General features: G+C 38.6%; 3 protein-coding genes across 5 annotated transcripts; all 3 read left to right on the top strand.

Moving 5' to 3' along the window:
• Positions 1-1,612: 1,612 nt before the first annotated feature.
• LOC121313788 (scavenger receptor cysteine-rich type 1 protein M130-like) lies at positions 1,613-7,128 on the top strand. The gene is made up of 6 exons (XM_041246582.1): positions 1,613-1,643; positions 1,687-1,998; positions 3,020-3,055; positions 4,626-4,934; positions 6,828-6,902; positions 7,121-7,128. The coding sequence occupies exons 1-6, from the start codon at positions 1,613-1,615 to the stop codon at positions 7,126-7,128; spliced, it is 771 nt and encodes a 256-aa protein (XP_041102516.1).
• Positions 7,129-8,404: 1,276 nt separating this feature from the next.
• LOC121314263 (antigen WC1.1-like) lies at positions 8,405-24,813 on the top strand. The gene is made up of 14 exons (XM_041247322.1): positions 8,405-8,706; positions 9,364-9,675; positions 13,399-13,713; positions 14,092-14,406; positions 14,619-14,933; positions 16,180-16,233; positions 16,647-16,958; positions 19,358-19,495; positions 19,717-19,797; positions 20,346-20,474; positions 22,511-22,642; positions 22,913-23,044; positions 23,427-23,483; positions 23,806-24,813. The coding sequence occupies exons 1-14, from the start codon at positions 8,472-8,474 to the stop codon at positions 23,811-23,813; spliced, it is 2,535 nt and encodes an 844-aa protein (XP_041103256.1). The 5' UTR covers positions 8,405-8,471; the 3' UTR covers positions 23,814-24,813.
• A 3,362-nt stretch (positions 24,814-28,175) lies between these two features.
• On the top strand, positions 28,176-99,832 carry LOC121314270 (zinc finger CCCH domain-containing protein 3-like). Of its 3 annotated transcripts, XM_041247334.1 has the most exons (10): positions 28,176-28,405; positions 29,743-30,062; positions 30,523-30,661; positions 33,166-33,341; positions 71,466-71,601; positions 88,390-88,547; positions 91,981-92,065; positions 94,786-94,949; positions 95,975-96,044; positions 99,746-99,832. In XM_041247334.1, exons 3-8 carry the CDS (start codon positions 30,579-30,581, stop codon positions 94,835-94,837), a joined length of 690 nt encoding a protein of 229 aa, XP_041103268.1. In that variant the 5' UTR covers positions 28,176-28,405; positions 29,743-30,062; positions 30,523-30,578; the 3' UTR covers positions 94,838-94,949; positions 95,975-96,044; positions 99,746-99,832. The 3 variants fall into 3 exon arrangements, with proteins under 3 accessions (XP_041103268.1, XP_041103266.1, XP_041103267.1); XM_041247332.1 differs by lacking the exon at positions 29,743-30,062; XM_041247333.1 differs by lacking the exons at positions 29,743-30,062; positions 99,746-99,832 and adding an exon at positions 97,334-97,430.
• Positions 99,833-121,896: the final 22,064 nt, after the last annotated feature.

The following is a 121,896-nucleotide window of genomic DNA, read 5'->3' as shown; positions in this document are numbered from 1 at the left end:
AAGACGTCTTACAATTTGTGACGCGCGCGGGTCCCCGTAGGTGTGGGGCCCTAAGCCACCGCCCTGCTCTCCTTGCCCTAAGGCCGGCCCTGTCAGTGTCAGATAAATGCATCCCTGTACAAAAAGAAAGACACATTGTTATTATGTCAAAATATTTCAGTAAAAATAAATGTCATATCTTTTTTGTGCACATTTCAAACTGACAGATCATACTGCCCTTGCATTTAAACTGCCCACACAGCTGCATAGGCACAGAAAAGTTTATTTGCATGATAATAGGCCCAGTAGTTGTTTATTAGAATTTTATGATTGAGACTTAGTAAAAATAAAAATAAAATATATGAGCATTATTTAGATATTTTACATAACATCATATAATCAAAGAAACTACAAAATGATATTGCAAAAGGCTACTGGAAGCCATAATAGTAATAGGCTACAGTTAGATTTCGAAATGTCACATTTTTCTATTTGTCAGGTTTTTTTTTTTGTTAAATATATGGAAAACTGCAAACCAGTATGTAATTCAATATATTAACGTAATATTATTCAGCAGGTTTCAATCGACTTTTATGAAGCAAAATGTGTTCATTCTACAGGGTGATGCAAAACCTTTGGCCGTAGCTGTAGGTTTGTCCCCATTATCGGTCTAACTTGTTTCACTTGCTCCGATCAGTTAAACTAATTACCAGGATCATGTGTCTGGTACGCTGCAATCAAGGTTAAGTTAGCACAGATATGCAGGATTTTCTAGCCTGCATTTTAGACCACTTGATATGGACTAAATCACTGGTACTCTGCAATTGATCCAACCTGCTGTATCCACTAGTTAGTCACATCAAGTGGACTAAATTTGGTATTTGGTCAAATTTTGCAATTGACTCACATTGCCTTCCTTGTCTTTCAGGTGCTGCAGCTCTAGCAAATTCAACAGAACCCTCCAGTGGAAGCACAGAGACAGGTGAATGAAATGGAAATCTGTAGCATTCGAAAATACAATTAAACCTGCATTAATACTACTAATTATAACTAACTATTATTAATAATAATAATAATAATAATAATAATAATAATAATAATAATAATAATAATAATAATAAATAATAATAATAATAATAATAATGACAAGCATGTGAGTGACATTTAACTCCTGCCAAGGCTGTAAATGAAACATTTACTGCGTCAAAAAATATTGATCAGCATAACCTAGTAAAACTGTATGCTCATGTTGAAATGTTTCTTTGACAAAGACAGACCCCTCGATTATAATTCTTAGTAGTTTGTGCTATTGTGCTCTTTTTTTCCTAACTGGATGAGCAGTTATTAAGATATTTGTAAAACTGACATACTAATATTTATTATAGTCATGTTCTGATAACATGACTAATCTGCTTCATCAGAAATCAATAAGTGGCTCTCAAGATGAAATGCGATATAGACTGTTAAAGAAGGTTATTAAGATGCTTCATTATTATTGGACTAATGGTAGATATGTGCAAGACGCTAAAGTAAATATGAGGTATGCCCACCTCCACTACAGCATATACCAATGGCCAGAGATGCACATCCCCAGTGGAGAATAGCTATTTGATGTGCAACATGCAGTAGCCACATGTGCAGCTCCCCAGTGCAGAGTTTCAGCAGTGAGCTGGCTGAAACACAGTGAGAGTGATTGTGTTTTCCCAGGGAGTACCCAGCTGAGACTGAATGGGAGCAGCCCCTGCGCTGGGAGAGTGGAGGTTCTCTACAACAGGCACTGGGGGAGAGTGTGCAGCCACTCCTGGGATCTGCCTGATGCTGAGGTAGTCTGTAAACAGCTGGGGTGTGGGGCTGCTGTTTCTGCACCCCATTCTAAACGCCCAGGCGGCCTCCCTGAAGACAGAGTGCTGAATAGGGTGGGCTGCCTGGGGAACGAGACCCAGCTGAGGGAGTGCAAGTCCGGTCCGTGGGGAAGAAAGGACTGTCAGCATGAGTGGGATGCTGCTGTGATTTGTGCAGGTAGATACATCTCTTGTTGTAAATGGATGATTGCTGTGCCAATATATTTGTTTAGGTTGGAGTTTCCTCTTTCTGTAAACTTCCAGTACAGCCAAACTTCCCAGGTGACGTGGTTAGGGAGCCATCTCCTCCACTCAGAGTTGCCATTGAGATATATTAGTGAGTGGGCAGAGCAGCTGCCCCTCACATCTGGCTCTGTGACCTAATTGAAGAAAGGCAGAGTCATGTTGACAAATCTGCTCACTATAGTGCACCATTAAATTAAAGATATCTATTCATTTCTACAATGAGCAAAACTTGATTGTAATTAGTGGGGTGCAGAAACTCTGATAATCCAAGTATATCCCATAATATGCTTTTATGTTAGCAGGTATTACATTTAACTAAACTTCAGGACAAACTTTGTACTGTTTTTTTTATTGTATTTATTAGTTTCTGTTAAGTATAATCTATATGTGTGTATGTTCAAACAGCATCTGTAAACCTCACAGCTCTCGTCTATACTGGATTATATGCACACAATTGTACCATAATTTGCATCAGCTTGTACTTCCTGTATCTTGTATTTGACTTTACTCTTCTAGGTATCTGTATTCACGGTTTTTGCAATTGCTCTTCTTTGAAATCATTTTCATGTATTCATCGTACTTACTATGTGCTAATACTGGACTTTACTTTTATAAGTAAATAGTTTTATTATAAAAATTAACTGCTCTTAGTCGAACCTGTACGACCTTTGCTCTTATTTGAATGTGATCTTTTGCTACTGATTTTATTGTACTACTCTTATCTGTAATGTGATATTCTGAAATATGATACTTTACAATGTGATATTTTGTAATGTGATACTTTGTATTGTGATATTTTGTAACAATTGTAAGTCGCCCAGGATAAGGGTGCCTGCTAAGAAATAAATGAATAAATAATAATAATAATAATAATAATAATAATAATAATAATAATAATAATAATAATAATAATAATAATAATAATAATAATAATAATAATGTGTTTTTTTTAGAATCTCAGGAAGGAAAAGAAGCACTGGAAAGAGGAGGTAAATGTATTTAAAGTTAAATCTTTATTTTAGTTTAATCCAGCATGTTTACATTGTGGATCTAAATACACTGGACCCTTTATTCAGAGAACGCCCCCCACTGCTCCATGCCTGCCAGCAGCAGCAGTGAGGGAAAGCGAGCAGCGGCTCCAGCAGAATAAATTTCGCTCTGTGTGTATATATATATATATATATATAGCTCTGGAAAAAATTAAGAGACCACTGCAAAATTATCAGTTTTTCTGGTTTTACTATTTATAGGTATGTGTTTGGGTAAAATGAACATTTTTGTTTTATTCTATAAACTACTGACAACATTTCTGCCAAATTCCAAATAAAAATATTGTCATTTAGAGCATTTATTTGCAGAAAATGACAACTGGTCAAAATAACAAAAAAGATGCAGTGTTGTCAGACCTCGAATAATGCAAAGAAAATAAGTTCATATTCCTTTTTAAACACAGGAAGAGTTCAGAAATCAATATTTGGTGGAATAACCCTGATTTTCAAGCACAGCTTTCATGCGTCTTAGCATTCTCTCCACCAGTCTTTCACACTGATGTTGGGTGACTTTATGCCACTCCTGGCGCAAAAATTCAAGCAGCTCGGCTTTGTTTGATGGCTTGTGACCATCCATCTTCCTCCTGATCACATTCCAGAGGTTTTCAATGGGGTTCAGGTCTGGAGATTGGGCTGGCCATGACAGGGTCTTTGATCTGGTGGTCCTCTATCCACACCTTGATTGACCTAGCTGTGTGGCACGGAGCATTGTCCTGCTGGAAAAACCAATCCTCAGAGTTGGGGAACTTTGTCAGAGCAGAACGAAGCAAGTTTTATTCCAGGACAACCTTGTACTTTTGTGTTGTTGTTTAAAAATGAATATGAACTTATTTTCTTTGCATTATTCGAGGTCTGACAACACTGCATCTTTTTTGTTATTTTGACCAGTTGTCATTTTCTGCAAATAAATGTTCTAAATGACAATATTTTTATTTGAAATTTGGGAGAAATGTTGCCAGTAGTTTATAGAATAAAACAAAAATGTTAATTTTACCCAAACACATACCTATAAATAGTAAAACCAGAAAAACTGATAATTTTGCAGTGGTCTCTTAATTTTTTCCAGAGCTGTGTATATATATATATATATATATATATATATATATATATATATATATATATATATATATATATATATAAAATTTCACACAGATAAAATAATTTCTGTCAGACACAGGCATTTGTTTTTTGCCTTTGAATACATGTGAAAAAACATTAGTTCTAGACTATTTTATTTTTTATTTTTTACCTGTATTCTAGTGGAAAAAAAAAAAGATATTCCGCATGGCATATGTTTGACACCCCTGCTCTACATGAACATGGCTGAACAGTTCATATATCACATGTAGACTCACTGAGCTGGAAGGTGTTTAAGTCTTTATGAATACTGGTTGCAAGTGCGAACCTCTACCCCTGGTAAGCACCCATTATGAATAGGGTCGTATGGTTTTTTTTTTTTAACTCTACCTTTGTTTAGATGAATTGAATAACCTCCCTTGTGTTTATACAGGAACAAAGGAAATACAGTTGGGGATTCCATACAGCTGTGCTAGCCGAGTGCAACTCTATTACAGAGGCCAATGGGGGGCAATTTGCTGGAATGACTTTGGAATTAAGGAAGCTCAAGTGGTCTGCAGACAAGCTGGGTGTGGAGAAGCAGAAACATATTCTAGGTTTTATGTTGAAATTAATGATGCTCCCATTTGGCTGGACAGAGTTCACTGCGCTGGGAACGAGACAAATCTCTGGGACTGTCCTTCAGACACTTGGGGTCACCATGAGTGTGATCTCAGAATGCAAGCAGCTGTTATATGCAAAGGTATGTGCTTTCACAGTGCAATATAGTTATTAATAGCTGTCGCATTTAGGCCCAAAAATCTGGGAGCCTAAAGAAAAAAAGTATTGATTGTGAATAAAAGGAGGCAGTTGCTGTTTAGTCAACTTCAAATAGAGTAATATATGCATTTACATATATAGAGAGTAACAAAAACATGCTTTGTTGAGTATTTTTTAAATAAAATGATGTATATGTTGCCACTCTGTTGGTTCTGCAGGACTGTGTCTCGTTGATTCTGAATATATGCAAAGTAAACAAAAGCATTGCTTAGAAAAAAAAATTCTAATCACAGATGCTGAGGCTGGCAACACCTATCTCTCTCTGGTAGATATATTGAAGTGTATCCTCGTTTAGACGAAGCTATCCTTTGATACCTCGGCATGTTACAAGTGTACCTTGGTTTCAAGTCCTGTTTTGTGTTGAGAGTTGTTTACGACATCCCTTTGGTACGACCTTTGTCATAGCTACATATGGTAGTGGAAGTTCTACAGCGAGAGAGAACATGCATGTGAGATCAGATTGTTTTACAGTGATGTATTCTGCCTTAACCCCCCTCGCCCTTCTTACTGTAGCACCCTGGAGAGGCACTCGTTCTTTTCGATCAGGTTGGGATCAGTCGGGCAGAATACCAGAAGATAAAACTAATACTTTAAAACTCCCTGTCTCCAGCACTCCTGCATCCCCAATGCCTTTTTAAAATAGTGAAATCTAAAGCAGTTAAAAACACACACACAGAGGGAGACAGAAAGCACAGCAGGAGCCTCGCTCTGAATGTCAACGGCTGTTTAATTAATTTTTCTCCCAAAACCCACCGCCGAACACAAGACTAATTCCATCTCTGCTTCTGCTGCCTGTGTGCCCAACCTCCACCCCAGACAAACCCGGATTCACATCAACGATCCAATCCAATCTCTCGAATGCATCACCATATCACCCGCCGATATGTCTGAATGCTCATGAGTAGAGGCAGTCCAAAGCTGTGGGAAAATATGCAAACATTATATCTGCAGAGCATCTTATGTGATTAGTCTTTGTATTAATAATGGCTTTTAAAAATGTAAATCAAGTAATCATAATCATATCAAACAATGTCTGGGTTAAGTACTTCCAATTTAATATAACAAGCATATTTGTCAGTAAGAACTTTGGAAACTGTCAAACAAAAACATCTCATGAGACTTCTTATTGGGCCACATTTTTAAAGCCTCTAGTCTTTAATTGTTCTACTTTTTGAAGGAGGCAAAATGTCTGTTAATTTAATAAAACTAGAACCGAATAACCAAGATATATACTTTAGGTCACTTTAGCAGTTTGTTTATGATAGTTATAATGTCGCTGTAGCTGCAGAATACGGCAAATCTAAAGACTGCGAATTCTTCCTGCAAATTCTTCCATTTCCAAGGAATTTCATTAGCTGCAGATTTGGCTCTACTCATGAGGTGATCAAGCAATTCGCACAGAGGCACACGATTTTGATTGCCGGCTGCCATGTTGGGGGCTTTAATGCGCATGTCATGTCAGAGCAAAAAGGAGCGGTTTACAGCAATTCCTCAATTACCTAGGATTTGCACTTTGATGTGACCTGTTCTGAGGATGTTCTTTTCAAATGCAGATGCAAGCCGAAGTGCTGCCTTCAAAGCTGCTCAAGTGAACTTGTTAATGAGGCCACACTCTGAATATCTAACCGACACACGAGGGCAAACGAAAAAAAAAAAGAAAGAAAGCAAGATGCCAAAACCACGTCACAAAGCAAAGTCTGGCTGCACTTGTTTGGGCAACTTAATCATAGACGAACAACGTGTGCTAGTGTTATTGCTTTGCAATATCATCATTCTTTCCTTAAATCATTCATAATTGAAAGCATTTGTGTTACAGGTGCTATTAATTTGTCATTGGCTGATGGAGGAAGCCCATGTGCTGGACGACTGGAAAGTTATACTATAGGAAAGGGTACATTTCATGATGATGTTCTTGATGCCAATCTGGCTCAAGTTCTGTGTTGGCAACTAGACTGTGGGTCAGCTGTATCAGTGAAAACAGGAGCCTACTTTGGAGAATCACCTGGTCGTTTTTGGACTTATCCTGTGCGTTGCAATGGGAATGAGTCTTCCTTCTGGCAGTGCAATTCAGAGATTTATTTTTCTATAGATGTTGTGGACTATCCCCAGAAAAGTAAATTTGTTGGAGTTGTGTGTTCTGGTAAGCTTCACAGTTTTATTCATTATTATTTATATGTACAATTTGTCTCGTCTTTAACACTGAAGAGGCAGAACAAGGTTTTCAGAATTAGGCTAGGCTAGTAATTCCAAAGTGGGATGCTGGCACCTAAATTAATTCCTAAGTATGGTACCTGGTTTTGATGCTTATTTTGCCTCACATTGGTGGTTGTTTTATCTACTACACAATGCTACACACAATAAACATTTTCATATCAGTTTTGATAACCAGTGTGAAAACAGATAACTTCTAAACTATCTTCCAAATGATTATTATTGTAAAGATATGATGGATAGAATGTTGTTGTTGCAGTTTCTCTTAGTGACTTTTAAAAATTTGATCAGTCTAGATCTCCATTTTTAATGAATCTTGAAATAAGTCGCGTCTCTCTCTCTCTCTGAGTGGTCAGAAGGCGGGTCGATCGATCAATGAAAGTCACTCTTTGTGGTTTCTTCATGCTTGCCCTTGTAAGAGAAACGACAGCAGGCGCTGGGTTCATAAATCTGTAGTAAACAAAACAGAAAGAACGCCAGTGTCTGGAGCGAGAAAAAGAGACAGACAAGCACTGCTGAAGAAGACAGCTGCAACATTTAAAAATCATGTCCTTATACTGGGACGTTATCATAGTTCAGCTGGGGAATTCTGGGCAACCCCGTGAGTGTTAGTGAAGGAATAGCAAAGCATAACTGCAACCCGAGCTGAAGCAGATGGCAGAGGCTGCGGGACGCTGCAAGAAGCAGCACCTTTTGTTTTAGTTTTATTAACAATGTTTATTTTCTCTTTTGCTTTCGCCATTTGTTTTTGAATATTATTTTGAAGCACCTGTGCGTGCCATCATCATTGAGCACCCTGATACCATTGTTGGTAAACCCCTGGGACTGTGTAAAGCAAAGTCTTACCATTGCCGGTATTGAAGCCACGGCACGAGATTGCCATCTTGTGGATTAAATAAAGCAGTGTGTTTATGTGTCGTTCAACTAAACTTTCGGTCTCCCCTGTATTCAGTGAAACCCTGCACCCTCCCTCGAGGCGCACTATGTAAGCTGTTTAAACATGATAAATAAATGAAGGGATGCCGATTCAGTGTTTAAAGTAATAGGAGGAGGCTATGCAAATTAATAACAAATGTCACTTCACTTTTCTGAGTTTGAATTAATGGTAATTAGCCAGCATTGGTCAACAATATATGTAAATGCTGTAAATAGACCTGCACTTGTATTAAAAGATCACAGAGCTCCAAGACTGGTGGATGGGGAGGATTCCTGCTCTGGCCGGGTAGAGGTGCAGTTTGGAGAAACCTGGATGACCCTCTGTGATACACACTGGGATATGCATGACGCCAGTGTGGTCTGTAAACAGCTGCAGTGTGGAGTTGCAGTAGCTACCCCTGGAGGGGCTCACTTTGGTGAAGGAAGGGGTCCAATGTGGGAGGAACAGTTTGACTGTTGGGGCAATGAGTCCATTCTGTTTGACTGCCCTGTGTCAAGGAAGAATCACAGCTGCACTCATGGGAGTCACGCTGCTGTCATCTGCTCTGGTAGGGGATCTAAAAGAAAGAATATGAATACTTATTAGTTTATTAGTGTGTCTTAATATACTGCTGAAAATGACAGCACCTCCTGGTGACCAGCTAAGAGTATGGAACTAGAGCAAATATTTGCTTATACAAGTTTACCACAGTATTTTTGTATGGTATTTTTTGCAGTTTTACTAAGTTTGCCTTCTGTATTAATATGTTTTACCATACCTTGCTGTTCTTTACCATGCTTTCACTATGCTTTGTTACACTGCTATGTAGTTACTATGGTAATCTTTATAAGGATTGACTGGGTTTCTACTGAAAATACAGCAGTTTTGCTGCAATGATATTGATTTATTGTAGACAACAGCATTTTCATTTTCTTAGTCAATCCATAAGTGATTCTAGACAGCTTAGATAACAGTATATATATGAGATATCAATTGTACATGATATTTGAATTATGTTTCAGTAAACAACTATTAGAATACTATTTTTTAAAATAATAATAATAATAATAATAATAATAATAATAATAATAATAATAATAATAATAGCTTGAAAGTCTTCTATCAATTGCACAAGTTGGGATGGGTGCTGTGCTTTTGGTCAATAGACTAATTGCCTCCTGTTTCAAAATGCTATAATGATACACGTGTTTTCGAACGATTGCAGGAAAGGATGGGCCCCAGTTAGTGGGTGGAGGCAGCAGGTGTTCAGGCCGAGTAGAGATATTACATGGAGGCCTCTTGGGCACTGTATGTGATAAGTACCTGGATCTGCAAGATGCTGATGTGATCTGCAGACATCTTCACTGTGGTGCAGCTACTTCCACACCTAAAGGAGTACACTTTGGAGAAGGGACTGGCCGAGCCTGGAAAGACAGCTTTCACTGTAGAGGGAACGAATCACGCTTGGGGGAGTGCATGGTGTCCTGGGATCAACGGGTATGTGGCAATGGGAGTGACGCCAGCATCATCTGCGCAGGTAAGACAAGCTGGGTACAGGACAACCTAAAAAAGCATTATATTCTTGATCATAAGACCATGTGGTATGGCAGTTTGTTTTCCTTTCACTTGTTTTTGTAAATTCTTTTAGAAAACTTAAAAAGGAGCCAGGCGCTCTGTAGGGACTTGCTTGCCAGCTGTGTGTGTTGACAGGGAATGGTAGCCTGGAGTCGAAGAGGCGAAGCCAACGATACAGAGAAAAGGTGTTCAGGACCAGGGTTAATTTCTTAGATTTCCCAGATGATGATCTAAAAACTTGATTGCGTCTGTATAGGGCATTTTGTTGACCTCTGTCAGACCTACTGGAGGACCTTGAATTGCCTACGAAAAGGGCCCGTGCCATACCCAACAACAACAAAATATTAATTATTAAAAGGGAGTTTTATGACATTCCTGGATTTCCTAGAGTAATGGGAGCCATCGACTGCCCACACGTTGCACTGAAGTCAATGCAGCACCATGCATATGTAAACAGGAAGGGGTTCCACTCACTAAACGTGCGTGTGATTTGTGATTAGGGGTGTTGGGATATGACAATAAAAAGATAATTGCGATATAAATTCTAACGATTATTCTGTCGTGAATAGTTTTAATTCTCACGGTAATTTCTTTTTTTTATGTTTATGATTTTGCACACGGAGAAAGACACATCAAATGGATAGAATGCAGAAAAAACTATAATGGGAACATCGAGTAGATGGCGGGTTTTATATAGCCACAAAAATTAACAAGAGCAGCGCGCAACAAATATGGAGGATAGCGAGAATAACAGAAACAAACTCTTTCCTCCTAAAAAACAGATGTAATCAGTTAACTGGGATCGTTTTGGTTTTAAAAAAGACGATGGTCAGGTTATTGAAGAGGGAGGGGCAATTTGTAAATTATGTCAAGCTGTTCTTTCAAAGAGCAGCGACACGATGAATGTGTTCACACGTTCAGATCGCCGCCAAGCACTTTATAAAGAAGCAACATCGGTAAGGAATGTAGTGTTTATTAAAAACCAATTGCGTGTATAATAATAATCCTAATTGCATTTTTAAGTATTCCCGTTTTATTATTAAAAACCAAAATTATATATTTTTTTCACTACATAGCTCAAGGAGGACAAACATTTAAACGCTATTTAAATCAGACACAAGGATACAGCGAGTGTGGTGTGTACTCAAACAGGAACGTCAATATATTTGGCTACTCCCTAACCACACTATCCTTTCAGCTGTTTTCTAATTATTTATTTTCAACTAAATATTAGCGTTTTCAAACATTCATTTAATTCACGTTTAACATTTTGTTGATGTACAGGTCAGAATTAAAGTCATAAATAGTATGCATTTAAAACCCCTGGGTTCTGACTCCTTCCGTCTTTGTTATTGTGGTCCTAAAGTCTGTTGTCTTCATGCAGTTATTTTGCCTATTTTTATTTTTATATAGAAAGTTCTAAACGAGAAACATTTTAAAAAGCTGTAAGGAGAGGCTCACCACAGCTAGTCTGCATTCACAATTTTGTATTTATTCCTTTTCATATGCTCAATGACTGGGACTGGAGTAAAGCTTAGGGCAGGGTGACGTGACCAGCTGCATTTAGAAATGCGTTTAACCCAGTAATAGTGTAGCTATTGGATATGGAAATAAGACATTTTTAACATCCTTAAAATCAGACTAACAACTATGAGAAACACACAAATTAATCAGATAAAAAACTAAACAAAACTCTCAAAAAAGAAAAAAAAAACTATCTTGATTAAATTGGCACTTTAGTGTATCTACAGTAATTAATACCTATGTTTCATAGATGTTTAATAAAAAACAAAAAACAGTAATGAGAGTTCTGTATTTAAAATATTGAGTATTTTGTAAATATCTGTTGTATTGTAATTAAGCACCATATTTTTTCAATTTGGTTTATAATGTTGTAAAACATGTTTTAGCTGAATAAATAGTTAATATTTTAAATCTGTAAGATTTGTTCTTTGTAAAATGTCATGCTGTATCGCAGTTATCGTGATAATACCACACAGAATAATCGTCTGAGAGAATTTGTATATTGTGACATCCCTATTTGTGATGCATCTTATAACATCTGGAATGTGTGTGCAAATTTCTCTGGCTTCTGTCACGACTCCTACATTTTGACACAATCCGCTGTGTTTAATAATTTCAGAGACCCAATACGCAAGATGTCATGTTAGTAGGTCAGTATTTTAAGACTACGTAGATAATGAAATATTTGTAGTTATGAAAGTATTGTAGTCTTTTCTATACTTGTGGTTATGACTGAGATTTATAAAACTGAAACTTTCCATCATTTTTCATCTGAGTCTTGAAACCTGGTGTAGGCGGAGCTCTGGCTATCTTTTTTAGGCACATGTTCACCTAAGTTAAATTTAGGCACACACTGAAAAATGTAGGGGCAGAAATTTGGGGGCACACCAAAAAAACAATACAATTTTGCTCAAATTTATTGTTGAATAACTACAAATCTTTTTTTCCTTCCTTTCTTACATAACACTTGTTAAGATAAATGTGCAAAACATGGATTTTTTTTTAACATTGTCAGACTTAAGCCAGGGAAAATCTTTTAGCCACTGTTAGTTGAACTTGTATGTTCTTTTGCCTCTGAACACGCTGTAACTAACATAGCCCTTCTCCAAGTTCCCTGTTCACTTTCATCTTCTGACATACCTTCATTGCTAATTTCTTGTAAAGACGCTGACATGTCTGAATTTTGTTCATCGCGATTTTCATTTGAAACCTCTCCAATCACATGAAAATAGTTTATTTTTCTCATCTTGGTTTCACAAGATTTCAAACTGTCTGGAAACGAGTAGCCATCACACTGATATATTAGTGAAATTGGCGGGGTATGGGATTTGTAGTTTTTAATGTGTGATTAACAGTGGGCAGTGGACACCAGTAAACTACATTCCCACGGTACATTATGATTGAGCTTTGAGAGTTTAGCTCAGACTGTGTTTTTTGTTTTACACTTTCAGATGAAAAAAATGATCAAGTTTATTTTTTATAGTCAACCTTTAGGAATTTCTAGTCGCACATGTGCGCCTAAATTAAAATGTACGTCCTCACACGCATTTTTTTAGTCTCATATGCAGAAACTGTCGGGATATTTTCATCTGTGCTACTGGACAACACAGAAGGCTCTTCCCTTCAGCCATAATAAAAACCGTTGTATGCTTATGTTATTGCTTGTTCTGATTTGTCCCAAGATCCACCAAAAATTGATCCACGTATTGGACTCCACTGTTATACGGCATGTATAAGTTGCTTCACGCTGACGTTCGCGCTGAATCCTACAGATAGTGTTGATGCGTTGCTCTAGTGCCACCTACAAGCAGTAGCAAGTACTACTTAAGAAAAAATTTACACATTTTCTGTTTTTTTTTTTGCCATACATTGAAAAATCACCAAGTAGCTAATTCCATGTTTTTTTCAGTGATTTTGAAATTGCATTTTTCTGGAGGGACTAACTAAATATCAGACACCATATCCCACAGATCAAGCTGATAAGATTTGTCTTTGAAGCATAGTTTGACCACACACTTCTTATAGCGTGAGAAATTTGCATAGTATAAACGTGAGAGTCCTGCTTCACATTCTCATGACAAAGTTTTTTTTTCTACTCATGCCTTGCTATACAGACTCCCCCCAAAATAATCAAGATGCGTATATTCATTTGTTTTTCCAGAGGAGGACTGGCTGTTAAGGCTACGTGGTGGAGAAAGCCGCTGTGATGGGAGAGTGGAGGTGTTGTTGAACAGCACGTGGGGAATGGTTTCAGACACTCAATGGAATTTACAGGATGCCAGTGTTGTCTGCAGACATTTAAACTGTGGCCTTGCAATAGAAGCATTCAGCCCCTCGAAATATGCTCCTGGGAACGGCCCTGTCCTTATATCACAGATTGAATGTAAAGGAAATGAATCTTCACTGCAAGGCTGCCACTTTTCTCAATCTAACGAATCAGCAAAATCCAATGTCAGCGTAGGGGTTCTTTGTACAGGTGAATGTTTATTTTGTATTAAATAATACAAACAAAAAACCCCAATATGAAAAGTATTAAACTACAAAGAATGACACCACTTAAAAAAAACTATGGGCCAAATTTTAATACACACAAAAATAATAACATCACCACTAACATCCCTCAGGTGAACATGATATTGTCAATCGAGTGATTGACCAACAGTGCAGGCACAAAAACTCTCACTTCACAGGGTAAAGTATTTTCCACCTTATCCCCCATAATTAGGCACTAACAAACTGTTAATAGCCTGTTGTTGTTAATGTCTTTCCCTGTGATCAAAATTGGGCCCTATATTTTTGATGTGTTACAGATGTGTTTTCTTAAATCCTGATTTCTATTGCGCGTGTTTGACAGAGCACCTCCAGATGAGATTGGCAGGCAGTGGCAGCCAGTGCGCAGGAAGAGTGGAAGTGTACTACAAGGGCTCCTGGGGGACAGTCTGTGATGGTTCCTGGGACTTACCTGATGCTGACGTTGCGTGCAGACAGCTTGGGTGTGGACCTGCAGTACAAGCCCCTGTCTCTGCTGCTTTTGGGGAAGGCTCTGGGCCAGTCTTGGTGAACGATGTCAAGTGCCTGGGAAACGAATCAGCTCTGTGGCAGTGTCCTTCAGCAAAATGGGGAGAGCAGAATTGCAGACATAAGAAAGATGCTGGGGTTGTGTGTTCAGGTAAATTAAATACACATATAAAAGTGTGGATATATTTAAGATTGATACAATCTAACCATTCAGAAACTGAGCAACAGCAAAAGTGTGTCAATCCTTCTAGTATGTTACACATGCTGTTTTCACTGGTTTGAATTCCATTATCGTTATGTTTCTGTTGCAGGTAAAAATCGTGTGCTAGTACACAGCCAATGAACTATTTTTTAATGTTTCAGAGTTTAAGGATCTTCGCCTGGTCAGTGCTGAGTTTGACTGTGCTGGGAGACTGGAGATATTCTACAATGGAACCTGGGGAAGTGTCTGCTCCAATAAAATGAGTTCCACCACTGTAAACATGATCTGTCGGCAACTGGGATGTGGAGGCAAAGGCACACTGCAGTACACTAACCAGTTTGGAGTAGGCTCTGGTCCTAAATGGCTTGATGAAGTGGACTGCCATGGATTTGAGTCTGTCCTGTGGCAGTGCCCTTCATTGCCATGGGGACAGAATACATGCCTGGACTCTGAAGTTGCTGGAATTGAGTGTTTAGGTGAGAAGTCTTGTGTGAGTGTACAGTGGGAGTCACGGTATTTACTCCGGCCAAGTTAGAATGGAGGGTGGAGGATAACTGGTGTTACTACCTATGCAGTACCGAACTTTATTGGACAATATAGGGTGCTACTTCAGATATCCCAGCTTAAGTGTGCAGAGAACCCATTACTTGGATAATGTCACCAGAAGTGGACGAGGCTAAAACCGTAAAAATGCATTATTTAAATTCTTTATTGTGCAAGATGCATTGGTGGTGTGTTGATGCACATATCTTCTGAATAACTGCCTTTAAGAAATGTTTTCCTTGTTTATAAAATGATTGAGTTTCAATCAATAACAATCTGACAGTGTTATTTAATATAGAACCTGTCATGATCAAACTGAATAAAATTTATTCTATAAGCGATTATTTGTCTTACCCTTTGTATCCTTTTGATATGTTTGATATATTAGTTTCCTTAGAAATGCGTGATCTCTATAGTGAATTGTGGGATTAAAGTCCAAGCATTAAACTCGACAAATAAATATATATCATGTTTTCTACACCAGTAGCTTGTGTTAGGTTTAAAGAAAGGTCACATTTACATGATAAATCAATTGGATTTGCAAGTTTTGCAGCATACTTTCATTGTAAGTTTACAGCCTTGGTATGGCAGTACACCAGTAAAACTGTCAGTGCTCCAGATGAGAGGAAAATTTGCTTCCAGTCAGCTGTCAAAACACTCAGTACTAAAGTGAATTGCTGTTGATTGGTAGTCAATTGTAAATTTGAGGGAAAGGAAGCATTTTTGGTTTTGAAATCAGCACATTAATAAATAGCTGTGTTTTGACTTATTTAATAGCGGTCGACAAATACTTACTTAAAAGCAGCTACTCTGAAAATATGAGGATCAGCACACCCCTTAAGTTTATTATGATGCATTTACTGGGGAATTCAGTTGTACATTGTGAATGTTCTCTGACCTCCCTTACATAGAATCAAACTTCACTGACTGCCAACCTGCAGCTGATGCTCCCTCCTTCCCCCTGGATTGGCTCTCTATCTCTACAAGAGATAATCAGGAGCTGATTTGCAGAATTATTTATTTAATTGAAAAAAAAACCTGTTCTGAATATAATAGGATGTTTAATTGCTAATCTTACTCAGAAAAAAATGCCATACTCATTACGAGTACTTTTTTGTACTCGTTTCTCGGCATGGCCCAGGTAACACGCAGTGTGTTTATTGTTTTTGTGTTTTGTAGGATACACTAGGAAGCCTGCTGTTACAACTATTTCCAAAGAAAGAGTCTGTGCAGGTGACTATTGTGTCTCTGAATTCAACTTGTTCTAAGAATTAGTATTTATTCTCTGCATGATGATGTATAGGTTTTGCTTTATATTACTATTTTATGAAGTGAAAGAAAACTTTGATTAACAAAGTCAATTCATATTATACCTTATAGTTACTGTTTTTGAAACCAAATACTGATTACTAACTCTACGTTTTTAAAATACATTATATGATGTGTATTTGCAGCCTCGTGGTACCCAAGCGAGAACTTGAACCACTACAAGAGGACTAGAATTGGTAGTTAATAGAGATCATATTCCACAACCTCAGCTCCCCTGCTGGGGTTAGCATTATCTTTTGCATGACAATTTCAGATTGGTGACCCTGTCTAACCCTCCATGGACCCAAACTGACCCATTGTTTGTCTTGTAATTGCAGAAGGGCAGGTGAGGCTGGTAGGAGCAGACAGCCCGTGCTCTGGCAGAGTTGAGCTGTGTTACAGTGGGTCCTGGGGTACAGTGTGTGACGATTCCTGGGATCTCAATGATGCCCACGTGGTCTGCACACAGCTGCTTTGTGGCTCTGCAGTAACTGCTACCCCGGAAGCTCGTTTTGGAGAAGGGAATGGGATGATCTGGCTGGACGATGTGAACTGCAGGGGCACAGAAATATTTCTGTTGGGCTGTCGCTCCTCTATGCCGGGGCTTCATGACTGTGAACACAGTGAAGATGCTGGTGTAATCTGCTCTGGTACAGAGAGACACTTTTCACACTTTGACAGATCCCCAAAAATGTGGCAAAGCATGTTTTCTGAGACACAAATAATTACTTTACAATTAACATGGTCATTTTATATATATTTTTAAACACTGTATGCAGGGGTGGGGAATGTGGGGGTGGGGGTAGTGGAAACTATTTCTACAAAGGAGCTTTTCTACCAACCATAAAACTAACTGCTTCAGAAATGTTCAATAAAGTGTCTTCCCAGTGGGACTGTTTTAACTCCTTTAAAAACTGCGTTGAGCGCACTACTCCCGAAAGCACAGTTTCTAAACCAGGTCTTGCAAACTGCAGCACAGGTTATGTTTACCTTTGTGTGTGAAGAATTTTCCAGATTGCTTTTACATCATTGTTACATTACACTGTGTAACAACATTATTTTTTTTTTGTTCCTGGGTAGTAAGTGTTATTTCCTAATTGCTTATGCCTCAAAAGTATAGAACATGGCTATTATTCCCCACAGACTTTGCTTTTGTGACCAGGACAGTGATATTTCAAAATATCACTATTTCCAATGGGAAAATGGGCAATGTATGTCTTTTCGTTCACATAAAGTCAGAAAAAAACAACATATGAATCCAAATTAACATGTATTTATATTAAAGTAATACAAAAATGACTACAAAAGATTTAGAAGTGAGTAGTTTTTCAAGATTTACAATTATACTGTAAATACAGTATAATTGTAAATCTCGAAAAACAGCTCACTTCTAAATCTTTTGTAGTCATTTTTGTATTACTTTAGTATAAATACATGTTAATTTGGATTCATATGTTGTTTTTTGTGGGGAATAATAGCCATTTTCTATACTTTTGAGGCATAAGCAATTAAGAAATAACACTTACTACCCAGGAACAAAAATTGTGTTACATATTGTTATCATCTAGCAATGTATTTTTTCAGAATTCTGCATTGCCTCAACCTGCAATCACACTGAAAGTAAAATATACAAAGTAAATACATTCACAGTGATCACATACTACTGTCTGTATTTGCAATTCATTTATTTCAGTATAAGCTGTGTTTGGGGCCTGCTCTGTTGAGTTCCTGGTTAGTCTTAATTGTGCTTAATAAAGCAGTGAACTCAAGAGCCCTGTCGAAGCTACGGCAAGCCATTTTTAACATTTAATCCTCAATTGCTGATATCAAGAATGGCATTTCTGATATCAGGAGTGGCATTTTTGATACCAAGAATGGTGTTTTTGATATCAGTATTATAATCACATTTTTTATATAAAAAATACAATTCTTGATATCAAAAATGCCATTCTTGATATAAAAAATGCCATTCTTGATATAAAAAATGCATACTAATGAGCATCCGTTTTGAGTTCTTGATATCAAAAATGCATACTAATTAGGTGATGAATTACACCTGGTCTGTATGTCTGTTTTGTGTTTGGCAAAATGTCTGAGAATTCTCGTGACATGGACAATGCTTTACGAGAAATTCGTAGAAAATTCACTTCCATCGGAAGAACTTTAGAACTACAAACTGCAGGCCAGCAGGAATGGTAACATATTGATTCGGCAATATTAAATTTAAGAAGACTTGAACATTTCCTCAGTAGTGAAATGAGATGAGCTTCAGCAAAGTCTTCATGATCTCAGACTTTTGATAAATAGGAATGAACAGGCAGGATTGAAACTTGCAAGGCTTATATAGTTTCAAATAATTAAGACAGATGTAGTAATGCTCAGCTAAAGCATTCTGAATGCAGAAAGTGTTTTTAAATATATAGGTTATACAGTGACCATACAATAAATTGTTAAATCTCTTTTTCTTCCTTTGAAAAGACCTGCGTGTTAAAGTCACTAACTCTGATGCTTCGTTATTGTTAGACATGTCCGTTCTGGCCCATTCTATAGATGAAAAAATGCGCCTTAATACAGCAGAAACATTATCAACACTATCGGACATGGCATTCTTGGCATACCCAGGATAATGTGCTTACAAATGTGTCAACCGGAAGTCTCCATCTAATTCGTATACAGTTTTGAAGTTCAAAATTGAATCCAGATGTTCATTAGCATGCATTTTTTGTATAAAAAATTCAGACCGGATGTTCATTAGCATGAATTTTTGATATCGGAAATAGAATTATTGATATAAGAAATACAATTATTGATATCAAAAATAGAATTGTTGATATAAGAAATACAATTATTGATATCAAAAATTGAATTATTGATATAAAAATAGAATTGTTGATATTGGAAATACAATTGTTGATATCAAAATAAAAGGTACTGTTTTCGATATCAACAATTCTATTTTTGATATCAAAAAATAACATTGAGAATTGTTGATGTCAAAAATAGAATACGGCTTGCCATACTATGCCCTAGTGTGACCCTGTCCTTTCAGAAGCTGTGCAGTCTTCCAAAGCCCAACCGGCTGGGTGGCTCCAGGCTTTCATTGTCACCTGCCTGATTCTGGGGATTCCTCTGTGTGTAGTGTCAGCTGCTCTCCTCATCACAACATACAGATACAGGAAACACAAAGGTAGGGCTGAGTATTGCAGACAGCATTGGTTTGTGTCAGGCCCTTGCCTTTCATTACAGGAAGCACCATGATTGCTGCCCTAAGTGATCCCTCCTCTCAGTCCTATTTAAACCTCAGGTTAAACTGTTTGTTGCTGACACAATCACATGTGCTGCCTAACATGACAAGTAGATCCTCATGTACCAGCTAAGATTTATAATAAGAAAGTATTAATTCTCCAGGCCCTGAATCCAGTGAAGGCTATGACCCTGTTTATGAAGAAATTGACCAGAGATTACACGTGAAAAGATTAGATCACTCAGGTAGGTAAAGAGGAAGGTTCCTGTGAACTGTATTAAGATTTGTTAGCCACTTACTTGTAGTTTTATTTTAAGGATCAATATTATTTACCTTGTTGGACATTTTTTGAGGAATGAAATAGTAAATAGTAAAGCGAAGTGGTCAGGCCAGATAGTTCCTCAACTATCCAAGACTGACCAGAACAAAGTATGCAATTTGACTGATATGCAGAACTAAGAATACAGTCATGTGCTGTACAGAGTTGAGTGTCGGTTCTATACAGCAGTTCCTATCAGTAAAGTCCCCAAGCACTCAATAAGTAAACCAAGTAATATTATACTGTACGCAAGAGTTATAATACATTGTGCAGGACTCACATCAGTCTGTTCTCTATCCCATTAGAAAAAATGTAAATATGTATTTTGTTTTTGCATGAAATCAGGTAATGATGGCTAGAATGGCTTCCTCTCATTTGTAAATTTGCTTATGTTCTTGTGTTCTGAAGTTCATGAAAATATATATATATTTGCAGTCTGCTTTCCTTTCTGAGATTGTGGTTACTGTTTTATAGCTGAACTTCCCAAATCCAGGTGTGAGGGTTTTGACAGTGACACAGAGGAAGTTGATGTTCCGCAAGAGAAAGATGCTGAATATGATGATAATGAAGAGAATGACTACGTCAATGAAATGGAGGACAGTGGTAAAGTGCTCTGTGACACGTCACACAGGATATAATCTACACTATTTAACACTAGAACTACCGAGCCGATTTGACTGTTTTGAGGGTTTTAAATTGAATTTATTCTGCCTGTCTGGTAGATACGAGGCTGGGCGTTCATGACTTTTCCTAAATATATCTATTAATTATCCTGACAAAGTATGAGGCGCGGGGTTCATAAAATAAGGGAACTATAATATCCTCATACTTAGAACTACCAGACCAGTTAAATTGACTGCTACATAGAAATACAATTGTATTTGTATCAGTCGGGATTGTGCTGGCGATGTACTGAACTGTGATTAGATCAGTGTGCAGCCCTTACATGAATGGCTGCTTGTAATCTAAGGTGTCTATTGTAATTCAATCAGCCTTTTGTAGCTTCTACTGTCTGTCATGTGAGCAGGTATCTCCTGTGATCTATTTTTAGATTCACTCAGGTTACTATACATGTCAGAAGTTACCCAAAGGAATTCACTCTTCCACAATTACCCTGGTGACCAAAGACATAATACTGCTGAGCAAAGCTTAGAGTTACTACAGAATTTATCTGAAAGTGAATCTGGAGATGAAAAAGTTGTTAGCACTGGCGTAGGAGAAAATTCCAACAACAATGAAAGTGAGGACAGTGCCAGCGAAGTGTCAGGACCAAGTGTGCAAAGAAATCACCCAGCACTCCATTAGGAACACCTGGACACAGAACCGGCCTCGCAAAGGGACGCAGAAGAGAACATGGAAGAAGACGCGCTCCTGTGTCAGCCCCTGCACCTGTACCACCTGCTTTGCCTGTGTCAGCCCCTGCACCTGTACCAGCCGCTTTGCCTGTGTTAGACCCTGCACCTGTACCAGCCGCTTTGCCTGTGTTAGACCCTGCACCTGTACCAGCCGCTTTGCCTGTGTTAGACCCCGCACCTGTACCAGCCGCTTCTCCAGATTAGAGCCAACACCTGAGGCAGCCTCTCCTGCACAATAGCGCCAGCACTACCAGGTATTCAAGAGATTGGTCGGTCGTGATGGCACTGTTTGGGACATAATAAATCCTGGTCTCCACACTGCAGGAAGAAGGGGTCAACAAAATGTTTTGAAGGTTTCAGGACCCACTCCATATGCAAAACACAACATCTCTCATAAGAGTGTATTGAGTGCTTTTCGATTATTGATAGATGAGCATATGCTTCACTGCATACAACGCTGCCCTGAAACTGAAGCTCACCGACAACTAAATGTTGAATCCTGGTCAATGCCCTTGGAGGATTTGGAAGCATTTATTGCACTGTTGTTGGAGCATATGGTGCCAACAGCCTGTCGATGGACAGCTTGTGGTCCAGTGAGTGGGGACCTTCTTTTTTTTTTTCCCCAGACTATCTCCGGAATCACTTTTAAGAAATGATAAAATGTTTGGATTTCAATTTGAAGACGACCAGAAGCGTGAGCCTTCAAAATGATAAAGTTGCCATGGCATCCGAAGTTTGAAATCACTTAATTGATAACAGCATTCTCTGCTACAAACTGGGGGAGAACATTACAATGGATGAGCAACCTTTTCCAACAAAAGCAAGGTGTCAGTGGACTTAATATGTCTAACAAACTTGACAAATTTGAGATTAAGTTTTGGCTGGCAGCGGACGTTCAATCCAGATATTTGATCACTGGCTACCCCTACTTGGGCAAGGATGAAACTCGCCCAGCTAACCAAAGGCTGGGTGCCAGTGTGGTACTTTGGCTAATGGGACCCTATTTAAGGAAAGGGAGAAATGTTACCACTGACAAATAGTTTTACCTCACTGCAGTTGGCAAAATAGTTGAAGAAAAAAAGCAAGCTTGGTTGGAACAGTAAATAAACAAAGAAGAGAACCTTTGAGATCAATCATTTACTAGGAACTGGATGATCGCAATGATGGCTAGGGCTTCCTCTTGTGTGTAAATTTGCTTATGTTCCTGTGTTTTGAGGTTTATGAAAATATTTTTTTTTTTCAGAGTCTTCTTTCCTTTCTGAGTTTGTGTTTACTGTTTTATAGCTAAACTTCCCGAATCCAGGTGCGAGGATGTTGGCAGTGACACAAAGAAAGCTGAGGATGTTCCGCAAGAGAAAGATGCTGAATATGATGATATTGAAGAGAGTGACAATATTGATGAAACGGAGAACAGTGGTAAGGTGCTCTGTGACACTTGGCAGTTGGACACACAGGATATAATCTACACTGTTTAACCCAATACATTGTAGTAGAATATTGATGCTGTGTGTTCTCGAGTTGGAGCTTTGCTTTCTGATGGCACTTCAATGGGTTCATATTCTTAGTGTAGACAAGGCTTGCATGTTTGGCAAAACCAGAGACAATAGGCTTACCTACATAAAGCAGTGCTGCTGTGTTTGTGTAAATGCTGTTAAAGGAATGTTTGTGTTGCTTACTGGTTTGTAGCTGAGCTTGCTGATGGTGGCTATGACGATGTCGGCCATGAAACACACACAGGTCAAGATGGCCAGTTAGACCCTGATGCTGAGTATGACGATACTGAAGAGAACGACTACATAAATCTAGCAGAGAACAGCGGTAAGTCTTATTTCCTTCACATAGGGTAATAAACAATGATGAAAACAGTGTTCGACTTGGACACAGCTGGATATATATATATATATATTTATATATATATATATATATTAATTCTCATATATATATATATATATATATATATATATATTAGCTCAAAGAGCCAGCTGCCCAACGTTTCGATATGTTGTACATATCTTTCTCAAGGGAAGTATATATATGTGTGTGTGTGTGTGTGTGTGTGTGTGTGTGTGTATATGTATGTCTGTAAAGGTTTCTTTATTTGTTATATTGTTCTTGGTTTAACTTGGTGGTATTGTTCAGTATTGCCTGAAGATGGGTGCTTCTCTCACTGTTAAAGTCTGACTCATTGAATATCTTCCAGCTGGCTCTTTATATGACGATATTGGAAACTATCTTGAGCAGGAGACTCTAGTCAGAGGTGAGTTTTTGCATTGCATGTATGAAAAGAGTAAGCATACAGTATAAAGAAGGCTAACCGGACAGCATAGCTCTGGCCAAACAGTAATACACTTAGTAGAAGGAGAATATGCTTCCAAACATCTTTTAAATCACTCAGTGTGGAAGTGAATTATAACGGAAGGACACAAGTGTATCTTGTTGCTGCAGCCTGGCTACAACACTAACTTTCAACCTCCAGAGCCTTTTGCATTTGGAATGAAACATTTATTTTGTTCTGTATTTTTTAATTCCAAGCCTTTAAAAATTCTAACTAAAGTCTCTTTGTCATCGTTTTCTTGTAGGGGATTGAAGGTCGCTGCAGACAGAAGTATTCCATGGCCTTTCTAATAGTTTGTTTGAGCTGTAACGCTAGTAAGAGCTAGTCAGCCCTTCACTGCACTCAGACTTCCCTTCGGACTCACAGCTTTTACAATATTTATCATTTTGACTGTGGAGACAGTTGAAGAATGTGTACATTGTGAGGCAGTCTTCTCATTGTGTTCTCAGGATGGAATGTATTATCTTTGAAGGCTATCTACATGTTTTCTACACCAAAATCAAATTAACTTTACCAGTCATAATTGTATTTGGACCACAAGCCTTTGTATTGCCTTCATAATTAAAGTTGTGAAATATTGAATTGTATAATAAAATGTAATTGTAGATGAGTTATTTCTTTAATTAAAGTCCCTTTGCTGACAGGCAAGAAGTACTGGGATTTATTGTAATCTAAGTGAGGCTGGTGTGAGTCGATCATTGGGGGTGATCTGTTGCATTTTGAACCCTGGAAATGTCATTATATAGAAATAAAGAGTGTAAAGAACTATTACTATCTAGTCAACATCTTATTGGTCACTCCATTTGTTTATAAATCAGAGGACCCACACCAATTCACCAGTTCAATCCAGTCCTGCATTACTGTGCTATAGCTGCGCTGTTGATGAAATGTTCTTATTAGTCTGTATTATATTGCTTTGAACCTTTTTTTGAAGAATGTATACCTTAATTCACAGTCATGTTGTTGATCCTGAATCACTTGGATCCTTTAAGACCAGTCTGACAAAGTCTTAACGGATCCAGTAAGGTCTGTTGTGCTATAACCATTTTAAACACCTGGAAGAGAATATTAATTTAATGGAGATGTAATTGTGTTTTTTTTTTAAGTACTAAAACCTATAGTACCAACCCTAAACAAAATTCAAACTATTAGTTTAATGTCAAAACATATGCTTAATAAATGTCACTTTGATACATGTAACTTTTAAATCCCTATATTTTTGATTATGTTGCTTTAAATGCTTTAAGATGTACGGCCATTTTTAAAATGAATAATAAAATTATAATACCGAAGAACATATGTTTCTGTTTGTTTTTTTAATGTGTTTTTCGCTATTCCTAAACAAAAAAACCTGCTACATACTGTAATTGTAAGTTTAAAAGCTAGTCTGAATTAGTTCTGATTAGTTAGTTAAACTAAGCACTGGATTTCACCAGCAGGGGGCCCCTCTCTATTTGGTTTCAAGGCCATTCACATGAAGCACTGAGCTGTAGGCCAAACTGCTTTCTTGACTTGTGCCTGGATTTTTGACTGATTAATTTACAACAGACTTGTGTTGTACCTCATTATCCCCTGCAAGGTTTTAGTATCATTTGCGTTTCAGAAGAGTTTTCTCTGATGTGTGTGCAAATGCATTTATTTTTATAATCTTTAGTTACGCCTAGTGATGGGATTCCACTGACTTTAGGAGGGTGCTTTTGTTTTTTATTTGTATATTTAAATTTAAGCTAGTATCTATTGACAGTTCCTGCCATATGCTTTAAAAACTAACAGATTACATTTGCAACTGTGCGTTTGTATCAGTGTTGTATCTTGGTCTGTGTAGTGTTTACAGGTTTATTTTAGATTTCAGCAGACAGGACTGTTTTCAGTGTTCAATATCAGTGAACTACTAGCAGTTTTGATAAAACAATCAGACATTTTATACTGGATCCCAGCACTGTACGCCACAGAACAACATTCCTTCAAGGATGGAGCGTAGGCCTACTTAAAAAAAGCTTTGTAGATTCCTATGTTACTGTGTTCTTTGTGCAATAGCTAGTACTTAGATTAACACAAGGGCGCTGGAACTAGGGGTGCTGGGGGTGTGGCAGCACCCCTTGTCTTTGCATGGCTTCCATCATATACAGGGGTTACAGTTTTGTTCAATGGCTTTCAGCACCCCCACTTTAAAAATCGTTCCAGTGCCACTGCATGAACACAATCATTGCTAGTATATTTATGTACTTCCTGCAATATTTTGAAGGTAAGTTAGTCTTTATTATTCCTTGCAGTACACTAGTTTTTCATATTAAATAAGTTGTAATTCATGATGCCAGTGTAAGAGGAGGAGCAATAGAAATGCTACAATGACGTTTGTAATATTGAAACAGATTTAGAAAGCAAATGCTTTTATAAAATACAGGTTTTCAAAGTAGCGTGACCTCTGATTAATTGTAATCACATGAGAATGTTGCAGTTTAAATGCAATGGCTAATGATCCCCACATTACCATTGAAAGGATGTATTTTTCAGAAGTGCGCATGATTCCAAGGCTGTGTTATACCCCAGTCAAATTACTTGGTCTCAATTTAGTCTTTTAATTGTATCTCTTTCACTTAGGTACTGTAGGTTTGGAGATGGGTACAGTAGGTAGCAAGAAGACTGTCATTTTTAAAATACAGTATTTTAAACTGCACTGGTTTAGTCTCAAAGTTTCATTTTAAAACATGATTTATGGACTTACAGTATATTAGGTTAAACAAATCTCTATTTACAGTCTTTGCATTTTACTGGTCGTTTCCCCTGGAGATGAAAAGATCCAAGCAAAACTAAACATTTTGCGCTCCACAGGGAATGGTAAACAAGGTGCTGTCACTCTGCTAAGCGAAGCTGCAACTCCGGGACTCTGCGTAAAAACGGACCCAAGAGAAAGCAAGCTGCAAGCGAGTCACTACAACAAGCAGCGACACTAAGGCCCGGCTGGAGTACTGCCGTAAAACTTACAGAGACTGTTATCAGACAAACAAGTCTGGATATACTGTACACCTAAAACCATAGTATCCAAAAGAAACCGTGCCCTGCTACCTGCGTAGCTATGATTCAGCGAAGAGGACGGAGGATTCGGTCTATCAGTGCTCCTGCTGTTCCAAGTAGCTGATTGATCTAAAAACTTTGGGGTCTTAAAGGTTCACAATGATTCAACATCAGCAATGTGGCTTGGTAACCCATTCCATATCCTCACTACCCTTTTTTATAAGTCTGTCTGTACTTCAATTCCAACTGTGTCCGCTGGTCTTGGTTTCTGTGCTGCGCTTAAAGTATTGTCTGGGTTCGTGCTAGGGTTGAAGAGTTTTCTGTAATCTGGGAGTTAGTATTATTGGAATTTCTATGGCATGATTGCTCTGTATAATCTACAGATTTGCTGAACCAGTCACAGCATGTAAATGTCTCTGTATTTAAGCTGCTTGATCTAATTGTTTCCTTTGGCAACGAAATGCTATAATTGAAGCGCTGGTTTTTGGTGTTTTTGTGTTTACCACAAACATCACTCTTGCTCCCATGTCCCACCGGTAAAATCAGTCCTGCAGTTAAATGAAATATGCCTTTTTCCAATGTTGTTTAGTGAGAATATGTTGTTGTGCAAAGAAGTTTGAATAATTTTTTTACAGTTGTTATGTCAATAGTGTCGCTGCTAAATAGTGTCACCTGGCAGTATTTGACTTTATTAGTGCGAAATATGGTCTCCTTGCCAAATAGTGTCCCCAGCACAATTGTGTCTCATTGAAGATTACGACTAAAGTAAAAATGTGCAACAGATTGTATAACCATCATATTGATTTGATATTTTAATTCTGTTGCATTCTTTGTTTTTGGGATATATATATATAATATATATATATATATATATATATATATATATATATAATATATATATATATATATATATATATATATATATTTGAAAACTTTGACTGTTGACGACACAAGGGTTTATTAGTTTTATTCGTTTCCCATTATATTCATGACATGTATTTTAATCATTTGTTATATTTTAGTTATTAGTTTTTGCAAAGCATTTCAACTGTTTGACCCGATAAAATATATTACTGTAGTCTAATGAGAAAACGTAAGTTAATCAGATTATTGAATTACAAGTATACTTAAATAATACTGCAAATTTGCAGAACTGCATTCGATGGCTTGTGTGGACTGTACCTTCCTCTTCTGATAGGGTTTCCCAATCGACGATGTCAGTTCAGTATCGCTACCGATCAAACGTTGGCTTTTTTTAACCTTTTTTTAAAAGAATTTTTAGGATTTTTTTAATTTACACTGGGGTAATTTTAAAGAACTGCTTTAAATTATTGAATTATTAACTTTACCAATGTTACCTGCGACAACCGATAGCCCAATAGACAGTGAAACACTCATTACTGGTAGGGTTATAAGCAGGTGATATACGGAATATGACTATTTAAATATCACCAATTCACTATTTATGAAAGTTGATAAGCATTACTTTTTTTTTAAGTTGTCAGACTGTTAAAAGAAAAACTGAAATTCTGTGGCAAAGTTTTCAACACTGTACTTTGCTGCCTTCCAAAGAGAAGTTGTCCTCATATCTTCTTAAACTTCTTTGTTGATTTTTGCAACATTGCAACACCGGACGATAAACTATAGCCCTCAGAGGGTATTGCGATTTTATTAATTGCCCCACCCGGTCCCCTCTATTGATTGGCTTCGTGTCGAAAGGAAGCGTGCTGTGGTCGAGCGCTTAAGTCTGGGGTTGATGACGTTTAGTGTTGTGAAGTTGGCGATGGAAGAAAATGAAGCTCTGAAAAAACAGATAAAACTGTTACAAAGTAAGTCGTTTTTCAGCATGTTTAAAACAGAGGGTCGTTATTTTAGGAGAGTCGAGGTAGCAGAAAACGTTTTTGTATGTTAGGAATAGAGAAAACCAAGTTAGGGTTTTTGTGTGATGTATGTATAATGTTTTATGACAGCGCTGAAGCGAAACTATATTATTTCTATGTACCAAACACTTAACCAATTAATTGGCGCGTTATAAACCAGTTCTAAAGACAAATGGTGGAATTAACCTTTCCTTGCGAATTAATCGACACAGTAATGTAATTGTAACTTATAATATTGAAAATGCCTATGAAAACTAAAATAACATTTATGTAGCATTTAAATTACTATATTGTACATTTTCAAACAGTTTAGTAGGAATATCTGGAAATCGAGCTGGGAACTCAGTACCGGACACATTGCTATTGTGGCGGAGTCCTAACTTTTTGACAAACTGCCTTCTCAGTATCTGTGTGATATCCAAACAATGCGTTATGGATTGGATTGGCCTACTCCATTGGTACCCGTTTAGACGCGAGTCGTGTTAAGAAGTCGATTGAAATTATTTGTTCCTCTGCTCACATGTCTAGTGGTTCATGAGAAAGATACACGGCGAAAAAAGTTTACGATGGTAAAGGCCTTAGAACGGTATAGTTCTGGATGTCGTATATTTAAAAACAAACAAAAAACAAACAAAACAAACCCCCCAAAAAACAACGCATTCCCAAGCTTGTGCCTTTTTCGTTGACCGTACACTTCGCAAAACACTGCTGGCTAATAGATGTGATAAAGTAAAATACCTTCTATAGCTGTCACACGTACGCAACAGATAGCATTAATCTTAAATATGAGTACTCCATTGTCTATTTTTCTTAAACTTTGCAGGACAAAACATACTTGTTATATAATACATTTAACACAAGAATAAAAATAATGGATCACCAATTTAAAAATAGATTTATTCTGCCTAAGGCAGCATAGTAAGATTTTTTTGTTTTAAGGTAAAATTAAACGAGGGTGTGATGCTTTTTTTTTGTAATTGTTTTAAACTGTCTGTATCGTACACAATACTGAACTATCATGTAAATAATGTTGTTAAAGAAATTAAACCAGCTCCAGGAGACCTGAAGCTATTGTATTTCATTATTGTTAAAAACAATAGAACATGTCTACTTAAAGAAATATGAAATTTTCTGAAACTTTTAAAATATTTTTACAACATGAATTTCACAGTAATCTTTGTGTTATTCACTGACATACATTTCTTAGAGGATACCTGTGGTGAACTGAAAATGAATATAAACTTTTCAATAGAATGTTTCCAAATACTTTTGTCATATTTTTACAGCCTTCCTATTGTTGTGATGGGCTATTTTGATGCACAAAGTGTTAAAACCACGACAAGTTCACTGCATTGCGTTGAAAACATGGCACGGTGATGTGACATGACAGCGTTGATTTCTGCAATTGTCGCCCATAGCAACACACGAAGCAAAGTCGTTTGCACGCAGACTTACAAATATCATGGATGAAGAGAGTAATTTCAATACAATACAGTGGTACCAGTTTGAGATGTTATTGTTAGACTACAGTAGTCTAACCTCTTCAAGCAGCAAGAGTAATGATTCAGATGAGGATGGCCGCCAGTTCATTTTAGCAACAGATATGGTAAGAATTCAGCAACCTGCATAAAAATACAATGCTCTGTTACCGGAGCGATGATGCTCTGAGGAAAAAACGGGCCGAAATGAGTGTCCCAAGAAAGGTCCTGTGTTCCCAGAACCTGTGTTCCAAAAGGGGATGTCTGGTCACCTTAAGAAATAAGACAAACTAAATTCAATGACAAATGTTTCTTATTTAACTTGATCACATTTCTTGTCATATTTCTATATATTTAAGAGCAGTTTGAGCCGTTGCATCTTTTGTTGCGGAATTAGACCCACTTGAGTTTAAATAGACATACTGCACACCTAAACCTCACAGGAAAACCCGAATGGCTCAAAATGCTACACAGCGGGAGTCTTAAATTTTTCCCTTAAATGTAAAATTGTTGTGAATGCTCAGTTATAACTGGTTGCTTTTAAAAAAGTGCTATTTTTTTATTCACTGCCTATTTTCTGTTGCGCAGATCTAATTAACAACCACAAGAGTGTTCATGGCGTTACACCTTCAGCTTCTGGCTGCATGGCTGTGGTTCGTGGTGAAATCCTGGACAGGCTGCAGCCAGAAACCGTAGTGCTACGTTCTCGGCAACGTACACCCCACAGGTGAGGCTGCATGCACCACGACCCGCTGTCCACTGGAGAAAGAAGTATTCCCTCAAAAACCAAAAAGCTGGACCACCAGGTAACAACCTCTGCATTGCTGGCATGTCAGCTTGTCCAACAGCGGCCATTACTGCAGCTCAGCCCAGGGCCTTGTCCACCAAAGGGTCCAACGCCCAGGCTGTAAACTCCAAGTCTTGTGCAGCCACCCCCCTTTGCAGCTCCCATCCAGCATACAGGCCTCAGGGAAACAGGAGCTAAACCTGGCTTGGCTGGGGTCAGAACAGGACTTGTCACACCAATCTCAAGAAGCAAGTCCTCTCGGATTGCTGGGGAGCAGGGCACTAGCAAGTTGGCGGGCCTGGAAAGAACTCCGTCATCCTCGAGCCCAGCTTCTTCAACAGGTCTTGTTCTGGACACAAGCAAATTGTCCTCTCTAGAGAGAGCTGTGTTGCTGTCTAAGACGATAGGTGACTGCAGTGTTGTTACAGGCCAGGGGCAGATCAAAAGGAAGTCACCTGTCGTGGTTAGAACTGTGTTGTCACCCCAGGTAGCAGATGGAGCTTCATTCTCAGGTCCTGTTCCAAGTGCTGCTGAGTCCTTCACCCTGGATAGACATTTGCTCTTATCTCTTATCTTAATTAATTTTTATTTTTTAATGCTTAATATAGTTTAGTACAATTTTTATAAGAGAAATTGATGAGACCAAGTGCACGGAAATAGCGTTGAGGGAAGTTAAACACAGAATAGTGTGCACAAAATTACATTCTGTCAGACACGTGGTTTCCAATTCTTTGTTTAGTTTTTTATTATGTCCTCAACTTTTTTTAAAACATTTTTTTTAAATGACGCTCAGCATGATTCGTAACTGTAGACCATTACTGAACAAGATGCCTGACAAGGGCGTTGTTGCATCAGCGTGAGATTAAAGGGAAGAGTGAGACTGATTTTCTAATAAGTATCACCTTCTATGTGACAATTTTGTGATGGGCTAGTTAGGTTGATTGCTGCAGCTAACAAGATTCAATGAATCTGAAGGGGTTTGTTTTTTTTATTTCAGCTCGCAGGTGTGTCCCTGTCTTAACTTTTAGTCGCAATGTAAAAAGCCTTTGTTTAGTAGAAAACATTGCTATGAAGTTAGCTGAGGTCAGACTTTTTAAAAATTATTTAAACGATGAGATGGAAAATGGAAACATAATAGCAATTGGAAACCAACTGCTTGACACATGTGGGTGAGAATTGTTTAACTTTGAACACCCTATTTATTCTGCCTTTTAATTTCTCATGAATAGTGTGGAATATATTTATTTGAATGGAACTGGGATCTCTTGTGTTACTATGAAGTTCAATTACACACCAGTGACACTAGATGGCAGTATAATCAAAGTTACAGCTCTCCCTGTGTGGCAGCATCTTCAGTACTTTCAGTCACAGAGATGGAAGGAAGACTCCGATTGCGTACTGGGTTTACGATGAGTTTAATAAGACACACCTTGTCACTTCTATAATGTGGCCAGTCAAGCTTGTATTCAAATTTTGAATGGGTGGAACTGCAATGAAACAGGAGTCTTATTTCCATACCTGGATTTACTGAGGGATATCAGATCAGCTGTTAAAAAAAGATATAGGTGATTTATACAGTGGCTCATCTAAATATTACCACTGTTTAAATATTAATATTGGGGCCAAACCTCATTTTCTGTAATTGTAACAAGAACCCTACTCTAAACGGACACACACACTGATATAGTTGATTTTTTTCATAAAGTTGCTGCTCCATCTGCTGCCTGGGGTGACAACACAGTTCTAGCCTTTCAATGATTTAGATCAGTAGAATACACCCCACAGCCTAAAATAGTTTTTGGCAATCTAACCTTGAAAGACACATTTGTAATTACAAATGCACATCACCAGAAGTCATGGCGTCATTTCTTAGGTCTCACATTTTCCTATATAAAATGTTTGCACATTATGGTGAATTAGATTTTTTTGTTTTTCTTTTTAACGGTTGTTTATTTGAAGCTGGTAGTAAGGAAAGAGTATCTAGTACAGGTTTAACACAATGTATCTGTCTTTCATATAGCAAAATGACAGCTCTAAGAAATGGATACCACTAAGTTGAATTACACATCTTTCCAAGCTTAATCACTGTTTCATGTTTTTGCATGCAGCAAATATTCTTCTCGTATTTTCAACCACTTTTGGTGGACATATTTGAAAAAATGTTAAAATATGTTTAAATATGTTAAAATGTTTCTGTATTTGTACCTGTGATTACTGCATTGTAGAATAAACAGAGTAAATATGTTAATGTATGTAGCTATTTGTTACTTTTTGGTGTAGTTGTAATTATAATTGCAATTACTGCAGCATAATTGCAATTGAGCAAAATAGCATTGGTATTGCAATTTGAGCAAGCAATTCTGCCGTAATTGTAATTGTCATTATAGTTAACCCCAAGTCTGGTAAAGGGGCTCTGAGTCTGACCTGGCTGTTTGTTGCTGCAGCTCGGTGGCAGACAGGAGGAGCAGCCCTGGCTCCCTGACTGTGAAGACACGGTTCTCTCTGCGGAGGCGAGGCCAGGTCCCAGGGAAGAGACTGCAGGCCAGGGGGCTGATACCCATCGGCAGGCACAAACTGCGCCGGCTTCCTAGTGCAGGCACCCATGGCTCAGCCAGGCAAGGTAGGTACCAGGGAAAATGACACGTCCTGCAGCATATGTAACTGACCAGCCTAACCTTTGTGAAACTTATTTTTCATGCCGTTAGAAAAGCAAGCAGAATACAGGTCAAGAGCTCTAGAGGTGTTTTAAAAAAAAAAAAAAAAAAAAAAAGAAAAAAGTTTAGAAGTTCCATTGCCAAACCTATGCAAGTCTACTATAGAGGTCACCTGTTTATACAGTAGGATGTGAACAGCGCGTTTTTTTTTTTTCTTTTCCATATGCAGTACACATACTTGTTGTGTACACATGTAGTCCACGTTAATGTTCTGGTGAATCATAAAAAAGTAATGCCATTCTAATTTCCAATATGCTAAAGTTTAGATGTTCAAGAAATTAAGCTGAATCGAATATCCCTAGTTGTACCTCCCTTTGAAGCAGGTCAGTTGGTGTCACTGTGGATTGATAGACTGTTTGGCCACACTTATCCCTTGCTGGGGATATAGTATAGGTTGCCTGTGCTACAGGAGTATTCATTTTGCTATACATTTACATCGATCTGTTAGTATGCTCAGCATTTATTGTAACCAAAATAGACATTTTAAGGGCTGTTGATTTGAAGCATGGCAATAAGTTTCCTAAAGTGAAAGCATAGCAAAGTTTAAGAATTGTGAAAGCTAAAGTATTGGTAATCATTGCAAAGAATAACAAGGTATGGCAAAACACGTAAAAACGAAAAAAAAAAAAAAAAAAAAAAAAAAAAAAAGTCAAAACATGGTAAGCTTGAAAAATATAAAGTACAACAATGGGAAACGTAGGGGAAAACTGCAAGATTACCGTTCAGATTTAGTGTGGTAAACTTTTATAAGGGCAGCCTCAACTACCCAGTCCTGGAGAGGGATGCAAAATCTAGTGCAGCCTCCTTGCCTGTACAATCGTTTAAATGGAATAGTGCCCATTAATAAACTAGTGTGTTTTTCGGTTTGAATGTTATAGATGTAGATCATGGAAGATGACTTTGCCATTCTGTTTTGTGGTTTAAAAAATGAAAGTCGTTGACAAAATAAATGCAGTGCTCACCTCTTATACCGCGGACCGGTTATAAGGCAGTGTAGTTGTGGCTACTGTTTGCACCTAAATGCCATTCCTCTAGCACTTGTATTCTCATTATATGGTGAAACACAATAGTACTGTCCTTACAGCTCCTGACTTCAGCGTTATAACTGAGTCTGTGTTTATTACTGTCCCTTTGTAAATGTCCTTACTGCTTGGAAAAAAAAAAAAAAAAATATATTTTATATATATATATATATATATATATATATTTACATACAGCTCTGGAAAAAATTGAGACCACTCCAAAATTATCAGTTTCTCTGGTTTTACTATTTATAGCTATGTATTTGGGTAAAATGAACATTTTAGTTTTATTCTATGAACTACTGACAACATTTCTCCCAAATTTCAAATAAAAATATTGTCATTTAGAGCATTTATTTGCAGAAAATGACAACTGGTCAAAATAACAAAAAAGATGCAAAGAAAATAAGTTCAGATTCATTTTTAAACAACACAATACTAATGTTTTAACTTAGGAAGAGTTCAGAAATCAATATTTGGTGGAATAACCTTATTTTCAATCACAGCTTTCATGCGTCTTGGCATGCTCTCCACCAGTCTTTCACATTGATGTTGGGTGACTTTATGCCACTCCTGGCGCAAAAATTCAAGCAGCTCGGCTTTGTTTGATGGCTTGTGACAATCCATCTTCCTCTTTATCATATTCCAGAGGTTTTCAATGGGGTTCAGGTCTGGAGATTGGGCTGGCCATGACAGGGTCTTGATCTGGTGGTCCTCCATCCACACCTTGATTGACCTGGCTGTGTGGCATGGAGCATTTTCCTGCTGGAAAAACCAATCCTCAGAGTTGGGGAACATTGTCAGAGCAGAACGAAGCAAGTTTTCTTCCAGGACAACCTTGTACTTGGCTTAATTCATGCCAAAGCTGCCCGATTCCAGCCTTGCTGAAGCACCCCCAGATCATCGCCGGTCCTCCACCACATTTCACAGTGGGTGCTAGACACTGTGGCTTGTAGGCCTCTCCAGGTCTCCGTCTATTAGACGACCAGGTGTTGGGCAAAGCTGAAAATTGGACTCATCTAGGGGTGCTTCAGCAAGGCTGGAATCGGGCAGATTTGTCTTTGTGAAGGGCGCATGAATCAAGCCAAGTACAAGGTTGTCCTGGAAGAACACTTGCTTCTTTCTGCTCTGACAATGTTCCCCAACTCTGAGGATTGGTTTTAACAGCAGGTTTTAATTTTTCGCACTTTGTTTTTTTACTTGAAAATCCCATCCCATATGCAGAATTTAACTTGTGTTTTTCTGCAGGATTAAGAAAGTTTGGTTTCAAAGCTTTACTTTTCACACCTCAGGCTGTGAGAGGTTCTGACTTCACTAACGGTTAAATGTACTGCTGCTTGAATAAAGAGATTTGTTGAAGTTTCATTTCCTACACATTCCACAGTTACTGTAGGTGTTAAATACCCTGATCTGCAGTTTAGCAATAAGGTGCATCTTTTTCTAAAGTTAAGTACGCATTAGAAGGTACTAACACATATTTAGAAAAATGCACACGCATTGAAAGAGTGTATTCAGGGATAATCTGATTTTCATAGGCAAAAGTCAGTTCGCATTTGGCCTAACCCAAACTATTTTGTGCTTGTTCAGTATGTTTTTATATTAATGATTACCATTTTTCTTACAGGTCTTAGCATTTTGTTTGCAGATTTTACTGTCTATCTGGAGCAGAACCTCTGACTGGTGCTTTTTTGAAACCTAGTTAAACAGTCAGACTGAACTGGTTTTTGGCCCACAGCTGAAGTTCACTAGTTTTCAATGAAAGTTTTGCAGATTGGGACCCAGATCTTTAACTGTTTTCAAACTAAGTTTTAATGTTAAGTTAACATGGGCTCCCAAGGGCTAAATTCACGACACGCATTTTACAGTTGAAGTGTGTGAAAAACAGCATCGGAGGTCAAAGCCCTATTTTAGTATTCAGAAAGCAGACTCCGTGGGTGTAATTAAACTTAGTAATTGAGAATTAAGTCTGGTGGCAGGGTGGTGTATTGAAATACAATTGATCTGTATGTAGTACCGACATCATTTTCTTTGAGGCATCTCTTGTGTGAATTGAACCGGGATGTTTTCTTGACAGTGAGTGATACCAGTTGTATAGTGCCCCTTGTGATGGAGTCTGATAAAATTCTGTACTGTATTCTGTGTGGATATGGACGTCTTGTGTCTGTGGACAAAAAAATAAAATCACTGACAATAAGGACAATGGCACACAAGTCAACTCTCCTGCAGTTAGGCAGGCGGTGTTGGGCCCTGCCACCTTGAGGAGAGTGAGTGAGCTGATAGACAACTGATTGCTTCCTGTGTAGTTCTGACTGCTAAGAGTTTCACACAAGCAATCGTGAGCCATTCTAGACATTTGTCAGCAGCTGAAGCTCACACAGGTGTACAAGATGAGTCTAATAATCAAATGAGTCTCACTCTCCCCATTTAGCCTCATATTGACAATGCAGAAAGCCCTTGTGATACTGAACTGAAGGCTTCTTGGAATGTGCTTTAGCAGCAAGGTTTGTTGCTGTGAAGCTTAAACTGAGTAAGTTTTTTTTTTTTTTCCCATGATATGCTGAAAAACAGAAACAATGCAACAATTGGAAAGCTTTACATTCTTCCTTTGATAATGAATTGCATATCACTATTCTGAAGGCTTTAAGTAGAGAATGTTTTTCATTTCTCCAGTAGGGGGCTGTTTTGTCCCTCCCAGTTTACAAGGAGTTCATCTGAGTATTCACCCTTGATGGAAACAAGGGGCGCTATCAAGCAATTTGCAGCTGTATGAAGCCTGCACGGAGGCAGTATCAGACCCTGGTATTCATTTCAAATGGCATAATACAAAAGAAGCTATTTCAAATTGGATTGTTTTAAATAACTGTAGGATACGGTGTGCTGGAAGTTAGCCCTGTTTTACAACCCCCCCTCCCCCCAATTCATTTTGAGTTCCTATTGAAGCATAATTGCTGCACTCAATGAATTTTTCCCTTGCACATTAGAAGTTCCATCACAATCAACATTAGGCTTTTGTGATAGCTGTAGAGACAGGCCATTTTTTTTTTTTTTTATTTCCCTTCCCCTTCCTTGAACGCTTTTAACTGGCAGAATTAATCAAGGAACGGATTTTAAACATTTATCTGTGAGAGAGGTCAGAGCTGTGTATGTATTGCACAGCAGATAACAGGAGTTAATAACGAGCAAGTTAAATTACTAATGACAGTGAACGTAGTAAAGATGAGAGAAAGAAAAAAGAAATTGTAGATTTGAGACGACGCAGTGTTTCTTTATTTCTATCTTTTTTCGTTCATTTGGTTATCTTCAACTTAATTTAAAGAGGGCATAAATGTTAGTGAGCAGTTAGGGGTGCAATGAATCCAATGAGTGTTAGCTCCAGCACACAAATATCATAAAGCAGACAAACACTCTAATTGAATTGGAAAGTGGCTTGTTCAGCATCAGCAGCAACAGTCTGTCTTGGTTTTGTTTAAAAGGAGAACCGCGTGCCACCCAAATCCCTGTGTTTTACTGTTCCCAAACACACACACACACACACAGGCGCACGCACAAACACACCCCATAATAATCTCTGATTAACCCTCATGACAGAGGTACTGTAATAAACTTAAAAAAAGCATATGACAAGGAAAATGGCCCTTTTTTTCATGACGTTTTTCTACATGATCATCCAACATAATCATCCAAGGGGTAAAGGATTCTGTCAAGGATAATGAGCTTAAGTTTGAAGGTATTGCTGGATTAGTGTGTTAATCAGGCAATCATAGCAGAGGTAGAGGTTCTCAACTAGGTGAGACACGTGTCAGACTTTGTGTGGGGCGTGGTGAGCGTTCAAATATATTAATTATAGTAATTTAAAAAAATAAATGTAAAGAAAAAAAGCCTAAATATCAAATTTTACAAACTCCCAAATGTGTTTTTATTTATTTATTAATTCTGTTTTAATTTGACCTATTATCAGTACTTAATAAAGCATAGACCCAATCACGTTCAATCTTATGTTTTGGAATCTGTGATTGTCTAGTTCCTGCGGCATTGTATTCTTGTTCAGTACAGAAAATGGATTGGTTTGTGGTGCGTGAAAAAAGTGTGCAGAAAATAAGTTTGCAAATATTAGGAAAGTTACTTGGAAATTGGATTCACCTTTCTTTGCACTGCAGCTGAATCTTGTCCTTGGTGTGACTGGTGATGTACTGGCAAATGACAGACTATTAAAAGCAAAAGTTTGTAGTGATTTTCTGTAATATTTTCTTCTGACAAACTAGTGTCAAGTTAATCAAAATTAAGAATGAGCTTAATAGGATGATCCATTTTATAGAAGGTACCTGTAGTTGTGATTTTTTGTTTTGATGTTTGAACATTCGTATTAGGTGTGGTGTTCTATGCACGGGATGACAACTAGTACACAGGATAAGACGTACTGGAATTTTGGCAAATAATTCACTGTGAATGTTTGTTTGATTTACAATTCTTGCTATTGTGACGGACGGACGGATGGGGGGTCTCTAGGTAAAAAAAAAAAAAAATGTTGAACCACTGCTTTATAAAAGTTGAACCTCTGCTTTAGAAAAATCAATTTAAATAACCTTTTCGTCCACATTCTTTAAAGTGATTGTAGTGACAAAATGACTGCACCTCCGTTCATATGATAGGTTTCTTTATGAACTACACATCTGAGACCTGTTTCCAATATCATGATTTTAAATGAAAGTACATGTTTGCTCTAACGTGTTTTCTTTCAGAACTGTACATTTTGAGACCTATGTAGCTAATGGATGTTCATGACGGGTAAGATTTAGGGAACTATTTTCTTCACACCTTAATTTGAAGGTAAGTGAAATGAAAAATAAAACACGGCATGACTCTTGAGCTCACAATGAGAAGAGCCCATATTTGATACTGCAGTTCTGCCTGTAAATAGCACTGCTCCAGTGTATCCGGTGACTCATTGCATTCAAGAGGCTTGGAAGTCATCAGAGCATTTGCAGCATTCCTATAGCGCTGTGAAACCGTTAAAACGGTTTACAGCGTTGTAAACTCCTTGCCTTTTGGCTAGCTGTCTTTTAACCATTTTTGCTAGTGTGGCCGGTCAAAAGCCAAAAATGTAGTGTATTGTGTGTGTTGGGGAATATAGGCGTTGGCAGGAAGAGGGTTAAAGTCCTCCTTGCCAGAAAACATGTAAGGATGTGGCTGGTCTTAATTGAATGAATGTTCCCAGCACACACACTACACAATTTACATTTGCCTACATTTGCGTTTCAACACCACGTATGTCTCTCTGTATGCTTGAACAGCGGCTACCAACACGTGTGACCCAAGGAAGACCCTGTCACAGAGAAATAACAAGAAAACAGTAACATTTTATAGAACAAAACTTCATCTTGTTCTAACTTTTTATTGATATTGATCATAGAAGGATAAACATATCAGTATCATTCTCCAAATTTAAAGGACCACTACAATTGTTTAATTTGTCAAATAATTTAAGAATTATTTTCACTTTAAACTTTATTAAAACACAATAAACATTTAAATTTTATTGTGAAAACATACTTAAGCAACTCAAACTTGTGTCTGCAAGTTTTGTTGTTACAATTATTTAAAAACAATTTGTTTTTCAATTAATATTAGAATAAGGAAATTAGGAATTTGTATTCACTTATACATTCCATGGTTCATGGAAACAATTAATTTCATGGGGGGAAGTCATGGCACTTCGTATCCACCAGGTGTTGCACTGCTTAATCCTTTATAGGAAGAAAATTGTATATTGTATTTTGGACAGACATTCTTAATTAACATATAAGAATCACCTTGGTTGGTTTAGACCAAACTGGCAGTTCAGTACAGCAGGGAATCTAAACTATTCCCTAATTTTACATTTTTACAACCCTCTGTTACTAATATCTAGTCCTTTTAAAGTCGATCTAGAATATTATGGGGGAAGGAAGGGGGAAGATGCTCTTAATTAACATCACAACATCTGAAGTCTCATAGTTTTTAAGATTTGAAATGTCATTTTATAAAGTACATACAATTACAGTTATGAATTTCTCCCCCAAATTAAACAGTGGCATATGTTATGTTTCTAAGTTAGTCACCAACGACTCCCAGACCCTGCAGTGGGGACTGCACCCCTGTTTTCCACCTAGCAGATTAAACTGTGCTTGTGTGGTGTTGGGGTGTAAGGACCCCACAACTGATTTTCATATCAAGCAGGGAATGCCAGTATCTGCAGAGACAGGCATGATATAGTGGAGGCCCTTGTACTGTATGTATGTCACACATACATTTTTAGATTTAGAGAACATGTTGCCCTAATGTGGTGAAACCTGATACTGTATTAACCTAGAGAGAATCATAATCTAGGTCACGGGCACTCATTATGTATGGCTTGTAACTAGTTGGGCTAATGAAGGTTATATCTTAGGAGCATGTTTGCACGCTTGTTTGTTACTTGAGCAGCGTTGGGGGGGGGGGGGGGGGGGCCTGCAGTCAGCCCCTGCAGCCTGTGTGCACCCCACCACAATAAAACTCCCCCGTCCCCCCTGACATGTGCTGAACAAGTTGGCCCTCCAGAGAGAGCCGCAATGTCTTTATTTGGTCCTGTGGCTCGTCTCGGTGTTCGTGTTCGCGTTCGCTTCAGGCCCATCCTGCTAGAGAGACTTTGCTCAGAGGGGCTAGAGAGGTCAGTGTTTATTACTGACTCTGTTGTCAGTTAGCATGTAGATTGACTTCAGTCATAAATCACTCTGCTCCCAGCCTGCTTGCACCCATCAGAACCCAGAAGGTGCACAAATGTTTAAAGAATTTGGACGGTTCGTTTACTAAAGTTCACATTCTGGGCATGGAGCTGAGTTTTCGTCAGTTGCACCAAGTGACTGTGTCAGGTTACTGCCATCGGGGTGCCTTTGGTGGCTGCCAGGGTACAGCTCCAAAACTATTCAAAACACACTGCAAACAAATTCACTTGCCTATTATTTAATTTCATTTAAAGATGAACTCCCTTATATAATTTTTTTTTGTATTGGAAGTTAATTCTAGTTAAAATGTTATTGAAAACTTAAGACAACAGGAATAAAATGATGATAGTCTAAGGTATTTTGAAAGCAAACCTTTTAACTTGAAGGATTTTTAGCAGGGCATAAAATAATATTTGACTACCATCTTTCCCTTGAAATTTCCTCTGTCAAGTCTTTCATTTTTATTTTTTATAGATGATTTTGTACATTCTCGCTGCATGTCTGTGCGTGTGGGGTTGTGACAGGATAGCGTTGCGGGCCCAGGTGGTATCGGCAGACAGTCTCAGAGACAAGGAGGCTGCAGTGTAAGCGTGGCTGCGCAGTTTAATCAACAAAAATAAACCAAAAAGTTGAACAAAACACTGCTCACAGAGCAAAATAAAAGGTTTAGCAAAAACAAGTCACAAACACAATAACAGAAACAAAAATAACCAGCTCAAGGGCCAAAACAAAAGTTTTAAACAGAACTGTTCAGGCTGGGCAGAGCCTTCACTGAACCTTATCCGAAACGCAGAGTAACACTTCTTCACTCCCAAATTCCCTCCACCAAACAGGATTTTCTCCTTTTTTATACCATGTGGCTGGAGCCTGATTATCAATTATTCAGTCAGCTCCTGCCACATTCTCGCATGTATTTTGGCAGGGGATAGGAAATCAACCCCATCCCTGCCAACCACCACAAAACAATATTTACAGACAGGGCCCTGCCACAGGGGTTTATTGGATTTACTACTTGGTAGGACAAAATTGTGAATGCAAGTGGCTTTTATTTACTATTTATAAAATGTGCTCATTCCCAAACACAGAGTCTAGCACAGACATGCCACCAATTCACTAATCAAGTACTGATCCAATAGACACCTGGCAGCAATTTAGACGGTCAAACCATTCAGTGAGTTACAATCACGACGGAAGTGCAAAGTACAGCTATGGCCAAACATTTTGCATCACCTAAAATTTTAGAATTGTCATAATTTAAGAAGTGTGTGCACAGTACCAGTCACAAGTTTGAGTACACTTGCTGGAAACTAGTTTTTTTTCGTAATTGACAATGTTTTACGTCGTATACGTTTCTGTAAATACTTGAAAATGAAAATGTTACAATATACAAAACAAAACATAAGGAGTATCAAAGCAATGTTCAAGAAAATTGATAATTGTCTCTAAATCTTGGATTCCTCAAAATAGCCACCCTTTGCCTTAATAACAGCCTCACAAACACAAGGCATTTGGTTAACAAGTTTCAGCAGGAAATCACCCGACATGTCTTCCCAGCTCTTCTGCATCAGTTCCCGGAGATGTGGGGCACTTGTTTGTAGCTTTGCTTTGACTCATCTGTCCAGTTCGTCCCATACAAGTTCTATGGGATTGAGGTCTGGAGACTGGTCAGGCCAGGTCATTAGATTGAGTTGTCCTTCACTTTCCTTCTTCGCAAGATAGTTCTTGCACAACTTTGAGGTGTGTTTCGGGTCATTATCTTGCTGAAGAATGAAGGACTGCCCAACTAGCCGTAATCCTGATGGAATGGCATGCCATATTCCGAAGTATGCTATGATAGCCATGCTGCTTGAGCTTGCCATGGACTTGGTAAAGATCACCAACTCTGTCACCAGCAAAGCAACCCCAGGCCATGATACTGCCTTCTCCATGCTTGACAGTGGGAACCACACATGCAAAACTCATACACTCACCCTCTCTGCGTCTTACAAATACTCTGCGGTCAAATTTTGACTCATTGGTCCATAAGACCGACTTTCACTCCTCAAAAGTCCAGTTTCTGTGTTTTTTGGCCCAGGCAAGTCTCTTCCTCTTATTCTGCACTCTTAACAATGGTTTCTTTGCAGCAATTCTCAAGTTAGGCCAGCTTCACACAATCTCCTCTGAACAGTTGATGTTGAAATATCTGAACTTTTAGTAGCATTTAGCTGAGCTTGTATTTCAGGGGCAGTTAATCACTGGTTTCTTAGACTTGTGAATGAACTTGTTCTCTGATTCTGAGGTCACCCTTGGCCTGCCTGACCTTGTTTGGTCCTCATGAGTGCCAGTTTCTTCAAATCGTTTGATGGTCTTAGCCACAGCAGTTACAGACACTTGCAAAGTTCTTGTGATTTTCTTAAAGTAATTACAGACTGTGTTTTTTCTTTGCTTAACTGAGTGTGTTTTGCCATTTTCTGCTCCCTTTTACATTCAGGAATGACAAACTTGTGCCTATGCTACCTATATTTCTAGTAATCATAGACCCTCACCTGTTAACAATAATTGGTGACAAAAGGTTAATTAGCTAACATGCTAGTTAACTCAGAGAACATCTAACAAAGACACTTTTATACTTAGACTAGTGTTCTAACACTGTGTTATACACATTTCAGACTTTTAACTGACTTGGGCTTCAGACTGAAATCCCCTTGCTTTGGGTGACCATTTCATTGAAATTGACAAGGTTTACATTTTCATTTAAGAATTACATTTTTGAATGCAATTCACTTATGGTTATTAGCTTATATAAGTACATGTAACATATAATGAAATATTAAGTGTTTCTAGACAAGTTTATACAGTTAAAAACATAGATAATCATGAAAAACCTGGTTTCAAGCAGGTGTACTCAAACTTTTGAGTGGTAGTGTGTGTATATATATATCTATATATCTCTATCTATCTATATTTATAAAAAATCTAATTTAGATCTTTTATTTAACATCATGTAATCAAACTACAAAATGATAAAGCAAAAGTCTACTGGAAGCCATAATAGCAATACAATGTTTGAAATGTAACTTTTTTTGTCAGTTTTTTTGTTAGGATATGGAAAAATACAAAGCAGAATGTAATTCAATATGTTACCGTAACATTATTCAGCAGGTGTCATTTGACTTTATAAAGCAAAATTAGTTAATTCTATAGGATGATGCAATTTTAGAGTCCGATGGAAGCAGCTAGAGTTACTAACAATGACAGCTGCACTATACGAACATGTGTACTGCACGCAATGACATCCATACAGACTGGGAAAGGACCCGCTCCAGAACATGCTGACAACTCCTTAGAGCATTATGATGTGGGTAAATTCAGAAAAAGATCTGACAGAAGGGCTGTATAGTATTTCTCGGACTTGATTTTTAAACTACTCGTAACCTCTGACTCTTCTGTATTTTTCTTGTGAAAATAAATTTAGTAAAGCAGTATATTTATATTTGTAAATATATAATATATATATATACAATATATATATATATCTTATATATATATATATATATATATATATATATATATATATATATATATATATATATATATATATATATATATTGTGTGTTACCATGGCAACAGACTCCAAAACAAAATCTTGATATTAATATTCAAATTACAAGAAGCGGCAGTAATCGGCTACATTCAAAACAATGATGTGGACAATTAGAAAAAAATAAAACGGGTTCAAACCAATAAAAATAATTTAAACATATTTTAGAAGAGCAAGAAAAAGAAAATACATGAAGAAAAACATAACAAAATATGTGCAAATATGTTGTTTAGTGAATAGTGTAGCAAACGTTTGCACCTTGTAATGTTTTAAGGGGAAAGGGTGTTACATACTGTAGTGCTGTCAGAAAAGGGTGATGTTGCATCAGGCAATGCTGGAACCTACACTTTCCATGTCTGTATTTGGACTCCTTTTACCATGGTAAAGCCCTCCCGAATCCCCCCTGCAGCCAGCAGTGGCTACACAAGCAACCAATCTCCTGTGTTAAAATACAATGAAGGATATCGGTCTGAAATCAAGATGTAAAATCTCACTGGTGACAGATGATCAATCTGGCACCACTCTGTCTCCACTCTATGTAATTTGTCTTATGCTTAACAGCTCTGGGTCTCTCGAGTTTCTAAACACTCTGAAACTGGCATGCTTCCCTGCCATGCTCGCTCCCTCCCTCCTCCTATCAACTCTCCCCTCACCAACATTATTCTGCCTTTTGCAGCACCATGTTGCGTTCAGCTGACATTTTTAAGTTTTACTAAGTTAATAAACTAGGGATTAAATGTATTATTTCTTCATGCATATTTTTAGGATGCATTTACCCACGATTGCCCAAAAAATCTGTCTCATTTGTGTAAGTGCATGTGAGCTTGGTTTAAGAACATTTACAAATGAGAAGCCATTGGCCCATCAGTGCTCGTCTGGTTTCTAGCAGCCGATTGATCTCAAATCTTTATCGAGAATCCCAAGTTTGGTTAGGTAACCGGTTCCATACCCTCACCACTCTCTTTGTAAAGAAGTATAGAGGTGTGGAATTTGTATTGGCAGACGTCCGGGACAGTTTGCTGTTACACTTTGCCCATCGTACAAGTAGATTTTGCTTATTTATCTTTTCTGTGTTCGTTCTGTTGCTAGAAAGACACTCCAGGTGTATTTGCAGAGCTCTACGCAAGTTTTTGAAAGCTGAATTGTGGAAGTGCTTATGCCCCACCCACATCACTTCTGATTGGCTAGCTGTGGAAGAAACTGATCTATTGGTTACAAACAAACCCAGAAATGGCTGTCTGAGAGCTTCTGGCAATGCACAGACTAATCTTTTAAATTGAAGGTATTCCCGGTATATACATTTTTTGTAAATTAGCAAATAAGTGATACTGTGTTCTTAATCATGAACCTGAAAAAATAAAACACTCCTGCACACTGTATTTTGCCAAAACGCACTTTTTTTTTTTTATTCTGGAAGGTTAGTTATTCAAATTATTTTTGTTATTCACATAAATGTTGTAGGCATGTGGTCAAAGTTCCCAGTATGTTTGCCCTATGTTGCATACTTCAAACTTAAACAGGAAAACAGGTCACATCTCGCTACAAACACTAAAATAAAACACAGCCTTGCTGATTTCACTGATTGTCTGAGGTATACTGGATGGAATGCAACAAATGGTTAATTTTTAAACATGTTCAATGCTGAAGTTTAGAATTTTGTGAAGTTAAATGGAATCTAAAACCCTTCCCAGCTATATATACAGTAATGTTGTTAACAACACTGTCTCCCTGTTAAGAAAACTTAACCCTCAGAGGAGGGAGAAAGTCCATTGTGGCCTAGCCATGGAGAATGCTGGAATTTCATTCCTTTAAATGTTTGGAGCTCTGGTGACATAATCCCCTCTACTGCAGAGCTCTCATTATTGGGGCCTGTCTCTGCCCCAGCTGGCAGGACGTAGAATTCAGATCATTCTGGGCTTGTTTCTCATGCCCTAAACACCAACAGGTGGGCAGAACAGACAGCCAGGCACTCCAGTGTCTATCTGTTGTAAAATTAATTCAGATACGTGGTTCCCAAGATGGTCCAGGTTTGCACAATTCCTGATAATTAAGTAGGCACACAAGTTAAACTTGATGCACACCCTAAAGGGGTCTATCATCAAAATACACTTCAAACCTGACCAGAGGGTTTCGCTATCTGCCTTACACATTGAAAGTGCAATACTGTAAACCGTTAGTGAAGGGCCCTTCTACAGTACAATATAGGACTTGTACAGTTTGCTGTCACCTTGCAGTGCAAATGTCAGCTAACACCGCGAGTTCACCACATTTGTGAATCATAGAATAGTGAAATAACAAGGGAGCAGTGTAAATGTGTTTTAAAAATTGTACAGTAGTCTATTTAATTATCGTTTCTGTTTTTGAATGGTTAAAATGCTATTATGAATTCACTGGATTAAAAATCATGCTGGTAACGCTCCTAAACGTTCTCATGTGGTAAACCTGCTGCAGATTAGGATCTCGTGTTTTTAGCCCCTTCACCTATTAAACTGTCAGCTATTCATAATTAAACTTTGTAGTAAACATCCATGGTGCTGTCCATCTGCTGCTAGAGAGAGACACCAGCCTGTCGTACAGGAGCAGTTGAAATACTTTCCATTCAGTGCACGGGGAGCAGCCGTGACATCAAGCAGTAAACTTGGGGGGGCAGTCCCAACATGGCAGTGCTTAAACTTCTTCTACACTGGAGTGGTGCTTTTGCCATCCCTACCGCTAATTAAAAACAAATAGGATGTTGAAACATCTGCTAAAGTATTTTGTGACGACTTTTGTAACCGGTTTGGTTTCCTTCCAAAAATAACATCTTTGTGAAATGCATACGCCAGGATTTGTATCGTATTCTCCTTGCTTAAATACCTTAAGAAAAACTTTGCTAGGAACGCATGTTTTGTGAGCCGTGCCAATGTCAGTAAACTGTACTGTGCATGACTTCAAGTGAACACGCTCATAAACAAACTCCCGAACTGGCACAGGGCAGAAAATAGATAGCTGTCCCCTTATTTACTTTGGAACAGAACTGTTTTTTTGTATTGCATTTAGAATGTTGCGTATTTTATTTGTTACATTTGTCTCTACCTATTATTATTATTATTATTATTATTATTATTATTATTATTATTAGGCTTATATTTTTGTAACTCAAGTTGTGTCCATTGCATGAATAGATTTAAAAAATAATAAAAAAAAGAAAAATCAAACAGCTGCTCTTATTGCAGTTTAGTTACGTTGCTAGCTGGTTTCTGGAATGTCTTCAGAAAGACATGAAACTCCCTCCCTTGCATGATTTCAAGCACATAATTGATAATTTTATGTAACAGCAAGCTGGTCTTGTTTTACATGATGTTTTAATGTCTTTGTGAGCTTGCTGACAATGGCTCTGATGGTGCTGTATTTTAACTGGATGACGTCTGTATGTGTGTGTCATGTTGCTTTTTATTTGCCATCTCCTTCGACAGCTCTTACTTTAAAGAGCTCTTAAAAGAGATTCATAATCCTAAAAGTGGTAAAACAATAGTAACATAATAAATTATTAGCAGAAAAAACAATGTAGGTGCATTAGACCTGTGCAAACTACCCATCATTGCTCGTCCGGCTCCTAGTAGCTGATTGAACTCAAAACTTTATCAAGTCAGGTCTTAAAGGATCCTAGTGATTCAGCATCAGCAACATGGCTAGGTAACCCGTTCCATACCCTCACCACCGTCTGCAAAGAAGGGCCTACTCTTGGTCCGCTTAATTTCCAGCTGCTCCTTAGGAAAGTTTTCTGTTTCCACAGGAAATGGTATACCTGGAAGGGCCTAGGCCTTCTCCTTGAAGCCGTGCCCATGGAAACACAGCCACTGGGTTTGAGCTAGGCACCCCGCGGCTTTCTCAGTAAATGAGACGTCTGCACTGCACCCTCCTGAGCAAACTGAAACAAAATAGCAAGATAAACTGTTCTCAGTTTGTATTCTTTGGATATTTGTTTAAAGGGTCTAGTTGGCAAACACAGCACCGTGGGTGGTTTTGCGTCAAACAGGGATTTTCTCAGATTTCAGTGTCACGAGTATATCCCAGCTCGCGTTTTCTCAGCTAGTTGCTCTACAGCCACATTGGGATTCCTGCGCGTGAGATGTGTACTCTCCTCGTGTAGTTGTCTAAAGGCACTCATGCAAAAGATTCTGCTCACAAACAGTGGAATCTTCTCCCTCTGGGCTTGTAGATGAGTTCCTACAATTTAATCATTTTCATAAATCTTATCAGTTGTGCACTTCTATTGGCTATATTGGTATAATGTGCAGTTTTGAAAGAAACACATTAAAACTAGAGTTGCTAGCAACCATAAAGGCTTCCAAAGAAAACATGGTTCAGTCATCACAAATAATCACCGATACAGCTCACTACATACACATATTAAAATAAATGTGTTTTTACATGCTTTTAGGGAGTGTTGCAGCTCCTTGGTCATTTCACCTAGAAAGTGAAATGGGCCCCCACCCTTTCTATGCCTTCTTTCCTGTCATAAGCCAACCAGCTGCTTTTAGCTTTCAGACTGTATTTTCCTTGACCCAGAAGACACTGCTGAGGTGAATTGACCCCAAGGAGTGTAAGGCTGAAAGACTTCCCGAGAATAAGGCATGAAAGCTGATAACTTTCTTTTACATGGTATAGTATCAGATATCCTGTTTTTAAAATGAAAACACGTGTTTCTTTAAAACTGGTCATTTGAGACTTACAGTATGTACCACAGTGGAAGTGCGTGACAGGTAGGATTTATGGAATTAATGTGCAAGCTACGACCACCGTAAACTCAGTTTTAATGAACTGTGTGCTGTGTGGTATACCTGTTGCCATATGGTCTTGATGTGCTGGACAAGCATTATGTTGAATAGACATAGTACACAAACCACCAGGCTAAAAGTGGTTTACATTCAGAGTTAGCTGTACTAGCAGTAGAGTACCTCCACAATGCAGTTTTTTGTTGTTACGGTTTTCAGTGATTACAGTATGTTATGGTATGGAGGAGAGGGGGTGGTAGGTCCAAGAAAAAGAATGCATACTGCATGCATGTTATTCAGTAGTTATTTTAACCCGATCTGATTAGAACCAGTAGGTACCTAGTAGCCTCCTAACCCCATAAACCTAACTGTGTTACTATTATTTCAGCACCTCTTGTTTAGCACCCTCTAGCAGCTGCTATGTCTGACGTACATTAAAGAGCTTGATCCAGACCTCCTGTACCTGTTGTGAGGCTACTAGGTACCTACTGGCCCATTCCTATGGCATGATTTTTCCTATATTTAATGTCCCATTAAATCGACTGATTCTAATCAGATCAGGTGGTTATTTGATACAGTTGTGAAAAGTATGGGCTAATATGTTTGTAATGGTTATTTGTTAACACCTAGGTCAAGTTGGCTTCATCTGGGCAGTTTGGATTAGGAATGTCACATGTTTGCTGGGTTGTTTTAAACTAGACATTGATCAGTTGGGGACACTTGTTTTGGGAGTGCCCATTTCTGTTTGCATTACAGGAACAATGTGCTGTGAAGTTGTGCACCAGACTAACACAAGGCACTGGGTTTGCTGCTTTATGGTCAACAATGCTTCAGAATAGAAGGGCGTCCTAGATGCTGGAGACGTTGGTTCCTGTTAATGTAGTTTTGATTTATTTTTGTAAATCTCCTGTTTTTGTCAAATGAGATCTAAATCTTTTTTTTTTTTTTTTTTTTTTTTTTTTAAAGTAATTATTAAACATAAATAGTGTGTGTTATTTTGAAGCAGATCATTTGAAAAAAAAAAAGTTCTCTTAACTTGACCTATGAAAGTTGTTAAGTAATTAAACATGTTTACTGACGTTATACTTAACATTTTTTCAGGGCAGTATGTTGGTTTGATCTTTTATTTATTTACTGATTTTGTTTAATACTTTTTTTTTTTTTTAAGGCTTTGAAGATGTTTAATGCGACAGTATGCATGACTTCCAATGAGGAGGGTACTGTTCTAACATCTTCTTTTCTTCAGTTTTACTGAGCAGTTTTACCAATTGCTACAATGTGTCAGCTTGAGTCCAGCCTCCAACCTGCTGTGCGGAAGGCTGATATTTTTATCCCTCTGACCCAACTTGTTGTTTTCCCATCTCACAGCAAGTGGCTCCAACAAGTGATGAAAATTCCCAATTAACTGCCAGTCACTGAGAAGGCCAGCTGTAGTTTTAAGGTTGGGTTTGAAGAGAGGAGGGGGCTGGGTAACAGCCACTCTTAATTTTCACTTTTCAGCTTTCCATTTCAGTCCAGCAGGCTGGGTCTGCTCTGTAACCTTAGCCTGGGGTCTATTCTTGTTGTGTGAAAGCTATCTTAGCTCTTGCCCCCCCTTTGGCCCCATGGGAGCAGTTAAGGTTTCATCACCCCCCTGGCCAAAAACTATTTGGCTTGGGGCTCCCAGCTGCGACTTGCATCTTGGCTCCAGCTCAATCTCTCCTCTCCTTCTCATCTCCCTTCCACAAAGCAGCCAGAGAGAGCTATTCTGAACATCCGCACAGGTGCTTTTTTCAAGTGTAATTTGTCATTTTAAAGACACGTGAATCGAAGGAATTTGGAAAAATAAATCCTCAGCCAGGTGCAATAACAATAAATTGCCAAGCAGTTAATTCCCCCCCCCCCCCCCCCCCCCCCCCCAATTCCCACAGTGATCGCTCCTGAGACAGGCAATTGTGGTGTATTTAATTATGGATGATAGTTGTGTTAAGCTGCCGCAGTTAAAGGATTTAAAGTTCACTGCTAATTCCACTTTATTCCTATTGATTTCTCCCATCGCTGGCTTCTGTTTTATTGTTTTGAAATCTTAAAACCTTCCCCCCCACCCGTGACCCTGATTCGTTAAAGCATTATTTATTTAATTAAAAAGATTTACTAGAAGTCTCAATGAGAATAAAGTAGGTTTAAAGACAAACATACATCAGTTTAAAAATGCCAAATCTGCTTTTCAGGAGCAAACCCGGTTCCAATTACAGTGGCTGATTGCTCCCAAAACTTTAATTTGTTTCACTTTCACCAAAATGGTGCAAAATGCAGAATATATGTCAATAAGCTTTACCAATAAGGATATACATCATAAAGAAAAAAATAAGTCTTTATAGGTGGGATCTAGTGACCATTAGTTAATGTTTGACACGTCAGAGAATACTGTTGTATTGTACTGTCGTTTACAAGCTGCATCAAAACTGAGGGAAAAGTTCCTGTCTCTAGTACATGAATACTACTACCCAAAGGACAATATGTTAAAACAGAAAAAAAGACAATGGACCTGTAACTGTCTCTCTAGCTCAGTGGTCCCTAAGGAGCGATGCTACATTTGACACCGATAGAGGGAGAGCTGAGGATGGGAATGGGAATGGTTTTCTGAACAGGAACTTCCTCTCTTGGAATATACTTGGTTGTTTCCACAGACAAGTTTTGTGAATTTGATGATTTGGCATCTCTGAACTTTTATTTCATCAAAATATCTTAAATAAAAAATATATATTAAAAAAAAAAAAAATCTCAATTTTCAGTAGCAAGCAGGTTATAGTCCGGTTATACCACGAGGAAATGAAATAAAGTGAAAAATAGTACACAAGCAAGAGCAAGTAAATTCAGACTGAGTAATTGTTCTACCTTTTCCCTTTTTATGAGGGTTTCAATCCTCCAGAGTGGTTGTGGGTTCTGTTTTCTTCATTTAGTTGTGTTGACATTTTCCTCTATGTCTGTCTTTAACTGGCTTTGAACTTGCTTTCAGCTTGTCTGGAGAATTCTGACTGACTGGCACGGACAGGCTTCAAACATTTGACCTTTCAACTATCCTGGCCAAGCCTAGTCTATCTATATATAAAGAGTTGGTCAAGTTGAAAGTTTGTTTTGTCACATGGTTTGAATGGAATGAGGAAAACTGTTCAGTTTTAGACCATCACAATGTTTCAGACACTCTCACAAGTCAGTAAAGACAGATACAGTGAACAATGACAGTAACTCAGTATTAAATCAGCAGAACCGAAAATCACTCAATATACTGTAGTTGCAACCATCACAAAAAGACAAGGGGAAGTTGAGCTAATAAATATTGCAGCCATCTCTTAATGAAGGAATATTTACATGTGGCCTGCCTTAGTGTAACTGCACAGCTATAATTACGTGTCTAACAGCGTAACTGCATTGTGGATGGTATTTGCTAGTAGATTCATATTCAGATTATAACGTGACATTTTACTAGTGAGGGGAGAAGAAAATGAAAACATGTTCCCACTAATTCCAGCTGTGTTATTTATTTTAACCACTTTAACAATACAACTGAACCTTTTCTAACTGGAAGAGTAAAACAAATGATCGACTGCATTCATGATAGTCAGCTGAAGTATTGAATGACGTAGTTTTTTGCTATTGTAATGTTAATGTAAAATTTAATTTGATTTAAGGGTCAGGAAGACATTGGGGGGGAAAAAACGTCTAGTCAAAATAATATATTTTTCAATGCATATTTATTCACAAATCATTGCTCGTAAATCAGTGTTGACCACTGTTTCCCTGTATCTTAGCAGGTGTATGAATAACCCAAACATTAAGGACACATTTTCCAAACGAGTGGAATACATGCACACAGATGGCGTACATTGTTCCTGGGCCTGTAGACGGGGTCAGTCCTGGCCAGGGAACAGTTCTTCCATTGCAGTGGCGCCATGTTAGGCGCTTTGCCAAGTTGCCCAGTCTCCTTTCTATCCTTACCTAAAAAAGACCCGAAGTTGTTTGCTACAGTACAGGCACCAGTGTACGTCACTTTTAATTTAAAGTGGGTCTTCATTCCATCAGACCCTGTAGTTCTGGCACAGAGTCCCATCGCTTCAATAACACGAAGCTATTTATACCGACAGTACATTGCTGCTTGCTGTAAGGCTGTGGACCCCAGCCAGCTGTGACTGTCTTACTTTACCACTGGTGCTGTTCCCTGTGTGTCCTGCAGGGGGAACTCTTCATACATCATTGGAAGCAATATTAAAGTGGTTGCTGTGCTGTGCTGCATGTCTCAGACCTTACTCTTGCAATGGTTTCTTTTTAACTTTGTTATTGAGCAATTTATGGCACTGTGGTATTATTGTGTTGGGAGTTCTTGCAGCAGAGGGGGCAAGGGGAGGGTTTCAACAATTAGTCCCTAGAAACACTCTGTAGACTAAATAACTGCACAATCCTGGTCACGGAGAACAAATCTTTGCTTACAGTAACAATGGGAATTGTTTTAGATTTCATATAAATCCTAAAAGATCTGCATTACTTCATTATTACAATAAACCCAGGACAAAACATACAGTTTTTTAAAAATGTTTATTTATTTCATGTTTTATTATTTAGTTCATATTTCTGGAAAGAAAAATCTGGGAAAGTGAAAATAATTTTAGTTTTAATTTCTCTTAAATGAAGCAGGGAATAAATGGACAAGGGGGCATACATGGAAGCTGAGTAAAAAGTACTTCCCCCTCCCCCCCAGTTATAAATGCATGGAACTGTACACCTGGTGATGCATGTAAAACACTAGGAACATAACAAACATCTATTAGATTCTGTCCTATTAAATTAAATATTTGGGCCAAATGCTTTGAGGGGGCAAGCCTTGAAAGGTTGAATGGCCTCTTCTCGTTCACCAACCTTTCTCATGTTCTTAGTGTTACAGAACACCCTTTAGTGTTTACAACAAACACATTATTAACCAGTGCTGTCTCATCTGCTAAACACAACTGCAATGTCCTTTTCAACATATCGATTTGTTTTTATTTTTATTCACATACTTTGGTCATAAATCAACTGGGGAACAAGGGCGAAAAAATTTTAGGAAACTTCAGAGTGACTCAACAGATAGGAAAAAACTGAGATTTACGTCAGACTTTCAGCCATGTATCTGCCTTACTCTTCCCACATTTTCCGTTTTAAATAGGGATATGATTAATGCTGATAAAGCGTAATGGTATTCTATAGAATTGCAAAATGTTTCTGTACACTATGGAGATTTTGAAACACAATGATTGATATTTTAGTTGTGCTGCCATTTAGTTTGATATTGAACATTCTGAAATGGTGAACGAAAATGAAATGGGTGCTTATGTGCTGTTCTTTTTATTTTTATAAATTTAGTAGACGCAATTTTTCTCCCAATGTGAAATTTTCAATTGTATTTAGGCTCAGCTTACCGTTACCACCCCTGTGCTGACTTGTCAGTGGCGAAGGCGAACACACGCTGTCCTCCGAAGAGTGTGCTGTCAGCCAACCTCTTCTTTTCACTCTGTAGGCCCGCCATGCAGCCAACCCAGAGTTACAGCATTGGAGGGCAACGCCGCTGTGGGCAGCTTACAGGCAAGCTAGCGGGCGCCCGGTCAGTCTACTCCACGTGGAGTGCAGGATGTGCCCTATAGCCTGAAGGTCACCGGTTTGGGTCGGGTGGCCTTGGCTCACCACGCATCAGCAGCTGCTGTAAACTGGCTTGGCGCCTGCGGGCCTGTCTGCAAGCACCCCAGAGCTGTGTTGTCCTCCGACGCTATAGCTCTGGGATAGCTGCCTGGCGGGCCTAGAGAGTGAAAAGAAGTGGATGGCTGACGACACACATTACGGAGGATGCGTGTGTTCGTCTTCGTCTCTCCCGAGTCAGCGCAGGGTTTGCAGAGGTGAGCCAGGCTTAAAATTGGGTATTTCAAATTGGGGAGAAAATGGGGTAAAAAAAAACAATTGCCTATTTACAAATTTCAAAATAAATAAATGAATAAATAAAATTACAGGAAACCAAATTCGTGATCCGATAATTTTTTCTTCATGTGTTGGAAAATGCTAGTGAGAGTAAGGAGAACTGAATTCTTGTACTTCATACTTGAACTATAATTTTAAAGCTCTGTTTTATTTTTCTTCATTCCGTAAACCTCTAAACATTTTTTTTTTATATAAATCTAATACACTAAGGAAGAGCTGTATAGCAACAGTTCTACCAGACATATTTTATAAAGATATTTCAAATGATCAAAAAAATCTAGCAAAAATCTTCATGTAGCTGTTTAATCCTGTAGAATAACATTTTTATTTTATGTTTATTTAAGTATCAGTCGTTGCAATGGGTGGAATTTAAATGAATGTCACTGTACTGGTACTTTATAAATTTATAACTTTCAGAATTATATTTAACACAGTACTTTATTCAAATGAAAAGTAACCGCTTTGTTTAATATGTTGAAAGGGAGTTATGTTTATATGAGTAACAAGTTAGTACAGCTCTTAGTCTCAAGAATCAATGGACTAATTTAATCCCTTGTTTTACAATCCTCTGTGGACAGAAGACTGATGCATTGTGTTCGTTGCAATTGAGAACATCTTTAAACCTAACCTGCAGTGTATCTGATAGCATATGATTAATTGCAATTGAAACTGCCCTGCAGTCTCTCATTAGTACTGTCCTCCGTACTAATGACAGGATCATCCACAGTTATGATGTTACTTTAAATTCGTTGGACCACTTCTGTTTTAAGTTTAAAGGTGTTTAAACATTAGGGAATTAAACAGAATGTAACATCCCTAACAGATCCCGATCTCTTTAAATGCACTTAGTACATTTAAAGTCACTTGATTTATCATACCAGGAATGTCCTTTAACTTGTATAGTAAGTGTAGATTGGTTTCCTTATCAGGGATTGGGTTGCACTCCAAGCTTGGCTGAATGAACTTCTCCTTTAGTTTACCATGTAGTTGTGGAGCCAGAAAGTGGTTGGCTTGTGTTAAGTCAAGTGAAACCTGTCAAACCTGTCACTTAGTATGAAAATAAGAAATGAAGATGATTAATTTTAGTTTAATGCACATTACGTTCAGTTCCTATAAGTCTGCTGCAAGGATTACCAAAAGGTAGCTGTTCTAAACAGCAATAAAGGGTATCTGGGTAAAAATCATAACAAAGCCTGTCTGTGGGCTTAGACATTGAGCTCTAGGGGGCTGAGCAATGTCAAAGTGCATGCAGTACAGCAGACTAAAATAAAACACTGGAGGTGTGCAGTGCAATGTAAAGCATTTATTTTATTGTACAAAAAATACAGACTGTAGTACTCTCAAACATTATCATTCACTGCAGTGTATATTTCTTGATTTGCGATTTAGCCTTTTTCTCAGTTTTCAGTTGGGGCTCCCTCCCTTTTGAACATATAAAAACAACCACAATTATGTTGAAAAAGATACTGTAGTCATGCATGTGTTGTGTTATAAACATATATCCAGTAACACTTCAACAGGGAATAACAACATTTGAAGCATACTGTTGTAGCTGTTTAACCATCCCAAAAACCCATGGAATCCAGCATGCTTCAGACAGTCTAGATCAGTAGAAAAAAAGATAGTTCTAAACAAGAAACTTGTTGAGGACTTTTTTGTTTTAGTGGGTCTGCCAGCAGGAATTCTTTGACAGGTTGGTGCAGCAGGGCTTAATCGCTCAACAGCAATCTGTGCATTTCAGTGGCAACATAGCCTACGAATCTCACGACCGCTGGGGAAACCCGACTCCTGACACCGTCACACATGGCACCGTGCAGCTGGACAGGGCAGAGCACTCATTCCAGAGCTGTCCCATTTGGGGTAGGACTAGCAGGTGCTTTATCCCAGGCAACTAAATTTGTACGCAAGAATCAGGTCATCAACTCTAAATACTGTAAAGAAACACCAGGCTCGTTATTTCAACCTGTTGGTTTTTTTTATTAAAAGGTTTGGGCTCTGTTTAGAATGTTCTTGTTTTTACAGATTGCCTAATAAGTGTTTACAGCAGCTACATATGCTGTAGCAGGTTCTGATGCACCTATTTATTTAATTATTTTTTAAATGCATAATTATTTTACCCCCCTTTTTCTCCCCAAAACAAGATGGTCTGATTTTTATGTTTCCTCACCACAGCTATCCCTTGCAACAGCTCAGGTGAACTAAAGGTCAGTGTGCTTCCTGCCATCCCACTGCCAAGACACTTGCTTTTGTACACCTGTGTTCAGCCTTCCCCACCACCCCATACACATATTGATCATCTTGTCAGGTGCCTTCTAATACAGCATCTCAAAAGCCTAAGTAAGCTAGAGCTAACTAAGCTTGAAATGGGATTAGAATGCTTGAGGTATTGCTCAGTGCACAACTATATTTTCTTGGTTGTGTTTGATCATCTGTATCGTACATGAAAATGTGGCAGTAGTTAGGGGTGTAACAGTGCACTAATGTCATGAACGATACAATACCTAACACGATTTGCAGGTTGTATCACAATCCATGTATCCGTACATGTGATTGGTTACATCTATAGGAGGCATAATAAGATCAAATGGTTATTTAATGATAGACCATTTTAAGACAAAAAAATTAAATGTTAGACAGAGTATGTATTCATATTAACTATAAAAACTAGTGCTAGGACAAATATCTTTTGACATGTATTCGGATAGAAAAATCTGATGTTTTTATTCGCTAGAAATGACAAAAATACCTTGCATTTATTGCCTGACCAGAAGTTACGTGACAGTTTCAAAAATGGCAAATGAAAAAAAGCTCTGTGTTGTGTGTATATATATATATGTATGTATGTATGTATGTATGTGTGTGTATATATATATATATATATATATATATATATATATATATATATATATATATATATATATATATATATATATATATATATGACCACAGGATCAACACAGCAGCTCTTGAGCATCTATTTAAAAGTTTTAGGCCGCAAAAAGTAAACCAGATTGTGTGCAAAAAAAAAAAAAGTACCTAATAAATAAAATGTACAATTTATTTTGGGAATAAACAAAACAACATTTAACTTGAACTGCTTTTTGGCATCCTTTGTTTTCTAGTTAATTCAGTTGAGTAAAGTACAGTATCAGTCAAAACTTTGAGTACACTTGCTGTAAACCAGGTTTTTTTCATAATTGACAGTGTTTTATGTCATACACGTTTCTGTAAATACTTGAAAATGAAAACACATGTTACAATATACAAAACAAAACATAAGGAGTATCAAAGCAAAGTTCAAGAAAATTGATAATTGTCTCAATCTTGGATTCGTCAAAATAGCCACCCTTTGGCTAACAAGGCATTCGGTTAACAAGTTTCAGCAGGAAATCATCCGTCATGTTTTCCCAGCTCTTCTGCAGCAATTCCCAGAGATGTAGGGCACTTGTGGGTAGCTTTGCTTTGACTCTTCTGTCTAGTTCGTCCCATACAAGTTCTATGGGAATGAGGTCTGGAGACTGGTCAGACCAGGTCATTAGATTGAGTTGTTCACTTTCCTTCTTCGCAAGATAGTTCTTGCACAACTTTGAGTTGTGTTTCGGGTCATTATCTTGCTGAAGAATGAAGGACTGCCCAACTAGCCGTAATCCTGATGGAATGGCATGCCTCTGAAGTATGCTATGATAGCCATGCTGGTTGAGATTGCCATGGACTTGGTAAAGATCACCAACTCTGTCACCAGCAAAGCAACCCCAGACCATGATACTGCCTCCTCCATGCTTGACAGTGGGAACCACACATGCAGAACTCATGCGGCCACCCTCTCTGCGTCTTACAAATTCTCGACGGTTGGACCCAAATATTTCAAATTTTGACTCATTGGTCAATAAGACCGACTTTCACTCCTCAAATGTCCAGTTTCTGTGTTTTTTGGCCCAGGCAAATCTCTTCCTCTTATTCTACACTCTTAACAATGGTTTCTTTGCAGCAATTCTTCCAGTTAGGCCAGCTTCATGCAATATCCTCTGAACAGTTGATGTTGAAACATCTGTACTTCTAGTAGCATTTAGCTGAGCTTGTATTTCAGGGGCAGTTAATCACCAGTTTCACAGACTTGTGCATGAACTTGTTCTCTGATTCTGAGGTCACGCTTGGCCTGCCTGACCTTGTTTGGTCCTATTGAGTGCCAGTTTCTTCAAATCGTTTGATGGTCTTAGCCACAGCAGTTACAGACACTTGCAAAGTTCTTGCGATTTGTCTTAGATTGACCTTCATGTCTTTTTTCTTTGCTTAACAGAGCGTATTTTGCCATTTTCTGCTCCCTTACATTCAGGAATGACAAACTTGTGCCTATGCTACCTATATTTCTAGTAATCGTGGACCCTCACCTGTTAACAATAATTGGTGACAAATGGTTAATTGGGTAACATGCTAGTTAACTCAGAGAACATCTAACAAAGACACTTCTATACTTAGGCTAGTGTTCTAGCACTGTGTTATACACATTTCAGACTTTTAACTGACTTGGGCTTCAGACTGAAATCCCCTTGCTTTGGGTGACCATTTCATTAAAATTGACAAGATTTACATTTGCATTTATTAAATTTTTGAATGTAATTCACTTATGATTATCAACCTATATAAGTACATGTAACATATAATGAAATATTAAGTGTTTATAGACAAGTTTATCCAGTTAAAAGCATAGGTAATCATGAAAAACCTGGTTTTAAGCATGTGTACTCAAACTTTTAACTGGTACTGTGTTTTAAAGGGATATTTTCTAGTTTAATGTGTTCCATATTGTAATGTCTTGCTATAAAATAAAGGCTCACACACACACGGGCCACGCCCCTCTCCACCTGCCACTGTGCTGTCTCTGCCTGCGTTCTGAGCAATATAACGTATTTTATTACTTTTTGAAAACGAGCGAATGTCTGAGCATGAACATTCTGTGTTTGTCCCAGCACTAATAAAAACACAGTTGTTATTTTATTCAGGTAGCGTTTGGTGATCTACAGTTAGCTATGTTGTGCTTTTGGACTTGTATCACAATACAAATGATATCTCTGTTCCGATACTATGTATTATGTAAAGAAAATGTCATGAGTCAGCGGTGCACAATGAATTGCTGCACCCATAGCAGTAATTTAACAAAGCTGCTGTTGTAGCCTCATACAGTATCTCCAAGACTATATGAGATACTCACTTAATGTTTGTTGACACCCTGGGATCCTTCAAGAAGCTGCTTGATGAGATTTTGGGATCAATAAGCTACTAACAACCAAACGAGCAAGATGGGCCGAATGGCCTCCTCTCGTTTGTAAACTTTCTTATGTTCTTATGCTGGGTTACATGTAAACTACATGCTTGACGTTGTCTTAATATGGCTGCCACATTCTGTTCATGTGACTGTAAGTAGCTGTTGTATAGAGACAGTACAATTTGAGCCTTCACATTCATCCCACAGCTGTTTTCGATAATTCTGTCTGTGTAGTTCCATTACTGGTGCTGTCCAGTAAAAATGACCCATTTAACTGGTTTTGATTTTTACACACTTTGAGACAGTGCAGTCTTTTCAATAGATCTAATACAGTTTAAAACCTACTATTTTACTTAACCCTTAGACACACATGTATTAAAGAGACTCGCGCACACTTTCATCTAGTTTTCACAATTCTGATAAACAGTGACCGTATTTAGTTAAACCATTGTTTTACAGTAATTGAATAGATCCCAGTGTCTTTACGGTTTACTGTACCATCAGTTGAAAGCGAAAGCACATTCGCTGTTTCTGTGTAAGCTATTTTGTGTTTCTGTTTCCCTCCTAAAAGACAGTATCTGCAACACCTGAATTATGCATTCTGCAGTCGGATCTTCCAAGAGAGGTTGGGAATCTGTGTTCATAGTATTTTTTTTTTTTTTTTTCAATTATCACACCTTATTTCAATCTCTCTTTATATATACAACCTGGTATGAAATTGGACATGCACTGTATCCTTGGTACAGGCTTTGCCAGCGGGCAGTAGCTGCCTGTCAGACCCAATCATATCATTAAGTTATTTTTATAACATTTAGGAAGTGAGCACCCTTCGTCATGTCTAAATTCAGTTCTCTTGGATGTCAGGGAGTTCCATTTTTAACAGCTTTGCTAACTCCCAACTGTATATAATGTTAATTCCCAGTGGCTTCCCATGTTTTAATAACACATCAGCGTTATCTGTAATGGCAGTATCTTGTCAAAAGCAATTCATAATTTAATTTAAAAGTAGTACACTATATTCATTATACCTTTTAAGTGCATGATCATTCTTACACATCATACAAAGTAGTCCATTGGGACAATTGTATTGTAACCTGGGTGTTGTGATATGTATTGTATTTGGATCTGCATGGGGATGGAAATATGACTCCCATTGCATAGCGGTTTGACCCATTCCTGGTTTTATTATGAGTTTAATTAAACACACCTGAGTTGTTTTTTTTTTTTTTTTTTTTTTTTACTCATACACTGTAGTTAATGAACCTCGTAATAAAACCTGGAATGGGTGAAACTTATGCAAAAGGAGTCTCGTTTCCATCCTTGTTGCATATTGTGAACACAACGTACCTGACCTGTAACGTCAAGATCCAGAAATTCCTGTAATTGGCTAGAGTACTGTAGTGTTTCAGTGTTCTAAAGCAAAACAAACACAAAACTGCAAGTCCAGTATTTAAGCAATACCAATATTTTAAATGAGCCTTTGACTGAAGATTGGAATCCCCCCCCCCCCCCCCATTTGGAAAAGCAACAGTTGGTTTAAGAAAAGCCGCTGGTGCGTTGGACCAAAATGGTTGAGACCCATGGAGTTCTGAGGCCAATTAAAGTGAGCTGCAGCTGTTTATTTTCAGGAGAGGTGTTTTGGAATTGCGAAATGGAACACATGTTTGGAGGGCTCCCTGGGTACTACGCCTCAGGGAGGAATCTAGTGCAGGCTTCCAAAGATGAAACGGGTACACAGAAGAAGATCAGAAGTGGAGCTCTCTCTCTCTCTCTCGTCCAACACCTGTAAGCCTATCCCTCCCCTCTCCATGCCTCAGTATAAATAATCCCTTAGGCCACCGTGGCTTTTTTTAATTTTTTTATTTTGGATTTTGTAAAGATTCCTCCTCCTTAAAGCCTGCTTACAGTCCTGCTCAGTCTTTTGACTCCCTCTCGCCTTCAGGTAGTCGAATTCCACGAACTACACATCCTGTACAGTCACGGAAAGCTTCTTCAGCCGATACGAAAGCACGCAGCATCAGCTGCCAGTCTTAAAGTTTTGTTTGTGATGGAGCTTACAATTGGCCTTTATCATTTGACTTAATAGCTGGGAACAGTTTGTTTTCCCCTGGAAAAGCGACTCAGAAGCTACTACAGTATACATTAGCAGTAATCAGTTTTTTTTTTTTTGTGATGCATGAAATCTAAGTGCAAACCAGCAACGCAAGTACATTACTTGCTGATTTGCTTCTAAAAACATCAGTAAAGCCATTTTTCAGTATGATTTTAATATAATATCTTTTTTACTTTTATCTTGTCATCAGAAGGAGTTTGGATGAATGATCTACACATTAGAAATAGTACTACAGAATAGTGTTGAATTATGCTCTGAGTTACAGCCACACTAACTAAGGTCCTATTGTCAATTTCCCCAGTGTTGCTGTGTTCAGTTTTGTCTGACTTACGGCGAATGTCCATTTGAATATTTTATTTGTAAACATTTTGTAAAAACCAGCCTGAATGTTGTGCAAGAGCTCGGTCTGTCTACCTGTCTATGTCTGGATATCAATTTGATTTCTAGAGAATAATTGATCCAATTGTGATTTCAATTTGGATAGGATATTCTTTAGCACAAGCTGTTGGGAGTATCAGAAGATCAGGGCATCAGTGCACCTGTTGTCCACTTCATGCATAATTGTATGTCACAGTGATTTACTATGTTAAAAAATGTCCTGATATACTTGTGGATTCCTTCCCTTCTCATATAGTATGGGAAGCTGAGAAGTAATTTCTGTATTTGTTGGAACTCATTTCCGTCTGCTGATTTTTAGTTGAAGTGAGAAAGGTAATTAAGTTTTTCTCGAACAAGATAGCTGCAACAGGGACCGCTACAAGAAGCTATGAGATCCGACCAGCGTCCTTGAAGCTGTCAGGGATTCAGCTTTAAGTTTCCCCTAAAGGGCTACTTCTCTGTCTGTGTGTTTTGTACAGCGTGTATGAGATGCGGCTGAATTAAGTCAAGGTCAGTGAAATTTCAGCAGCACGGCAGGAGTTCCCACTTAGCATTCTTAGTCCTGGTAGCTGGTGGGTATTCCTCAACACAGACCCCAGTATCGCGTGCAGGAGTCCACTTTGTTCAGCATCTTCAAGGAATGCCATGTAACGGAACATTATTTTATAACATAAAATAGAACTTTTTGTTTCTGAAAACATACATGTTTTGTGGGTGTTTTTTCACCACATTTAATTTAATTTTCAAAAAATATGAAACTTTGTGTTTACAAAGTATTTTCAGGAGACACACATATATATATATATATATATATATATATATATATATATATATATATATATATATATATATAATAATATATATTTTTTTTTTTTTTTCTTCAAGCATTAAAGCCCAATTTGATACCGCATGACAATGATAAAATAATTTAACTTTTATGCTGGAGATCAGTTTGTGAATTTTTTGTTGAATCCCTCTGAAACCTATTATTTTGTAGGATGAATGATTCAGAAATGTCAGAAATAGAAAAAGGATATATGAAAAATGACAAGCAAGAGGAGCCCATTCGTCCTATCAGAGCTCAACCAGTTCCTCCACTTAATTTCTAACTGTGTCCTCTGGTCCTGGTTTCTGTGCTGCACTCAAATTATTGGTTAGTTCACATTGTCAGATCCTAAGATTTTAAACACTTTAAGTCACCTAATTCTAAATAAATTCAGTTCATAGCTTATTCCTTTAGACTGAGTAGTGTACACTGAAGATGGATAATGATGAACAGAGAAATACTTTGTATACAGCAGGCATTGAAATACCTTGCATTGAATGACTTTTCTGCTCAGTGCTCTTGAATGGAAGGTATTTTTTTAAATGTATCGAATCTCATTTTGGGATCTGCTTTGCATTCAGTCAAATCCTACAGTAGTTCCAAATTGGGCCATGTTGGTAAGCCTACGTGGAGCTTGATCTTGATCTTTCTCTTCGGGGGGCTGGTCCGGGTTAGTAGGCTAGCCTCATTTGTGGAATCTCTTTAATCCCACTATTGAAACATTGAGGCTTACTGTGATGACCTGTTTTTGAACAGATATCTAAACATCCATTTTGCCGAGATTTCAGCACCCCCCCATTGAAACCAATTCAGCCCAGTACAACCACTCCAGCCAGCAATATTTGTTACTGGCAGTGTGCTTGTCACTGGGACTATAGTTAAGAGAAAATGAAGAAGAAAAAAAAAAAACCTAGCACTGTCAATAAAAAGATTTATTAGCTGACAGAGGAGCAGGGGTAAAATGAGAATTTATCAAACATCAGTGTTGCTAGTTGGAATTACTTGTCAAATTTGGAGAAAAGATTAGAACGGTTTCTTTTTTTCCCCGAGCGATGACATTATTTGATAATCCTAAGAGGATACAAGCAGCGCTCTGTAGTTTCTTGTCACTCACAGTTTAGAAAACATGGTATCTAAAGGTGAAGGTTCCCTTTCCCACAGCATACTTAGCACTGGAGTGTGTGTGTGTGTGTGTGTGTGTGTGTGGTATGTTTTATATTGTATTAAAATAAAGCATTTTGTTTATTTGAGTGCAGAGTTAGTCCTGAAGAAATCCATACAGTAGAACAGTGGTTCTCAAAGGCGGCTCTTCTTTTATACGACATACATACGCACATGCATACAGAGGTTTGCAGAAGTATTCACCCCGCTGCAAAGTTTTCACATTTTGTTGGCACCTGAACATTCTCTACGACGCTTTCAAATTAGACTTAACGTGTAGAATCTACCTAAACTACTCCACATTCATAAAGTAAAAAAAAAAATGCATATAGAATATAAATAAGTAAGATTTACAGAGAAAAACAGATTCATCAAGTATTCAACCGATTTGCTACTGCAGCTCTAAATCAGCTCGGGTGCAAATGATTGAAAGGCCACAAAATTAGTGAAATGGTTTCAGCCTGTGTGTACTCAAAGTGATGTAACTTGTAGATAATTTCCCTTGGGTATATAAGGACTTTCAAGCTGCAACTCACATAGTGATCCAACAAAGCAACCATGAAGACCAAGGAGCTTTTGAAACAAGTCAGGGATAAAGTGGTAGAGCACAGAGCAGGAGAAGGGTACAAGAAAAATTCAAAGGTGCTGATTATCCCTCAGTACAGTGAAGTCCATAATTAAGAAGTGGAAGATGCATCATACCGCCCAGACACTACCCAGATCAGGTCACCCTTCCAAACTGAGAAGCCGGGCAAGCAGAAAACTGGATGTCGCTCTGAAGTTAACACTGACCTTGAGAGATCTGCAGAGTTCTGTGTCTGAGATGGGATGATTAAAAAAAAAAAAAAAAAAAAAAAAAAAATTTTAAAAATGCGTTCAGTAAATGTATAGTGAGTGTCTCTTTGCAAACCGTTCTCATTTCATATAGAGTGTCTGCTTGGAATCGCTGGCTCCACTGCAAGAATTATAAAAACTATTGGCTTGTGTTGGTTGAGTGACTTTGAGTGGAATGGGATCTCAATCTTTCCTGTAGTAGGTCTTTGATAGACGTCCGTTGCTCCGATAGAGGGGGTGGGGGGCATTACCTCTGGATCTGCCTCGACCCCCCCCTCCCCTTACCCCCTCCTTCCCTGCTTGACAGAAATTTCATTAAACACCAGGTAAAGTGGAACAACATAGTGCTAAGCTTCCAAGGGGCTTGCAAACACGGCGTCTTTGACAAGCCTTATTTGTCATCCGCCAAGCCGCCCAAATAGCTTCGACTGCAATACAAATGGCTGCTTAAAACAAAAGAATGACTTCAAGCAAGCAAGCAAGCTAATCCCCACCCCCACCCCCACCCCGCTGAAAAACTTGTCTGCGTTCCACGGCTGTGATTTGATAATCGGTAAATGTTTGTCAAAGATAAATTCTCTGCCTGATTCGGGAGTGTGCACTGTTGACAAATGAAAGGCAGTGTGGTATGGAGTGGCGTTGTAGAGAGGAGAGGGAGGGGGAGGTTTAGAAGGAGCAGAGCTAAATCAGGTGCACTTACAGTGCCACACTCTTCAGTTATTAGGAAGACACAGTGTTGTCATGAACTGAGACTTGTTTATGTGTATATATATATATATATATATATATATATATATATATATATATATATAATATATAATTAATAATTATATTTGTGTGTGTGTGTGTGTGTGTGTGTATATATATATATATATATATATATATATATATATATATATATATATATATATATATATATATATATATATTCAGTCATTGGGAAAAGAAAAATGTAAGTGAGTTATGAAGGCTATGTTTTTTTTTTTTTTTAAACAGAAAAGAATCTCTCTTGAATTGAACAAATTATTTCTCCCGCTTAATTATAAATCCACAAGGGAGATCTTCACCAATAAGGCTCTCGGTTGCTGATGATCTGCCCCTTATGTTATCGGGTTCTACTTAGTTGAAACATCCCTGTCTTGGACTGGATGTCTAAATGTACTTTTAACATTGATAAATTAGTCCCCACAGTGCATTCAAAGCATGGGGGTCTTATCAAAATAACTTGGAAAGGCATATTGCAGCTCATGAGTTATTTAAAGCCTTTAGCTGGATTACATTTGATATTCATTCATCTGTTCTCAACTGTCTGTTCGTTTGTTTAGTCTGGTAAAGTTTCATGCATGTTTTTATTTTTTCAATTGAACCAGACTTCTAAACCAATGCACACACACATACAAAGGGTCCTCTTTATCACCAGTAAGCGCACAGTATATGTAAGGTTAAGCATGTCTGTATAAATTCGAGTTTATCAGATTATAACCTATCCAAAACATCTGAGGCTAGAAGTGTGTTAGAAAAGGTTGTTGAAGATTGGTGTGAAATCAAGGCAGTTATCGTCAACAAAAACAAAAAAGAAACTTTTTGTACAGTAGTTTAGTCAAAGACAATTGTGTGAGTTACATTTAAATACAATGACCATTTAGATAAATAAAATAAAGCCCTTCCTGGAATTTTACATGTTCTGTAAAAATCCCCCCAAAAAATAAAACTATATGCACATATGTACATTTGCACAATTATTATTTGTGTCATATATGCATTAAAAAATGAAAAAATGCCGCTATGATAATGAATCAGAGTTTAAAAAAAAGAGAAATAAAAATCAGAATGATTTATTAGCCTCATAAAAATTCATGCTTTGTTATTCCACTCATTTTTACATGTAAAGCTTGTTAGACGGAGCGCCCCTGGCAGCTCATAGGGAGGGGGAGGGGGGACATTTATCAAGCCTCTCCTCTCTCCATCACTGCATTCACACTCTGTGGGACAAATTGACGGCCCCTGGAAACACATTCATAATTATTCGACTGGAGGAACTGTGCGCTATAATAATAGACCTGGTGTTTGAACACTGCCACAAAGCTCTGGAGAACCATTTAATCCCTTTAGCTGGACTTCTAGGCTCTTAACTCAGAGCCACAGCTAGGGCAGGGCTACTGAGACAGAGAGACGCATTCTGCTAGAATCAGAACAGCACTTTCTGCCTGCGTTGCCTGACAGAGTGGAGTTTATTTATTTATTTATTTACTGAAACTTTTTGTTTTTTATTTTTATCAAGTATTTTACCAAGTCCTGTTTTGTTCTTTCTTTTTTAATTGATAAGTCTGTGTCAAGGTGCTTTTTTTCTGAGTTCGGGAGCTGTTCATCAGTTCTAGTTGCCTGCTGTAGCTATTTGTAACAGAGGCTAGATCAGCCTTTATAGAAGTATCTTTATAGAATTAAGAGCCAGCACCATATAACGATCTGCCTCTTTGATCATGCCACCTTTTGCCCTTTAGGTGGCTTTTCTAGCCTACATTACAAAACAACAACAACAAAAACACAGCATTTCAGTAATTGTCATAAAATCCACTTAGAATGACTGAAAAAAGTAAAAAGCAAAGGGAAGAGAGAAAATGTCATACTCTTTAATTTAATTTTAAGGTAATTGTCTGTACTGTGGGGATTAATCTTGGTGTTAAAAAGTGACTTAACAAGGGTTCTTTCTTAATAATCTTGACAGCGATGAAGTATAAAACAGTGGAGTGACTGATAAACGCCTTCCAGACAGTATCGGCTACAATATACAGTAGGATCTACAATAGTCCCCTAGTAAAATAGGTAAGTGACAGCTGACTTCACAGACTGGTAGTTGACATGCCACATGTCACTTAGTCTGCATTTTGTTTACGTTAAGAACTCTTCTGAAAGCACTGTATTCATTCTGTTTCATGGTTGCAGCACAATAATGATATCACATTTTAATATCTAATGCCGAAGCAGTTCCCGCAGTCGTGTTTTCGTGTGTTTTTATTGTGAAGCGTGTTGTTGCGGTTGTAATCTATTAACATTAGCCTTGGTGGTCTTCTCAGAACCATCATTCAGACCCCGTTCAGGCACACCATGTGTCTTTTGTGCAGGGCTACAGTCAACGCTTTCATAAAGTAAAAACATGAAACCCTCTGTTTGGAAGTTAAGAACTATACCCCCTGACCCACTAACACACATACCTTTAATTGTTTTAGCATCAGGGCTGCTCTCTAGTGCAGACTCAGGGATCCAGCTGATAAACGCTCTTCATATAACATCCCTATAGTGTGCAAGCACTTTTCACTCTCAACACCCCCCCCCATCGCGATAGTAAAGTTTTTAATTAGAAAATCTAATGAGATCGATTAGTCAATAAGCGTTGACCTGGGTAGCACTGCGACAAGTGTGTATCAGACTGATAACGACCTGGGATGGGGATGTGGAGGAGAAGTGGGTGGGGATTGTTTTGTAATAAGAACCGGCAGCATTTGATTTGAGATCTGTGAGCAGCTGGGAATAATAGATGGGCCTGGAGAAAAATTACAGCCCGGGGAGATGGTAATGTAGAGAATTAAGCAAAGGTTTAAAGTAAATAACACGGTTTGATGCACAGAATACCTGCAGCTTGTACTACAGCCAGGCAGAACAGCTTTAATATATAGCTAATGTGACTGAAGAAAAATTGAAGAAAGTACTCAGACTCACATAGTGATTTAAGACTGTGGTGGTAATAGTTTCCGTCTAATTTCCTGCATGTTTATACTTTAGGATTTAACTTCGTATTTGATTATTGTATAGGCATTTACCAAAGATAACAAATGCATTGATGTTTTATTTTTCAAAATAAAGAACAAACATTAGTTTATTTTTTATTTATTTTTTCAACAGAAGATCCAATAACTAAAAACATTTAAACAAAAAGACACAATTTACATTCAAGTGAGCACATTTCCGATTTATAAAAAATACAAAGGACTCAAGTTTTTAACAACTGAAAAGAATATGCAAGCGTCCGCATCAGATGCCCCTTTAACATTGTAATAATAATAGAAAATACTATATTTTAACAGAAGGAACTATGGTCGTTCATTACTGTTAACATTTTATGTCCAAAAGCAAAACATTTTAATTAATCTCACAAATCCTGACTAGATTAAATATCGTACTAAATTCAGCTTCTTTTTATATAATATTGCCAAATAATCCAAACACAACATGGTTTGAAACAAAAGATGGTAATCTGTTGATTTGATAGATTTAAAACAAAAAATGTGCCTTAATTTTTAAATCAAGAAAACGTGAATACAATAGGCCTACTTCTCATTTGGCTTGTCCAACGCGAATGTAGAGGCCTAAAGTGTGTATCCTAGCAACGTGCTAATCTACCGTACTAGCACTAAAAGAAGTGCACTTGCACACTCAAGGTTTTAAAACCGGCAACAGGGGACTTCAAACTGGGTTCTAATTTGATGCATTGATTCACCAATATGGAATCGAAGCGCTGGAAATTTAAGGACAGATGGTGAATAATCGATGGATCGATTTCATTGTTGCGCCCCTACCTGTCAACATATATATTTTTTTCTATACTATTGTGACAATAGAGTTGCTGCTGTTTTTTATATTTTGTAATTAATCTAATGATAGAAACACTTAAAGAATCTTAAGTTCAATGACATATATTTTGACAAAGTCTTTCTCAGTATCTTTCTTGTACAGCATTTTGCCTGCTTTACAACAAAAACGTAGGTCTCTCGATCAGCATGCAAGCAGTTTGAACACACATTGAGTGAAAATATTCATGCACTTTTACTATTTATTCATATATTTCAACATAATGTACAGTAGACGTGGGTAATCATGCGATACAATCATCTAAAATCTCTTTGTGTCATGTGGAAATTGTCTCCTTTAAAATGAGCATTCGTTAGCGTTATTTAACTGTATATCTGCTGTATAACCATGTGGTGTGGAACTGCCATAACAAAGCAGAGACTGTTACAAGCATCAGAATAAACTGATAGGCTCTGGATGTTCTTTCCAGTTTCATGAACAAACGTTCTCCTCTTACGCTAATCAAAAGCGTGTGTGTGTTGCAGATACTACTGCATTGAAGTGGTTCTGCAATGTCTAAAATGGCTTTTAATATAGAAAACAGACATTTTCTCGTTTGTCTGGTGTACCATCTGTGCGATAAGGTAGAATTGTGAACTGTGTTTGTTAGGATAATTTTTAGCATTTCGTTTTTAGAGCTGCTATTTTAATATCATATCAGCAAATAAAACTGAACAGTTAACTTGAAGTTTTGGATCAGTATTAAAATATTGTGACTCAGTAACTGACTGTCCCCTTCTGGTTCCAGGTCTTTCAAACCACACCCCACACAGAGTGATCAGGACGCGGTACGAGAAAGTGAAGCACGATGCAGCTGGGAGCTCCCCAGCACCGCACAGCACTGCGGCACACACCTGGAGGGGTCGCAGGATCAGCACCACCAGGTACGTAACTTATTTTTCATGTTTCAGTGGCCAGCTGTTAGCAGTGTGGCGTCACAGTAGCGACTTTGCCAACAATTCAGAGCTCCCCACAGCAACAGCAAGTTTCTGTCCAACCGTAACTGCAGAATGCATCTCAGGATCTGTATTTTCGTCTAGCCCTGCTCATGGGTCATTCAGTAAGTTTGTTGTAGCTAAGAAAATACTTAAATATTACGTGTCGTACACTTCCATTCACTATATACATATAATGTGCCGATTCAACATGTATTTCATTTAAAAACATTGCTATCTAAAGAAAGTTCTCGGTTTGCTTGCCTTCCCTTCCATGAAGTCTGTTATACTTTCATCTCAGCAGTCTTCAGTGTCAAACATCTTACTGGCTACAAAAAATGCCAGCCAGTAGGGGAAGCATCTAGTTGGTAACTGACGGGAAAGAAAGACCTGAAGGGGCGGGAACAATTTCACCCTCCAGGTTGTCATGAAAGTGGAAGACTGTCAGAAACCATGAACTGCAAAAAGAGATTTTTTTTTTTTTTACCTGTAGTACCAGATATATAATAATAAAAAAAAAATATATATATATATATATATACATCTTTGCTATAACATGCATATTTTTCCAAACTACACAGTTAAGACCTATATAATGAGTGGCTGTGCGAGAAAAATGTGTGCACACATCCAAGAAAACCCTATGCACAGCTCTGTGTTAGTGGAGGCAGCATTCAAGTACGGTGCATTTTCATACATAAGGGGCACGCTAAATTGCGTCAGATTGAAGAGAAGGGTAATGCAATCGTTTACAAGGCGCATTACAATGAATTAATGCCTGTCAGGGTTTTAAAGAGCTGAGGCAGGCAGAGGAATTTAATGAAACTGGCAGCAAATATCTGCGTGTATAAATATAAGCATACTTGTTACTGCCTGCTGGTTTAGTCACTGATATCTGTAGTGTGAGCCCTAGTTGTAGCAATAAATACAGTTTTGCAGGTGTTCATTACTGGGATATTGTTTTCTTTCTGTACTGGGAGGGGTGTAGCGAGTATTGCTGAGGTCACTATTAATGACCCAGGTGGCCACAGTTGGATTTCTTGGTGTCTGTTTGATCTAAGTTGATGGTTTTTAACCTAGAAGCTAAATGACCAGATCAAGGAAGCCAGGCACTTACAGTAAGATGCTGCTGTCTATCTGACTGCCATCACTTTAAATCTCATCCTCACATACTCAAAAAACATTTGTTTTGAATTTTGTTTTGTTTTTTAAGTTTGCTTTAAAAAAAAAAAAAAAAAAATGTTAATGTCCTTACTTGTTCATATTAAATAAATGATCAAAAAGATATTGTGCAAAAATTATGCATAAATTAAGCCTTTAAATAAGCAACACACAGTTCTGAACAGAATGTTTCTCTTATCTTTACCAGGTAATTTGATGGGGTGCTGGTTTTATTTTACCAATGATGGATCTTTTTACAGTAATGCTTTTGGAACACTTTTTGTGTGCTGCAAGCTTGTGCACATACAGCAATGAAACAGTATTAAACAACATTTATGAAAACATTCTTCATCCAGGGACTTTGGTTTAGGTAGATGTAAAAATATTACTAATCTTAATTTGTTAAAAAAAAAAAAAAATGGGTCAAAGTTGAATGTTTTTTATTGGTAATATAATGCTGTATTCACAAAGTGAGTCTGATTTTATGAATAAAATTAAGTTTGAAATAGTTGTGGACTTTTGATGGTTTCATTAACAACAGTGCCATAAGAAACTTTCCTTTATTCATAAAAACAGAAAATGCATTGTATAACCATGCGTAAAGGCACTGGGGAAACTGCAAAGTTACGGTGGGAAACTTTTATAAGGGACACAATGTAGTAAGTAGGTAAAGCCTATCAGATACTGTAATCTTTTTTTGTTGAAATAAAATTGCGATGTTTCTGCCTTGGTTGTGACCAGCGTAAGCTTGTTTTTTAGATCAGTTTAAATAACTATTTTTAGACAAAGCCGTGGTGACACTGGAGGGAGATTGTACTTCATTTCATTGTGCTATATTCGTAATATATACTCTCTTTATTTCATAGAGATTTATAGTAGACGAGAGGACCATTTCAGAATTTATGAAGATCATTTTGACTCTACACCGGCAGTTTTCTGGATTAATTTACAGTGCTAAGTGAATGTAATTTTGCTTCATTCTTATATGTGGCAAACACGGCCTTTCCTAATGCAATTTCCCCCTTACTAAATCAAGCTGATCTGGAGTCGGGATCGAGTTAAATTAATTTACTTAATAAGAGCTCAGGATCAGTGCGTTGAGGCTGAGATTTATAGTGGGCTCTCCCTCTCCTCCTTCCCTCTCCCTATACCGTTAGTCTTTCTCTCTCTCTCTCTACTCCTCTGAACTTTGAATACACACTGCATTATACAGATATGCACATAGATTTTCATCAGACCAACTGTATTCACAGCATAGGAATTAGAACATACAAGCATAATGCTTATCCCGTTCCTAGTAGCTGGTTGATCTAAAAAGTTTGTCAAGTCAGCTGTTATACAGTACCATACCATACCATAGCTACCCTGTGCCATAAGTTTCTTTCCAGGTTTCTGTGTAGTGCCTTTAAGCCATGCTGGGATTAGTCTGGTTGCTTTTCATTGCGCTCTTTCAAGGGCCAGTGTCCGTTCGTTACTGTAGTGACCAGAATTCCATGTGTGGTCTCACCAATGCATTATACAACCTCCTCAATATCTCTTTGGATTTGTCCTCTACATTTTTTACTATATACCCCAAGCATTCTCTTTTGTGTTTGTTTGCTTCCTTGCACTGTCTGGTTGCTCACAGCAATACACACACACACAGTACCAGTCAAATGTTTGAGTACACATGCTTGAAACCAGGTTTTTCATGATTATCTATGCTTTTAACTGTATAAACTTGTCTATAAACACTTAATATTTCATTATATGTTACATGTACGTATATAAGCTAATAATCATAAGTGAATTGCATTCAAAAATTTAATTTTTAAATAAAAATGTAAATCTTGTCAATTTCAATGAACTGGTCACCCAAAGCAAGGGGATTTCAGTCTGAAGTTCCAAGTCAGTTAAAAGTCTGAAATGTGTATAACACAGTGTTAGAACACTAGCCTAAGTATAGAAGTGTCTTTGTTAGATGTTCTCTGAGTTAACTAGCATGTTACCTAATTAACCTTTTGTCACCAGTTATTGTTAACAGGTGAGGGTCCACGATTACTAGAAATATAGGTAGCATAGACACAAGTTTGTCATTCCTAAATGTAAGGGAGCAGAAAATGGCAAAATACACTCAGTTAAGCAAAGAAAAAAGACTTTAAGGTCAATCTTTAAGACAAAATCGCAAGAACTTTGCAAGTGTCTGTAACTGCTGTGGCTAAGACCATCAAACAATTTGAAGAAACTGGCACTCATGAGCACCGAACAAGGTCAGGCAGGCCAAGGGTGACCTCAGAATCAGAGAACAAGTTCATTCACAAGTCTGCCAAACCAGTGATTAACTGCCCCTGAAATACAAGCTCAGCTAAATGCTACTAGAAGTACAGATGTTTCAACATCAACTGTTCAGAGGAGATTGCGTGAAGCTGGCCTAACTGGAAGAACTGCTGCAAAGAAACCATTGTTAAAAGTGCAGAATAAGAGGAAGAGACTTGCCTGGGCCAAAAAACACTGATACTGGATGTTTGAGGAGGGGAAGTCGGTCTTATGGACCAATGAGTCAAAATTTGAAATATTTGGGTCCAACATCCGAGTATTTGTAAGACGCAGAGAGGGTGAGTGCATGAGTTCTGCATGTGTGGTTCCCACTGTCAAGCATGGAGGAGGCAGTATCATGGTCTGGGGTTGCTTTGCTGGTGACAGAGTTGGTGATCTTTACCAAGTCCATGGCAAGCTCAACCAGCATAGCTATCATAGCATACTTCAGAGGCATGCCATTCCATCAGGATTACGGCTATTGGGCAGTCCTTCATTCTTCAGCAAGATAATGACCCGAAACACACCTCGAAGTTGTGCAAGAACTATCTTGCGAAGAAGGAAAGTGAAGGACAACTCAATCTAATGACCTGGCCTGCCCAGTCTCCAGACCTCAATCCCATAGAACTTGTATGGGACAAACTGGACAGAAGAGTCCAAGCAAAGCTACCCACAAGTGCCCTACATCTGTGGGAATTGCTGCAGAAGAGCTGGGACCATGTACCTGCTGTGAAAAATATCCGGGTACCCACATCTTATTCGGGTAATGATTTCACAATAAATAAATAATCGCATATATTAATGTTTTAAATTCGTGATACATATTTAAATACTATATAGTGCATGTACATTTAGTCCCTTCAGATCTGGAGACTTGTGTAACACTTTTCAGTACTGAAAACATCAAAATAGTAATAAGCAACCTTCCCTGTTGGCTTTCATCTTCTGACATGCCTTCATTGCTCATTTCTTGTAAGGACGCCAACATACCTGAATTTTGTTCTTCGCGGTTTTCTTTTGAAATGTCTCCAATCACGTGAAAATAATTTCTTATTTTCTTCATCTTGGTTTGACAAGTTTTCAATCTGTCTGGAAGCAAGTAGCCATCACATTGATAAATCAGTGAAATTGGTGGGGTATGGGATTTGTAGTTTTTAATGTGTGATTTAACAGTGGGCAGTGGACACCAATAAAATACATTCCCAGCACAGCACACAACAGGGCAGCTTAACAAGTGGGTGTTCGCATAATCTAGGTTGTACTGTAGAGACAGAAAGAAGAAGAGAGTGCCTCTCCTAATTGACAGTGAGCCGCCAGATGTTGTACATGCTGCTCTGCTGACCCTCAATAGCCTGCAGCAAGCCTCCCTTTTATAGAAAGGACTGGTTACAAGTCCCCCTGCTGTAAAGGTTAATGTAACAGCCACGTCGTGCCCTTGTACATTTCTATAATTATTTTATAGAACAGTCAAGGGGCATTAGTGACTTATTACTATTCATTTAGTAGGATGCAGTAAATATTGATTCAGCTGGGGCTTTTCAATTTAAACCTCTCTGCGATTATATAAAATATTGCCGGCCTCTGAAATTAGGCTTACCGATCCCCTCAGCCGCTTCTACTGCTCATTAAAATACGAATGTGATCCCCTGCCCCTTTTTTCTTCTTTCATCTCATTTTAACGTGCAGCAAGCATTGATGGGTTGTTGAATAGGAGGGCCTGCAGGTTTATCTGTGCTGGAGAACATGGACGACGAAGAATTAATGTAATATACGATGCAAGTTAGTTTTTGCAGAAACAGTGACAGAAGGTATAAGAAACTGATAAGTACAAGACTGCATCAAAGTGCTATTCGGCAGAAATCGGCCGAACCCACAAGTCTGTGCATAAAACAACAGCGGCAGTTAGCAGCTGAAGAAACTACAATCACCCAGCGCTGGAGGGATCGATACGCCCAACATAGCATAGTTTAGGTATCGTGTGAGAACACAAAAGGACAAAAGAACAAGTACAAAACATAAACCCAAACAAGCCAGAACCAGTTTACTTTCTGCAATAGCAACCGTTAGATCACTTTTAGCTCATGACTCGTCATTGTCTCTGCACATGAGACCCTCCGCAGATGTAACCCACAGGGTGTTGATTCGTTGAGATTGGATCTACAGAGGAATGGGGGAGGGGAAAAACCTGAGTGCAGATGGGTAGGGATCTACCTAAATTGCAATTTCGGGAAATTGAAATTGAGGGATCACTGCGAAATTCACCTCTTTTAGGGGCCAATGCATACCAGACTAGTACGGAGAGAAAAAAAAGAAACGTTGTTTAAATGAACTACTGCACAGTGCAAGCAACGCAAACTACGTATCTTCCTTCTGTAGATAAGCTTTTTTTTTATATACTCCGAAGTGGTTTGCTTATCTGTGACCTGTACTGTGCAGTAGGGGGTGGGACAAAATCAGCGCTGCATTGTTTTCATTTAGATTGTTAAAATCTAGTTTTCAACATTGGAGGTAAAATACCAAAAAAAGAACGACAAAGCAAAGTATATTTTGGCTGAGGATTGTGTCAAGTCTTTTCCCAAAGAAACTGACGTATCTTTGGAGAAAATACGATTGATCGCTATTTTAGCTTTAGAATCACGCATTAAACAAAAGGCTACTACGGAGGCTGCTGAACAGAACGTAAAACAAACAGCTTTCAAAAAACAAGTTTTAGTAGGGAGGCAAGTACCACTATTTTTAGGCTTTTATAGTGCTTTATCATATTATCTACTTAGGTTTATTTAATGTTTAAACAAGTCTGCAAAATGTCAGGAAATCCCCCTACAAATCGGTATTAAAGAGCTTCTTTTTCTATGCATCTTTGAATCTGCTTGCTCTGCAATGGAAAAATGAGTATCTGCATATATTGAATAAACTAATTTGAAGAAAAGGACTTTTCTTTGCATCTAGGTCGCATCAGGAAACAACTACTCACTACTACGAGATCTTGTACAATCTGGAAAATTCCAGGGGTCTTCCGCACAAGCGCCTGTGAATAGGTGTGTGCACACGCACACTCCTGTTCACAGTGTCAGAATTAAAGGAACTTTAATTCAATGACAAATGTTTGGGAAGTCTTATTTTTGTCATTGAATGTAGGTTTAGTTTAGTATCTAAATTCAGCACTATTGAGTGAGTGTTTTAATAGTTATGGATAATGTTAAAAACACATTAAGCAATGGACTAAACCAAAAAAAAAAAAAAAAGTTCAAAGATAGTCAAAAAGTAAAATAATTGGGATTCCCGAGTGTCTCTCCTGGTTCGCGTCCTGGCTGTGAGGAGTAGGCCAGTCTTCGCTGGAGACTACGCAGGCAGTGCGCCACTGGACTCCTGGAGCTCCTGTGGGTTAGGGTGGCAAAACCGGCAGGGACTGTTTTCCTCATCGCACTACAGTGAACCCTGCTGGCTAGGCGCCCAGTGAGCTCAAAGCAGGTATAAAATGTGAACAGTATGCTATGGTAACCTTGATATCTGGTAGGAAGGTAACACTTCCTGTCACAGGATGATTTAAACTTTAACATTTTATATTTTACTACACCAAAAAAGCTGAAAAAGGGCATACCAATTTTACGTTTATTTATCGGCATGTATTATTTTATTATTTAGATCTATCACTAGCTCAAAACAACATGGAGCTGCAGTTTGTTAATGTATAAAATACATAAATTGCTTTGTTTAGATGATGCTAAACAATATTAGGAAATAATGGGTCATATTGCTTAAAGCATTTTCTAATACATGTAATTATTTAAGAGCAAAGAGGAGTTGTTTAATTTTGGCACAGGGTAAATAAAGTACATGTAGCAACACCATAAAAACTGCATTTTAATACTAAGACGTATGTTATGGGATTTATATCTGCAGTTCGTTTGCATTGCACAGGTCAGCTTACAATGCAGTACTAATGATTATTACACATATGGAGTTTGTACAAAAAAAAAAGATTTACCTAAAAGGCTCTTCCACTGCAGTCACTTGGCTCTGTATTGAGACATTCAAACTTGTATTCTGTGTCGTTGACAGTTTCTTTCAAAGCCATTATCAAAATACAGTATAATCAGTTCACAAATAGATCTTCCTCTGACACTTTGCTAAGGCTGCAAGTATCATCGGTTTAGAAGCATGTATTGCAATAGAACATTTTTGATGTTTGCAGTAGAAAAATGCAAAAGCAAAACAGCGGTCGTGATGGTGATTGACAGCACGGTAGAAGTGGGTGGAATGTTGTGAGAGACTGGATGAGAAAGCTGAGGAGTACTGAGACTCATTTTGTGCAAGACATTGAATAAACAGTAGGAACACAAACATAGTGTTAACCACTGTATGCCGTAATTACGGTGTAGAATAACATCCCACAATGTACCTAAACTGCAAAGCTGGTATAGCGACTCACTGCAATGCACGACTGCAGTTTTACTAATATGCACAGGGCAGATTACAAGTTATATACAGCTAAGACTATTGATCTTTATTAAGCTAAATGTTTAAACCTTTTGTGTGCATGTTTATTTACCATTTAAGCCAACACTAGTTGCTATTTGCCTTTTTGATTGCTTCCCTGTCTGGTGTCTTAGAAACACCAAGGACTTTACCTAGGCCAATTCTAGTTCTGTACCACGCATTTGACATTTGGATCTGAGACTGATGAAGAGGGAGAGACGGGAGAAAGGCAAGAATGCATTACAACCCCAGCGAGATCTCCCAAAACAGCCCCCCCTTAAAACAGACAAGGGGTAGAGGGGAACCCCAAGTTTGTGTCCCTGGCACCCCCCCCCCCCATCTGGGGAGAAGGTATTGTTTGAGGTGACATTTCTCTGAAGATCCTGGCCTATTTCCCCAGTCATCACTTAATTGGCAAGTCACTTGATTTAATAGCCAGGGAGCCTGTACTGGAAAAATAGCCAGTGTAAATCACGGGCTGCCACCAGAAAATAGATATAATCTCAACATTAACTACATTAACAGTAGCAGGAGCTGAATTAAGAAAGCTATAAAGCATAGGCAGAAGGTTATAAATTGTGACCCCCCCCCCCCCACCCCCTTCTAAAGGAACCTTCCCCATTCATTGCACTGTGGATTCACTGGCTGCTCTGCATACAGGAGAGGAGAGAGGATTTCTACGCTGTCTCTTAATAATTTCTATCTACTTTACTTTACAGGCAGGTCAGGGCCGATCAGTTTTAGTGCTTTAATATTGATTTAAACAGGATGTGGAACCAGCGGTAATTGCTCTGCTATTGCAATACTGTACTTTTTTTAGAAAAAAAGAAATAAAAAAGGTGGTCTCTGCCAAGAGATAGGAGTTGTTTGTGTACATGCTTTTTGCATGCATGTGTTCATGACTTTGCGCACGTGTGTATATTTGCAGGCATTTATGCATTCAGATATGTGTGAACCTTCACAGAGAGGTGTGCATGTATAAGGCTAGTGTGACTGATCACACTGAGAAAATTTTATAAGCTATATATATATATATATATATATATATATATATATATATTATTAATTTTCTTTATGGAATCTGTGTTTCTCCATTTATTTGCTTGGTTAACTACTGTTTATTCTCTTTTTTTCAATCTCTGAGCTGTCTGAAATATTCAAGCAGAATCCCAGTCAGAGCAGCCTCAATTGATCTGCGAGTTTAATGTCTTAGAATTCAACAATATTAGTTAAGTACAATGCAAGCCATTCTGAACTAATTTAATGAACTCTGTTTTTTTTTTTTCTCAGCTTTCCAGTACATCTTAATGAACGCTAAAAGCACAAATCCAAATCCACAGTAAAATGAAAAAAAAAACGTAATTTACAGCCTGGTTTTAATGCATATACCCACCTAAATGCAACATATGGTCTAATGTTGTCCTGAGGGCGCTATATTCATTACTGCCTTCTAAACAAATAGTCCATAAATAGGCTATAAATGTGTGTTTTCTTATAAAAAGCTATCCCTATTGTATCGACCATATTTACAAAGCAATATTTGCTGAAGGTGTTTATGTATGTCTAAAATTGATTCTTGGGCCAGTAAAAGAAACTTCACTGACAATGCTAATTGCAGTGCCAACAACCAAAAGATATTGCACTCTTAAATGTGCAGAAGTACTTTTTCTACAGGTCTTTCATAATTCAATATAGCTAGTCAATACAGACGATTAATACTTTTTTTTTCTGAGAACCAAAATAAAGCCAGTAGATTTTCTTTACCGTTTGATGGTAAGCGTGTTTTCTTTTTCTTAACCCTCAGGCTACTCACATCTTGTTAAATAATTTCTCAAAAATTGTTCACCAATACAAAGATCCATTTTGTCATTCGGGAGAGACTGAGCGAGTCTCTCTTTGATTGGTAGTGACATTTTTATTTATTTTTACGACTGCCCTTTGACAAATAATTTGTTTACATGTTTTGTGTGATTTGAAGTATGATAGGGTTCGTTTGCAGGCACAGGTGAAATATCCAAAATATCTTAATTTGGACAAGAATTCACACTAAACCAGCCTTTATTCAATTGCAAGCAGTCTCATTCTTTTTACCCTGTTTTTCAACACTTATGACAGTGTTGAAATTCACTTTTTTATTTTTTTTATTTAGTGTTCGCCAATTTTTTTTTTACTGTTTTCTCCCCAATTTAGTAATGTCCAATATTTTTAGGCTCAGCCCACCGCTACCACCCCTGCGCCGACTCGGGAGGGGCGAAGACAAACACGCTGTCCTCCGTTGTATGTGCCGTCAGCCGCCTGCTTCTTTACACACTGCGGACTCACCATGCAGCCACTCAGAGCTACAGCGTCGGAGGACAATGCAGCCCTAGGCAGCTTACAGGCAAGCGCACAAGCGCCCAGCCAGACTACAGGACACCCTGGCCGACCTATGAAATCAGTTTTGATTGACAGCCTGTAATATCTCTTTTCTACTGTACAGCCGAGCTGCCCCGGGGCCATGCCGAGCCCTCACGGTGTGGTTAAGGAGAGCCAGGATTGTTTTTCCACTGCAGAGCCGAGCCGTGCTACTAACGTCACACGCAACGAAAGGCAGTTTTTAATTATTGTTACTCAGTTTGCCAAAAGATGTGCAAACACGTGGTGTTCAAAAATTAATAAACCAATGGTACAGCTGTATCTTTTATCGATATATTTTGTAAATATATTTAGGAGTTTCTTTATAATCCACAAATTTTACTGATTTGTATCGATTTAATAAAGTTCAATTAGCTCTGTTGAAGCGGAAAAAAATATGATTTAAAAATATGATTTGCCAAAGATATCCTGTTTTAAGGATAGTTGTTTTTTGTTGTCTGGGTGCTTAAAAAAATACGCTGCACAAGTACGAGAGCCGTAATTGTATGTATGATATAGCTGTATTTTGTTTTACTATATTTTGTGTGAGTGAGTGTGTTAAGTGTACCATACCCGTGGTTTATGCCCATTTGCTCCAAATTGTCCGAAATTCGGGCATAAACATTCTCATTTCTGATGCACGACTGCAGATCTTCTTGAACACTTCTATCTGCCCACAGAGAAACTAGAGCCTGCACTCCTTCAGAGTCCCAAGGCTGTACGTCTCTGTCACCTCACTGACTGCACGGCATGTTGCTTGTTTGTCTTTGTGGAGTGTACTGACTGACGCAATGTAATGAAGAAAATCCTTAACCCCGTCCCTGGCTAGGCTCGGCTTGGCTCACAGCCAGATTCAGATGTCTTGTGAGGCTGGAGTTTCATGGTTTGGTTCTTGCTTGGCTTGACAAATACCCAGTGGAGAACCACCTGTACCCTTACCATACTGAGCCCTCACAAGTCTGATGTGCAGGTGGAGAAGGGGTATAAGAGTTATGGAATATGAATGCATCCCATTAGTGATAATTGTATAACTCTTACAGGTTGTGCTCTTCCATTCGTTATACAAGTCTCAAAAGTCCAGTTTTGAAAGAAACGTGTGTTGCAGTAAACTTATATTTTATTATTTTTTTATTTATTTTTTACTTGGAAATTTTATTGGTCTGTTGTTAGTTTTGTGATTGTGTTTGTTGCCCCCTTGTCCTTTTCTTTCTTTTTTTTGTGGTGTATAACATTGAACGTGCCACGTGTGAAGTCGTTGTGAGCTGGTGCTGCAAGAGGGAGGCACTGACACACAGAGAGAGGTCTCACTGCAGACATAGTGTTTATGTGGAGCAGAGGGAGTCCACTGTATTGAGTGATCATATGGGGTCAATCTCTGGAGGAAAACGCTTGCTGGCATAATAATAATGAATTAAAGGGAGAGAGTGTTTATATCATTTAAATAGAACCCACCCCGAGCCAGCAGGAATCCCTACAGTAATGCAGCCTGTGGCTTCACACTTCCAACACATGCACAGTCATGCAGCTTTAATCTAAACACCTTTTAAAAAGGGATTTCCCATTGCCCAGATTAAACTGCTGGGACAGTCCTTCCCTTCATAAGACACGGCGGGCATCTCCCAAGTCTCATAGTAATAGTAATATTTATCAAATTTTCTGGCTGTTGGAGATATGGTATGCTGTCAGTGTAACAGATATAATTGCAGTTCAGATAACTAGTTGGAATTGTTCTCGGGGGTGCCAACAGGGAGATGGAATTTTTCGTTTTATTGAAGATATTCAACTTCTCCCTTTTAATCTTTTTACTCCCTTCATTAAATTTAAATTACTGTGAGAATGTGGTTCATATTTAATAGAGTCTCTGAGTACCAGGTAATGGGGTGACTTCTCTGCAGAAGTAGCGTGGAAGACATTGCAGGCACATTTCTAGCTATTTGCCCATTAGTACTGTTATTTACACATGTCCTGTTGCCATGGTGTGATAGAGTAGGGGCTTGTAACTAAGCCACTGTGGTCTAGTGGTTAGAGCTGAGGGACGGGGTGGGAGGGAGGCAGTGTGGTGTAATGGTTAGAGCTGAACTGACGAGGGAGGCAGTGTGGTCGAGTGGTTAGAGCTTAGTGAGTGGAAGGGAGGGAGGGAGGCAGGCAGTGTAGTCTAGTGTTGAAAACTTCTAAAGTAATAAGATGTCCTATAGTGCTGAATGATAACTTTTATTGAAGAACAGTAAATTTCATGATTTATCTTAAATCATGTTGTAATTCCCTTTATTGCAAATTGTTATTTGTCTCTTGGTTTTATTGCCTGATTTCTGCGCAGTACCTCTATTGAATCTCTTTTGTGCAGAACCAGGACAAGTTTAGATGTAAGGAGCTAGAGAGAGGGACAGCACTGCTCAACCTTTTTATTTATTTATTTATTTATTTTTTATAGATGTTAGTTAACTTTTAATACGACAAATAATCATGACTTTGATCAGTAACATCGCGATAACCTTTTTATTGTCCTAACGTAATGTACAGTATTGGAAATAATGATGGAAACACCTTATTAAATGTAAGAGTGCTGAGTGCACCAAGTATGCAATGGCACAGGAAGAAGAGACATTTTAGCTGCATTCTATCTTTCATCTTGTTTTATTGAAATTGACTTTCCTTCAATGTTTATGAAACTTCCACAGTAATTTTGCAGTTTTCCCTCACTATGCATTTTTTAATGGGGCTTACCTGTACTTTACCATGCTTTCACAATCCTTTGCTGTGCGTTACTATGCTTTCACTATGCTTAACTACTGCATGCTCTTACTGTGGGGAGAAATGTCACATACATTATTCCTGCAGATTAGACTTATTAATTGGTTGTTTCTAAAGAGTGTCAGTTCTTGCACCTCAATAAAAAAATATCATGGTAATACCATAGATACTAACACACACACACACACACACACACACACACACACACAGACTCACACAAATAGTAGACACTCCTATGCATACATAAACAAAACACACACAAATAGACAATTGTGTATATATGTATTTGTGTGTATGTAGATAGATAGATCTCTATGTATATGCTGTGTGTGTGTGTGTGTGTATATAGGACCAGCTGGATGGCAAAACAGTGCTAGTAGTCCCTCAAAAGTAATTGGAATCAAAAAATAACTATTGACCATGCCCAAAGAGTTGAAAAGGAAAGTTTTGAGTGAGGAAAAGAAGGGTTCAATTCTGGCTTTACTGGCAGAGGGATACAGTGAGCGTCGGGTTGCTTCCATCCTTAAAATTTCAAAGACGGCAGTTCATAAGAACAAGGTCAAGCAGCACACATTGGGGACAACAAAGCTACAGACCAGCAGAGGGCGTAAACGACTCTCCACTGACTGGGATGACCGCCAACTCATTCGGATGTCACTCAGCAACCGTAGGATGACATCAAGTGACCTACAAAAAGAATGGCAAACGGCAGCTGGGGTGAAGTGCACGGTGAGGACGGTTCGAAACGGGCTCCTAGGGGCAGGGCTGAAGTCGTGCAAAGCTAGAGAAAAGCCCTTCATCAATGAGAAGCAAAGAAGAGCCAGGCTGAGGTTTGCAAAAGACCATAAGGATTGGACCGTAGAGGACTGGAGTAAGGTCATCTTCTCTGATGAGTCCAATTTTCAGCTTTGCCCAACACCTGGTCGTCTTATGGTCGTCATGGTTAGACGGAGACCTGGAGAGGCCTACAAGCCACAGTTTCTCGCACCCACTGTGAAATGTGGTGGAGGATCGGTGATGACCTGGGGGTGCTTCAGCAAGGCTGGAATCGGGCAGATTTGTCTTTGTGAAGGACGCATGAATCAAGCCAAGTACAAGGTTGTCCTGGAAGAAAACTTGCTTCCTTCTGCTCTGACAATGTTCCCCAACTCTGAGGATTGGTTTTTCCAGCAGGACAATGCTCCATGCCACACAGCCAGGTCAATCAAGGTGTGGATGGAGGACCACCAGATCAAGAACCTGTCATGGCCAGCCCAATCTCCAGACCTGAACCCCATTGAAAACCTCTGGAATGTGATCAAGAGGAAGATGGATGGTCACAAGCCATCAAACAAAGCCGAGCTGCTTGAATTTTTGCGCCAGGAGTGGCATAAAGTCACCCAACATCAATGTGAAAGACTGGTGGAGAGCATGCCAAGGTGCATGAAAGCTGTGATTGAAAATCAGGGTTATTCCACCAAATATTGATTTCTGAACTCTTCCTAAGTTAAAACATTAGTATTGTGTTGTTTAAAAATGAATCTGAACTTATTTTCTTTGCATTATTCGAGGTCTGACAACACTGCATCTTTTTTGTTATTTTGACCAGTTGTCATTTTCTGCAAATAAATGCTCTAAATGACAATATTTTTATTTGGAATTTGGGAGAAATGTTGTCAGTAGTTTATAGAATAAAACAAAAATGTTCATTTTACCCAAACACATACCTATAAATAGTAAAACCAGAGAAACTGATAATTTTGCAGTGGTCTCTTAATTTTTTCCAGAGCTGTATATATATATATATATATATATATATAACACAGAGACTTGCACAAATGTACGATCATACACACTCACAATCACACACACGCCACCACCAACTTAACTCCCACTCAACCTCTGAAGTCAAGGTTATGGCGATAAATTCTGTTGTATTGTCACTTCTATTTGGAGGAAATTGGCTGCCTGTGTCCACGCTGAAGGAGAGATAATTTGCTGTAGTATTTCAAATGAATTTGAAGCGAAAGTTCATGCCTCCCATTACAGGAGTGCCATGTGAAAGAAAAGGAAACCACCACCACCACCTTAATACATCACATCTCAGAGACAGTGATGCTTCTCTCTGTCCCTCTCCCTCTCCCTCCCTCCTCTGGCAGGAATCATAAGGCTGCTTTTGTGGATGCTGAGCTAGAGTCTGTGCCCCTGTTATTACTGTGTATCACTGATTTCCTCCTCTCCTCTTTTCAATTCTATCAGTTTTCTCGCCAACACCCTGTCCATTAGGGGAGCAATTTAGCGATGCCCATGATGCTGTCTGTAAAGAGAGAGAGAAAAAGAATAAGAACACCCCGTGTGAGACTGGAGGGGAGAGCAAGAGGGTCTCTTAATACATTACCTGCCGTCTCGTCACTTAGGCTACATTCTTAACACTCTTTACTCTACATCGCTATTGATTTTATTACAGAAAGGATAAACACGCACAATAAAATTACCCAACCACAAATAAACCACTCAGACCTTTAAATTATGGGCTTGGATTATAATCTTAAATTATTTCTTATATATTTAAAAATGTGCATGATCTAGCTAGTAAAGTAATATGATGGCCTGTAGGGTTTGCTGATGATGTAAATTTAGTGTTCTTGATTGTTGGGGAAAAGTTCTCAACATTATCTTAAATCATGAAGACTCTCAAAGCTTTTTTTTTTTCCCTCCAGATCGGCTCTAGCCAAAAATAATCAGCATTTAATTCAGGGGCTTGTATTAAAACCTTCTGTTGTTTCCAATTGGTTTTTAAAATGTGCGTGAATGACGATTTAAAATAAATATAGTAGCACTTTGCAAGATGCCTAAGTTCACTCTGAACAAAACTGGGAAGGTGTTTAACCCAATCCCCCTTGTCACACATCTGTAGCCAATGGCAGTGTGCCTGACAAAGCTCTGATCAGAATTGCATATCTAGCAGTCATTCTTATTTTGGGATTGATATTCGTGTGACATGGTCTCTTCTTTGGAAGAGGTTCATTGTAAATGTCAATGTTTTTTGTACATGTGTTTGACAGAATAATAATTTCTTGCATTTTTACATTTTACCCATTCCATACCCTCACCACTCTCACTGTAAACAATTGTCACCTACTTGCTGTCATAAGTCTCCACTTCATTTCCAACTTTGTCCTCTGGTCATGGTTTCTGGGTTGTGCTTACAGTATTAGTTATGTTTAAGTTTGTCAACTTTAAGCTTTGAAAGACTTCACTCAAGCCCCCCCCCCCAAAAAAAAAAATTATTCTTTGTTATAGGCCAAAAAGATTAAGTTTCATCAACTTAAAACTTTACAAGCTTGCTAACTGTTCCTGAATGAGGTCATTGATGTAGATAAGAAACAGCAGAGGTTCAAGCACTAATCCCTGTGGCACCCTACGAAGTACATGGCCCCAGACAGAGATGTCCTCTTACAAGCTGTTTTTAACCAGTTATGTATCTACTTGCATGTATTTCCTTGGTAAAACAAACTTTCTTATCTGTATACGACAGATTTGAGTTTTAGGGTTTAATTTTTTAACATGTTTGCTGTTTGTACTGTAAGAGTACAACATAGGGTTTAACTTGTACTGAAGAAGCCTCTGGAGTTCCTTGAGTAGTTTTCAGTAGATATGTGTTTTCTCCCTGGCCAGGTCGTTGCTGCAGAGTCAGATACGGCACTATTCGCCAGGTTACAGACAGCGTCCCCCGCAGCGCTGGATAGGGGGGGCCCTCTACAGAGTCTCTGCAAACAAGCTCTTCAAGACCTCCTCCACATCTGGCTTCAACGCCAAGCTGAGTCCCAGGGCAGGTACGGTATTTCCGTTATTTAGCAGGGTAAATGTATACTCCCTGCTTTTTTCATGGTTATACTCTATGTTAACCATGGATTTCCTTTGTTTTCTAATATTTTACCATACCTCTGCTTACCAGTGCTTTACTATGTTTTCACTGTGTTTTTACTATTCCCCGCTGGGGATGAAATCATTTATTTCTTTTGGTAGGATTCTTTCAGTTCCTACTTGGTCTTACCCAGTAAAATCATATAGTAGGTGGATGGAAGATTGTATTACAAAATATTATAATTTAGCATCCTCTCTGAGCCTTAAGGTCATCCAGAGTGTATTGCTCTCATTATTAATATTCACACTCAATTGCTTTGTATTCTTCAGATGTAAAAAATGGCACTCTGTATCTGTATCCACAGTGCTGCCTCGAGCGAGTGCTGTTCCTAATTGTATGTGAACGTGCCCTGCAGTAATAAGACACTGCCCTGAGGGCTTCATGTCCAGGTCCCGCTAAGCTTTCTTTAATATGTTTCACTTGTTCTGTTTTATTACTTCCCCGGGTCGGGGTCAGGATAATGCGAAACCTTATTACTGCCTGCGCTCTGCAAAGCAATCTCTGATCGCTTCCTCTGCCCGTTCTCTCAGAAGATGATTGTGTTTTCTAAAGGAGGGTGGAATAAAAATAAAAAACAGAACTTGCTACAGCCTAACATCTTACATACTCCATGGGACTAATATCAAGTGGTCACGTCCTGCGCTCAGTGTGCACAAAGCAGAGCAAGAGCTGTTTGACTGCCAGCAGCCTTCATACTGTTACTGTTTTGTGCAGTGGTGTTTTGTATTATATATAGAAACCGAAGTCCTTTGAGCCCCTGAAATGGTTAAATTGTCAGGGACGATAGACTGTAGCTTTATTTATTATGATTTTGTGTGTAATGGAATGACTTCAGAAAGCTGGAACCTTTCTGATACATGTGTTATGGTTTCAAATACAGTACTTTATTAGGGGTGTTTAGAGTGTAAATGTTCAAATACTATCCAAATGTTACAAGGGTTTGATCCATTCTTTAATAAGACACACCTGTTACCGGGCTAATCAAGCATATATCAAAACCTGGAATGGTTGAAACTGCAATGCAATAGTCTTATTTCACATTTTGTTTAAACTTTATCAAACATATGCTTGTGAAACATAAATGTTGTCCTTAGTGTTTACACAGTTCTACCTTTACAGTGCACGGTTGTTTATTTAATATGTGTTCATAGTCTACTGCATGTACACATTACGTCTTGTACACATTAATGTTGCAGTCATCTGTTTAATACTTCTTTTTATGGACTGCCAACATTGTGGATTATCAACCAAATATGTCAAAGTTTCAATGATTAGGAAATTAAACAGAATCATACATCCTTGCTTTGGATCCAATACTTTTCATAAGTGTTAGCATAAAGTGTTGCTAATATCAATAGATAATATCCGGCAATTGCTTCCTAATGTTAGTCGCACTAAAGATCCCATTAATCTGGTGCTATTGTCTGTCCCCCATGGCACAAACCCTGATCACACTCAGTTTTAAAAGTAGTGTCTCCCTGTCCTCGGCGCTAACCACCCATCTAGCTGAATGCATGGTGCTGGTATCTGTGGCTGTGTATAACATGTGGTTTATAATCTTGTTGATATTGATTCTGTTCTGTTCTGTTCTACTTCCATTCTGCAGACAAGATAAAAGTTCAGGTTAAATAACATCAGCTGGAAGCATCCTTTTAACAGCAGGAAGCTTGTTAGCAGAGAATAAGGGTAGCCAAACATATACATTCCGATGGAGTCTCTGCCAAAAACAGAGGACTGGGAGGAAGGGGGGTGGGTGTGGGACGGGGTTAACCCTTTATCCTCCAGATACTGTCAGCACTTTACAAGAAGGTGCAGTTTATAACAATCATCCGTAATTATTCTCAATAGTGCTACATTTAGAAATGCTGAAAGAAACTTAATAAGCTCAATGACGTTTTGACTAGAAGTCCTTCTCAAAGTAAAAGTTATAGATAAGTGTAGCTATACAGTAGATCAGAGGAGTACACAAGACATTTGAAAACAAGCCTTCTAAATCAACATCAACAGAACATGAAAAAATGTACAAATAAGCTACAGCCATTTGGCCCTTGGTGCTCATCCAGTTCCTTGTAGCTGAATGATCTCTTTGATTGAAGGATCCCAATGATTCAGTATCAGCACCATGGCTAGGTAACCCACTCTCTGTGTGAAGAAGTGTCTCCTACTCACTGTCCAAAGTCTGTAACCCCTGTTGTCCATTGTTAGGTGCCCCTGCTAAAATTAATTGCAGTGGTTTTTACTCAGTGGCCAACTTTATCTTTAATATCACCATGCCTATTCTGCACACAGTGATATCTGCACTAAAAGTCGGTATTTTACTTGTGTGTCCCGAGCTTCTGCACCACAAATACATGTGAGCTATCTAAAGGGCTTTTTATTTCTCGTTTTTTTTTTTTTTTTTTTTTTTTTTTTTTTTTAATTATCATGTTGTTTCTCTTGGGCTGCCACTTGCAAAGCAGAGAGAAAGAGACGAGTGGCTCCTCTTGTCAGGAGTCAATCAGGCAGCTCCTTTAACCGCTGTGAATGCGACAGAGAAACACATAAACAGCGTCCCTACGGCTGTGAAGCATGCTTAATCCTCTATTATGTAGCAATAAAATAAAACAAAACTGTCAGGGGCCGGCGTAAACTTGTCAGTCGGCCAGATGTTGGGGATGAGTGAGTGCCGTCACTGGAGCCTGGTTCATGGGAGAGGGAGTGCTTTGAGGGACACCTGAATGACGCCCCCACCTTGAATTCGGATCACGGATGCTAGCACAGTGGAACAGATGTGCTAGGGGCTGTCGAATCCAAGAGCAAGTGACAGCTCTGTTGAGCCAAGCGGCACGACAACACGCTATCAAATCCCACTCAATCATCCTCTTACCCGCTCCGGCTGCCAGGGGAGAGGCTTGAACATTCTTCACAGCAACTGGAGCCTGCCACTCTTCATGTACAAAGAGGCAGTGCTCCGCTGCAGCTAGAGCTGAGAGGCAGGGTGGTCAGGTGGTTATGGAATTTGGATGTAGGTCTAGTGTTTAGAGCTGCAGCACTGAGGGAGGGAGGGAGGGAGTGTGGTCTAGTGGTTAGTGCTGAGAGACTGGGAAAGAGGCAGTGTGGTCTAGCGGTTAGAGCTGATGGATGGAGGGAGGAAGGCAGGCAGTGAGATCTAGTAGTTAGAGCCAAGTGACTTGAAGGGAAACGGTATGGTCCAGAGCTAAGGGTCTGAGAAAGAGGGAGGCAGGGAGTATGGTTAAGTCAGTAACTAATAAACATTGGTATAACAAATGCTGGCTATGAAACAGCCAATACTGCTTTAAACTGTGTTTTATCCCTCCCTTTATTTCCTCATGTGTTTACAAGAAAGTGTACTGCTGTGACTGACGGGCCAGGACAGTCCCTTCCCGGCAGCCTCGGCAGAGCCTTTACCACCAGACACATTGCCAGGTGGGTAATGTAGTTTACTGCTCTGAAAAGGTCTTGCTCTGCAATGGGAGACTTATATCCATCCCTGCACTATGGAGTTGACCTAGCTTGAAAGGTGAAAAACTACGACAAAGGGACATGCCTACAGCTACTGTGGGCTTCTCCTCAGAGAGCTCTGCTTATTGGTGGTTCTGTGGTGTAAAGTGCCGGCTTATAAACGGAGACGTCTGTACAGGCAGTGTATAGGAATCTCTTTGCAGTTTTTCTGAGTGTTTCTGGGTTCTATTGCTCCAATAGCTACTCTGTATCGGCCTGATCTGGATTTAAGATAGCTTGGATAATCTAGGCGGATAAATTAATCCTGTTTTAAATATCATTATACACAGCTGTAACAATTACTAAGTACCTTGTTTAGAAAGATGCAGGGTATTAATTCTTGTGACAGGGTAGCCGCCTGCCGTGTGGGTGCGTGTCCTCGCTGCTGAGTGACAGGCAGGAGATCGAGACGGAGGTTGAAGTTGACACGCCCCGTAGGCGCGGAGGATTTATTTACATATCAACACACTGAACAGCTCTCATGACACTACCAGCAATGGCAGCGCACGGAGCACAGTGTATGAAAACTTTGGTAGGATCTACAATATCTGAACTAATAGTTTCTGTTCAATAGTAAACTAACGCTACTGAAGGGATTGATCATGGTGGATATGTGATGGGTGGATATGCGATGGATTACTGTATACAGTTTTTGACAATATCAGTATGTGTGCAGTACACTGTACAGCAGGTGTGTATTATGCATTGGATGTGCGTTATTCAAATATACAGTTATTGTACAGATTTTATAAAATGTGTTTTCCATAATTTGGGGGGGGGGGGACAAAAAAAATACTGAACTGTGACCTGGGAATCTGCTAGTTCATTACGAGCAACTCAATAGCTGTGGATCTTTGAGGCAGTGTATTCAGTACACTGGCGTTTCGGAGCCAGGACATTTAACAGGCGCACTCAGTACTGAGATCCTGTACTCTGAGCCAACTCTACAGATGCATCCTAATAATAATAATAATAATAGTAACTAATTTATTATCAGCTTTCAAAGCACAATGAAAAACAGTTAATCATAGAAAATAAAAATAAAAAATCTATAAATACGTAATTAAATTAAATACAATAAAATAAGTAAATATAAAGATAAAATTGCAGGAAACAGTGTTCTATTTGAATGGTGGACCAGAGCCCCTGCCATTGCTTTTATCTGCATGGTGGTAGTATGGACCTGACCAGGTACTGCCCTGGTCCAGCCATCAACTATCTGCCCGTATGATGGACGACACCAGCGTGTTTCCATGTAGCTTCAGGCCACCCTGTCTTTTTTTTAGACAGGTTTTCCAGCAGTGAATAAATGATTTACTATTGTACCCAATAGCCTGGAATCAGCTATCCTATACAAATGTGCCAGACAGATAGCTGATACAAAGTTTGATCTCAACTGGGGTAAGTGCTTTTTCAGATAATTGTGTAGTGTGACATGCCTGTGTTAGGTATACTCAAGTGATGACGGAATGAATTAGATAAATGTTGTACCTCATAGCCAGGAATTAACGATCCTATTATACCCCAAGTATTTTAAGTAGGCTTGTTTTATTTTGGTTTATTGTGATGAAAGCTGTTACAATTAACTGGCCTTGCAACCTCCAAGGGTTCTCGTTGATGGGCGGAAGTTGGGGTGAAAAAGTTTCATGGAAGGAGCCTCAAAGGAAAAAGGAGCAAAGGCATCCCAGTCACACAAATCAGTTTACATACAGAGCGGAAAATCAATAACGTTAAAACAATTCTCATAGTGATCTGGTCAGTGTTTGTTTTAGTTTATTAGATACCATTTTAGCTTATGGGTTATCAAGCAACACAAGTGGTTAAATGTTCCTACAGCAGTCACTAGGTAAATGACTGAAATCTTCAACTTTCATTGCTCTTTTTGGTTGCTTTAATTGTACAGTAATTAGTGTTTGCTTTTGCAACAGATTTGTCAGTGTTGCCTTGATTTGGCTCTTCCTGCTGTTAAGCCAGGGAACTGGAAAATAAGAATCCAGGAAGCACCTTTTTAAAAAAAAAAAAAAAAAAAAAAAAAGAAAGAAAGAAGTTAAATTCTCCAACTACTGAGTGACAGTACATTCCTACATTTCTATTGGAGACTCCGCTTACGAGATTTAAAACGAGATTACAAGGAATGGAGGCTTGTTAGCGGGATTTCAAGCTGTATTACAGTTAAGATTAGGAGGATTTAAAACAGTACTGTGGTGAAATGTACAAAAATGCCTACACACAAAAACCCCAGAAGTATATTCCCATGACCATAGGGATTTTGTTGTGGAGTACAGCAAAGGAAAGAAGGCACAACTTAAGTATGCAGGTACTGTCGAGTTACTAAACATATTTTGACACAAAAAAAAAAACACGCTCAAGCATTTTGGAAAGTAACCAAAAACACTAATTTCATACAGTATATCAAAAACGAAAGCCCTGAAAAAAAAACTATTTACATAAAACTCAAAAATAGCTAAAAATAAGCACAGAAAAATACAATTAATCAAACCCAAAAAACATAATCCCTAAATATAATCCAATAAACGTTTACAAATGTTTTTGGTACTGTGCAGTTACAAGGACCCCCTGAATGTGTCTACAGTGGTTTAATCTCTCTACCTGACACCTTTCCTTTTGGTTCCTCCCTTTTACAGTCACGCAATGCAGCGCAGCGCAGCCTGTCGATTATCTGGCAAGCCAAACTGAAGAAGCAGCAGAAAAGGGAATACTGCATGTACTACAACCGCTTTGGGAAGTGTAACCGCGGGGAGAAGTGCCCCTTCATCCATGACTCAGATAAGGTGGCTGTCTGCACCAGGTACAGTGTGTAACAATGGGCTGACGCATTTCGATATTAACACAGAAAGCTTGAGGTGCACAGACCGATTATTTATATCAAGCTCTCCACAGGTGAGGGGCATTGGTGTTGATTGTGCTATTTTACCATTCTGAGTGAAACACTTGGAGAAACAGCTGCTTGGCTTGTGTGGATTGCTGTTCTCCACAATGTAAGAAGAGCATCAGGCTTCACAAATCGAAGCAGCAGTTTCTTTAGTTGTTAGCTCGATCAACACCAGTAACCCTCACTTGATTGTGAGCACCTGATTTTTGTGGAGAGCTCAATCCCAATAATCAGTTTGTGCAGTATAGAGAGTCCAGATTGTAGGTACCAGACGCAGAGCACATTTTATAGTAGCCAAATGCTTCAGACCATGCACAGGCTAGTTCCACAGTTCCATTCCCTAACACACGTCACAGAGTCGGATACTTCTATTATTTAACGCTAGTTAACCCACGTTACTCAGGATACATCCGAGGCATGTCAACACGCCCTCCTTGCAATTGAGAGACATTCCACAGAGTCCTACCTCGTGGATGGAGCTAAAGAACTACACGGGTTGCTTAAAGCTACAGTAAGCAGTTAGTAAAGGACCATTACAAGTACCCCAATCCTGCCTTTTCTTTATTCAGCTCCAGGAACTCCTGACCTGAAGTGTTTGTTACAAGACAGACCACACTCTCATCCTGGTCGCTAACTTTAGTAAAGAGTCTGTTCTAGGTGTGGCAGGGAGGTGAGGAGTGAGAGTCTAAGTTCACTTCCTAGTGGAAAGGCAACTACCAAAAATATAAATTCTGTCTTTACTGTCTGAGTGTCAAGGATTGAACGAGCATCACAGCTTCCCTTTACCTTAAACAAACTGTGCAAATAAAGCACTTTCATAGTGCACTGATTTAATATCGTTGATTTGAAATGTTTAAACCTACGTCGGGGAGTTTTGTAAAGACGTTGTGTGTAGATATCTGGAAATGACAATTGACAATCTCTCTCTTCCTTGGGTGCAGGTTTCTAAGAGGCACGTGCAAGCAAACAGACGGGTCATGTCCATTCTCACACAAAGTGTCCAAGGAAAAGGTAATTACCTTTAAAACATGAGCACATTCCTATTTACAGTCTGGCGCCCAACACTTAATATAAGATCATTCAAGAAAACACGTTAAATATAAGCATATAGTGAACATTAGCCACTAATTAATATGACAAAATACCAAAATACATCTTTTAAAAAAAAAAATAAAAAATACCTAAGCACTTTCAAATATTTGTTAATTACAAAGTATTGGCACCTTTACATTTGAAAGTCTGTAAAAATGTAATAGAACTAATTAAAAATATATATCATTGATCAAAAAAACACCATTACACAGTAATTAAGCTGCATTATAAAATCAATAGCTAGAAAAAGAGGTGGCAATTTCCAACATCTGTTGAAGAACGACGTTTTGGCAACACAGCAGGTGATGGTCACAACAAAGGGAAAAAGATTCTTGGCAAACTACAGCAACTAAATGGTTGCAGAGCAGTATCAAAGAAATATGGAATACCAAAAGCCACAATCAGAGCAATAATCAAGACCACAGAATTAATTCAACTGAACTGCTTAAAAGACGTGGACATCCAAAGAAAATTATGGGTACACAGATAGGAGAATTGTAAGAGCAGCTAAAAATAATCCAAGATTAACAGAAAGAATTTAGAAGCATCTGGCATAATAGTGCACAAAAGAACTGTACAATGGCATTCACGTAGACCTTGCTGCAAACCACTTATAAAAATAAACATATAAAATAAGAAGATTTTTTGGTTCACATAGAACCTTTCCATAGAAATGGACCAGAGTATGTTTGGAGAAAAAAAGGGAAAGTCTTTAATGAAGAAAGCCTTGTACATATAGTTAAATAGGGGTGTGTTTTAGCAGTTCAGGGACAGGAGCTTATCTTCCAACATGACAGCGACACAAAGAATACAGCTAATTCTTGAAGAAAACGAAGATTAAAGCTCTGGAGTGGTGACAAGGTATAATGTAGATCACTATTGCTAAATTTAGAACTACTAAAAGAAACTTCATAAATTCAATGCCAAGTATTTTGATCTGAAAAACAATTCTAGTGTTTGTCATTAAAATGTAGTTCTTTGAGCAGTAACTCATCAATTGAAGATACTGAGAGAGATCTCTAGCCCAAACATGACTAAACTAGCTACCGTAGGGGGCATGACTAAGGGTATAATTGGGGATGTGACGATGTAATCTTTTCCTTTGATGTGGTTATGAGAATGACTGAGAAAGGAAACGGACTGTGATAAGCGTATCGTGAGTGTTAAGTGTTTTGTTTGTTACTAACTGTCTGTGCTTGTCATTATAGAAGCCTAACCTCCGAGAGCTGCAGCTAAACCACCAGCAATTAAACCCGGACTACACTTCACCATTGTACACAAATAAACCTGTAAATCACCACTTTCACTAAGAGCACTCACTCTGGACTTGTGACCGTGTTGTGTTTGTGTGTGTCCTGTTTAGTGTATTATTATTTCAGGACTGAACCCCGTGGTTTGCCAGTGATACACATCGTTGCGTAGAGCCAGGCATTATTATTTGTCTATCGTTCCTGAGCATCACCAATGCACCTGTGCGCTACAAACCACTTTGCCACAGGCGCCTAGTGAGCTCAAAGGCGGACACTGCAGGGCTAACCTTTGTCATCCAGAGGTCGGTAACTTTCTGACATCCGTTCTGAAGTTCCTGGGTGAAAAAGGAAGCTAACGGTCGTGGAATTGGTGGACATCCACTTAACCTTTGGGTCTCCAGAGCAGTGTGGGGAATTCCTGTGCTAAGGGGAAAAGTTATTGGGCATTCCAAATTGGGAGAAAATTGGGGTTAAAACAGTAATTGGACACACTAAAATAAAATAAGAAAAAAATTGTCTGGAAGCCCGCTTAAGAGCGAGAGAGATAGCCAGGTGCCCAGTTTTTATATTTTTTATTTAAAGATTAAACATTGCAGGCGCAGTACCGTGCACTACCGCCGAGCAGCCAGCAATGGTTCAAGTCAAGGAGGTGTTACTTCATCAGCTGTGCCAAAGTTACACCAGCACAACAGGAACAGGAACACCAATGACAAAATTAGAAAACAAACGGTGACCGCTCTTTCCCGTATGCGCTGCACCACATAAAAAGGGAGATCCTGCAAACAGGAACACTACCTGAACAAAGTTAAATTTTTGGCTAAACTAAATCTATAATTCCTGTATTTGTTTTTATTTTCTTTCTTTACCTTGGTCCTCTGTCCATGGCAAAGGATCCTCAGCCACGTGGTGTCTACAGCCTGCTGATCCTGGCTGGAGAGCGAAGGAGCTGGCAGGAGTGTGGTTTTGAATAATTTCAGTAAACAAGTTAGCAGAGGCAGGTTAGCAAGAGACTAAAGGCTGGAGGGACAGTAGGCTGCTTTTTGAGTAGCCATTTCCCTCTTGAGGAAATCAGAGTGAATCAGCACTTTTCCAACTCTTTGCACTAATAGACCTTTTTATACAGAACCCCCCGTCCCGTCCCGATAAGCTTCGTTAATTTCCCCTGCTCTGCGTACTTTCCTGTGTTGAACAATCCCTAATGTGGTTGCATCGCTTGGCTGCCTTATATTAATGTTATTGCCAGTGGCCAGCGATCAGCAGAAGACAGAGAAAGGCTCATTTAAAAAGGAATAGGCAGACTTGTTTTCTCTTGTTCTTTTCCACAAGCTCTTTGTTGCTCATTCTGTCTCCCTGTTGCCCTGCTACTGCCCCCCTTTGGGGAAAGACAGCACTGGAGCAGCTGATTATCAGTGTGTGATGCTCAACTGCAGAAGGGTTACTGCTCCACAGAAATAAGGCGCTGTCAATCAGATGAGGGTCACTGATGTTGATTGGGCTAATTTGCCATTGAAAGGGAAACAAGTGAAGAAACAGCTGATGATTTGTGATGATTGCTGCTTTTCTTAGACTGTGTAGAGAATAGCAATCCACAATCCCAATCAACAGCAGTGACCCTCACCTGTGGAGAGCTTGATTCGAATAATCAAATAATCGGTTTGTGCAGCAATATTGCTGGAGCGATGAGGAGACTACTTGAACGTAATAGCACTCTCTGATGGTAGAAAGCTTTGAAATAGTGATATACAATGCTACCCTGTTATAATGCGGTGATTGGGGTCCATAATTCGGAGAGCGTGTTATTTCTTTTACGCCTTATAACAAATATTGGCATTGTTCCCAAAATGATTTACAATGCCCACAAGTCAAATTAATATTGTAGCGCACAGTGGAAAATGAAGAAAGGAGACACAAGCAATTTGCAGGTACTCGAAGCCAAGGTTTACTGGGATGATTATTCCCAGACCCTGTTAGCCTGGGCCACACCAAAAATGACTAACAGTCTTGCACTCTCACAGCTTCACATTCACACAGCAGCTTGTGTCTTTGCTTTAGTGCAGTGCTTTTTTTTCCTAGAGCAGCTCTGTTTGGAGTCAGGCTTATCAAGAAAATGTCTGTTTTTCATTGTCTTTTAGCCACCCACGCAATGTAGATTCTGCAACATTTATATCTTTTGATGTGACTGCTGCTTGAGTTTCACCTTTTCTTACTGTGTTCACCGCATCGAGTTTCTGAATATTTGCTCCATGTAAAAGGTGCAGATTGGATCTGTCAACACGCATATAAGTAGTGTGTTACTGTAGCATTGAAAACAGCCTAGTAATGCCCCGGGTCTACCTTATAACCAGTCTGTTTGTTGTTGTTTTTTTCCAGATGCCTGTGTGTTTGTACTTCTTGAAAGGGATCTGCAACAACAATACCTGCCCCTGCAGTCACGTCTGTCTCCTGGAAAGCAGAGGTGTGCCAGGACTTTCTGAAGGGATACTGTCAGCTGGGGGAGAAGGTATGCTCAGTACAGAGAGAATACACAGTGGTTCAAAGTGGATGGTGCAAAACATTCAATAAGTGAGGGAAGACATGAACATTGAGGGATGAAGCCCCAAGTTGTCTCCTCACGAATTGATCATTTGAGTTTCCAGTGAAGAACTATTGTTGTCTATTTATACTATTTATATTTATATTTGTATTTATACTATTGTTGTCTATTTATACCATGCGTAATTAACCATTTACTCTTTTAAGGTAGATAACACAGTGTAACAAACTTTTTTTTTTTTTTTTTGTTCCTGGGTAGTAAGTGTTATTTCCTAATTGCTTATGCCTCAAAATTATAGAAATGGCTATTATTCCCCACAAACTTTGCTTTTGTGACCAGGACAGTGATATTTCAAAATATCACTATTTCCAATGGGAAAACGGGCAAATGTGTGTCTTTTTGTTCACATAGTTAGAAAAAAACAACATATGAATCCAAATTAACATGTATTTATACTAAAGTATTTACAGTATAATCGTAAATCTCGAAAAACTACTCACTTCTAAATCTTTTGTAGTCATTTTTGTATTACTTTAGTATAAATACTTGTTAATTTGGATTCATATGTTGTTTTTTTCTGACTTTATGTGAACGAAAAGATACACATTTGCCCGTTTTCCCGGCTTTTCATCATTAAGCAGTGGTTTCAGAACAGGTTTCATTAATTAGTAATAACGGCTGATCTCCATAACAAGCAATAGGAGAGCAGTGTCCAATTGTATAATTTTGTGGAAAACAAAAAGGTACGAAATAAAGGTTAGCCTTGTACATTAATAATAACGCAGTATATAATTCTAGGGCTGTATTATTGTTTTTTAAGACAGTGAAACCTGAATTTACCGGTCATTAAAGGGACTGCTCATTCATGGGTGATTGAAGCAGTTGGCTGTTTGTTCGTCAGAGTCTTAAGTGTTTGTTGCGCACAAATTCCTTTCATTAATCTTCCCTGTTGTGCACATCCATTCGTTTTATAAGTCTCATGGGTTTAATAGTGTTGCACTTCCTTGGTTATTTCACCTATATGATAAAATTGTCCCCATCCTTTCAACAGCTTCATTCCTGTCATTAACCAATTACCTGCTTCGCCTATTGACTGACATGCTTTCAGCCAGTAACATGACCCAGAAGACACTGCCCTATAAATGCAAGTGAAACAGCCTTCCTCCGAATAAGGCATGGGAACTGAGAGCTTTCTTTAATCTAATAAGAACATAAGAACATAAGAAAGTTTACAAACGAGAGGAGGCCATTCGGCCCATCTTGCTCGTTTGGTTGTTAGTAGCTTATTGATCCCAAAATCTCATCAAGCAGCTTCTTGAAGGATCCCAGGGTGTCAGCTTCAACAACATTACTGGGGAGTTGATTCCAGACCCTCACAATTCTCTGTGTAAAAAAGTGTCTCCTATTTTCTGTTCTGAATGCCCCTTTTTCTAAACTCCATTTGTGACCCCTGGTCCTTGTTTCTTTTTTCAGGCTGAAAAAGTCCCTTGGGTCGACACTGTCAATACCTTTTAGAATTTTGAATGCTTGAATCAGGTCGCCACGTAGTCTTCTTTGTTCAAGACTGAACAGATTCAATTCTTTTAGCCTGTCTGCATATGACATGCCTTTTAAGCCCGGAATAATTCTGGTCGCTCTTCTTTGCACTCTTTCTATAGCAGCAATATCTTTTTTATAGCGAGGTGACCAGAACTGCACACAATATTCAAGATGAGGTCTTACTAGTGCATTGTACAGTTTTAACATTACTTCCCTTGATTTAAATTCAACACTTTTCACAATGTATCAGAGCATCTTGTTAGCCTTTTTTATAGCTTCCCCACATTGCCTAGATGAAGACATTTCTGAGTCAACAAAAACTCCTAGGACTTTTTCATAGATTCCTTCTCCAATTTCAATATCTCCCATATGATATTTATAATGTACATTTTTATTTCCTGCGTGCAGTACCTTACACTTTTCTCTATTAAATGTCATTTGCCATGTGTCTGCCCAGTTCTGAATCTTGTCTAGATCATTTTGAATGACCTTTGCTGCTGCAACAGTGTTTGCCACTCCTCCTACTTTTGTGTCATCTGCAAATTTAACAAGTTTGCTTACTATACCAGAATCTAAATCATTAATGTAGATTAGGAATAGCAGAGGACCTAATACTGATCCCTGTGGTACACCGCTGGTTACCACACTCCATTCTGAGGTTTTTCCTCTAATCAGTACTTTCTGTTTTCTACATGTTAACCACTCCCTAATCCATGTACATGTGTTTCCTTGAATCCCAACTGCGTTCAGTTTGAGAATTAATCTTTTGTGCGGGACTTTGTCAAAAGCTTTCTGGAAATCTAAATAAACCATGTCATATGCTTTGCAATTATCCATTATCGATGTTGCATCCTCAAAAAAATCAAGCAAGTTAGTTAGGCACGATCTCCCTTTCCTAAAACCATGTTGACTGTCTCCCAGGACCCTGTTACCATATAGGTAATTTTCCATTTTGGATCTTATTATAGTTTCCATAAGTTTGCATATAATAGAAGTCAGGCTTACTGGTCTGTAGTTACCTGGTTCAGTTTTGTTTCCCTTTTTGTGGATCGGTATTACGTTTGCAATTTTCCAGTCTGTCGGTACCACCCCTGTGTCAAGAGACTGCTGCATGATCTTGGTTAGCGGTTTGTAAATTACTTCTTTCATTTCTTTGAGTACTACTGGGAGGATCTCATCCGGCCCAGGGGATTTGTTTATTTTAAGAGCTCCTAGTCCCTTTAACACTTCTGCCTCAGTTATGCTAAAGTTATTTAAAACTGGATAGGAACTGGATGACATGTGGGGCATGTTGTCAGTATCTTCCTTTGTAAAAACTTGTGAAAAGTAATCATTTAACATATTTGCTATTTTTTTTTCTTCCTCTACGATTTTGCCATTTGTATCTCTTAAACATTTAATCTCCTCTTTGAATGTTCTCTTGCTGTTGTAATATTGGAAAAACATTTTGGAATTGGTTTTAGCTCCCTTAGCAATGTTCATTTCTATTTCTCTCTTGGCCTTTCTAACTTCCTTTTTGACTTGCGTTTGCAGTTCCGTGTACTCTTTCTGCGTACTTTCTTTTCGGTCCTTTTTTAATGCTCTGTAAAGTGCCTTTTTTCGCTGAATATTTTTTTTAATTGATCTATTAAACCATTTTGGCAATTTAGTTTTACATTTAGATTTGTCTACTTTAGGGATGTAATTGTTTTGCGCCTCTAGTACTACATTTTTGAAGAACAACCATCCTTCTTCTGTGGGTGTTTTCTCTATTTTACTCCAATCTACTTCTGTTAGTCTCTGTTTCATACCTTCATAGTTTGCTTTTCTAAAATTGTAAACCTTAACTTTAGTCTTTACTTTTGGGGATTTAAAAAACACTTCAAATGAGACCATGTTATGGTCTGAGTTTGCCAGTGGTTCTCTGACCTCTGTTTTAGTTATTCTATCTTCGTTATTTGAAAAGACTAAATCAAGGCATGCCTCCCCTCTAGTGGGTGCCTTCACAAATTGTGTTAGGAAGCAGTCATTTGTCATTTCCACCATTTCTATTTCATCCTTCGTGCTACCCACCGGGTTTTCCCATTTTATTTGGGGGAAGTTGAAATCCCCCATTAGTATGGCTTCTCCTTTGCTACACACATTTCTAATGTCATTGTATAACAGATTATTGTGCTCACCGTCTGAATCTGGCGGTCTATAGCATGCTCCTATTATTATGCCTTTTGAATTTTTGTCTGTTATTCTGACCCATATTGATTCGGTTTTATTTTCTTTGTCCAGGTTTAACACCTGGGCTTCAAGACTGTTTCTTATGTATAGCGCTACCCCTCCTCCTCTTCTGTCCTGCCTGTCTTTCCTATACAGTGTATACCCACAAATATTATATTCGTCCCCATCACTCTCAGATAACCACGTTTCTGTAACACCTATCACATCATAGTTACCTGTTAGTGCAGTAGCTTCAAGTTCTAGAATTTTGTTTCTGATACTTCTAGCATTTAGATAAATACATTTAATGGTTGTCTTACCTGAGTTGTTGTTCTTGTTTTGATGCGGTCTCCCTTCTGTTTTTTTGTTGATTTCTCCCCCCTTCCTTTCTAGTTTAAATGCTTCCGAACCTGCTCGAGGATCTTTTCTCCGAGTAGACTGGTTCCCTTGTTATTTAAATGCAGTCCATCCCGTCTATACAGATAGTCCTCGTTGTAGAATGTGGTCCAATGATCAAGATAGGTGAAGCCTTCCCGTGTGCACCACATCTTCAGCCATGCGTTTTGATTAATTATTTCCAGCTGTCCATATGGTCCTTTGCAAGGTGCGGGTAGTATACCAGAAAATACCACAGTTTTGGTTTTCTCTTTTAATTTCCTTCCTAGCTCTCTGAATTTATTTTGCAGGGATTTTGGTCTGTCTCTTCCAATGTTGTTTGTACCGATGTGGACGACTACTACCGGGTCGTCTCCTGTTCGTTCTAGGAGCCTGTCCACGTTTTCAGTGATGTGCTTGACCGAGGCTCCCGGAAGGCAGCACACTGTTGTAGTAAGGGGGTCCAAACTGCGAACTGAACTTGCTGTGTTTCTCAATATGGAGTCCCCAACAATCATGACCTCCCTTCTTTTTGCTGTCTGGTCACCACTGTCAATAGGGTCCTGGATGTTGTTCCTTTCATTCTCTTGTTGTTGGTTCTGCTCATCACAATTCTGAAGTGACTCAAATCTGTTGGTTGTTTTGATTTCTGGTGGTTGTGTTTGACGAAGTTTCTTTTTTTCCCTGCTTCTGCCTACCTGAACCCAGCTGTTCTGACCTTCTATCTCCCTGGTGGCTTTCAGTCTGTTAGGCGTGATGCAGACTTCCATGAATTGTGGGTGTGCCAGTTCCTCAAGATCCTGTTGCTGTCTCACTTCCTCCAGCTCCATTTCTAGCATACTTACTAGTTTATGCAAATCCTGGATCGTGCGGCACTTTACGCACACTTGGTTTAGCTCCGCTGGGTTTTCTCGGATTTCCCACATCAAGCAGGTGTCACAGATTACAGGCTTGAAGACCATGTTGAGGTTTTTTTGTAATACCATTTGCAGTGTTTTAACATGAAAATACGTTTTTGTTTGTTTTTTCTTCAAAACTGCTCATTTGAGACCTTGTATGTAGCTAATGGAAGTGCAAACCAGGTAAAATGTATGGGATTGTGTTAGCTACAACCACTTTTTAATGTAGGTTTTAATATATTTTAGTGGATCATGGAAGTGCTCAGAACTCAAGCATGCACTGGGATTGATTCTCATAGAGATTGATACAAGCCATTTCAATGGGTTTCAGAGGGCTTGTGCCTTTCTCTCTCATTGACAGGGAAACCAATCGAGACTCCCTGGCAAGCCAGGTGCAATGCCACCTCTCAGTAACACTGCACATGAACAAGCTGCACTTCTGAACAATTTCTTCTTCTTGAACAAGAAATGTAACTTTTCAGAAGACAGATATTTGTATCTGCCCACCCCACCCCCGCCTCCCTTCAGCTAACAGTTCCTGCATTGCTGTCCCATGTCCATTTAGATTTAAATATTCCAGTTCAAATGAGAATGTAACAGAAGAGATATTAATATTTATTCTATTAGTAAAAGTGCTTGGTCTGTAATTTTTGGTGTGTCACAAAAGCACTCTACTAGATATGATGGATAGCAGCTTATAATTATGTATTGGGGAAAACGCTGACCCAGGCATGCTGTAAAAAGGAGGAGAGACTCCAGGCACGGCACGCAGGGGTTAACGCTCTTCTCTAAATAATAGAACAATCTGCTGAGGCTTGCTTTTCATATTGAGGAGAATGAACTCTAATAGGCCCTGGAGAGCTGGGTGATCTTCCTTAAAGTGAAAACTTTGTCTTGTATAAAGATGTTCCTTTTTTCCTTTATGAAATTATTTCTTTCTCTCTCTCACTGATTCAGACACTTTCTCCCTCAAATAACTTTTTACAGGCTGTGTGGGAAAACTTACAGACCAAGTTGTGCAGACCTGTTAAAGGTGATTACCAGTAACATAGAAATGTCCGGTGACAACAGCAAACAGCCAGATTAAATATACAGTGCTCCCCCTCTTATAGCGCTGTAGTTGGGAGCCATAGTTTAGCGAATGCAAGTTTCAATTTAATAGTTACTAGAGCAAGTTATGTCGTTTTTTGTATTTCATTAGCTTAGTTATATGATAGAGAGGGAGCTGCCACACAGGTTTTTACATCCAGCCTATTTACTGTAGAGAATCACTTCTCTAAACCAGGTTACAATGGGCTGGCCTCATCATTATGATACAGTGAAAATGGAGTTCAATATTATTTTTTGTATTGATATTGTCATGTTCTGGAGATATATGTTGGAACCGGTCTGTCTATCTGTCCATCAGTACAGTATGTCACAATTTTAAAAGTGTGTACAGGTCTGTGTAGAGTATGTCATGGTGATCTAGTTTCTGCGTGATTGCCCTATTTTTACATACATTTGCTTGTATGTTACTGATGACAAGGTTTACCTTATAATACTGTGTCCTCTTCTGGTCACCATAGTACCAAAAGGACATTGTGGCCCTTGGGAAAGTTTGGGGATCAGTCGGCTCCTAGAAACCAGATGAGTGCTCATACATTTTTTTAAATGTTCTGATGTAAATGTAAACAGTAACACATTAAAGCAAATGACATTTACACTTTAACAAGTTGCCAATTAATTATTTTCTGTATTTCAACCAGATCCTGTCTCGACTATAAAGAATGTCAGATTATTTGTAAAGTCCTGAGCTGTAATCCTGAGAGGCTGAAACAATTAAGATCATAATGATGGTAAACATGGCAACATTAGGTCAGCAGAATGTAGGATATTGCATAAGTTGAGGTATTTTTATTTAAAACAAAGATCTAATGAGAGTGCACTGTCCTGGACTTCCCTGGCTGCTAGTACATTTGATGTATCATTTTATTATTTTTAAAAGTGGGCAAGTCTGTGGTGGTGACCCAAGGCAGGCAGAATAAATCATCTTTTTAATTGTTCAGACAATGTTTCTTTTTGCAAAGCAAGTGGATTCTAGCAGTCCTCCAGGGACATTCTCTCTGTTGCGGCTCAATTTTGAAAAATCTGTTTCTTGTGTTAGCATTTTAATTCACAAAGCATTAAGCGCTACAATTGGCATTTCTGGTCTTAGAGAAAAAAAGGGAAAAAAGCAGCCTTTTATCAGGCCTTAACAAAATAATTTACATTTTCATACCCAACTTTCTGTTTTTGGTGTTCAGCATTCACACAGGAGAACACAGTATCCAGTAAAAAGCAAATGAGTACTGCTGTATTCTGAGTGGTGTGTGAGAAGCACAATTCAGTCCGGCTTTAGTCTGTAAACACAGTCGCTCTGATGATACTTGACTCATTGCTTTCAATCCCCAGGAATTTGAATATAACCAGGGGCTGGTTTTTCAAAACTTTTGATCTGGGTAACAGTGATCCGGGTTTTGTAATCGAGATTACTTTTATCTGGATCATTTTGATCAAGTTTTTCAGAAAATGTCACTGCTGGATTACATTTATCCAGATAACAAATAATCACAATTACGAAATCCAGTTTATTGAAGTGGGCTTGTTCTTAATAATATGTAGTGTTTGTTTTTTTTTTTTTTTAAGTGCCCATTATTTATGATATAGCCTAATTTAACAAAAGAAATAAGGTTGTGGTAATAATGAGTAATACACAACTTTATGATGTTCTATATAATTTTGTTAACAAAAATTTGAGCTATAATTGTTTTCTCTAAATCTGCCTTTAACTTGCTTTGAGCTTGTCTAGAGAATCCTAATTGTTTGGCACTGATCTGACTGCTCCACTGACTCTGTTTTTTATAAATGTAGAGTTGAGTTGAAAGGTCAGCTTGTCACATGATTTGAATGGGATGAAGAACAATGTCATTCCTAGCCACTCAGAATGATTACAGGCACCACAAAATAATATGCAAAAAAAGAAACTACATTGGAAGCAACTTAGTCTTCAGGCGTTGATAGAGCACTAGCAAGTTTCCCGTCGATAGCTTCGGTACTGTAGGTGTACCCAGAGAAGTAGTAAAGGACCAGGCTGGCTTTGGCTTGAGTCCCATCCACAGGTAGACCTCTAGAGATGGTGTTACCTAAAGTAGCGTTTCCCAGTCGTGGTCCCGGGGGACCCGTGTGTCGGATTGTTTTCATTCCGACAGAGTTCTCAATTTCTTAATTGAACCCTTAATTGAACAATTCATTAGCTTAATTAGACTTTTTTAAATTGTTTTCAGATTTTAAACTGTTGGAGATTTAGTTAACTGTACAATTTTATAAGTAACTTGAAATGGGCAGTTTTTTAGATGCTGAGAACAATTAAAAAAAGGTCTAATTAAGCACATTATTAGTTCAATTAAGGGTTTGATTGATTTCAGTTGGAATGAAAACCAGCAGACACAGAGGGGGCCCCCAGGACCATGATTGGGAAACCCTGACCTAAAGAATTACCCAACTGATGATATCTGTTATTCTACAAACAAGCTAGCCTTTTAATACCTTTTAGCCTCCCTTTTCTTTGATGTTAAAGTATACATTGGTATCCAGTTTATGGCCTCTTTCATGGTGCAAAAAAAGGTTAGTCTACTATTTTAAATATATTCTTTGGTGAAAGTGAATAAATTACCGTAACGCGCCCTCAAGTTTTTTTTGGAGAATTTAATGCAGCATGGTGTGTAGTATTGGATCTTAAAGGATCCTAATGATTCAGCATTAACAGCGTATTTCGTTAACCCATTCCGTACCCTCACCACTCTGTGTGTGAAGAAGTGTCTCCTTTATGATGTCCTTGTAATACTCGGATAAGAGTATCCTATATGGTACACTGTAGTGTTTTGGATATGATAGTATATAAGACGTGCACATTACTCAAGGCAGCTCAGTTGTGTGTTGCACAGGGTGCATGCCAGACACGTAGTGCGTTGTCTATGCTAAAATGACAATCGTGTTTGAAATACTATAGGGGTATTTACTCTATTGGAATATTAATAATATTTGTTACAGTGGTTCATGACCTCCTTTGGGTATTTAGGTTAATCTGCATGTTATCTGTTGCTTGACAGTTTCATCTAAACCGCACTGGATCTACATGCTTCCATTTTGTTATTCATTTAAAATGATGCACGATATAGTTATATAATATATTTCACATGCCCCATCATCACCATTGCTCTGTAATATTCCTACTATACTTGTATTCCATGGCTAACTTTTTTTATTTAAGGCTGTAAAAAGTTTAAAATATAGAACACTGTCTCTAGTGGAATGATGTACGCTAAAGAAAAACAACAAACAGTCATTTTAAAAGGAGAACACCACATTAACAGTATGTCTCTGAGAATCTTAATGGCACTGCTGCGGACTGCCTGGGCAGTGCCCCCTAGTGGGCATTATGGGTTTGGAAAATCCTACAGGTACCTGTTTTATTTCAAGCATTTTTAAGCCATGATACAGACAGTTGTTATTACAGCTTTTTTTTTTTTTTTAATTATCTTTTTCTCCTTTGATCACAGACTTGACAATATTTCTCTTTGTTTTTTTTTTTTTTTATGGCACCAGAAAACTGTGTGGTTCACAGCTTAGGTCAAGGAGGATAAACTGCTTAAAGAATCATTTCATTGTTACCTTTTTCATCATTTCCTGTCCAGCGTTCATGACATAATTTATTGGATTTTCTCATTGGATGGAAATGTGCATGTTTTCTCGCATTATCTCAAATGTATATATCCGGAGTGGAAAGTGTGGTGTAGATTTTTGATGTAATGTGTTTTTGCAGTAGGAGTTCTTGCTACACAAACTTTAACAATGCAAGTATAAGATAGACCTGGGGGCTTGTTGTGGACTGCTTATATTTTCAAAATGCCAGAATGGATTTACCCTCATACTATAGTAGGTTATCGCCAGGGATGGAATCTGTTTGATACAGATTTTCTATCCTTCTATCAGAGTCTATCTTGTAGTTTTTACACCCAAAATACATGTTTACGATATAATATTGTCTTTCACAACAGCCCATTTGAGACCTATATAGCGAATGAAAGTGCACGATAGCTAAAATTTATTGAAGTGTTTAGTTGGCTTCAATCTTTTTAATACTGTAGATCTGTGTTTTCTCAAGGTAGCTGCAGATGTAACAGGTTAACATTACCCTGACCCAAGTCACACCTCCAACATGAGCCAGCTAAAAATAGGTGCTTGAGCAAATGAAGACAACACAGTGATACACAGACACACATAGAAGACAGTGATACGCGCATAGAAGGAACACGAAGTGTTATTTAGTCCAGCTGGAATCATTTTTTCTATTTATTTAAACCTTTAATCAAGCTATCCTTCTCATAGTAAAAGCATAACAAAGTTTAATAAAGCACAGTAAAAGCATGGTAAAGCTCAGAAAAGGATAATAGCTCACTGAAAAAAAAAAACAATTGCAAAGTATAAACACAGGAAGACTTTAAAGTTTTACTGTGGTAAAGTTTGCTAAGGGTAGCAGTGGCAGCAGTCTGCTTTCTTTTCTTTTTTGTGGGGGGGGGGTCTCAAGTACTTACTTTCTTTTCCCACAGAGTATTTGTGATGTTTTTATCAGGTGACTTCAACACGTGGCTCCCGGTAACGGGATCCTTTTTGCTTTTTATGGTTCAACCTGTTTGTTGGCTGACATCCTTCCCCCCACCCTCCTGTGTGTATAATTAGCTGCCCTGGCAGGTGGGAGGGATTGAATCTCCACAAGAATGAGGCTGTCAATTTGAAACAAGCACACAGTCCTTCCTCGCCCCGCTCCTCTAAAAGCAACACCAGTCCCTGGCTTCTCACCCACTTCTGGGGTGGGGGGTGTTAAAACACCATTTGTTCTCATGTTCTCAATTCCTGTCTTAGGTCATGTATGCAGAGTTGGAAACACTAGCCCTGCACCCAGTCCTGCATTTCAGAGTTCCCCATGTTTAGATATATTATTAAAAAGGCCAGGTGCCAGCTATCAGACACCTTCTAAATCTGCTGTTTCTGTGATTACGTCTCACGTGTGAGTCTTTTAATCTGTCTCTGCCCTAGGCATCCTGTGTTGATTTAGAGCAAATGTTTCTTAATTGCGCAATGCTATCTCTGCAGAAATCCGGCTCATGGTGTGTCTCAATCAACAAACCATGATTAAGCAGGAATGGTTTGCAGGTTCCTTGCAGAAGTGAAACCTTCACGCAGACATGGCTGTTTGTTACTTCGTCCAATTACAAGCAGCCATCATGCATTTGTCGAGTTAGCGTCGACCTGGGTACGTGGTTTCACACTATTCTGGATTTTGACCCAAGTAGGAGTGCCAGTGTCAAAGGGGCTTAAATCTGTAGCAGTCCAAGGATGTAGGCGGTTTAATTAGAACCACACTCAAGACTGCCAAGTTTGGTTCTCAAGTACAGTTCTAAAGACATGCTGAGTGGATTAAACAATTTTAAACCAAGTTAAAATTAAGATGTAAAAACTTTCTTCGTAAAAAATGACAAGACACAAATTAGTCTTTTTTTTTTTTCTATGGTACATCACAAAGCCACTTTGTCAGTCAAACCGGCAGATTTCCGAAGATTCCACACTATCTTGTGTCGTCTCATGCGCAGTTGACTACAGGTGACAACAATTCTAAAGAATTGTTAATTGGAATTAACTGTGTACTGTATTGTTCTCTTTTAATTAAAACAAGATGTATAATAAGCTGATACGTATAATTGACTTATGGTATAAGAGTGTCATCCCAGTTAGTTTTGCAATCCCCCCCCCCCCCAAATTGCTCATGAAAGCCACAAGACAGGGTCAGCTGTACATATTACCTTATAATATATTGCTACTGAGAATCCTCTTTAGTTGATGTACACTGACACATTCTACTTTGTGCATTACATTGTCTTCACTTGTGCTGCTATACACCATTGCCTCCCAAGACCAGGCTCCCTGCTGATAACACAGACATAATTAATAATAACACAATCATAATAGATCTGACATATTGGATGGTAATATATCTGACTTGCAGTAAAACTGCTTCTCTAATTGGCTGTGTTTTAGAATGGACTTTTGCAATGGGCGCTTTTCTTAAAATGTCAAATGTGACTTCTCAATAACGGCTTTGCATTATATCTAAAGGGTGGTTTCACTTCTCCTTATTTAAGGTGGGTTTTAACTGTGAAGGATCTCTTGCACTTTTGTGTTTTAACTGCAAATAACCCACAGCACTGACCTGTTCTGTTACCTGGAGCGACGGGCTCTACTTATGACCTTACGTGTGTTATAACAACTGTCGGTTATGTATTATCCAGTGCGTGACCTTTTCAGTTAAGGTCTATATATGTACAATATAAATCAGGTATGAAAAATCAACCACTGTAAGTTATTGTCAGAATTCACGCTCATCTTATTATCCTGTTGTGGAAAAGTGGTTGATTGTGTGCAGGTACAGGTGATTAAAGAACAGACAGACAATTGAAATCCAGGTGAAAAGGTTTGTTTTATTTATTTTTAAGTCCAGTGCCTGACGGCAAAACAAATAGTAAATAATAACGGAGGTGAGTAATACAGCTGTGTGTATTACTTAATTTATAATCCCTGTGCTGCCCTGCAAATAATAATCCTGTTTTTATTATACACCCACACAAAATGCATACACAACAAACAAACAAAAACACAACACTCACGGTTTTCAATACCAACACACTTTTACTGTCCTTCTGGCTTTAACTCACTACAAACCAGTGTGAAGGAACAAATTATTATTCTCCATCCCCCTTATATGCTCTCATGCATGACCCCTTGGTAAACGAATGTAGCTGCCTTTACAATCTGCGGCTGCTACATTGTTTTCCATCCAGGTCAATACATGCTTGCAACGGAGTCTCGCCTTTTTCCAGACTAACCGACTTCCCAACTCGGGGAAAGAACTGTCAAGTCAGCCTGTCAAAAAAACTCTGTCCTCGCCTATTACCTTCACAGGTCGAGAGGGAAATTTACAACCAAGGTTCATTGTATTTCTGTCACACCTGTGCACAGATGTCATCCTAACAGGAGCGTTCTAAAGTTGAAAAGCTAAAAAGTTGTTTATTCAATAAAAGTTAATGAGTGCAGTTTTTGTCTTTTTGCAATATACTAATCCGTTGCATGTGTAGGGTGGCCCTTCTTTTTGACAATGTGACACCTGACACTTATAAACTGATGATATGAGGACAGAATTATTGCCAGTCACTCATGGATCATTGTGTTACATACTGTACAGTGTGTAATTCAATTTGGCTGTATTAGCTTTGAGAACAAAATTAAAATTAAAAGCTGTCCGTTATACCCTGCAGGGATGGAAATAAGACCCCCATTGCATAAAAGTTTCACTCCTTCCAGGTTTTGCGACAAGCTTGATTAGCCACAGTATATAGATAACAAGCTCAAGTGTGTCTTTGTAAAACCAGGAGTGGATCAGACTGCTATGGAACTGGAGTCATTATTTCCATCCCTGCCCTGTTATAGAATATGTTGAACTTGTGTGTAAGTAGATAGCTGCTCCAGGTGCTCCCTATTAAACTACAATCATAACATATAGGGATGTCACGGTATACCGGTTTTATGGTAAACCGTGGTATAAACTACCACGGTTTTGAAACCGCAACCATTTTTCTATACCATGATTACCGATTTCACACAGTTTAAGATGATGTGGGCGCATTTTTTTATTCACCGTTTGTCCATCGATGAGCCACTGTGTTCAATAGAACTAACTAATGAACACAGACATCTCAAGTTACTTATTAAAATGTTTACAGTATCAAAAACATTAACCTCAAGATAAAACTATAATTAATTACTAACTAAAAATGATCCAAAGGGACTCTATAACTTTGTCGCTGTGCACTTTCTGACTTTTTTGTGTTTTCCTTCATTTTTCTATTGAAAGTAAGAAACGTATCAAACACCGAACACATAATAAACCAGCCGCTGTTGCTGTTAATAAAATGCGGCCACAGTAATAAACACAAACTGTCAAAGTATGATGTCTGTTTATGTTTACCAGAGCATTTATTAAAACGTAGAAACACTGCTTCACTAATACTACAAGCACGATCGCCAGACACCTGCTTCACCTATATATCAGAGTGGAAATCCACGCAATCGAAGTCATGCATGCGTACAGTTGGCAAATGTGGACGTGATGATAGATTCTGTGTTTTTTTGTTTTTATTCATTAGCTGATCACTTTGAGCTGCTAACTAAGGATTAAATAAGTATACATTGTGGTTTAGAGAATATATGATACCGTTAAAAAATTTAAGGTAATTTATTTTCTCTTCATTTCTATTTGTGCATTTCTGAGTCATCCTGCGTACCCTCTATGACCCTTAGAAGTACCCCCAGGGGTACGCGTACCTCCAGTTGAAAACTTCTGTCTTAACTAATAAAAATAAAAAAAGCAATAAAAAAGCAGCATTGTTTATATGAGACTGTCTGAGCTGGAGTGAACACTACTTCGAGTTAGGTAGTGCCTGACAGAACTGTAGTGCCAGTGTGTTGTATTTGTTTTAAAACTTTAAATTCAAGTTATTTTTCTTGTTAAAAAATGACTTGACTTGAGTGTATTTCTTTAAATAGCCAAAAATAGCAGTGAGCCGAGGATACAGATAATAATTGGGGAGAAAATCGGGATAAAAAATTGGACATGACTAAATTTATAAAAAAAAAAAAATAAATAAATAAAAAATATTGTGCAATGCCTTCAGACATTGAAGTGATTTAATGTTTTAATGTTTGAGTGTTGCCTTGTGGAAAAAGTGCCCCACCCCTGGGCTGTTTATTTGTGTTGTATGTTACGTGTAATGTGTTAATGTTGGTGTATAGTCATTGGTACACGTGATATAAATCGGTCTGTGTAACATAAGTGGTTTAAAATGTATATTTGTATTTAGGCACGAGGATTGCACAGTACTTTAAGTACAGGTAAAATGTAATAATATGTGAGCACGGGGAAGCGCACTTAATTCATGTGCAGCTGTCCGAGACTCCAATTGAATGATTGATTAGCAATCGAGTCTCGGTACAGCTGCATAAAAGCAGCATGTTTTCACTCACTTGGGGTTGTGTGTTCGGTGAGTGGAGAATGGGATTGGAGACGGAAGTAATAGTAAAGTAATAGCAAATCATAATATCAGCTCACCGTGTTTGACTGTGTGGTCGGTTTTGTTTGTCTCTTTATTTTGGCTAAAGTGCAGTATCCTGTGTTTTGTTTGTCTTGCAACCTTTTATTTTCTGTTTGTTCATTTATTAAGTACTAAGCGCAACCAAGCGCTCAGCTTCAGCAAACTCCACCTCTCTGTTTATTTTGTGTTGGTTCCTGGTTTCTGGTCTGACGTCACCTACTGCAGCCATCTATGTGACATGCGTCCTTGTCTAACTCTTTATTTCCTCATTCTTGTATTTCAGTGTAAGAAGAAGCACACGCTGCTCTGTCCAAACTTTGCCAAGAGTGGCTCCTGTCTTCTGGGATCCAAGTGCAAACTGCAGCATCGTCAGCGCAAGAGGCCGGCTGAGGCACCGGAGACAGGAGGGGTGTCTAAGAGAGCCAAGACCGAGCAGGAGCAGGTCAGGTGGGTGGCTGCACTCCTACCTGGACCCCCCCCCCCCCCCCCCCCCAATTATTACTTCACAGTATAAACTTCTCAGACCATTCTGCCTGCTCTTACATTACTCGATTGAGACCCTTATTCTGTATGTTTTCTTTTTCTCCAGTTGTGTTGCTGTGGTCGCCCTTGTATCTGAGGCTGGAAAGGACCTTGCTGTAGACCCAGAGCCAGAGGTAGCTGGCCCCTGCCCAAGACTGGAGAAGCTGCCCTCGTATATCTCTCTGTGCTCCTCCCCTACAGAGGGGGAGGGCAAGGCTGGGGAACCTACCGGGGAGAGTGCCGATAACACAGGTACAGGAGGGCTGTGATGACACAGTGCTTGGTAATTTGTTACAAGAAGTTATTCCATATACTGCGAATTTAGGATTCCTGATTCTCTTAATGTCTTGGGATCAGTATATCCTGTTTTGAATCAAGTACACATAGGTTAGTTGTACAGTAGCTAACAAAATAACTCCATGAATTGAACCTGCTTTGGTACTTGACTACATAGGTCTCAAATGTTTCGTTTTGAAAGAAGTGCATGCTATAGTAAATGTGTGTTTTTTCATTTTAGTAAGTGATATTTGGTACTATGTTATGTTAAAGAAAGTTCTCATAAACATAATTTATGTAAGCAAACTGGATTTAAATCTTAATGCATCACAAAGCAGATTTGTACTTTATAAATAGATGTACTTTATAAATAGATAAAAGGGAGGCCTAAAAAAAAGCAATGGCCTGCACATGAACGATACGCCATTTACAGGCTTTTTATGTACGTTTGTAAAGTAGAGTTTTTCAAAACATTAGTGCACGAGTTGGTGTCTGTGGTAATGGAGAGAAGCAGCACGCAACTGTTCCATTTCAATGAGCAGGCTGTATGTACTGTAAGGACAAAAGTTCAGGGCTGGTGGATCACTTATTGCGAACCCATATTCAGCTCATTCAGGAGTTGTCATTTCCCAATGGGAGGAAGAAGATGAATGCAAAAAATGATGAAGAAATTCAGGACACCAAAAACGATCTCTGGTTCAGTTAACACTAGAACCACCGAGATTTTGGACTACATACAACACCGTACCCACAAAATGTGCGGCTCCTTTTTAAAACGGCTTCGATATGAAAATGAAAAACAAACAATCGGATACAACTTCTTATTTCTATTTATGAACACTGTATGTAACATTTTCAAAGCAGAAACTGTAATTACATTGAAAATTAAACTTTGTTCTTATTTTTTTCAAAAACAGCACATATACATAAACATGAAAAACTGTAATTAAAATAGACTTTACACAGCAAACTTCCCTGTAAACAAGTGCAGAAAGCTGTATGCATGTGTGAAATTATAAAACATAAATAACTAGTTATAAAAATAGCATAAAACAAAAATATAACAACTTATGCAACGTGAAAGCACTTCGAGTGAAACAGAGTTCAAAGGCTCTGACTGTCTGTTCATTACAGCTTTCTCAGTACAATCTACACAGAAAAACACGCTTTTCAACTGTACCAGTGCATGTGCCACAGACTGCCTTTTCACAACAGGTGCAGACATCAAAAGTTCTGTTTTTATTGCATTTAGCAACTCCTCATTGTCTTTTATTCCGTGTGCCAATGGGTGCAGCGCTGGCTGAAGGTTGAAGGACATTTGCCAGCCAGCTTTCATGTCTTTTATCAAAATGTTTCTGCTGTAGCTCCAGGGCTAGATGCAAAATCAAGTCCCTCCAAGTTATTGTGCTGCTGATGCACTCCTTGTACAAAACCAAAGCATTGATGGCTGCCAGGTCCAAAACAATACAGAAAACATCCACAGGCCACCTGTGAGTACCACCTTTCACAAAATACAGCCATGCCATTTGATCCAGTATATCCACACTATACTTTGTTGCGCTGTAAAATGCAACAGTCTCTAGCTTTCGTTTAGCATCAGTCCCAGTGGTCACTGTTTTGTGCAGAGAGCTTAGAATAAGCACTTTTCTTTTTTTTGCACCTGTACACACTCAGGGTGGCCCAGTCGTTCTGCCTGAGGAGTGTAATGGAGTTGTTGGTGGTAACTCTATTCAGAGGACAAGCAGATGAGAAAAAAAGTAGCATAGCTATATCACACTGTATTGTGATTGAATGTGTATATTTTGTAATCAACTGATAATAATAATAATAATAATAATAATAATAATAATAATAATAATAGTTGTGTAGAATGACTTTCATTAGTATTTCAGCACATATACAGGAGTATATAATACATTCTTTCACAATGACTTTGATTTTATTACAAAGTCCAGGCTAAATTGTCGGCTATATTGTATTGATTTCAATATGCCGCATAAACTGCGGGTCTGGTGGTTGCAGAAGCAAGTGCTCATAATTTATTCATTTTTGCGATTCTGCAGCCGAAACAACGTATAGTTATTTAATTCAAATATTTAGCCGCTCAAAAAGCGGCTATGGCAGTGCTAGTGTTAAACATACATATAGTGGTAAGCCCTCTAATTGTTAGAGCTAAGGACAGCCAGAGAAAACTAAGCTAAAATTGGCTTTGCACGTCAAAGTTTAGCTGAATAATCTTTCACAATGTAATGTTATTTCTGCAGTTTGATCTCTTCAGTGAAAATTATTTTCTCAGTTGGCACTGGTCCCTGTTTCAATTAAAAAAAAAAAAAAAAAAAAAAAAAGCATATTAATCATCAATCAAGTACTTCTGCCGGTGACAATGTAGAAATAGCAGAAAGATACAGCTGGTCTACAGATCATAACACTGCCTCCCAGTCCCTCAGCTCTAACCACTAGACCACACTGCTCCCAGTCTTCAGGAATTGCATGTTGCATTGATTTTCCCATTTACTGAAAACACTGTGGCCTGCCAATCTCATGTTTCACATCTCAGTGTATTGCTAAATAGCTAGTGCCAGGGAGTTTAAACTGCAGCCCACCACCCTAATTGCAGAAAACTGCCTTCCCATCTCAGGAAAATTTCATGTGAGAGCTAATTTAATTAGAAGGCACCCATTCCCGTTAATTTGCTGGGGAGAGAAGCGTTTTGACTGTCTGCTGCTTTTCTTTCTTTCTCTCCCAAAGAGAGGGAACAGATGTTCTCTGCTCGGCAGATGAACGTTTAGGGGTTTGTAAATGGCTCCTCTCCGCCTTGTTTAGGAGAGAAAGGAGGATTTTATAGCCTCAAACGACCCTTTCTGTAAACATTTTACAGCTCTCTGCTTGCTCGAGCGGCGATTAAACCCCAGCAACTCGTCAGGAAAGCAAATTTGCCTCCATACGGCCATCATTTTATTGTCATATTTCAAAGTCGGAACATTAATGGAAGATGCTTGGTGCTGCTTTTTAACAGCACTGTTGAGCATGCTTAATAGACAAACAGGCTTGCATGCCACTGGGGTGGAGCTAGGGGGATGTGTTGACGTGGAGGTTGTAATTAATGGCTTTTTCATGCATTCACCTGTGTTCTTTGTTTTTGTCAACTACATGGACCAGTCAGGCAAGCTATAACTGCCTGGTTGGTGGACACCGATTTTGAAATCAGTGCAAACATGTGTTTTTTTTAGTGGGTATTCTCTTAACCACGTCTCATTCGTGTTATTTGGTTTCTAATTCTTGTTTCAGTTTATGTTACTGTTTTTCATCACTTCATTGAGACAGTGCATCTTGTTAATAGCTGCAATTAACTCAACCAGCAAAAGATAATGCAATTGTCAGCAGGGAAACTCACACAGGTCTTGAAGCTGAGACTAATAACCAAGACAGCCAATTAATCTAACCTTTACTCTCACACTAAAGAGTCAAGGCTAGTTGAAATATTCGTGTTGAGTAACAGAAACAAGACAAGAATTGGAAAACAATATGAATGACACACAGACATCAGAATAATTCATTGTTTCAACCCCTTTCCATTCTACCTTTTTAAAGTCTTTCTTGTATGCAGTTTCCTAATTAAAAGCGGAACTTTAGAATGCTGGGCTGCTGCTGATTTAAAGCACACAACATATTACAACTTTGCCTCGTAATAATAAAGTAATGTAGCTTTAAATGTGTTTGTGTGAGAGGTACTGTAGCTGTGTATTTTCTGAAAGGTTAGCAGATACATTTACACAGTATTACATGACTGGTGTAGTGGGGTGAAATAAATAGTGATGTGCAAATTAAATGCACTCAGTCGTGGCTTCATTCATGTGTGACTATCAGAAATATGTAATATAAAAGCTACACCTTTCATGAAGAAATAAACAGCTTTTACTGAGTAATTGTGCCTTTATCAGACGATAGGTCTCGTTCCAGTTTTGCATACTAAATCATGACCATTTATTGGCTGTGAGCCACTTGGAAATGATTCAAAGGAGCACATTGTTACATTGCACAGCTTAATTGAAAACAGTATTTTGGTGGAGGTGAATTACAGCTCAATAACCAACTTGACTACTTAGCAATCAACACGGGAATTAAATGAAATAAGAGGCATCCCTTATAACATTTCCTGTAGAAAAAGCATAGCAGTGTAATAAAGCACAGTGAAAGCATGGCAAACCATGATAAACTGGGAATACATTGTATATCCATGGGAAAAGCATCTGAAGCTGTCAAAATTACCTGGTGCTTTTATTGCTCAGTTTTGTTTTTTTTCCCCCCCACACAGGCCTTGTGCTAGTTAAATATATCGATGTCCCTGAAAAGATAACGTTAGGTTATTACCATAACCCTGGTTCCCTGAAAGAGAATGACAACCATTACCGAATGGGAAGAGCCTCTCTGACAGTCAATCTCTGAGCAAATATACAAAAGCTGCCCTATCAGGGCCCTGCTGTGAGTGGGAAGTCCCGCCCACCTCCTGGTGAAGAGGGACGTCCTCACAGTAGCACATCACCATTTTCTTTCGAAATCAGAGGTCAGCTGATTCGGTAATGGTTGTTATTCTCTTTCAGGGAACCAGGGTTATGGTAATAACCTAACGTTCCCTTTCAGTTCGAATGACAACCATTACCGAATGGGAAAGCTGTACCAAAGCTGTCTTGTTTCCAGATTACCGACAGTACAGCCCCACGGCAATAGCAACAGAGCCCACATGACGCCTAAGGGCATGCTGCCTGCAAAACTCTAGAGCCCAGAGAGGGTTTCGTTCAGTTTGTCACATCAAGGCGGTAAAAACGCACAAAAGTCTGACTACCTGTCCATGTAGCACCATCGCATAACTCATCTAAGGAGGCACCATGAAAGAAACCCAACAAAGTTGCCTGGCTCCTGGTAGAATGGGCAGTAATGTCCCCCGGTAACGGGCAGTCCGTCTGTTCATACGCCATGCGTATCGCGTCTGTCACTCAGTGACAGACGTTGCTTCGATAGGGCCTGACCTCTAGAGGGGGACCCATATCAGACAAACAGCTGGTTGGACTGTCTCCAGGACGCCGTTCTATCCAAATAACAGCACAGAGCCTGAACTGGGCATAGCGTGTGCTGTCTGCGGTCCTCCTCTGACTTGTGCGGGGGAGGTCTGAAAGTTTCCAAAACCACTGCTTGGTTAATATGGAATGAGGATACCACCTTTGGCAAAAAGGATGGATTTGTTCTTAATGTTACCTGCGAGTCACTTTCAGTGAAAGCCATACATGTGTCATCGATGGACAGCGCATGCAGCTCACTTACTCGTCTGGCAGATGTAATGGCTATTAAAAATGCCACTTTTAATGAAACAGGGCGCAGTTCTGCTGACGCCATCGGCTCAAATGGGGATCCATAAGGAAACGCAGTACCAGTTCTCAATCCCACTTTGGGACCATACTTTTCATGGGAGTACGAAGCCTCCGAGCCCATTTAACAAGTTACAAAGCCAGGAAATGTGCCCCAAGGGACACAGAGTCAATTTTGTCATGGCACACTGATATTGCTGCCAGGTATACCTTCAAAGTGGACTCTGATTTTCCAGCGTCAAACAGGTGTTGTAAGAAGGTTAATATTGTCTCAATCGGGCAAGTCACCGGATCGTGACCTTCGGCAAGGCTCCAGTCTTGGAAAACTTTCCATTTATATGAGTACTGGGCTCTAGTGCTCAGCGCCCTAGCAGACTGTAGTCTTTCTGCTACCGCATCTGGCAAACCTCGTCTGAATAGACGGCTCTATTCAACGGCCAGACCCAGAGTTGGAGCTGGGCTGGGTTCGGGTGCCATAATAACCCCTCTGCTTGGCTCAGGAGGTTCTTGCGCAGCGGGAGCTGCCACGGCTGATCTGAAAACATGTCGGAGAGGAGGGCAAACCAGGGGCGTCTCGACCATCTGGTTGCAACCAGCAGAA

This window comes from Polyodon spathula, chromosome 4 (genome assembly GCF_017654505.1).
Source record: "Polyodon spathula isolate WHYD16114869_AA chromosome 4, ASM1765450v1, whole genome shotgun sequence".
Taxonomy (NCBI): Eukaryota; Metazoa; Chordata; class Actinopteri; order Acipenseriformes; family Polyodontidae; genus Polyodon; species Polyodon spathula.
Note: the sequence above shows the minus strand (reverse complement) of the source record. Positions and strands in the feature narration are given on the sequence as shown.

Bases quoted from the DNA above. Each gene is read 5' to 3' on its own strand.
- LOC121313788 (XM_041246582.1), top strand. From the start codon at position 1,613: ATGTGCAGCTCCCCAGTGCAGAGTTTCAGCA. The intron at 1,644-1,686 runs GTGAGCTGGCTG...GTGTTTTCCCAG, and splicing joins CCCAGTGCAGAGTTTCAGCA to GGAGTACCCAGCTGAGACTG. The intron at 3,056-4,625 runs GTAAATGTATTT...GTGTTTATACAG, and splicing joins AGAAGCACTGGAAAGAGGAG to GAACAAAGGAAATACAGTTG.
- LOC121314263 (XM_041247322.1), top strand. From the start codon at position 8,472: ATGACCCTCTGTGATACACACTGGGATATGCATGACGCCAGTGTGGTC. The intron at 16,234-16,646 runs GTGACTATTGTG...TTGTAATTGCAG, and splicing joins CAAAGAAAGAGTCTGTGCAG to AAGGGCAGGTGAGGCTGGTA. The intron at 20,475-22,510 runs GTAAAGTGCTCT...ACTGTTTTATAG, and splicing joins CAATGAAATGGAGGACAGTG to CTAAACTTCCCGAATCCAGG.
- LOC121314270 (XM_041247332.1), top strand. From the start codon at position 28,333: ATGACGTTTAGTGTTGTGAAGTTGGCGATGGAAGAAAATGAAGCTCTG. The intron at 28,406-30,522 runs GTAAGTCGTTTT...TCTGTTGCGCAG, and splicing joins ACAGATAAAACTGTTACAAA to ATCTAATTAACAACCACAAG. The intron at 30,662-33,165 runs GTGAGGCTGCAT...TTGTTGCTGCAG, and splicing joins CGGCAACGTACACCCCACAG to CTCGGTGGCAGACAGGAGGA.